Source organism: Phoenix dactylifera, chromosome 1 (assembly GCF_051530095.1).
Source record: "Phoenix dactylifera cultivar Ajwa chromosome 1, Ajwa_hap1_PhDact_Kaust_v1.1, whole genome shotgun sequence".
NCBI lineage: Eukaryota > Viridiplantae > Streptophyta > Magnoliopsida > Arecales > Arecaceae > Phoenix > Phoenix dactylifera.
The window spans coordinates 52,637,076-52,780,445 of NC_143190.1; the positions used below are offsets into that span (position 1 = coordinate 52,637,076).

Sequence of the window (143,370 nt, forward strand, 5' to 3'; positions counted from 1 at the left end):
CATCCTCAGGATTCTTGATACGGCTTCATTCAGAAAACCATTATTGATTTGGAGCACTTCACCATATGATGGAATTTATAGCAATTAGAGGATCCTGGTCTTTGGAAATTAGCTAGTATTTTATGCTGCAAATCGCCCACAAAGGTTACATCGGTTGCTGGACACAACCACCCTTAGCAATCTGAAGTGTAATATATTTTTAACTTCTTGTTGGACGCCCAAGGGTAGCGTAGAGGTGGGAATAGAGGGTCTGAATTTAGTCTCACATCGATTAGATAGCGGAGAGGTTTGTTTCTTAAATAGAGGGAGGCTACTCCTTTCTCTTCAGAGGCGTCTTTTGTGGGGCAAAACCATAAGGGTAGCACATGACGCGCCCAAGGGGTTAGTACCTACGCGAACCCCCAAGGGTAGCATACGACGCGCCCAAAGTGGACAATATCTCTGAGAAGAAGCAGTCGCCTCCGTTGTCTGAGACTGATGGAGACGAGGTCGGAGGGCAGCAAATCCCCCCTTAGCGCTGGACGCGCGGGCCGGGCGGGCCGGAAGCCGACCTCTCTTGACCTCATCAATGGTGAGGTCCGAGGGAGGAAAATCCCCTCTAGCGCTGGACGTGCGGGCCGGGCGGGCCGGAAGCCGACCTCTCTTGACCTCATCAATGGTGAGGTCCGAGGGAGGAAATTCCCCCCTAGCGCTGGATGTGCGGGCCAAAGCCAAAGTACCATATTGTTAGGGCTGGACAATTCTTTTCAAACAATAAGCACTATTAGCTACCATATAGGCAAGGTAGCTAACTTACTAACAGACTTTCTAATTATTATTGTTTTTTTCTAAGTAAAATGATATTGAACTTTTTTCACTAAATGAATTGATCAACAATTATCCAATCATTTATGATTTATATACAGATTTTATGACTTATGTTCAATTTGTTTATAACAATGCTGTACAATCTTTTGAATGGTCTTTGTTTTTGATGTTTATTGTTGTTACCTCTTCCATACTTCTTTTCACTGGGCTAGATATGTATGTTTTTGAACAATTTGCCATCCTTATATTTAAATTTTTCCCCATATTCTTAGATATCCGAATTCTTTCGGAACTTTTTTGTAATTTATTTGCATTTCTTTGTCCAAATTCTAAATGTTTAGCTTTAGCTAAGTTGTTCAACTCTAGCCAATTCAATGCCAATGCTGTACAAATTAGCAAGTCTTCTGCGTTTTAGGTGATTAGAGAGAGAGAGAGAGAGGTTCATTAATTTTCTCACAAAGAACCTGTTGCAGCTGTATTAAACAGTCAAAGGGCATATTCTGCATGCTTGTTGCTGACAAAAATCAAGGCATCGCAGCAAACCAAATTCAACGAATGACCGGTTCACCTGTATTTGCTACAGTCGGAAGTTTTTAAGGGCGTCCCTACCAATTAAATCATCTCAATTACAGCGTGGCTACGTACGTCCAGGGCAGGGCATCTCTACCGATTAAATCGTCTCAATTACAGCGTGGCCTCCGGTTTAACCCAGCCGTCAGCTAAGTTTCAACCCTTCGGACTTGCATGCCCCTTTTTTGGGCACGAATAACTTGGGCGTCTTTAGTTGAAATTTCCTTGTATCTCTTTAGACGAATTGATCAATCACCTCATACATGTGACATCAATCTACGTGGAATGATTCATGCCTATAAATATCATAAGCTTCTATTCAATCACATGCCCGTACATATCATAAGCTATGTTGAATAATTAACTGAACGTTTAGCGCACAATGTTGATTCAAGTTACGAAAGAACAGCACCAAGTGTACTTGGTAGTGGGTCAGGAACAACAGCAGGCCAAGCTGGGCATAACTAGAAGGTACCATGCGGAGTTTCATCTCTTGAATGGCTTAATACTGTCGCAACCGGCCCTGAAAGCCGCACTAACATACCATCATACCAGAGACAAACAGCAAATTCAATATAAAAAACAAGCATGCCCAACAAAAGTCATCCCAAATAACTGATGATCCACAAGTTTAAGAAAGACGATTAATAAAAGTATTTGCTCTCAACATCACACCCAAAATACAATGAGAGCGAACAAAACATATAGATATATCTACCAACTGATCAAGGGAACCCTTTCAACGGGTCGGCTGTTTTCCCAGATCTTGCATCAGACCAAGCTTTGGCAATCGTTCGTTTCATTTCATCATCACCTTCCTCGTACATGTTCTGCAACGCATTGACGTTCTAACTCACCTCAGGCAACTGAATAGAATGAAACAAAGGAAAAGAAATTTTTGACACTGTCCAGAAAAAAAAAATCACCTTCATCAAATCCATAATTCCTGCCATTGGGTCTTTATCTTTGTCCACACCTGGCTTTAGCTGCAAATCATAAAACAATGTATCAACTATCAAATTGTATCCAAGCCTCCATGCGCTCTAGAAGTGTAGCGAATGGTGTTGAAAAAATTCTAATCTACCAAAGAAAAAAAATCAGAAAAAGGTAAAGGACATGACAGCAAAACACTTATTTAGCAAAATTCAGGCTAAAAGAATCCATGGTAGGCATTAAAACCACTAAATCTCTGGAGAGAGGTTGAATACCAAGAATCCTATAGTATCGACTATTCTACCATCCGAAACTCCACTGCTTGATTTGTGAAGTTCTGCAATGTACCATTGCCACTCCCATTCTTAATAAATATATCTTAGAAACAATGGAACTGCACATCCCAGAATTTGAGTGCATTACAGAATCACATAAACGATAAGAATTTAAATTGAACTGGAAGGCCATGGCCATCCATAATAGCTCTCTCAGAGTAGCTCTCACATGTCACATGCATCCTAATAAAAAGGCATCGCAGTGCACGGGGCTCCCGTCCTGCAGGGTCTGGGAAGGTGTTAGATATAGACAGCCTTATCCAGAAATTGTTTTCGTATTTCGAACTCATGACATCCAAGTCATACAACCTTACCATTGCGCTAACCCACCCTCATATGCATCCCAATAGATTCTTATGTTTCTTAAATAAAAGAAAAGATAAAAGAAAGATCAACCAAATTACGTCCAACACCTCGTGGATGATAGAGAAAGAGTGTAGTAAGTGATGGATGATCCATGGTTGGACATTTCATCTGGGTTAATAACTGTAAACCAGTAACCCCTTCATGCTAAAGCTTATTTGTCAACAAAACGTGGCCCAATTTATTAAAAATAGATGAGAGGAAAAACGAAAAGCTGTTGATTACCTTGTCGTCTTTGAAGTGCAGGTCTAACCAGTTTCCTTTTGAAGCTTTGGACAGTGTAACAACAACCTTTGTCGGCTTGACCACCACTTTACATTTCTCGGGAACTATTTCTTTGTTTAATTTTGGTATAGAGAATCGGTAATTTTTCCCTTGGACGTCATGAAACTTGATGTCCACCAACATACGCTTAAAAACAGTCTCCATCCTCTCTTCTTGTACACCTTCAAGAAATACATAGAGCTGAAGCACAGAAGACAAGTTTGCAGGATTGAATTAGTTTCAGCAAGACAAAAAAATATCCAAAACAAAACAGGCAGTGATCAAGCATCCGAGAGTTCAAAAGGGAAAAGAGGAGGAAAAAAAAGGACTAAGCATCAAATTTGCCAGTCGGGTTTGCACAGTTAAAAAAGGGTAATTCTACATATTTCTTAATTAAAAATCATGTTCAATCTCATCTATTGGAAGGAAAAGATGGGAAAAACCTGATAATAAATAATAAAAAGTGCTTGCTTGGGTGCACATATCATGCATGCATCCATAGAAGGACATTTATATGTCATGCATAAACTGCACCTTTACCGGTAATACTACCATGACTACAGCAGCCACATGACTACAGACAAGATGCAACAGCTTCTTTCAAGTAATTATGTCACAACACCAAATAACCTCCATATATCAGTAGTTCTACATAGAATGCCTTTAAAAAATGTAACATTAACCAGAAAACCTCATGGGTTATTAAGAAAATGGAAGATAACATGTCAAATCCCCTTCAAAATTTATTTCAAAAAAGCCATAATGACAATCAAAACCAATCTAACCTAGATTATATTCAGCTTTCTGGATCCTACATTTACTTCTTATCAAGGATGGCATTTCTGGTCATTGCATTTCTATTTTCAGATTCTTCATCGCAAATGCAAGCCATGTAATTTAAGTTTTCTCCATTAAGTAGGCCCCCATCTTCTTAATCAAGCAATCTTTGAGTGTTTTACCACACAAACCCGTACCTGTCTAGATTTCAAACACAGTCAACTTATCTATCCAACACTCGCTTATGTTCTTGGAGCATTTGCCAACAGTTTGATGAACAAAACATTGCTTTCTTTTTTTTATTTAGAAATAAATTGATTGTGACAGAAACAAGAATGTTAAAATGGATATCTGTTAAAGCTATAAAGGATGGATTAAAGAATGAATATATTAGAGATGTGGGAATTGCATAAATTAAATAAAGTGATGAAATTGATTAAGATAGTATAGATATGTGCAACGAAGTTCTAAGACTTTTTTAAGGAAAGGTACTTTAGTTTGTGTTCAAGATTGTAAGAAAAGAAGAGGAAGACCTGTATAAACATGGATGGAGATTGTGAGGAAGTATATGGAGAAACTTGAAATAACATTAGAGATGGCCCCTGACAAAAATACTTGATGAATGAGGATAAAGGCTAGATGATTGTGGCTGTGATTGTTATTTAGAAATTTCAATGAATCATATGGCATTTGCCACGCCAAACATACCTCCTACTTAATCCACCTTTCTCTAAATCTATGTGAATTCTTTATTTATACCTCCTACTTAATCGAGCTTTCTCTAAATCTATGTGAATTCTTTATTTATATTTGTTAATAATATGAAGATCCAAAATCATGAAAGATTACAAGTAGATATTCTTGGAGACAAAACTCTAGGGACTCATTGGATCCACTAAAATTGCAAGTTGATTATTTTAGACCTTTAAAATCTAATCTTTTTTTATCCAAGATGTTAATTTACCTCCAGCCATTCAATTGTCATCAATAAATGTTACATCATGCACATAGACCATTTCCATAAACAATTATGTATTATCTCAGAAATCAGTTAGACGTTTATAATATTTATCTTTTACCCATGATTCTAACTTGATTTTTGACCCTTCCGATTTATCAACAAAAAACTATATCATCCTCAAATAACATGGAAATGAATAATTATACATTACGTATCATTCACTATATGATCTATATGGTAACAAATCCCTAGTACAGAAGACAATCAAACCCTTCTGAATACTTCCATGTCATAAATTTTCATGAAATCTTGTTCTTTCCTCGTGCTTTATCAATACGTCTTCTTGTTAGTGTCCACACAAATCCCCTCCACCCCTCCAAAAAAAAAAAAAAAAACAAACACAAAAAAAGGTGTTGCAGATGATCAAACATTGTGAAAACTGAAAACAGCTTTTAACCTTTTACTAATGAATCATAATTAGTTGTACCCTGCGAGCTTTCCCTGATGTACTTGTACCTAGCTTTATCCTCTATGAAGTTTCAATTCAGCAATTCATATAATGAATTAAAACAACAGAATACATTGATAACATGCCATCTTTATAAACAAACACAAACTAAGTTCCATGAGAAATTTAGGTTACAAGAGTCGATTAATGTTCTAATATTTCCTTTGATCAAAGGATAATGCTGTCCCAGAAAAAAAAAAAAAACCGAACCATTTTCCCACGCATAAAATTGGGCTCAATAAGTTTTTTACCTGACCCATTGACATATGCAACCATTAATGACTAACCTGCAAGTATTTTCTTGATATTTTGTGTTTTTCTGACATTTTGTTTGAGTTCATCTCCATTGTTAATGATATAACAAATTACAATTGCCATTCACAAAAATCTTCGGTTTTCTGTTCTTCCTATGCTTTGACACATAATGAAGCACCTATGCTTATCTACACATCCTCACATTTTTCTTAACATACCTCAACTTTCATCTTTATATCTCTGTGTATTTTTTTAAGAAAAACTTTTATGGCCCGCCTCCTAAATTTTACTTTTTACAGTATGCCATCATACGTAACTGAGAGCAGATTTAGTATATAAACCATCCCAGAGGAAACCAGAGGATACTCTAGATTTCCTCTCAAACTTCATATCCAGTTAAATAGACAACTCCCTGTTGGGAAACGGAAGAATAAGAATCCAATGGGCCCTTTTTATTTTAAAAAAAAGAATCTGGTATGAATCTGGTATCACATTCTTTTGTTGCTATACAGTATGTCTCCTGTCCACATGAGTTATGGAAACTTAATCATGTTGTATTAACTTTTGCATGCATCACACATGCCAAAAAGTTATTTACTGCAACTCCTAAATTTATCTAAGAACTCATTCCCATCTATTTCCTATGTCTATCCACACTCATCTTAACCTTCTCATATCTGTATGTTCATATGATGTTCCTGAAGCCCCCATTTAGTTCAGTATTACAGTCCACATAACATAGCTAAATTTACTTTTGCTGGTAATAATTTCAGTTAAGTGTCCCAAGCATAAAAAGACTATTTAAAAAAAAAAATCATAAGCATCCCGTAACTCTGTCTCATCTCACTTTAATTCTAGTGGAAATGCTATAAAAAAAACTCTACATCTTACTATTTCACATTAGAAGCAAGCATGTGGCGATTATGATCAAACTCAAATCTCAACCTAAATGCATGATTACTTAAAAATGTACTATCCAAATAGTGATTTTAAATCATTTCTTACTCTTTTTCCTTTTTTTTAAGTAAAAAAAGGATGCACCTTGATCTTGTCATTGTCTTGATCCCAGCTAAACGATCCGAGCGTAACATAATTCAACGCGCTCGCTGCAGCGGGAGCCTTTTCGGCAGATACCGCAGGCTGTGCTGCTGCTGCTGCAGCAGCAACTGCTGCAGTAACCTTCGACAACTGCGAATACAACAAACAATAAATAGATAATAATTCATAGCAAGGAACACTGAGCCCCACGATTCAATACAGCATGAATCAATCAATCCAGACAACTTCAGGAACATCGATCCAACAACTGTCAATGAACCGACCTAACTTGTCCAAGAAAAATAAAATTCAAATCGGTAGCGTTCAAAGAAGTGGATTCTTGCGTTGAAAACCCGCTAAAACTCGGATAGAAAGCGAGCAAGGAGAGAGCGGTTCGAAGAGGGATGAACTAGTATCAAACCCTAGGCAACCGAGAGAAACAGAAGGTGCGGAGGAATACCTTGGTGTCGAGGTTACGGATCTCGGAGGAGAGGATGGAGAGGACGCGGGGCCTCTTGGCGATGGACTCGAGATGGCGAAGCTCCTCCAGGTCCAGCCTCAACTGCTGCTCTTCCGCCATCGCTCTCCTTCTTCTTCTTCTTCTTCTTCTCCTCCTCCTCACGACGTTACCCCTCTCGGTGGAAGTATGGAAGGCTACTAGGAGGATTTATTTAGGGTTTCGTTTGTTTGGAGAAAGAGAGGGAAGGTTCCAGACCAGAGGACGAGAGAGAGAGAGAGAGAGAGAGAGCCGTCCCAAAGTGATAGGAATGTTCCAGAAGCAGCACCGTTTAGTAGGGCCGAATCTAATCTTGGTTTATTTGATCATTGATGATGATCAGATGCCGCGCCGGTTCTTGCTTATACATTGTGACTCCCAAATAAATTGGCTTTCATGGTTCTTGTAGATCAAGTTTTAATGCAACAACCAGTATGGATCGGTCTATCCGCATTCCTATCTATGCGGACAGCTGGATAAAAAAAAAGATAATTAAATTTTATAACAATTAAAATAAAAAACTTATATCAACTTAATATGATTAGTTTTTTATTTTCAAATATTTTAAATATTGTATATGATTAAATAGAATTACAAGCAAAACTATATATTTTTATATGGATTGAATAATTATATGTTCTTTTTTTTTATGGATATAAATATGGATGTAGATACGAGGCAGACGCTTAAATTTCTATCCATATGTGAATGAATCTGGATGCAAAAATGAATCTAGAAGTATATTATTCAATTAACTTCTATCCCTAGCAACCATATTTTTTTTTATCAAAAATGAGAGAATGAGAAGAGGAAGAGGACCCATCCGTATCATAATTATTCAGGCTCAGATATTTGAAATGTGATTCTATATTCGAATCCAGAATGTCTAGTTGCTAGAACAAAAAGCATGATCATTGGAATAAAACCTAACTTACTCGGTCTAAATTTGTCCTAATTAATTGTACAATCAATTCAAATTTTGATTTACCAACACATGCTATTTGCGTGTGTGGAGACTCAAAGTCCTCCATGCCGAAGCCCTGGGAATGTAGTTGAAAGAATAATTTCTTTTTGATACTAGAAGAGGCGATCTAATTAGAAGGATTATAGCCTGGGATGATCTAAGCATTTTGCTGAAAAGCCATCTTGTTTGAGGGAGGTACAATATACGAACAAAAAATGCTTCGGTAACTCAAAAAATCTTTTACTAATGGTCAGCATCCACTCCAATCTAGATTTGAGTACAACTTGATGCAAACCCCCGTTATTTGGAATTCATGTAACCTCTGTTTCACAGAATAGTCTACCAGCCAGGAACTATACGAGTCTAAACCATTTTCTTATTTAGCCAAGGTGGAAAGCTTTACGAAATAACAAATTCTTCAAATAGTGCAAAAAGTCAGAACTTATCAATAAGCTTGCTCAAACTTCATGTACCTAATTAAGAAATATCATACTATTTGATCTCATGGACATTTGCAAATATAACTTTGGGTGCAATTTTATGAGAGGCAACAACAATGATTCTAAAAAAGAAATTGTGTGTGAGAGAGAGATTTGAACAAGCTTTGAGTCTACTATTTGGACCCAAATCCAACTCATCATTTAGTGGTTCCTTGTTAAGCCAAGTTAGTCTTTGTGTTAATTCCTGTTCCGTGCAAGATATCCTACTTGAATCTATTCATTCATAATTAGGTTGGCTCCTATATGGCAACATCGATACCTATCTTGTTTGGACCCATGCCCGCTCATGGTCTTAGTACGAGCCGGGCTAAAGTAAAGTGGATTAAGGTGTCAAATCTGGGCTTACTCACTCCACTTATACACCAATTGGGTGGACCGAGCTCCAGGTTTAGGCCCGAACTTAACTGCCTATGGCCCGGCCCCGGATATAATCTGTTTCCATGGCCCGGCCCTAGACTTCCATATGGAAGCTGACAAGTGGCCACAAACCCAGGGGCCGCCGTCCCCGCACATTGTCTCGCAGCCTCCTGTTTCCACCCCCTGGTCTAAAGCCCATATCCTCTGCTGGCTTCCAAGCCTCAAAACCTTTAACTCTCTACTCCTCTCGACTCCTCTCTACTTACCACCCCTTGGCTGTAGACCGTAGACTTTAGACAACCCCTCTATCGGGACTCCACGCACGATAGATGTCATCAAATTTGGGCCCGTTCACTTGGGGATGGTGCACTTATCCTCACCAAGGGTGCCCTGAGCTTCGAATCTATGGGCTATTTAAGACCACCCACTTATAGCGACGTCTACAGAGGTGATAAAAAGCAGAAAGAATAGAATAAAAAAACCGAGGAAACGGAGAGTTGGACGATGGAGTTGAGGGCGGGAGGGATGGATGGATGGCTGGGGAAGTTGGGGAGGCACGTTTATGCGTTTCTTTGCTTAGGGGTCGTGCTCGTCGCTGCTACCTTCGTCCATTACGCTTTTCCTGGTATTAGTAATAGACAAGAATAGTTGGTTCGATTAATAATGATGGCTTTGCCTTTTCTTTTCCTCTTCTTTCTTCCTTCCATATCCACTAAAACTTTTTCCTTGTGAATATGGTTGAAGGGAAGAGGAGGATACTGAACTCTTTTTTTTTTTTTGCGTGTGTGGATGATGCAGAGCAGCCGACGGGTGACGCGAGGGAGAGGTCCAGGAGAAGGGTGGCAGCCGTGCAGGCCGCTGATTTCTGATCCTTTTCTTTCTTTCCATTTTGCCGAGTGTTGTAACAATCTTCTATCTATAAGCAAATACTGGTAGAGAGAGAGAATTGCTAGATCCCAATCTCCATATTTTTTTTACTTCTATTGAGCAGTAACGATATCCAATTTAACGTATCTATTACCTTTAAGAACATGCAATTAATAGGTTCGGCTCGAAGTATTTGTTATAAGACGTGTGCTTCCGTAGTTTTACTCATGCGGATATGTGAGCAGTGAGCTGAGCCTCTGCAACCCCTGATAACTTCTTCCGGCTAAAGCTCACTCGCGAAAGCACCCGTTGAGGTGCCAGAATTGCTTTGTACCAAGCTTCACACGCTAATTTAGACTTCAACGGGAGGTCGCACCACCATCTCTTTATCTTATTATATGGCATTTGCTGGGAGTAACAAACCAAGCCTAGACTATAATGAGTTCTGGATTGTTTTCTATTTCTCTAAGCCTAACCCTAAGCGCTTGGTGCTCAAAACTTCTTGTCTTCTATTTCTGGGTAGTAGAACTAAGCTAATCAAACAGGTATTACTATATCATCTCATGGGGAATTTTATCTCTATCTCATATTTCCTCAATGCGCTACAATCATTTTTATGCATATGCTCGACCGAGTCAAGAGTGGACTATTGGTTACCAACTTCTGGCCAACTTGGGCCCCATTCTCTTAGCCCATTCAATCCAAGGCAATGATGAATGGGCTTAGCTCGTCTGAAGTTTGGAATGGACGCAGAAGGCTTTTGTCTCGTCGGCCCAGTGGGCAGAACTATAGACTATAATAGAACCAGAAACTAGAAAGTAGGAGAGACCAAGTTCCTTCTATAAAATTCATTCAAGAATCAACTCTACTTCCTGATGTTAGAGTAACGGCTTTTGTAACATGATAAAAATCATTAACCGTTTCCCCTATTACATGGCTATTGTACTGTTTGTTGCTAAGGTCAGTCACCGCTCGAGATGCACTGAGGTCAGCCGAAATTGAGGAGAAAGGCATAGTAGTCACGCCATTAGCTCGACACCACTATGATGAAATCAATCCGCAAAAGACTTTTGTCTCGTCGGCCCAGTGGGCAGAACTATAGACTATGGTAGAACCAGAAACTAGAAAGTAGGAGAGACCAAGTTCCTTCTGTAAAATTCATTCAAGAATCAACTCTACTCCCTAATGTTAGAGTAACGGCTTTTGTAACATGATAAAAATCATTACCCGTTTCCCCTATTACATGGCTATTATACTGTTTGTTGCTAAGGTCAGTCACCGCTCGAGATGCACTGAGGTCAGCCGAAATTGAGGAGAAAGGTAGAGTAGTCACACCATTAGCTCGACACCACTATGATGAAATCAATCCGCAAAAAAGTCCACTTGCCAAACGATTTCCGACGAAGGATCTTCCGATGCTTAAGTTAGTGGAGATCTAGAGCAATAGCAGAAAAGAGAGATAATGAGAATGGAAGAGTGCTGGTGAGAGAGTGTGTGCTTACTTGAGGGTCTTCCGGTTATACGGACGAACTAGGTCGACCATTGTCATGACCCTAGGTGCAGCTTCTCTATGGCCAATCCAACCATAATAAGACATCGATCAGTACCGAAGTCATCTATCTTGGCCAAATCCTCCGGTCTAGCCTTTCTAGATTAGCCCACGGCCCATAGGCTGCTATTTGACTTGCACGACAAGGAAGCTTTTGAACCAGATATTCTAAATTATGTAGCAATTCCATTAGCTAAACTAGTTTAGATCGGCAACACATCCAAGCTAACTCCATCTCCCAAAGCCCTCAAAGCCAACTCCAGATACCAAAACAACTTGGCTGGTTGGTTGCGCCCTTACCAACAGTAACAGAAGCAGTACAACATAAGAAGCAGTTTACCAAAACAAAATAATAATAAGCAAAGGAGAAAAAGAAGAAGATTGTTCCAAAGGGTTGATGGACACCTCCACAATTCTTCTTCTACTGCCCCTCTACTTCTGCTGCCCCTTCTTCTTCCAGAGATCTCCGAACATTCGAATTCCGGTCCCCCTCCTCTTCCCTCCCCCAATACCCTCATCATCCATCTCCCCGCCCATCAGCGGCGATCCCCACCCTGCGAATCCCCCGCTGCCGGTACCAAGGTGTTTGTTCATGGAACCGCACCGTTCCGCCACCCTTCTTTCCCCCATCATCTCCACTCCCGGCCCCTCCCCGGCCGCCAGCACCGCAGCTGCCGCCTCGGCTGCCTTGCGCCACTGCTCCGTCTGAACCCTCAGCCGCTTCATCTCCGCCTCCAGCGTCGTCCTCGCCCCCTCCGCCGCCTCCAGCTTCTCCTGCAGCCTCTCCGCCTTTGCCCGGCTCTCCCTCAGCTCCTCCTCCGCTGAGCCCAGCTTCACACCCAGCTCCTCTTCTTTAGCTCTCGCGGCGGCCATGACACTCTCCGACACCTCCGCTGCTTTCTTCTTCAGGCTCTCATTCTCTGCAGACAAATTTTCCAGTTCCTTCTCCTTCTCCAATAGCTTGGCTTTGAGTTCCACTACCTCTAAGCTCTCGGCGATCTCGATAGGCGGCCTGCTGTCCTCTTCCGCTTCCTTTTTCTCTGTTGCAGGCATCTCGATCTCGCCATCTTTCTCCATCATTGCCTTCGTCTCTTCCTCTTCCTTCTCCTCCACTGCTTCCCCGTCATCATTCCCAACCTCGTTTTCTTTGCGGATCGGCTCAGTTGGGACCGGAGCTGGCGAGACTGCCACTTCAAACACATCAGTAGCAGGGGAGTTGACGCTCTCCTCCTCAGATCTGGAATCCGGCAATTCCTTCTCCACCGTCTGCTCGCTCTTCTCCTGCGAATCCAGGCCTCGAGTACCAGTCTCGGTCTCTTCTTTTAAGGACAGAGGCGGCGGCTTCTCTTCTTCTGAGCTTTGGGGGGAGGTGGCGGCGGCGGCTGGGACTCGCTTCTTCGCTTCCTCGAGTGCTACCTGGGCTTCCTTCTTGGCGACCTCGGTGGAGGCCAGCTGCTCCCTTAACTTCTTAAGCTCCTCTTGGGCTCGGGTGAGCTTCGTCTCCAAGTCCGCCACCCTGGTGCCCCTCTTCTTCTGCATATTACGAGCAAGCTAAGCTCAGACAAGTTACGGAGAGCAGAGAGCAAGCAGTGATGGAAGGGTAGGGAGGCCATACCTCGTGGAGGGGGCTGCGAGGCGAGCGCCGGTCCTCCAGCTTCGGACTTCGGTCCACCATGTGGCGGTGAATGCCATTGGCCTCAGAGCAGGCAGTGGTCTTCAGATGAAGCGGCGCCCGTGGCGACTGCCGCTGCGGCATCTCCGACCCTCTGCTCCAAACAAATCATAATCCAAACCCATTACATCATTCTAAGATTATTCTCTTATGTTCTACAACAATGAATCCAATCTTTACCTCGACCTCGGCATTGCTTGACCTAGAGCTTCAACAAGCTTGGAAGAACTCTCCTCCCTTCACAGCTGATGAAAGGAAAGGGAGGAGGAACAAAAAGGTGAAGTATTAGACACCACGCGAGTCACAGACACGCATTTCAAAGAAGAATTCAAAATTCAAACCCAAGGGCAGAGCTCAATATATGGCAAGTCGCAAAGAAAGATGAATAGCTTTTAGTCCCTGGCGATCAATGATAATTATAATGACCACACCGACCGGAGGGTCCAGTGAACGTTGGGGGAGGAAATATTTAACTCCTGGGTTGGGGTTGGAAGGCCACCACCCACATGGCTCCTTCTTTGTATTAAAAGCTGGATACTTGGTTCAGTACTTCTGGCCATATGTGGACCAGACAATCGATATTTCTACTTGTTTACTCGCACGGGTAACGTTTCAAAACCCAAAAAAACAAAAATGTTTTGAGAAATTGGAACGGCAACTACAAACAAGCAAAAAACTCTCAGGTATAGTTCCAAGTATCAAACGCAGAGAAGGAAATCAGGGTCTCGTCATTATTATCTGGCCTGAACTCACAAGGTGGAGACAACTTTGAATTCGATTACCTTACCCCTCCATTATTTTGTTTCTATTTCTAGTTCAAGTTAACCAAGAGATGGAAATCAGGGTCTAGTCATTAGTATATGGCCTGAACTCACAAGGTGGAGATCACAACTTTGAATTTGATTACTCCTCCATTATTTTGTTTCTATTTCTAATCAAAGTTAAGTGTGGAATAATTATCAGGGTCTAGGGGTGAAACTGGATCTGATAATATCCATCCGGATCAATTTTTGTATCCGAATTTATCTGAATATAGATATTCATATTCATATTCATCAAAGAAAAATGGATATGAATGAATAGACAACTATCCGATTTATATCGGAATATCCAATTCTATTTATAATCTTATTTAATTTTATGTGACACTCACGAACTTTAAAAAAAAATAAATAATCACATCAACATTCTATTAACTTAATTTATTATCTACTTAGTAATATTTTGATTCTATGGTCATATAGTTTAATTATCCAATTTATATCTATATTTTCAGCATTTGATTTGTATCTGTATTTATTTAAAACAAATATGTATATAAATTTTTGCATACGACTAAGATTTATGTTTGTCAAATAAAATAAATATAGATATGGATATGCTAACATCCCATCCATATCCTATGTGATATCAGCTATAATAGCCTGAGGTATTTAATATTAGAAGGGGTTTTTAGTCAATTAGCGAAAGGGAATTTCCACCGCAATTACCAAGCGGAACATGCGCTGCTACCGCATTCTAAAAAGCCGCATTCTCAAAAGCCTAGCAAGGCACAGTGATTAGCAAAGGGACCTATAAAAATATTCATCCCTTGTGCATCTAATTCTAGGCAATGGGAGCAAAGTGACAAAGACTAGATCTGTGGATTTCACTAATATTACAGGCTTTATTTCTGCCTTTTGCTCTGTTTACACCGAGCACAGACAATACCGAAGGCTTTAGGGATGGCTACAATAATTCCCAAGGCTAAAGGACACATTAAATATTCCTAACCATGTCACCTTATAAGTGTTAAGTCACTGTCGCCTGGTGGACAGGACATTGTAATGGATGGAAAGAAACAAAATTAGTGGGTGGAAACATGCCCCCTAACGGATATTTTGTGTCCCATTTTCACATTTGTAGAATACTGCTCCTGTCAGCATGTTACCAAAAAAAAAAAACAAACTCCATCGGTAATGACAAAGTTTATAAAAAATTTATGCAAATATGAATCTAACTTGGAAAACAAATTGGAGATGACAAAAGAAAAAAAAAATCTCTCATAAAAGATTAAAAAAAGGGACATAGGAACTAGAAATCTAACCTCAAGATAGATTTAACAAACCATGAACCTCAAGTTCTTGAGCCTCTTCTGTCCACCAGGAGATCTTCAACCTAAATGTGGTATTGGGGTGGGTGTGGGGGTGTGGGAAGAGACAGAGGGGGGGAGGGTTGGGACAAGAAAAAGGGGAGAGGAAAAGCTTAGGGAGAAGATAAAGGATAGGTATTTATATGAGTGGAGAGGACCGGGGATTTAAAACGTAAAAAATTCCAGAGGTAACGCGGTCTGCTGTTCTGAACACAGAAGCCAATGTCATGATAATCATAGCCGTTAAAAAATTCAGATCAAATTGATTGATGGCTATGATTATGGAGAGTAGTGAATCATGGCTCGTGTTTTCTCGCATGCAGTTTATTATTTTTTTTGAATGAAAGTGGGTTAGAACGTGACTTTGAATCCGAGCAAAGAGGACAAATTGAATGGATCCATGGGGGTCGCTCCTTTTCAATATTTCTTCTTTGTTTTCATGGAAAGGCCAACCAGTTTTATTCGCACCTCCACCAGCTTCCTCTCTGCCCTTTCTCGTAGCCTTTCTGGAAAGCGAGAATACGGAGTAAAAAAAAAGTGGCCGTATCTTGCTCGACCACGCGCTCTGCGAAAGTGGTCGTAAAAGCCAAGATGGGATGGCCCCGATGGGCTGCGCCCTGCCGAAGATTAGAGGGAGAAAACCGTCGTTTTCTTTGCCTTTCCGTGACTTCTATTTTGTTAGCATCGCGCGAGGACGGTAGGAGGATCGCGATTCAATTGACGATGGACTGCCGACTGATCCTTCTTTAGCTCACTCCGAAGATTTTGTTAGAAAAAAAAAAATAAAAACTGATGATTTATACTTACGTTTAATAATTTAAAAAATCTAAAAGAATTATTTTTATATAATATTTTGATTCATTACTTAATAAAATGTATCATTAACCATAAATAGGCTTCAAATGCCATATCAGATATATTTTAAAAATATAAAAAAATAAGTATAATTTTTTTTCTACTCAAAAGTAATTTCAACTTTTTACATAAGATAAATGATTGCATTTATATCGTTAATTTAATTGGATGTAATTGCAATAAATAAAAACCTCAAAAAAATTATATTTTAATAAAAAAATACAAGTCCAGACCCTCTTCTTAATAAATGCAAGGGCCCTCGCTAGTTGACGGATGCGTTGGAGATATGCCGAATCATTGGCCATTATGGAACAACTCATAAATGAATTGTATATGTCTATTCTGACATATAGGAATGGTATATAGAAGGTCCATGATTTAAGGGCTCGTTTGGTTTGCAGGAAAAGAAGAAAAAATGTAGTCAATGAAAAAATAATGAGATGCCTCTTATTTGGTTGGAGTTTTCAAAGAAGAGAGATGTAAAAAATTGTATTCTCATAGGAATATGATTTTCACATTTCATGAAAAAGTCATTTCCATGAGAAGAAACATGAAATAGTTACTTTCCCATGAGGTGGAAATCACTCTTTTTTTATTTTTTTCCAAAAAGATCCTTCAGTATTAAAGAAGCATTAAAGACCTAATTTTTATTAAGGGCATAATAGAAATTATACATAACTTTTCCAGAAAAATGGATGGTCAACCAAACATAAGCACTTTAGAAATTTGTCACTTTCCTATGGTCAACCAAATATGCCAAAAGTACTTTCCTAGGTATCATCTTCCTAGGAGGGAATCATATTCCTAGGAGGAAAAATACTTTCCGCGAACCAAATGAGCCCTAAAGCCAGTACTATTCAGCTTTCACCTCTATTCCGTGGGCTTGCTCTTGTAACAGGTTGCAAGATCAAATTCTAAATATTAGTTTAGAAGAAAATATGTGATTTGTATGAACATCTTCAATTCAACCCCAAACTAGAGAGGACTGTGATGTCTTAATACATGCATGTATTAGGAAGAGATTCTCAATTCAGACAAAAAGGCAACATAGTATTATGTTTTCCTTTAACTAAAAAATATGTTCTAACTATGGAACTACTTTTATCAACATCTAAGACAGTGTACAAGGCTATTAGATAAAATTAAGCAGCAATTGCTAGCAATAAAATTATATCATAGTTTTCTAATGATACAGATTTTTGATTATTGGATTGGGAAAATGCTTCCCTCCCTTGTAGTTTTGTGTTGTTAACCTCATCCTAGGTAAGAAGAAGATAGAAATTAGAGATATTCACTTATAACTCTAAGGATATGATTTTTTTCCCCTAAAAAATCTTGTGTAGATCTTTCTTTCAGACTAGAAGGGGCTAATGGCCATCTTTTATTCTCATTTCCACCCCACCCCATGAAGATGACTCCAACTGGAATGGAATGCTCAACATCCTGCTCGAGTAGAAGAGGTGGTACGATCCGAACGAAAAATTGGTAGCTTTCATATATCTTTAATAATATAAAAAATCATATTACATTTCATTAGTTTCACATTCGCATGCATGTACACATCTCTCTCTCTCTCTCTCTCTCTCTCTCTCTCTCTCTCTCTCTCTCTCTGAGTGTAAAGGAGGCATAGATAGCCACCTGGCTTTTATTGAAGATTAGAAATGCACATACTCAAACTTACCAAATTAAAGAAACTAGTGTGTTTGTTGCCACCAACTTTTGCCGTGGCCATTGTACTTGTTTATTTCCAAGAGAGAATCATCAACAGCTGTATGTGAATACCCATTACCAATAATTGTTTGATGCATGGTATCAAGCACATTAAAGCGAGCAAGTCTCACAGAAAATAAACCATGCCATTTTTAACTTTGGAACTAGTTCTAGATAGTTATTGAAGAAGAATATCTGTTGAGTATTTCATTTTCCATCAAAATTTTCTAGAGAGAGAGAGAGAGAGAGAGAGACCCACTCATACTCTATTAGCTATCCGGATTTTTAATGATGCACTGCGTCAAAATTGAACTCATAATATTTGGTTGCTAAGAAGAGGGGCATGACTAGTAGGGCGAGCCCTGGTTTATAATTTTTTATTAAAATTTGGCATGCAAGTGGCTATGTCACAAAATATGAAGGTGTTTTTATTGTTGCAAGAAACTATGGAATATATTTGCTGATTATATAAAATTTGTGTAGAAATAAATTTTGGACATAAAACTATCTTGACTTCTGTTGCTGTAGTGATCTAATTTTTTTAATTTATTTTCTTATAAAGTGATGATACCACCATTAGAGTTCAGATTCTGAACTTTTAAATGGAGCGAAATGCCGCCCAACTAAACTAATAAAAAAAATTACAGTAACACTCCCTCAACTTTGACTCAACTTTGGACGTGCCATATAGACATCTCCACAATTTTAGAAGTTTCAAACTGCCTCTTAAAATTTCGAAATTGTTCCAAAGTGCCTTTTCCGTTCATCTCCATTAACGAAGTGAGGGCACGTGACCATTACGTGATAGCATAAAGTGGTTGTAGGGAAAAAATAACTTTGAGAGAATGTTTGGAAAATCCAATGAGATTGGACTAGATTTTTCATTGGATCATGAATGATACATTCTATTTAAGCAACATCTATATCAACCCAATATCTCTCCAATCCAAATTCTGTGGGACAAAAACAAAAAAAAATCTCCTAAGTCCTTTTTTCATCCTGTAGTCCAGCAAATTGATAGATGGGATTTAGGCCTAGACTAGGATGGGCCTTTTGAAGAAAAAAAACGGACAGATTAATATGTCCATTTCTATAAAAAATCCAGCTCAATTCTACTGAATTTTTCAAACAAATCCTGCAATGTATTGAATGGGATGGAGTCTCAAGAGATCTTTCATGCGAAACAGATCTCAAAATATCCTTAGTAGATGGCTCATAGTTAAGGATTGCTCACCATGCGGATCCCAAACCTCATCATTTATATGCTGCACTGATATCAAAACACTCTTAGTATATAATACATAATTAAGAATTACCCGCCTGTAGATCTACTCCTGACCCCTTCATTCATCTGCATTTATAAAATTATAGATCTCAAAGCATCTATAGTTAAGGATTGCCCACTACATATATCTCAAAGCACTCCAAACCCCTTAATGCACCCACCTGCACATACATCAAATCACTTTTAGCATATGGCTATAGTTAAGGATCACTGCAAATATCAAAATATTGCAAATTCTCTATCTAGCTACCTGCACAGATCTCAAAGTATCCATGGTATGTCGCCTATTTTTAAGGATCATCTACTGCATGGATCTCAAAGCACTCTGAATCTTTCATTCATTCATTTGCATAGCTCTCTAAAATATTAAATAGTATATGGCCTATAGTTAAGGATTACCCATGGCATAAATCTCAAATCACTCCGAACACCACTCATCTAATTGCATAGATCTAAAAGTATTCTTAGTATGTGGCTCACGGTTAAAATCATCCATCGCACAAATCTTAAAGTATCATGGAACTCTTTCGTTCATCAATTGGCTAGAGAGTCGGAAGACCACATCGGAACTGTTTGAAAACTCGAAAGATAGGTTTGAAATTTTTTGAGGTTGAGGTGGTATCTCTAAGACACGCCGTAGGGTATCATTATAATTTTTCTCTAAAGAAGATTACCATAAGATCTGGCAGTTTAGCGGGAGAAGCGAGACCCTGATAGGGAAAAAGCTCTTTCACGAGTAATCGGACATCCTTCTCTTTGGATCTTTTGATTTTTGAGTGCTCTACCGCGCCGTGAGTTGCATTTTGAGACGGTGCTCTAGGGTCCGTTTTCTTCTCTCCTGAAGTTAAATTTTATGGCGAGATTCTGCCAAACCGGACATTAATCGATTGACAATTTTGAAACTAGTGAGAGAAGGGCACATAACTTATTTATTTATTTATTTATTTTTGTTATTTCTGGATATCCCATCATTGTTTGATGGCCTACTGCTCGCTATCCCTTTATTGTTGGATGTCCTGCTGGGGCCAACTGCCGTGTGCCGGAGGCCAGAGGAAAAGGCCAGTTCCAGCACGTCTTACATCATTCAACGCATGCCCCCTGAAGGTCTCATCAATTTGATCAGTCATATGTGACTGATGCAAAACTCTTCTTAAAAATAATTTAAAAAAAATCAAAAGATATTATCTAAATATTTTGATTTTGTATAAATATTGAAGATCAACTTACCGTCTATACAGATCTAAATACATGTCTGCTCGGATCTTCATAACTAACACCGCATTAGATGAAGGAATCACAGTAAGTCCTGGACAACTATGTCTTAGATAACAATATCTAGCATCATATTCTAAAGATCTGATATGGCTGCAGTTGGAGATAAAACAAAATGGAAACCTTATAATGGATCGTATGTATGTATGTATGTTAGATATCTTGATTTCCTAGTAACTAATGGACTATTATTTTGCCGAAAGATATTGCACTGATGGAAAATTGAGAAAGAGCAACTTGTATTGAAATTGGTTTTGCAATTGCCTTACCTATGTGATACCTTGTATCTAGGCCTGGCCCATTTGACTAGCCCAAAGTATTTGGCCCAGCCATTTCTGGCCCTGAGCTTCACATGTGACACACAGGAGGGAGGATCGAGAGGAAGACTTCTGTTGGGAGTCTTCTTCCTTCTCGATAGCTATGGGGATCAGAATCTATCGCCATCCAAACATCGGCTAGATAAGGTCGAGATTGCCTATCTAAAGACCTCTTCCTTTCTTTCGAGTCCACCCGAGATCAAGTCACCGATTCCAAGAATTTCTTCTTCCGGTTTCCACTGGACCACCTTGTCAGATCGAGATAGGTGTTTTTCTTTTTCTTCTTCTCTCTCTTGCTATTTTAGCTGATATTTGGATCGACGAATTGTCAGAAAACCATTCAAAATAGGGTACCCTATTTCGGCTCTTTTTTTCTAGGTTTCACCGTCGCCCACCATCGTTGCCAGCAATGACTACGGCTGAGAGCTGTTGTGGCCACATCGCTCGAGGTTGAGCCACCATAGGCTGCCACCCCTCTGACTGAAGAGGAAAGGAAGAGATGGACTTTCCCCTATTTGGGAGAAGAAAAAGAGAGTCTCTCTCTTCTTTCTCTCTCCTCCCTCTCTCTTTCTCTTTTCTCTCTCTTTCTTTGTTTTTATTTTCTCTTTCTTGATTCTCTCTTCTGAACTTTCTCTCTCTAATCTCTCTACAGATGATAGATCCAGTAAGACACTTCTCTTTATGATTATGGATCAACTTTGGTGAAGGGCCCTGATCCATGTTCGACAGGCTGCACACCAACCCTCATCTTAGCCCTTTCCAAACACTATTAGATTTGGTCAGCTCCGATCACCATTAAATCATCTGTAGCCTAATTCAAATATGTTCATTTGAGTTTTGCCTTGATTAGACCGCTCTAGGTATCAGGCATTTTCGTTAGGTCAGCCCTATGAAAGTATTGAAATTAGAGTTTCTATTCTTGAAATAATCATGATAAATTCTAATAAAATATAATTTTAAAAAAATCTAAACTTAGAAATTTTTTTGAAATTGATTACACTGATACTTTGAATTTGCTCACAAGGTAAGTAATGCAACTTTTTTTATAGATTTATCGGCAAATTATAAATATTTTCTGAATTGAATTATTCTTGGTATATGAATTTGATACATGGTGTTTTATTATTATTGTTGCTGGTGGTCCAAACCGTGAACGATTGGCACTGCGGTGTGAACGGGGTTCCGTCTGAGTTGTCTTGGTTGGTGTTGGCTGCGCTCCACCTTCCGCCAAGAAACCTGCAAACAAGCCTTGCACCACCACCAGGGTGGTGATGGCCCTCCGACGGTCAAGTCAGAGGAGATTGGAGGAGGAGGAGAGGTGATAATCGCAAGTAAGAGAGTGCTCTGGGAGATATTGCTCACCTCCCCCCTTTCTCCCCCCAGCCGCATATATACCTGGCTGGGGGGTCTCTCAGGGAGGTTCGTTATCGTGGGGCACGATGGTGTGGCCACTGACATGGCCGTTACAGGGCGTCGTGGAGCAGCACCGGGTACGGCCACGTCAGGGCATAGTGGGGCTCCGCTTTGTACGGCTGATGCAGGAGATCGTGGAGCAGCATCAGATACAGCCGTTGCAGGGAGTAGTGGAGCAGGAGGCCGCGGCGTGCCTCTGGGGAATAGCCTGTCGTTATCAAGAGATCTCCGACTCGGGGTCGGATTGCTGGATCAAAGGGCAGCCGACTCGGGGTCGGGCTGCGGAGCCGAGGATATCCGACTCGGGGTCGGATTGCTGGATCAAAGGGCAGCCGACTCGGGGTCGGGCTGCGGAGCCGAGGATATCCGACTCGGGGTCGGATTGCTGGATCAAAGGGCAGCCGACTCGGGGTCGGGCTGCGGAGCCGAGGATATCCGACTCGGGGTCGGATTGCTGGATCAAAGGGCAGCCGTAGTCTTCCTGGGCGCGCGTGCCGGTCACGTGGGGCATGGCGGCTTATTTCCCCCGTAACAGTAGCCCCCCACTTCCGAGCCTGGAACCAGAAGGGGAACAGGTGAAGGGAGTGATGTTTCGGGATTGCCGCCGTTCCTCGGAGAGGCGCGCGCGCTTCGAGCTCCCCGCCCTTTTTATGGCGTATGGCGGTTATTGCTGACCCGGCAGTCTGAGGATTTCGGCGGACATCCTTCCTTAATGGTGTCGATTCGCCTTTGGGGCGCGAGCGACCCTTCGGCAGCCAGGCGTCCTCTGGCGTCATTGAGGCGTCACTTGCCTTTCCGCCTATTTAATCGGGGGCCTTTCCCCGTCCGTCTTCTTCTTTACAGATATTTTCAAGTTTCCCCTTTGCGCCGCTGTTGCTGCCGTCGGACTGTTCGCTCGTTTCTCCTTTGGCGCTCTCGGAGCCGCTCTTGCCTCTTTTCCGGTGAGTTTTCCCCATTCTTCAGCTTAGGGCTCTCCATACTTTCCCCTCTTATACTAGTGTACTCCAGTCGCTCCGGTCTTTCCCCCCTTCCTGTCCCCGTCCTGACCGTAGGTTTATTGGCCATTAGGAATGGGCGAAGTGAGGGCAGACCAAATTAAGTCGGAGCTGGTCGCCACAGACTTAGACAGACTCGTGGCTCGGTACCACCTTCCCGAGGCCTGCAACGCCACGCTCCCGGGGCCTGAGGAGAGGATGTCCCATCCTCCTCCAGGGAAGATCGCCATCAATGAGGGCATTCTCCAGGCCGGGTTCCGCTTTCCCCCTTCGGACTTGGTCATGCAGGTGCTACGGGGTTTAAGAGTGGCACCGACGCAACTGGTGCCGAACTCGTGGCGGGCCCTGACGGTCTTCCAGGTTCTCTGCCGTATGCACGAGATCCCCGCCACCCTGAATGTTTTTTGGGAGTTCTACAGCCTGAGCGGCCACCCCCAGGACAAAGGGTGGTGGTGCTTCGCAGCGCGGCGAGGATGCGGCCTTGTCAAGGAGGCTCCTACCTCCATTCACAAATGGAAGGAGCGCTTCTTTTTTGTTGATGCAGATCCCTCTTGGGAAATCAGGGCGACCTGGGAGACCCCGATGAAGTCTCCGATCGGCCTATCGAGACTGTCAAGGGAGGAGTCCGATGGCTTGGCCGCCTTGAAGGGGTTGGTTGCCGAGGGCCAGCTCCCCCCGGTGGCCCGCCTTATTTCCGAGGATACTTTGGTGAATGTCGGTCTGAGCTCGGTCCCCACCGACCGTGAGTCCGCCACCGATTCTTTCTTGACTTTTTCCCTTCTTTCGTCCCGTTCTTTCCTTTGGTTTCTCCGTCTCCGACTATCCCGTCCTTTTTGCAGAGATCGACGACGTCATGCGGTCGGTGAAGACAAAGGCTGTTGGTAGGGCGTCCCTGCTGGAAGCAGCCCAGAGGAGGAAACGAGCTCTTCCGAGCGGGGCCCCACCGGCGAAGAAGTCCCGTAAGGAGGTGCCTCCGACGCCGACCGACGAGTCCGGGCCCACCGATCAGGGAGACGTCGTGGGCACGGACCGGCAGCTGACGCTGTATCAGCCCTCCGGTGGTAAGATTGCCGCTACTCCGGAGGTATCATCCGAGCCTGCCCGAGACGGACGGGTCGGACGTGATCGGTCCCCGACCCGGCCTTCGACTCGGTCGGCTCCTGATGACTCGAGGAGGGACGCGCCGAGGCCCCGACCGAGCGGGACCCTATCAATTCCTGGGGTGACCCCCGCCCCGAGCGCGATCGGCCGGACTCTTCCCCAGGCGATGGATAGGGGTAAGGCTGCAGAACCACCGTCCGGCTCTGGGGAGAAATCGGGGTCTGCCTTCACTACCGATGGCGCCCGAAATCTCATCGAAACAGTGCTGCTGGAGAAGGACCGTCGGCGGGTCCGGGAGTTGGAGGTCTCTGACGTTGGGGCTGCCAGCTGTGTCTGTCTTATGTCGGTGAGTGTTCTTCTGGCCGCTTTTCACCATTTATTGGCTCTGTTGTTCTCCGCCTGACTCCCTTATTTTTCCTATTTCTTAGCTCGCCCAGTACATGATCCGTCTGGAGGAGTGCTACAAGGAACAGGCGGGGCTTCTGGCGAAGGCCGAGGACCGGCTGAAAGCAGTGGAAAAGGGAGGCCAGGCTGTGGCAGGCAGGACAACCGGGGACTTCGAGGCGAGGCTCCGGGAGGCCGAAGAGCGGGCACTCGGCTTTGCTGCCCTCGAGAGGCAGCTGTTGGAGGCTCAGGAGCTTGCCTCGGGTCTCGAGGGCGAGGTCAAGAAGGCGGATGAGCGGGCCGAGAAGCAGTCCCGGAAGGCTGCCGACTACCGGGAGAGGTGGGAGAAGGCCCAGCGGTCAGCCGACAACGCCCGCAACCAAATTCGGTCTCTTGAAGCTAAGCTGGGCGAATTGGAGTCGGCCTTGGAGAAGTCCCGTGCGAGCGATCAGGAGCTTCATTCGCGCCTGACGGAGGCTGAGGCTGCTCGCATTGCTGCCGAAGCGAAGCACAAGGAGGCTCGGGCTGAGCTGCTGAGGGTCTCCACCGAGGCGGAAGGCCGGATTGTGGCGAAGGTCTTGGAGGCGAAAGCCCAGATTATGGAGCGGGCAGAGGCGGCACTGGCCGAGAGGAGTGCGGAAATCGGGCGTCAGGCGGTAGAGGCTTATCGCCAGTCCGCCGAGTTCGCTCATGATATGTCGGAGGCAGTACAGACCTATCGTCAGTCCGACGAGTTTGTCCGTGACGCGTCGGACGCGGGGGCCGAAGCCTTTATCTTAGGCTTCGAGGAGGGCCTGGCAAGGATGTCGGCTAAGTACCCCGAAGTTGACCTGAGCGAGATTTTCCTTCTCGACTCCTCTCCGGCGCCATTGCCTGCTGGTTCTCCTGCTGCTTCCCTACCTCCTGCGGACGAGCCCGACGTTCCCGACCCGGGAGTTCCTCCAAGCTGACCTCTTGTACCTTTCGTTGTCTTCTCTTTTTTTTGTATACCGGGGTTTTGCCAAATTGTATGGGCCTCGGCCTTGAAACAATGAAAATTAATGCAAGTTGAATGTTTCTTCATCTCGCCTTCGTCCTTCTTTTTCTTTTAACTCTCGGTAGCGTCTTGCTGACTCCTGGCTCCCGAAATTCTTCCGGCGCTAGGCCAGGCATCCGAGGGTTAGGCCTCAGGAAACTCTTCCGGCGCTAAGCCAGGCATCCGAGGGTTGGGCCTCGGGAAATTCTTCCGGCGCTAAGCCAGGCATCCGAGGGTTAGGCCTCGGGAAATTCTTCCGGCGCTAAGCCAGGCATCCGAGGGTTAGGCCTCAGGAAACTCTTCCGGCGCTAAGCCAGGCATCCGAGGGTTAGGCCTCGGGAAATTCTTCCGGCGCTAAGCCAGGCATCCGAGGGTTAGGCCTCGGGAAATTCTTCCGGCGCTAAGCCAGGCATCCGAGGGTTAGGCCTCAGGAAACTCTTCCGGCGCTAAGCCAGGCATCCGAGGGTTAGGCCTCAGGAAATTCTTCCGGCGCTAAGCCAGGCATCCGAGGGTTAGGCCTCAGGAAATTCTTCCGGCGCTAAGCCAGGCATCCGAGGGTTAGGCCTCAGGAAACTCTTCCGGCGCTAAGCCAGGCATCCGAGGGTTAGGCCTCAGGAAATTCTTCCGGCGCTAAGCCAGGCATCCGAGGGTTAGGCCTCAGGAAATCCTTCCGGCGCCAAGCCAGGCATCCGAGGGTTAGGCCTCAGGAAATTCCACTCGTTGGTCGACCAAGGCTGGCGCATGCCGAGGCAACTGGTCGGGGCTTCAGGCTAGTCTGCTCCCGGGATGGTCATCGGGTTAGCCTGGCATCCGAGGGCCGAGCCTCGGGACCTTCCACTCGTTGGTCGGCCAAGGCTGGCGCAAGCCGAGGCGACCGGTCGGGGCTTCCGGCTAGTCTGCTCCCGGGATGATCATCGGGCTAGCCAGGCATCCGAGGGCCGTCAAGCCTCAGGAAATTCCGCTCGTTGGTCGGCCAAGGCTGGCGCAAGCCGAGGCGACCGGTCGGGGCTTCAGGCTAGTCTGCTCCCGGGATGATCGTCGGGTTAGCCTGGCATCCGAGGGTTGTCAAGCCTCAGGAAATTCCGCTCGTTGGTCGGCCAAGGCTGGCGCAAGCCGAGGCGACCGGTCGGGGCTTCAGGCTAGTCTGCTCCCGGGATGATCGTCGGGTTAGCCTGGCATCCGAGGGTTGTCAATCCTCAGAAAATTCCGCTCGTTGGTCGGCCAAGGCTGGCGCAAGCCGAGGCGACCGGTCGGGGCTTCAGGCTAGTCTGATCCCGGGATGATCGTCGGGTTAGCCTGGCATCCGAGGGTTGTCAATCCTCAGGAAATTCCGCTCGTTGGTCGGCCAAGGCTGGCGCAAGCCGAGGCGACCGGTCGGGGCTTCAGGCTAGTCTGCTCCCGGGATGATCATCGGGTTAGCCTGGCATCCGAGGGCCGAGCCTCGGGGCATTCCGCTCGTTGGTCGGCCAAGGCTGGCGCAAGCCGAGGCGACCGGTCGGGGCTTCAGGCTAGTCTGCTCCCGGGATGATCATCGGGTTAGCCTGGCATCCGAGGGCCGAGCCTCGGGGCATTCCACTCGTTGGTCGGCCAAGGCTGGCGCAAGCCGAGGCGACCGGTCGGGGCTTCCGGCTAGTCTGCTCTCGGGATGATCATCGGGCTAGCCAGGCATCCGAGGGCCGAGCCTCGGGGCATTCCACTCGTTGGTCGGCCAAGGCTGGCGCAAGCCGAGGCGACCGGTCGGGGCTTCCGGCTAGTCTGCTCCCGGGATGATCATCGGGCTAGCCAGGCATCCGAGGGCCGTGCCTCGGGAAATTCCGCTCGCTGGTCGTGCGCTTGTCGCTCGCTGCCCGACGGGGTTTCTCCGTGGCCAGCCGCGATCATGTTTCTCCTTTTCTCTAAGCGTTGCCTGGGGGAACACGAGAAGGGCATTAAACGCTAATTAATGCGTTACCTGGGAAATCGGATCACCAGCTGCTGCTTGCGAGGAGTGTTAGTTGAGCGGCCGCGATACGCGGGTTCTTCGAGGAGGATACGGCCTGGGCGCGAGCGGAGATATGTGGACCTAGGGGTACATGACACCCGGATTGTCCTGCACAAAGAATACGATTTAAGGAGAATGACGCTTAGGAAATCGCGGGGAGATACGCCTCGGGAGTCGGAACGGCTCCGGTTTCAATGCGCCTGCATTTATTGGAGCCACCCGCATCGGAACGACCAGGGGGCCGCAGTTTCGGCTATAAATACAGGTGCAGGTACGATGGAGTTTGCCAAGCCGGAGCTGTTCAGGTTGCCATGGATCGCGGACCTCCTCCTTGGCATATGACTGAGAGACTCCTGTTGAAGGAAAGGGGAGACGCTCCCCTTGCGACTTCAGCCAACTAGCCGTTTCATCTGGGATCAACAAGGAGGGTCTTCCCGGCGGAGCTCCGCTCTAGGCGTTTCATCCGGGATCAGATCTCCCCTCCTTGAAGTTCAGCCTCCCGATTGAGCTCTGCACCAGACGCTCAGTCCGGGACCGCGCCTCCATATGCTCTTCCCCCTCGTATTCCTTCTCTTTCCTACCACTGGGGAGGATGGGAATATCCTTTGGAGGCGGCGTTCCCCTGGGGGCAGCGGGAGCTTCTTCTGCGGCGGCTCCTCGTCTTTTTGGTGAGGTGCTGGATGGCGCCTCCGGTTAGAAGCACCCACTTCCGGTGGGATTGCAGCTGCTTTGGGTTGAGGGTTTGGGATCCTCGGTCCTCAGCTCCACAGATTCTCCACCTCTTCTTTGCTTTCTTTACTCCCTAATTCTCCTCTGGGAATTCCTTGTAATCACACGAGCACGCCATTGTAACCAGAAATTATTGAAATGAAAAGTGTTGCACCTTTTCAAATTGTCTTTCTGGCCTTGTTGTTCTATTGGTAATTCATCCGCAGGTTAGCGAAATTCCAGCCCCTTGGAATTTCTCGGCCGTCTAGGGCTTCCAACTGGTAGGAGCCAGGTCGGTTTACCCAACGAACTTTATACGGGCCTTCCCAATTCGGCGCTAGCTTCCCACCTTCCGTAGGTTGAGATGCCTTAGCTCGCCTCAGCACCAGATCTCCAATTCTGAAAAGCTTCGGTCGGACTTTGGAGTTGTAATATCGGGCCACCCTCCGCTGATACATTGCCATCCGAACCTGCGCCATTTCCCTTGCTTCTTCCAAGAGATCCAGGTTCCCTCGGAGTTGCTCCGAGTTGGCCTCGGGTCGGTGTGCGGCTACCCGAGGTGAGGGAAGTCCGAGCTCTACGGGGACAACGGCTTCCGTGCCATAGGTTAGGCTGAAAGGCGTCTCCCCGGTAGGAGTCCGATGCGTGGTCCGATACGCCCAAAGGACATTCTCGAGTTCCTCGACCCAAGCTTGCCCCGTCCGTCCGATCCGCGCTTTGATACCTTGGAGGATTGTCCGATTTGTGACCTCGGCCTCGCCGTTGGTTTGGGGATGCGACACGGACGTGAACCGATGTTCGATCCCGAACTCCTCGCAGAAGTCTCGGAAATGCTTGTTATCAAACTGTCGACCGTTATCCGAGATGAGGACCCGAGGTACCCCAAATCGGACGATGATGTTCTTCTTTACGAACTTCCGGACTTGCGCCTCCGTGATGGTGGCCAGTGGCTCTGCCTCCACCCACTTGGTGAAGTAGTCGATGGCGACAATCAAAAATTTCCGCTGGGCCGAAGCGATGGGGAATGGTCCGAGGATATCCATTCCCCACTGTGCAAAGAGCCAGGGGGCGGTGATTGGCGCCAAGGGAACAGAGGGGACTCTCTGGATGTTGGCGTGGCGCTGGCAGGCGTCGCATTTCCGTACGTGATCCTTTGAGTCTTCCAATAAGGTCGGCCAATAGTAGCCTTGCCTCATGATCTTATGTGCCAGGGACCTAGCCCCCAGGTGCGATCCGCAGATGCCTTCGTGGACTTCGCTGAGGGCGTAAGCCGCTTCCGAAGGGCGGAGGCACCTTAAGAGGGGGGCGGTGAACGAGGTCCGATACAGCCTCCCTTCGTAGAGTACGTAGTGGGCGGACTTCATAACAAGTCGCCGAGCTTGATCTTCATCTTCGGGGAGGATCCCTTCGGCGAGGTAAGCTACAAGCGGGTCCATCCAAGATGGTTCCGGATCAATTGCCATTACCGCTTCAGCCTCGCCGATGCTCGGGGCATCTAGGGTCTTCAGGTATATCGCCCTTGACAAGTTGTGTGCCTCAGCGCCCACCAAGCGGGACAACCTGTCGGCCCTAGCATTTTCGCTCCTTGGGACCTGCTGAATGTCAATACTGCCGAGGTCGGGAATGAGTGCTTGCACCTTCCGGACGTAGCTCTGCATGGTCGGGCTCCGTGCCTCGAACTCCCCTCGAACCTGCCCGACCACCAGCTGGGAGTCGGTGAAGACCTTCAGACGCCGGATGCCGAGCTCCTTGGCGAGTTTGAGTCCCGTGACTAGGGCCTCGTACTCCGCCTCATTGTTGGTCACTGGAAATCCGAACCTCAAGGCATACTCGGCTATCACTCCATCGGGATTGGTAAGGACCAGCCCAGCCCCTCCACCTTCAGGGTTCGACGACCCGTCAATGTGGAGCGTCCAGATCGGGAGATCGAGGCTGGGTGTTTCCGGCGGCCTAGGTTCCGTCTCCTGCACAGTGCACTCAGCGAGAAAGTCCGCGAGCACCTGGGCCTTGATGGCGGGCCGGGGCTGGTAGCGGATGTCGAACTCACCAAGTTCTACTGCCCACTTCACCAGCCGTCCCGCATTCTCAGGATTGCTGAGGATCTGCCGCAGTGGTTGATCGGTCAAAAGGGTGACAGAATGAGCCTGGAAATAGGGGCGAAGCCTCCTGGTCGCAGTCAGCAGCACGAAGGCGATCTTTTCAGCCTTCGTGTACCGCGTCTCGGCATCCCGGAGGACTCGGCTGGTGTAGTACACGGGCTTCTGAAGTTTTGCCTCTTCCCGAACCAGTACTGCGCTGACTGCGGTTGGTGAGACCGCCAGGTAAAGGTAGAGCATCTCCCCCTCTTGCGGCTTGGACAGCAGGGGAGGAGACGCCATGTACTCCTTGAGCTGGTCGAACGCCACTTGACATTCAGCCGTCCAGAGGAAGTCTTTCGGGCGCTTCAACACCTTGAAGAACGGTTGGCAGCGTTCGGCCGATTTTGCCACAAATCGTCCGAGCGCGGCGACCCTCCCAGCGAGCTCCTGAACCTCCTTCACTTTGGTCGGAGGGGACATATCTTGGATGGCCTTGATTTTGTCCGGGTTGGCCTCGATCCCCCGCTGGTTGACAATGAAGCCGAGGAACCTCCCGGCCGAAGCACCAAAGGCGCACTTCGCTGGGTTTAGCTTCATACGAAACTTCCGCAAGGTGGCGAAGGTCTCCTCCAGATCCGCAATGTGCTGATCCGCATGGCGGCTCTTTACCAGCATATCGTCCACGTACACCTCCATGTTCCGGCCGATCTGCTCCTTGAAGATTTTATTGACGAGGCGCTGGTAAGTAGCGCCAGCGTTCTTCAGACCGAAGGGCATTACCTTGTAACAGTACAGCCCCCTGTCTGTTATGAAGGCCGTTTTCTCCTCGTCCTGTGGAGCCATCATTATTTGGTTGTAGCCGGAGAAGGCGTCCATGAAAGACAGCAGCTGATATCCGGAAGTCGCGTCGACCAGTTGGTCTATTCGCGGGAGCGGAAAGCTATCCTTGGGGCACGCTTTGTTCAGGTCGGTGTAGTCGACGCACATCCTCCACTTCCCGCTCGCCTTCCGGACAAGTACGACGTTTGCCAGCCACTCGGGGTAGCTCACTTCCCTTATGAAACCTGCCTCCAAGAGTTTGTCTACCTCCTGGTCGACCACCCGGATCTGATCCGGGGCACAGTGTCTCTTCTTTTGCTTTACTGGTCGGTGGGTCGGGTCGACGTTGAGGGCGTGAGAAATGACCTCCGGGTCGATTCCAGGTACATCGGCCGCCGACCAGGCAAACACATCAGCATTGGCTCGGAGGAATTCCACTAACCGGAGCCGAGCTTCCAAGTCGAGGTTGGCACCGACCCGGACCGTGCGGTCCGGGCGGCCTTCTTCGAGGGGAACTTCGATTACGCCCTCGGCCGGCTCCCCGTGCCGCAAGGCCACTTCGTCTCTGGCGTCAAGGGACTCGACGCTTAGGGCCTCCATGGGCTTCTTCCCTTTGAGAGTTGCTAGGAAACACTGCCGTGCGGTTGGTTGGTCACCTCGGACCTCTCCAATCCCGGCCGCCGTGGGGAACCGCATGAGCAAATGGTAGGTAGAAACCACCGCGCGAAGGGCGTTCAGTCCGGGTCGTCCGAGGATAGCGTTGTAGGCCGAGGGGACACGGACGACCAAGAACCCGAGTCGCACCGTGGCTTCTGCGGGTGCAACGCCCGCAGTCACAGGCAGCTCAATGACACCTTCGGCCGAGATAGCGTCTCCAGTGAATCCTATGAGGGGGGTGGATGTTTTGTGCAACAATTGTCGGGACAAGCTCATCTTTTGGAAGGCCTCGTAATACAAAATATCAGCTGAGCTTCCACTATCCACAAGAACACGCCTTACATCATAGTTCGCCATAGTGAGAGAGATCACCATGGCGTCATCGTGGGGAGTCTGAACCCCCTTTACATCTTCATCGCAAAAAGTGATTACATTTCCGACCCGCTGCCTCTTCGCGACGGCCACTCCTGATGCTTCCGCAGAGCCCCCTGCGTTCCTCACGGGCCGAGAGCAGCCCCCAGTGATGGTGTGGATCACTCCCGCAACGGGTCGATTCTGCTCCCGAGGCTCCTGAGGGGCCGGGTCGACCGGACGCGGGCCTGCCGGGGGACGTCGGTCGTTTACATATCGACCGAGACGCCCTCGGCGAATGAGAGCCTCGATCTCGTCCCGAAGCTGGAAGCAGTCTTCGGTATCGTGGCCGTGGTCTCGGTGGTACTCACAGTACGCCCGAGAAGGCCTCCTCCCAGGGATCTTCTTCATCTGCCTCGGGACCGGGAGGTCCTCCCGCCCCTTGACCTCCATGAGGATCTGGGCCCGGGGGGCCAGGAGTGGGGTGTACCGGTTGAAGCGTCGGTGCGGAGAACGAGGGCGTGTGGCGCCGTGGTTCCTTGCTGGTGACGGGCTTCTGCGCCGGCGTTGAGGCGTCGGGCTCCTCCTCTGGGGTGCCTCTTTTCGCCTTTTCTTCCCGGGCTTTAGAGGGGCCTCGGCGGCCTCCTTGTTCCGGTGGGATGCTGCCTCCTCGGCGTCTGCATACTGGTTTGCCCGAGATAACAGCTCCGGGAAGCTCCGCGGCAGGCGTTTGTCCAGGGAGAAGGTGAGTCTGCCCTTCCGGAAGCCACGCTTCAGGGCTGAGAGAGCCACTTCCTGGCTCAGGTTCCGGACCTCCAGTGTAGCCTTGTTGAAGCGGGTGAGATAATCCCGCAGGCTTTCTCCCTCGTTTTGCCGGACATCAAAGAGGGAGTCGGAGACCAGTCGCCGCCTGCTACTAACGGCGAAATGGCTGATGAAGAAGCGGGTGAACTGGTCGAAGGACTGGATGGAGTTAGCCTCCAGGCCGGCGAACCATGCCCTTGCCGGGCCACGGAGGGTCGCCGGGAAGGCCTTGCAGAGGAGCGGATCCGATGCTCCATGGAGGAGCATAAGAGTCCTGAAACTCTCCATGTGGTCCCGCGGGTCCGCCGCCCCGTCGTAGGGTTCGATCGCCGGCATTTTGAACCCCGGCGGGTTCGGGGTCCGCAGGATCCTCGAGGCAAGCGCCGGCTGGGAGGAGATCTCCAAGTCAGCGAAGGGATCTTTGGAGTGGCCCTTCAGGACCTGGAGTTGTCTGTGGAGATCGTCCACCCGCCGGTCCAGAGAGCGCGACCGGTGGGTGGGGGACAAGGAGCGGCGCGAGGGGGACCGACTGGAGTGCGGGCCCCTCGAGGACTGGGGTGTCTGAGAACGCGCCCGGGTCCGCCTCTCGTACCCCGCACAGCTCCGATGAGGAGGTCCTGGCAGAATGGACCGTACTCGAGAATCCTCCTCGCGCCGGCGCTCCTCTCCATGGGAGAGGAAGGAGCGCGGGTTGTGAGGAAGAGGCGAGTGCTCGGGGGGCAGCGGCTCCTGAGCCCGTTGCGGCACCCGAGAGATCACACCCTGCAGATTCTGCACTGCCTCCGCGAGGGTGCGAACCTGCTGGGCTAGCTGGTCGAACTGAGCAGCTTCGACCGTCTGAATGGGAGAAGGGGCGGTGGAGTGCTGCTGAGAGTGCGTTGGGGACGCAGCAGCCTCTCGGCCGGAGGCGCGAGAGGCTCCGCGACCGGAAGCATTGGAAGCTCCACGACCACCTCGCCGTGCCATTACGATCGTTCTAAGATTCGGGCCCTCCTTCTAGCGCCAACTGTTGCTGGTGGTCCAAACCGTGAACGATTGGCACTGCGGTGTGAACGGGGTTCCGTCTGAGTTGTCTTGGTTGGTGTTGGCTGCGCTCCACCTTCCGCCAAGAAACCTGCAAACAAGCCTTGCACCACCACCAGGGTGGTGATGGCCCTCCGACGATCAAGTCAGAGGAGATTGGAGGAGGAGGAGAGGTGATAATCGCAAGTAAGAGAGTGCTCTGGGAGATATTGCTCACCTCCCCCCTTTCTCCCCCCAGCCGCATATATACCTGGCTGGGGGGTCTCTCAGGGGGGTTCGTTATCGTGGGGCACGATGGTGTGGCCACTGACATGGCCGTTACAGGGCGTCGTGGAGCAGCACCGGGTACGGCCACGTCAGGGCATAGTGGGGCTCCGCTTTGTACGGCTGATGCAGGAGATCGTGGAGCAGCATCAGATACAGCCGTTGCAGGGAGTAGTGGAGCAGGAGGCCGCGGCGTGCCTCTGGGGAATAGCCTGTCGTTATCAAGAGATCTCCGACTCGGGGTCGGATTGCTGGATCAAAGGGCAGCCGACTCGGGGTCGGGCTGCGGAGCCGAGGATATCCGACTCGGGCTCGGATTGCTGGATCAAAGGGCAGCCGACTCGGGGTCGGGCTGCGGAGCCGAGGATATCCGACTCGAGGTCGGATTGCTGGATCAAAGGGCAGCCGACTCGGGGTCGGGCTACGGAGCCGAGGATATCCGACTCGGGGTCGGATTGCTGGATCAAAGGGCAGCCGTAGTCTTCCTGGGCGCGCGTGCCGGTCACGTGGGGCATGGCGGCTTATTTCCCCCGTAACAATTATATATGCCTTTTTTAGAATATTGTATGATTCTCGGTCGAATGTATTGGTTTTAATATGGTTTGATTGATTTCGATATCACATCTTACGATTTAGAACACCGAACATATTTTGAGGAAAAGAGTTTGTTTCGATTTGAACTTGCAGTCAGACTATATTTTGATACCCTGCTACTGGGGTTGTTTGATACCCTACCAGTGGGGGTTATACATTAACACTGCGATACCCCCAGTGGGGTTGTAGTTTAGCACTTCGATATCCTGCCAGTGGGGACTGTACGTTGGCATTTCGATGCTCTACTAATGAGGATTGTACGTTGGCATTTTCGATACCCTACTAGTGGAGGTAGCATGTTGGCATTTCGATACCTTGCCAGTGGAAGTTGTACGTTGGCATTTTGATATTCTATTAGTGGGAGTTATACGTTGTTACTTTGATACACTGCTATTGGATGTTATGTGGTGGCATTTTGATGTGGTAATAGTTTTTCGTTGTCAGGTTAAATTTGATGGTTTGAAAAAAAATTAATTTATAAACGATATTTAAATTTTAAAAAAATTGAATTTAATCTGCATAATATTTTGATAATATTACATATTTAAATTTAATTTAAATTAATAAATTTTATATACTTATTTTTTATAAATAATTATTTAATTTATTATATAATTTATCAAGCTAAAAGCCCGCTACCGAGGCATTTCTTCCCGCCGAGGAAAGAAAGAGGGCTAAGAAATGGAAAAATCTTTACCCATAGGCGAGTAGGTTAAGCAAGCATTGCCATGTCAATGCATAGCCCATGCATCCAGGCAAGTGTTGGCAGCGACATTGCAAAGAAAAAATCACCGACAAGAGGCTTAGGGCCTTGCTGGACCAATTAAACCCATGGTGTCCTCCTTCGGAAGGACCATGTGCCTTGAAGTGCTCCTTAAAGGCAAGGACACCGACACTGTTGTGGTCAATCAGTACCCATCCATTTGAATGGGAAAAGAAAAGAAAGAAGAAAGAGCATGGGGCCACATAAGGCATGCGAAGCTGTAGACTTCCGTCCATTCCGGACGAACAGTTTGCATGTGACCCCTCACCGGTTCTGGACCTACCAAACTCTCTCCCTCCGGCCAAAACAACCTACCCCCTGAAACTATTAATAACTATGGCTAGCTCCGCAGCTCGCCAACTAATTGACAAGCGACCGCCATCAGCATCATGGGGTCGATAGAACAGCCGAAAGATCTTCCCATTGAAGTTGTTGGGTGGAGTCCAAAAACAACAAAAAAAAAAAAAAAGAAAAAAAAAAGGAGCAGCATCCAACTGGGTATTAGTGTCATCTATTTGACTTACTATATTTAGTTAGATAGAAATGATACAGTCTTCGATAACATGAGGATACTCTTGAGGACAGTTATGGTAAGAGCTCTTCATCAGGCAGTGAAAGTCACTGAGCTAGCCGAGGCTTATTCATCTAAGATGGCTAGAGACATCTGGAACCCCCTCTCTGCTAGTGTTGTGCCATGCATGTTCTTGTGTCTTGGAAGTCCCCACCTTCTGGCCATCTCAAGATGAATTTCGATGGTAGTCTGTCTGCTGACGGTGATAGTGCTGGAGTTGCGTTCGTGATCAAGGACTAGGCCTCCAAGTTGGTTACTGCGGGGAGCGTCGTACTTTTGAGGCTTCTGCTTTTGGGACGAAACTCAGGGATGCGTGGGAGGGACTCTTCTATGCGAGACGTGTGCTAGAGGCTGGGTGTATTATCTTTGAGGGAGACTCGGCCGCGGTGATTGAATGCATACTGGAAGGAGGCGGGAGGAGGCGGAGTACTTGCTTCTAGGCGACATCTGACTGATACTGAGGAAGTGTTGTATTTTTCAGGCCGTGCATATATTTCGGGAGACAAACAAAACTGCTGATTGCATTGTCTTATTTGCTGCCTAACACTTTGGAGGAAGCTTTTGGACTCGGAATGTTTCTGTTCCTCCGCCACTGTGTAGTCTTTTTTTCTATGGATTCAGCTAGTTGTGTTCACGCGAGATTAGTTTGAGCAACCGATGTACCAAAAAAAAAGCGCCAAGATCTTTGCTTTTCTTATTGGGCCGTTTTTTGGTGTAAAAATATCACAGATAATTTGATCAAATAAAAAAGTTAACCAACATTTTAAAGTTGGCTAATAAAAAAGTTAACCAACTTTCTATAATTGGTTAATAAAAAAAGTTAACTAACTTTTCTATATTCCCATATTTCTCTGACTAGATAAATTATTTTTTTATATATAGCATTTATGTATGAAATTTAAAGAAAAAAAAAATTAACCACATAGAAGATGAATAAGTTATTTTCTCATCATCTAAAAAAATAATTTTTTAATCCTAAAATACCCTCTAACTCTACAATACAATATAATATTTAATCATATAATAATATATTAGTATAATATAATATAATATAATATAATATAATATTTATATAATAAAGAGTATTATGAGAAATATGGATAGATCTTAGAGGCTTATTAAAAAAAACTCATGATGCAAAAAATAGACAACAGATTTTAGAATTATTTTTTAATGCATAGAAAAATAAATAAATTATTTTTTATTTAAATATTGCTGAAAAATATTTGAAAAATATAAATTTTTGGATAAACTTTTTACCATCCAAACAAGGTATCGATAGACAAAACGGTCCGGCTGCAAGTTGCTAGCCTATCAGAGTTTCCGAGGCAGCTACCAGAAAGCTGTTTCCGGCTGACTCTGTTGCAATCTTTTATTCTCTTTTCTTGAATAAACTAAAAACAATCAGTATATGACTTTTCCTATTGAAATATTGGGTTTTGTCGTTATCGTCTCAGTCAAAGGTAGATGAATGTTTCAGATACAAAGTATTCAATCAAACAAGAAAGGTTACAATGCCGCTGATATCCCAGACACTGGACGCCCTGCCGAGCAGCTATTTGTTATTTTAACTGAAGTGATCAACCAATATCGCCTTTTGCCCTTCTAAAGTAATATTTGCTTCTTCAACTTTGAATTTGATATCTTTCGTTGGTTTTAATGATCTATCATAAGAAAAAATAATAGATTATTACAGCTCACCGTGTTTAAATATTTTTTTGATGCAGAAATTTGAATCAATAAAAATATGCTTTATTAAATAAGTCAAAGAACTCATAAATCCCTAGGCTGTAATAGATTGCATGAAGAAATCTATGTTTTGTAGCCCAACCAATCACATCAACCCGGCTCAAAAAAAAAAAAAAAACCTTTCAACATAAAAGGGAGGGAAAAAAATCTAAAGTGGGTTTCAAGAGTGTCCTTTGAATACAAAGTTATTTAGGACTTGTTTGGATATTCCTACGAGATTAAACAGAAAAAGTTTGTAGAAATTGGACCTTTTAGCTCGTCTAGCTTGCATTTTCTAAGAGCATGTCTAAACTCAGCTCTGATGCTAGCCTTTGGGTTACCAAAAGAAAAAAAATATAAAAATTATTTTTTTCTTCCTACAGTATTTGAGTTGGGTGGGGTTTAGTTGATATAGGATCATGTGAGGATGATAGTGTTATTTTGATGATTAACAAGCAATTAACAAGAGTATGTTATAAGTTAAATTGATACTTCATTTATAAGTTCATTACTCTCAGTATATTTGTTTAATTGAAAATGGATAAATGGCCTTGTTCATTTGGATGAATCTAACCTTGAGAATGCAGCAAAGTGTGGTTTGAGTCGACCCACAGGTTGATTGGGTCGACCCCGGTACATCAAGAAGTCATCTGGCACACTCCTGCAAAAATGGCACAAATGAACAGTGAGTTGGGTCGACCCAAGGTAAGCATGAGTCGACCCAACCTCCAAAGAACCTCAAAACACAACAGAAGAATGCTCTCTGGATTTACTGAGAGGGTCGACCCACACAGTGGTTGAGTCGACCCAAGCTTGAGTCGACCCAAACCCTGAGAGGGTCGACCCAAAGGCAAGACAGAAAGACAGATAGAAAATGGTTCTCTGGAATTACTGAGAGGGTCGACCCAAGAAGAAGTTGAGTCGACCCAAGTGAACTTTGAGTCGACCCAAAGAATGGTTGGGTCGACCCATGGGAAGGAAGGCTGAAATTGAGGTTTCTGTGGTTTCTGAGAGGGTCGACCCAAGGAATGTTTGAGTCGACCCAAGGCAAAGTTGGGTCGACCCAAGGACAGGTTGAGCCGACCCAAACACGGGCTGAACAGTAACGGCTAGTTCTGCAGATGTACTTTTTGTCCTTTCCAAGGTGAGTAACGGCTAGTTTTTCAAATCTGACCATTGGGGCTTGTCCAAGGAAGGTTGGAAACTATTTAAAGGGGCACTATTCATCAGATAGAACTACTTTTGAAAGGAATATCAAGGAATACACAAGAAAACAAAAGTGCCCTAATCTCCTTCATCAAGAGCTTCATTCAACAATCAAAGAAAGGGATTGAGCAGTTTCAAAGAGGCATCAAGAGCTCCATCCTCCCTTGAAGAGTGAAGCATCCTTGACAAAGAAGAGCAAAGCCACTTCAAAGCGATAAATACTTTCTAACTCTTCTTTGTAGTTTATATTGTTTTATATGCTCATTTAGGAGTTTGAATCTTTTCTTTTTATTTGTTAAACACTTTGTAAAGGTTCGTTGGTGAGCCCGCAAAACCAACAAAGGTTTTTGGTGAACTCGGAAAACCAAGTGTATAGGTTCGTTGGTGAGCCCGCAAAACCAACAAAGGTTTTTGGTGAACCCGGAAAACCAAGTGTATAGGTTCGTTGGTGAGCCCGCAAAACCAACAAAGGTTTTTGGATTGTGAGCCCGGAAAACAATCCAACTGTAATCCGCGGGATTATAGTGAATTCCCAAGGGGACGCTTGGGGAGTGGACGTAGGTGCTAAGGAGAGCACCGAACCACTATATATTGTTGTGTTTGTGTTGTGCTTGTGCTTACGTTTATTCTTGCATCATCTTCTATCTTTGCACTAGTTTAAATCATTCAAATAGTTTAAGGAAGCATCCACTGCACTTAATTAAGAAAGTCCTTTTTAAACACCAAAAATTTAGAAGAAAACAATTCACCCCCCCTCTTGGCTTGTCACCTTGGGCAACAAGTGGTATCAGAGCAAGGTGCTCTAATAGTACTCATTGATCTCACAATCAAGAGTTAAAGATCATGACAACCCAAGTGGGATGTTCTATGAGTGAGGGGCAATCCACAAATAGACCACCTCTATTTAATGGCACAAACTACACATACTGGAAAGCTAGGATGAGGATATTCATTCAAGCTTTAGACTATGAATTATGGTACATTGTTACTAGAGGCCCTCACTCACTCTCTCACACTATTAATGAAAAAGACTTAGCACAATTGAATGCTAATGCTATGAACATACTATATTGTGCTATCCATGAAACTGAATTTAATAAAATCTCTGCATGCTTATCTGCTAAGGAAATCTGGGATACTTTAGAAAATATTTATGACAAAATTCAGATTAGCTCACATGTGCTTCAATTACACACTAACAGTGAGCCTGCAGAAAAAGATGTTGAATCTCCCAATCCGGAAGAAAGAACAACAAATGAAGAATTCGGTGATGAAAACAAGGACCCATACCCAAACACCGAAAAATTCAAAAGCTTCCTAAAGACAAAGAAGAAGAGGAAGCAAGAAGAAAGGAAGAAAGAGATAAAAAGCAAGAAAGCCTTGACCAAGGAAGAGTCAAGCAAGAAAATGAAAGTGAGGAGCAACAATAATGATACTAGCTCCAAAGAACTACAAGAGGTAACTAACTTTTGCCTTATGGCACAAGAAAATAAGGTAAAATCTGAATCTGATTTCACACCTAATGAATTTCAGGAAGAATTCTCTTATGATGAACTATTAAATGCTTTTCATGATTTGTATTGTGAATGTAGAAAATTAGCTACAAAAAATAAAAATCTTAAAAAGCTAAATCTGAAAATGTCAAAAGAAAGAAATTTTTCCGCTGAAATGAAAGATAAATTAAATTCTGAGAATGAACACTTAAGATTAAATTCGGAAGAATTGATTCAGAAAAATCAGAATTTAATTACAGAAAATCAAAACTTAAGTGAAGAAGTTAACCAATTGAAATCTTTTATTAACAAATTCACTGTAAGTTCAGAAAGATTAAAAACGATGTTTGAAAGCCAACATACTGTTTTTGATAAATCAAGACTTGGCTGGATTCCTTTGCTCAATAATAAACTCCTAAAGAAAAAGGTTATCAATTCGCCAAGCAAACCATCAAATAAGATAACTTATTTCAAACATAAAAAGATTGGGCATAAAAACTTTACCTATGGTTCTAATACGAATAAATCAAATGGTAAAGTTATTACGATTAAACAGATTTGGATTCCAAAAGGAACCATATGCACTAACCCTCAAGGACCCAAGCAAGCTTGGGTACCCAAAATGAAAATATGAGGGTGTAGATGTAGGTGTGCCAAGCTACCCATGGAATAAATGAAATTTTCATACAAATGGGTGCGTTGACACATAATTAAAGATAAGTCTCAATTTATTCATTAAATCTAGTATAAGGTTTAACATTCTACTTCATGTATTGAAATTATCTTTTTATAAAATTACGATACTCTCTGCATCAAAGTTTTTAATGCCTCATATATTAAATCTTATCTCAACGATTTTAGCATGAAACTTTCTAGTGCTTGCATCATGATAAGAAAACAATGAATGGATATATATATATAACCTTCTTCTTCAAGTTTACAAAATCTAAATTCCCTCTCTAGTATAAACACTTGATGCTGATTTCATACCTTCATGTTAAAACTTTATTGAGCATAATACTTATGAAATCTTATTTCATTATTTGTGAAGTATGAGTATAATTTATCATTATATCACTCATTCCTTATGTGATTATTTGAAATATATTATGATTTACTCTATAAGTCGCATGTATGCATCATATGTTTCAATCATAAATGATTAATGTGTCGTGATCATAATGGAAATTCTACTAAAAAGTTTTATAACAATGGATTGTTTTTTTCTTTATAAGTAATTCTCAAGACTATTCTAAAAATCTAAGATTAATAAATCTGATCTTTAAAGTGTTTCATTTAGTATAATCATTGTATCCTTGATTGAATGATTAATATCCTTACATAAAATTATCTCAAATTCTACTGATTAATTGTAACATGTCATGCTTAACTTGATCATAAAAATCTTTTAAAGCATGAATATTAATTCTTTTAAACTATCACTCATAAGTCAAAATAAAATCCTAATTGCTCTAAAAGAAGATTGCTCAACTCCCTGAAACATGATTATTAGTGTTGAAAACTAAATCATAATCAAAATTTTTGATAGAAACAACTGTTTAAGATAATTTGATTAAAACTCAACTTGTATATCTTATTGATAATTATCTTAAGCAAATAGAATCTAAGCTAAATTAATTCTGAAAATAAAAAAAAAAATTTTTTGACCTTGATGAATCCTTCTATTGCCTCACATGCTTGTCCTTGAACCATTTTACTTAATGAAGTTATCTCTTTAGTTCAAGTGACTTGTGCTTGCTTATATTTAGGCAATCTCTTGAGTAAAGTGACTCAAATTCAATTATTATCATGTCTCATGTTGAGTCATCTAGTTAAGAGATATGTTGTATGAATGTTTTTGTATCCTAGAGAACCTAATGAATTGCCTTCAAGAAAAGAAAAAGATTTTGCTAATGATATAGGATTTGTGAGCAAGAAATTTCAACTTGAAGGACACCTCGATGAAAGATACAATAAACATTCCCTTGGAAACAAAAAAAGAGGAAGATTTTCTTCAGCCAAGGGTGTAAAGAATCTAAAAGGTATTTGGCTTGAAGAATGCTAAATGTACTGGTAATCTAAACTCTTCTCTTGTGAGTTAGTTGAGCAAAATCAATAGTCTGAAATTATATGGTAGCATGATTAAACCTTTAATTGCTAATCATCTTGATATCATGCTTCATTCTAATGCTAGTGATAATTGTTTAATGGTGTGATTAAATTGAAGTTTACTTTTTCCTATATAATGCATAACCATGAAATACACAAGTTTATGCCTCAAATCTCTAATTCAAAATAACTTGTGATAAGCTATGAATCATTGGGCATAATGAAAATGCTGTTTGCATGATATACATTTATATGCAGCATATTAGATTAATTCTTTATTCTGCTCTTTCATGTAAATTACTTGAGAATAACAAAAAGAGGGAGAGATAAAGAAAAAAAAATGAACAATTATTCAAGGAAAGTAAAATCTAAGTAAAGGCAAATGCTCCAATCTTTAGGAAAAGCAAAACAAGCATAATATATTTGGCACATTTGTAAGACTAATATGAACATTCCTTTGGAAGAGATAAAATCCGTAATTAATTACAAGAAAAGTTTGAAGTGAACATTTTAACCCTTCTATATTGCTCATCATAGGGATGGTGTCAATGGGGAGGCTAGTGGTAGTACCCGACACTATTTGACCCAACTATTCGGTGTAGGGCATATTAGGGACGGCACAAGAGGAAGGCTAGTGGTAGTACCTCGTGCCCCTTCCAACTCCACCGGATAGGGAGCAAATAGAGTATAGAGCATAGAAAAGTAAAACCAAAAGAAATAAAGATTAGAATGTTCACTAAGTGGTTAAAGGAAGAAATTCAAAAATGAGGAAATGAATGACAAGATAAATGAAAGTATATAAAAAGCTTGTGAAAAGCCAAATGAAGTTTCGATCACTTGAAAACACACCTTTAGGATAAAATCAGTATAGAATTATATATAAATAGGGAGAGTTTATTTAAAAAGAATAAATTTTGATCCTTGACATGCTTGCTCTTAATGTTTTAATACATGATGTTATGACTTAATGCATATTATGTTTTGCATGTAACATGATGTTATGAATTATGTGTTTTCAATATTCAAATAACAAAGATCTTTCCTAAATATAACTTGTAATGGTTCATGCCTATAAAATTTGATTGAAACATGTTATTACCAACAACAACATCATTTTGTTTTAATGAATATATTTTGAAAAATAAAAGAAAAGAATAATTTGAATTTGCAAATTAGGCAAAATGAATTGATTCTGATTTATCTTTTATCTTGTCTAACATTAGTACATAATGTCCTCCAATTTGTACCAAAATTCAATATGAATTACAAAGATTCTGGATGTGCTCTAATGTTCTTGAAATATGTGTTTTCAATCTTAATAGTTTAAGATGAGCTACAATGTAGAAGATGCATATCTCAAATTATAATCCTGAAAGCCTCCTTGAAAATTTTTATGAAATTCAGAATCTGATTTTGTATAAAAGCTTAAACTTAATTTAAAAAAATGCTTCTATCATTGCATTTTTGTAACTTTCATTATATGCTTCAATGATTGCATCATTTTGAGGAATAACTCAATATGATTCCTAGATGAAAACTACGGTCTAAGAAAAATAGAATTAATTTTGATGCCTTGATTGTTTGCTCCGATACGCATCTGAAACATATCATTTTCTATCTTATAAGTTTATTAAAATTAGTCTAAATGATGCGTTTTTCAATGATCTTGATTGCAAATAAATGGTTCTAAACATATGATATTATTTTGATATTAAAAAGATTTATGGTGCTTCATATATACATTGCTGAAAAACTATGACTAAGAAATTAATATTTTGAATATACACTCCTACATAATTAAATGCTTCTATCATTAAAAAGAAAAGCTATTTTTAAGAAGAGAGTTAATGATCCTAAAGCTTAGAATATTTCAACTCACTTCAATAATTCTTATAGGAAAGAAAATGTAATTACTTTTGAAAGAAATTTGAGCTTCAAAAGAATTATTTTCTGATTAATATTTCCATACATATTAAAAAAAAAAAATAAGAGAAAATATAATTTATTCTTGAAAGATTAAAAAGAGTGATTGCTATAAATTTTGAAAAATTCTAGATCACTCTACATTCTTGATATTATAGAAGAACAAAAAAAAAAGGTTTGAAAGAAAATGCATCTTTTGAGGGGGAGCTTTAGATACTCAATCTCTTTATTGAAAATTATCTTCAAACTCTAAACTCTCAAATGGAATGATTAATTAAGGGGGAGAAAGAAAATTTCAGAGTGAGAGATCATATAGAACTTAATCGTATAAATTCGCATCTAAAGATGAGACAAAGAATACTAAATGTAAAGTGGTATTAAACTTTGTGCTTCATTGAATATCTTTTGAAAGTTGGATTTTCATCTGTATTCATCGGTAAATCATTTATTTCTAAAAAATTTAATTGAAAAAGATTCCATCTATACTTGATTTGAAAAATATCTTTGGAATCTACATTTAGAGATCACTTCTGGCTTACATCCTTAATATCTCATTCCTAAAGCCAAACACATAGAAATAAGATATCATTTTATTAGGGATCGTGTGCAAAATGGAAACATATGTATTGAGCATATATGTACTGAAAAACAATTAGCTGACATATTCACAAAACCCTTGAGTGAAGATAGATTCTGTACGCTAAGGAGGGAATTAGGCATATATGATCCTTTTTTATTGAAGAGATATAAAAGGGAGCAAGCAGTCTCATGATACATTCCTCCCATTTCTAAAAATCTATGAAACATGAGTCAAACTTGTAATCTATAGATTCCTTACTCATGTATCATTGTCCCAGAAAGAATTTGTAAGGATTGGAAGCAAGGAAAATTTTTAGAAGCGAAAAGGAAGAGAAAGGAAAAATTTCTGAACTTGGGTCGACCCAACCCAGAATAGGGTCGACCCAACGTTGAGTCGACCCAAGAAAATTCTTGAGTCGACCCAACGTCGGGACCCCACTGTTAAAAGGGGGACCCGTAAGCTATCTAGGGCACTATTTACCCTTTGTCCTCTTCCGAAAACCCTATTTCCCACTCTCAAATCTTCTCCAATCATCTCCAAACAGTAGATTACTTCAATATCTTGGAGAAATGGGACCCAAGAGAGCCGTAGCCAAGCGATCCGGAAGAGTCTCACGATCTTGTTTAGAGCCTAGGATATGTATCTAGTTCTCATATGTATTTGGTGGTTATCATGCATCTTTAAACTTTGATTGAGGAATATTGTATTTGCTTTTGCTTTTGATATACTAAAATGTTTCTATTTTGATCAATGAAGTTTGAAGTTTGGTATTTATTGCATCTTTTCCCATGTACCTATTTGATGATAACAAAAAGGGGGAGAAGTAAAGAAAGAGTAATAGGGGAGAAGTAAAGATATCTTTAGAGTAAATAGAGTAACAAAAATGGGGAGAAGTAAAGAAAGAGTAATAAGAGGAGAAGTAAAGAAAGAAAGAGAAATAATTTGTAAAACAAATAGAAAATCATATAGGAAAGCATATACATCCAAGGGGGAGCAATTTGCAACAATGAAAATGATCAACTCAAAAATTTATATCAAATTTCAGAATTTGGCACACATAATTTCAGAATTTGGCACGCACCTTTCACACCTCGATACATAATCTGAAACTCACATTTTATCTCAAATTTTTGAAGTTTCATAGCTAATGAATCATAAATGAAAGGGGGAGCAATTCAAAGAGTCAAATTGGCAACATTTGAATGATATAGGGGGAGATTTCACTCTTATATATGAAAAGCTGAAATTCAGCAATTTAAAACCCTCTTATAAACTGATTTTAAAGACAAGTATCAATAGGCTTATACTCTTTATTTTGTAATCATCAAAAAGGGAGAGATTGAGGATGATAGTGTTATTTTGATGATTAACAAGCAATTAACAAGAGTATGTTATAAGTTAAATTGATACTTCATTTATAAGTTCATTACTCTCAGTATATTTGTTTAATTGAAAATGGATAAATGGCCTTGTTCATTTGGATGAATCTAACCTTGAGAATGCAGCAAAGTGTGGTTTGAGTCGACCCACAGGTTGATTGGGTCGACCCCGGTACATCAAGAAGTCATCTGGCACACTCCTGCAAAAATGGCACAAATGAACAGTGAGTTGGGTCGACCCAAGGTAAGCATGAGTCGACCCAACCTCCAAAAAACCTCAAAACACAACAGAAGAATGCTCTCTGGATTTACTGAGAGGGTCGACCCACACAGTGGTTGAGTCGACCCAAGCTTGAGTCGACCCAAACCCTGAGAGGGTCGACCCAAAGGCAAGACAGAAAGACAGACAGAAAATGGTTCTCTGGAATTACTGAGAGGGTCGACCCAAGAAGAAGTTGAGTCGACCCAAGTGAACTTTGAGTCGACCCAAAGAATAGTTGGGTCGACCCATGGGAAGGAATGCTGAAATTGAGGTTTCTGTGGTTTCTGAGAGGGTCGACCCAAGGAATGTTTGAGTCGACCCAAGGCAAAGTTGGGTCGACCCAAGGACAGGTTGAGCCGACCCAAACACGGGCTGAACAGTAACGGCTAGTTCTGCATATGTACTTTTTGTCCTTCCCAAGGTGAGTAACGGCTAGTTTTTCAAATCTGACCATTGGGGCTTGTCCAAGGAAGGTTGGAAACTATTTAAAGGGGCACTATTCATCAGATAGAACTACTTTTGAAAGGAATATCAAGGAATACACAAGAAAACAAAAGTGCCCTAATCTCCTTCATCAAGAGCTTCATTCAACAATCAAAGAAAGGGATTGAGCAGTTTCAAAGAGGCATCAAGAGCTCCATCCTCCCTTGAAGAGTGAAGCATCCTTGACAAAGAAGAGCAAAGCCACTTCAAAGCGATAAATACTTTCTAACTCTTCTTTGTAGTTTATATTGTTTTATATGCTCATTTAGGAGTTTGAATCTTTTCTTTTTATTTGTTAAACACTTTGTAAAGGTTCGTTGGTGAGCCCGCAAAACCAACAAAGGTTTTTGGTGAACCCGGAAAACCAAGTGTATAGGTTCGTTGGTGAGCCCGCAAAACCAACAAAGGTTTTTGGTGAACCCGGAAAACCAAGTGTATAGGTTCGTTGGTGAGCCCGCAAAACCAACAAAGGTTTTTGGATTGTGAGCCCGGAAAACAATCCAACTGTAATCCGCGGGATTATAGTGAATTCCCAAGGGGACGCTTGGGGAGTGGACGTAGGTGCTAAGGAGAGCACCGAACCACTATATATTGTTGTGTTTGTGTTGTGCTTGTGCTTACGTTTATTCTTGCATCATCTTCTATCTTTGCACTAGTTTAAATCATTCAAATAGTTTAAGGAAGTATCCACTGCACTTAATTAAGAAAGTCCTTTTTAAACACCAAAAATTTAGAAGAAACCAATTCACCCCCCCCCCCCTCTTGGCTTGTCACCTTGGGCAACATCATGCTCAAATGGATGGTCCAATCTAAGGATTCTACATGATTTCCAACATAATTTGGTAGGAATAGCCAAATTTTATTTAACTAAGTCTCCTCTAAGCTAGTTTTTCCATCTTTAAAATGGACCTTGTTTAGGTCTAACCCTTTGTTTGGTATGAAGGATAGATTAGAGGAAGGATGGGTAAGAAAGAAAAGATGGATGAGGAAAATAATGGATGGGTCTTCAATCCATCCTTCACTATGTTCGGTGAAATATAAAAGAATAGATGAGAATGATTCCATTCTTTATTCGTTATAGAAGGAATAAAAGGCTGATGAATGATATTTGTATAACATTTTTACTAAACTACCTTTTAATAAAAAATAATAATATTATTATCAATTTATAACATTTATTTATCCTAAAAAAGTAGAGCATTATATAAACTTATAATTTTTATAATTCATTATTACATAAAAATATATAAATATTTAATTTTAATTTAATTTAATAAATGATTTTATAAATTAATTATATGTGAATTAATTTATTTGCATATTAATGATATAAATAACTAATTATTTATAATTTTATTTAAAAAGTTAACTAATTTTATATAAATAGTTAACTAAAAGGTAGTGAATATATGTAGAAAAATAAAAATAGTGTTAAAATTTTGTCAAAAAACTTAACGAAGCGTAATTTTGTCAATGTAGAATTCTACCCTTCATATGCTTTATCCATCCATCTCTGAATCCTCCCAATTTAGGAAAATGCAAATTGGTAGGCTAGGATAAATAACCAATCCCTTCTCTCATCTATTCTTTCTAAAATTTTTTAAATCCATCCACCCTTCCAACCCAGTCATGACAGTCCATGTGGTGGATATCAACTGCCAAGGTGTTGCAAATGAATTATTTGTATGAACCAAACCAGTATTCAACATGGCGTCTCTCTTCATACCCTTCCCCCTTTTTTATTTCTTTATCTTTTTAAAAAAGGAATAGACTATTCCTCATCCTTTATTCCTACTTGATTCTCCCAGGCAAACTGAACAACTGCCCATAAAATCGAGAATTTATGAGTGCAAAGATCAATGCAACGACGAATATTCCTCGGAATGACCTCTAGCCCCTTGCCGCATTGGGCGAAGGCTGTGCATCCAAACCGACGTTTGATGTTGCCTTGGTCCCAAGTTGCACGAACTATTGCTAGGCACGGAGGCCATCCGCCAAAAATTTGTACAGAATTTGGACGTGACAATAATAAATTTTAGAAAAATCAAAGTGGGACTTTAATAATGTGCACAGATACTGAAGTGAACGAAGCAAAAACTATAAAATTGCAGCTACAATACCGCCACTAACTGGTAAATTGAAAAAAAAAAAACCATAAATCAAAAGATTAAATGGTTTTCAATTGCTTGCTCACCTGAGAATAGTCTGGAGGACAGTTCAGCAAAAGTAAAAATAGGTATTGATAGAGGAAAAAATGGATCGTCCAGCCCATAACCAAAAGGCCACTCAGTTTTGGCCTAGTAAACGTCAATGACGGTCGGTTGAATCTTCACTTCGGCCCAGGGCCAGCTCGTCTTCGGAATTCCGCCGAAAGCTTCACCAATTCCAGACATTTGCCGACTCCCCCGACTAAGCTCGGAGTATCTCCAGACAATCGCCGACCCGCCTCGACCAAGCTCGTGGCGCTAACCCCAGCGATACGTTTCAACCCTTCAGCCCCGGGCGCTCTACCGAGCACATCTCGGAATTCGGAAAGCCGAGCTACTCCCAGCACCCGCCAAGCCGACCTCGTCAAACGTATGACGCGACTACTTAACAAGCTCGGCCTCGCCAACGACCATACCTATGTGCGGGCCTACGCCCACCTACGTGGCCGTACTTCACCACACTACTGTATCATGTCTCCATAATCGGCCAACAGCAATCAGACGACACCTTGACTACTCCGGCCATACCCTGCTGTAACTGTCAACACCCTACCGTTCTCAAGAACGGACTGTACCGCACGTCACCAGCCAGCCTGAGCTGCGAGCCATCCGGCTCAGAGCCACGCTCGCTCATGATGAGGGCTGACAGTACCTCCACCACCGAGGCTATAAATAGCTCGGTCAAGTAATTTCTAAGGAACCTTTGGCTGGACTAAATTTACCCCACTCTAGCTTGATTGTCAAAGGGCTCTCACTGGGAACACCAGTGAGGTTTTGTGCAGGTCCGTGGCCGTCACGCAGAAGGTGGCTCCCGTCTTCCCTTTTCAACCACCGGTAGCTCCCTCGACTCCACCGGCGTGGTCACCCTCGAGCCAAATTTAAACCACAATATTTTTGGCGCTAGAAAGAGGGGCCTGAGTCATGATCACAAGGATAATGAGCCAAGAGGCCCCAAACGCGTTGAGCAGTCGGGAATCAGCGCCCGACTGCTCTCTCCAAGGTCCACCTCCTGCATCACACGTCCCTGCAGACCAAACCTCTCAAATCCAACCAGAGTAGTTTTACCTGCTCGCCCAGCAAGTCTAAACCCTGGCCGTGGTTATCCAAACCCTTCATTCGGCTGGAGTTTCGTCAACCACCGAACTCGACAAGAAGGTCAATGAAGCGGGGCGACAAATCCAAATGCTTTGGGATCAGATCGCGGAACTCCACGAGGAGTGTTACCGACCGAGGAGCAGGTCCCCTCGGAAATCTAGGAGACATCTCTCCCATCGAAGTTTTGATGAGTATACTCCTCTTACGTCCTCCCGGGCCGAAATCCTCACGGAAATTGAGGGTTGCGGCTACCTTCAATCTCCTCCGAAGATGCGATCATCCAAGTCACGGAAGCGCTTAGGCAAGTACCGCCGCTTCCATAGAGATCACGGCCACGACATAACGGACGGCTATCAACTCTGTGATAAGATCGAAGTGATTGTCCACCAAGGCCATCTGGGTCGACTCGTTGGCGGGTCAACCAACAGAGCGGAGCTTGATGGGCAGACTTGGGACCATCTGACAGACACCTCAGTGCGGGCACTACTAATACCCCGCCTATGAGTCTTACGTTGATGCCGCTATAGCCCCAAGGGGCCGAGAAGAGGCCGCGCTCACTGGCCCGAGGCTGGTGACCCCAGATATAAATTACTCCCCCAAGGAAGGACATTAGTCTCCTTCAGGTCAGGGTTTTCTCCCTTAGACCGTAATCTAATGAAGTTATCTTCCGAAATTCTCCCAAGGTGTCTCTGAAGTATCCTAGGAAGCTTGACGCACGTTTAATATCCCGGCAACACGAGTCGTATGCCGACGATTTTATAAAATCCCCCTAAAGGCTTGCCTCGGGGTGCCCTGCAAGACTTAGCAAGGGCCCAAGGGTCTCGCAACTGCAGGTTCCATCTACAAAGTTACCCTTTGAGCTCGGCTCAGGATGCCCTGCGGTGTCAACGGAAAGTCGAGGAAGAGCACCCCGTCCGTAGGATTCTACAAGTCTGCCCCTGATCTGAGTGGGGGACATCTACAAAGTCACCCTTTGAGCTAGGCTCGGGGTGCCCTGCGGCATCAACGGGGCCCGTCTTAGGACTCTACAAGTCCGCCCCTGATCTGAGTGGGGAGCATCTACAAAGTCACCCTTTGAGCTCGGCTCGGGGTGCCCTGCGGCGTCAACGGGGAGCCGAGGAAGAGCACCACTGTCCGTAGGATTCTACAAGTCCGCTCCTGATTTGAGTGGGGGGCATCTACAAAGTCATCCTTTGAGTTCGGCTCGGGGTGCCCTGCAGCGTCAACGGGGAGCCGAGGAAGAGCACCCCCATCCGCAGGATTCTACAAGTCTGCCCCTGATCTGAGTGAGGGGCATCTACAAAGTTACCCTTCGAGCTCGGCTCAGGCTGCCATACGGCGTCAATGGGGAGCCAAGGAAGAGTACCCCCATCCGCAAGACACTCGGGTGGATTTCTAAGTTTCGAGTTGGCCTCGATCCTCGAGCGGATTCCTGCTCATGCGAGGATGCTTGTCCCTGAACTCGCCTATGCTCCTGAGTTAACAAGAGCTCCCGGACGGGCTTCTATCCTTAAGATAATTTACGATTGTTTGTCTTTTGCTCTCCTAGGCAAGGTTTAAAGCAGCCCGCACTATTAAATGAAGAGCTACGAGCTCGCCTTACATGAGGTTTATTTTTAGATTGGGGGTGTACCGAACCCGGAGATCCCTACAAGTACTAAATGCAACTCCTGTTGTGCGAGATGGGCCCGGGTCTGGGTTACATAATTCGGATCTTAATATCCGAGCATGAAGCAGAACAAACTCAAAACACTTGTTGAGAGAAAATGAATTTTATTGATAGAAAAGGCGAAGGCTAGATATAAGAGTATCCGACCTCATGGTCGGAAGAATTACAAAGGGCCTAAACGGCCAGCCTTACAAGAATAAGGATAAAAATTAATCGACGTGGACGACCTCCGCATTAGTGTCGGCTACGGCCTCCGACTCGGTTGCGGCCTCGGGAGCACCGTCCCCGCCTGCTTCAGTGGCTTCAGCTCCAGCCCCGGCGTTAGGAACGATTGATGATTCCACCCTGTCGGCAGCTTCGGGGGCAATCTCCGGCCCGACCTCAGTAGTGGCGTCCACGGCACCCTCACCTGCCTCATCAGCTTTGTCTAGGTCTGGTTCAAGGCCATTGAGGTCGACTCCGGGGTAGAACTACTGAACTTGGAGATGATAATTGTCAAAACCTTGGATTGTAGCAGCAGCAGCCCTCTCCGCCAGCTCAGCGAGGTACTCCTCTGACCGACGGAACCTCTCAAGGCCTCATGGACGGACTATTCCACCAGACCCTCGAGCCACCCGACCTTTAGCTTTCGCTCCTCCGCCTCGCCCTGAAGGCGAACTAGAGCGGCTTCAAGCTCGGAGATGCGGCTTGCAGAGGAGGAGTGAGCCCGAGAATGCTCGGCCTCCATGGCTTGGATCTGAGCCACCTTATCCTTTATTACAACCTCGGAAGCACGCACCTTCTTCTTAATCTTCCGAAGCCACTGTGCAATGGCAGCAACTCTCTCTTTGGCTTCACGCCGCTGCTGCTCAATGGCTGCCGCCGGATCCTCGGCCTCCTGCTGATGCTGCGCAGTAGACGCCGCTCGGCCTTCAGCCTCTTATCCTTGGAGCTCGGCATGCTCCGTTCTCAACCAGAGTGCCTTCAGCTTCTCCCGGTTGGTGAATATGTTGGACATCAACACGTCGACCACGTGAAGAGATTGGCACAGAAAGAGAAGTGTCAGCAAAAGTTAAACATCCACAAAAGAAACAAACAAGGGACAAAAGGATGACATCACTTACTCGTATACTCGCCGAGTAGACACGATGGACGAGGTCGCCAAAGTCGTCCTCCATTAATGCGCAGTCGCGCGGAAGCATGATGCTGCCCGCGAGCAACCTCTTCGGATCTGAGGGCCGAATCATCCTCAGGTACGCGCCGTGATGGTTCCCCGTCGGACTCGAAAAATATTGGCTCAATCCTCGCCAAAGTTAGAGCTTTGGAGAAGGTCGCAGTCTCGGCGCATAACGAGACCGTGGGGGGGGACTATAGTCCCGGGCCCATGCCTCGGCTTGGAATCCGGCCCGGATGGCTGGATTATCACGGCGATCTCCGGGACTTGGTCGGTAGGTGCAATTGCCGCCCAGATGGGAGGATCTCCCCCAGTCGTCGACTGGGGCACCTCGGCTTCTTCTGTGGGCCCCCGGCTAGGTCCGGCCAGAGAAGGGGCAGCAACCTCGGGCTCTCCCTGCCCGACCTCGAGGCCGGAAGCGACCCTTGCCTTCTTTTGCCTTCCCTCAAGACGGACCCCTTCGGGGGCGGCCCTCTTTTTCTTGGTCGGTAGGTGCGACCGCCGCTCGGATGGGAGGATCTCCCCCAGTCGTCGACTGGGGCACGGGGGCCCTCTTTTGCGGGCCCCCGGCTAGGTCCGACCAAAGAAGGGACAACAACCTCAGGCTCTTCCTATCCGACCTCGAGGCCGGAAGCGACTCTTGCCTTCTTTGGCCTCCCCTCAAGACGAACCCCTTCAGGGGCGGCCCTCTTCTTCTTAAATATGGCCATCAGCATCTTGGTGTTGATGATCATCCCTGCAATATCTGTAGACAAAATGTATTATCAACATCCCCGACATAAAAGGGAAAGAAGGAAAAGTCAAACTATTCTTACCCTTGGGACGAGCCGGGCTTAGGCCAAGATTTACCAGGGCCTCCTCACTAAGCAAGTCGGAGAGCCGAGGAGTCTTTCAGCCCGAGCAAACTATCCAAGGTCTTCTGCTCGGACTGCGACAATTGCGGGAGCCTATTGTTTACTGAGGGCAGCGGAAAGCTGCAGATCAGATTAAATCCCCACAACCGCTCGGAGGAGATATATAAGAAATTATCCTTCCACCCGTGGATAGAAGTAGGCAAGCCCCCAAATAGCTTACAGCCTCCTCGAGGGGAGAAGTACCACCACCCTTTATTGACAGGGTTGCCTTTTAATATAAAGCAACTCCTGAAGACATTCACCAAGGGGGGAAGCTGTGTGCCAGGCAGAGGGTGAGGAAGCCGATGATTAGCCTCTATGAATTCGGGGCAAGCTGCGCAGGCACCAGGCCGTGCGCCGTCAAAAGCTCACCCACAAACTCATGCAGAGGAAATCTCAGCCCTGCTTGGAGCGTATCTACGTACACCCCGACCCAACCACTGGGTGAGTTGGTGACTCAGCCTCAGAGGTCCGGAAGTTCAAGTACGAACTCCGGAGGAATGAAGAATCGGGCTCGAACCGAGCCCAGATCCTTGTCAGTCATGAGCGAGCCCATTCCATACGAGCTCGGGCCCACCTCAAGTTCAACCTCTTCCACCTCGGAAGAAGCCGGAGCTCGTGATGGACCTACATCGAACATCGATGCCCTTGTCGGCGAGTCAATTACCCTGGTCTTAAGATTAAAGGAAAAAGGGGGAAGAAGACGAAGACTCTTTGAGCGACCGAAAGAAGGGATAAAATGCCTACTTGAAAGCTCGCCGGAAAGGGACGGATGGGCGGAGAAAGAGAATGACTCCCGGAAGAGGAAATCAACAGGTGGCGCAAAAGCTAGCAGAGGGCTCCCAAGAACGCCCGGAAGAAAGCTCCAACACCCCGGCAAAGGCGGCTGAGGAAAGAAGATCAAGAGCAGGGGGAGGGTCAAGCAACGACCCTACAACCCCTTCTTCAGGCCTTATATAGGCCACTGCAGCGGCTCCGATCGGGCAACCTAAATGATCATACGGCCCGGGATTCGCTATGTGGCGAGCCCTAAGATGGCCTCAACAAATCTCTCCGAATCGCCTCACCAAATGCTGACCATTATGGAGGGCGCTCTGGAGCTCAAAATATTGATGATTGACCTCCCTCCTTCCGCTGAATGAGACGCTTCGGGGAATGGAGCATTAATGGCCAACTCCTCATGTTCCGTCAGACGAAACGCTTCGAGGGACGGGAAATTAATGGTCGAAACCCTTCTCATCCCGATCCAACAACTCTTCAGGAACGCCCACATGGAACCCTGGAAAATTTCTGTAGCAAATTCCATCCCAGAAAATTTGGTAGCTTAGACGTCCCAAGTCCGACGTCAAGCTCTCAGCCAAGAAGTGCGCCAAAGCATATCCAGTTCGATACGCACTTCTTTTTGCTTATGTAACTGAAGCGCTGGACGATCGGGAGTCTGACTACTTCCATTGTCCGAGCCACAAGGCAGCTCGACCTCGGAAGTGGGGGGCAAATGATAGAGGGAAAAATGGATCGTCCAACCCACAACCAAAAGGCCGCCCAGTTTCGGCCCAGTAAACATCAACGACGGCCAACTGAATCTTCACTTCGGCCCAGGGCCAGCTCGTCCTTGGGACTCCGCCGAAAGCTTCACCAACTCCAGACATTCGCCGACTCCCCCGACCAAGCTTGGGGTACCTCTAGACAATCGTCGACACGCCCCGACCATGCTCAGGGCGCCAACCTCAGCGATACGTTCCGACCCTTAAGCTCGGAGCGCTCCATCGAGCACATCTCGGAATCCGGAAAGCCGAGCTACTTCCAGCACCCGCTAAGCCGACCTCATCAAACACATGACACGACTACTTAACGAGCTCGGCCTCGCCAACGACCACACCCATGTGCGGGCCTACGCCCACCTACATGACCGTACTTCACCACACTACTGTGTCATGTCTCCATAACCGGCCAACAGCAGTCAGACGACACCTTGACTACTCCTGCCATACCCTGTCGTGACTATCAACACCCTACCGTTCTCAAGAACGGATTGTACCGCACGTCACCAGCCAACCTGAGCTGCTCGCCATCCGGCTCAAAGCCACGCCCCCTCATGATAAGGGCTGACAATACCTCTACCACCTGGGCCACTCCACCGAAACTATAAATAGCTCGGTCAGTTAATTTCTAAGGGACCTTTGGCTGGACCAAATTTACCCTACTTTAACTTGATCGTCGGAGGGCCATCACCGGAAACACCGGTGAGGCTTTGTGCAAATTCGCGGCCGTCGCGTAGGAGGTGGCTCCCGTCTTTCCTTTTCAACCACCGGCGGCTTCCTCGACTCCACCGGCATGGTCACCCTCGAGCCAAATTTGAACCACAACAGGTATTGTTCTAGGATTTTTTTCAATAATTTGGATTCAATTTTTACCACCCCCAATACCATTTAGCTCCATACATCAATACTAGCAATGTTACAATTTTAAATTTTTGTTGGACTATTCCTGGCATTTGCTGCTCTATATTACTTTTATATCCTCCATATCGCAACTGCGAATCATTTCCTAATGCGACCTGAAACCATCATGAGTTGTTGAGGCGGGAAAAAACATATATCATGAGTTCAAACTTCAAACATCATCAAGCATAAGAGCAGTGCACCCAACCATTTCGCCAAATTATATTAACCTACTTTCAAACACAGAAAACTCACAATGAAGAAAACAAATACAACCTTAACAAGAAGAAAAAGATTACAAATACAAACCTAACCATGCAGATTTACAAATCACATAACAATGCCCTCGGCTGATATTAGACTAGCTTGTTTGATTGAAAATTAAAAAGGAAAAAAAAAAAAAGATCAAACTACCCTATATTTGAACTTAACAAACAGACCTTTTAGAGAAATCAAAATTAAAGGATGCAACGAACTATTCCGCATTGCATTAGCTGGTAAACTCAAATTTTCCTGTCTATCCAACAGCAGTCCAATTTCTACCTCCACATTTATCCCCTCCCTACCTGAACCTTTTTTACATACATATGTGAAAGCCACGTATAATGAAAATCAACAGTACCTGGATTAAGAAAATGACAACTATCTAGAAGGGAAAAAGAAAGAAAGCGGAAGAAGAAAAAAAACAATGACCTTACTCAAGGAATAGTGTGAAGAGAAGGCAAATTCCTACTGCCAACGCAACCCTACATCCAGGTCAGTCCTTGTGGGTGTGTCCTTGCTCGAGCCTCTGCTAGTGAAACAGCCATAGCCAGCATCATTTGCTCCTCGAAACTCTCAGGAGGAAGGTGGCCTGCAGCCATAGTAGCACCTCCGGAAAGCGCAGCTCCTGCATCTACTGCAACGGCAGAGCTAGCATAGCTGGTCCCTACCTCAGCGAAATCTGACCTGTGGTCCATTGCCCAATCACCATCCTCCCTTCCTATCATTTTCCCACAGTTCGATGACACATCAGGCCACTTCTCAGACTGATAGTTCTCCACAATCCTGTTGTCTCCCACAGGTAAGCTGCTCAGCTGCCTTGATGTGCTGAAAACTGGGGCATTGCTTCCGGCCAGAAAAGTAGAATCCCTGTTCATGTGCTGATGCTCGGCCAGTGCAGCAACTGCACATGCAAGGCCACCAGAAGGCGAAGCTTCTGTTCGAACTATTGGATGGGAATCACGACAATCACCTGATAATCTGTGGCCACATGCCAGATTCCTTTGGCCTCCTCTCTCCTGTTTGAGCAGAAGCATTCTGTTAGATAAAGAATCCTTGGGAAGTAATAGAGAGAAATTTTTCTCCTCAAAAGTGTTGGTTATATCAAATTCAGTTTCTGTTAAAGAACACTAGGGGTGGTCCCATTTTTACTAGTCAAGATGCAACAAGTTGCTTTCCCCACAGCTTTGTACTGGACTAAGCTACACGATCAACACTCAATAACAAGTTCAACAATCAACACCTGCTGCATATTATTGGAAAATACAAAAAAAAAAAAAGAAACAGCTGCAATAGAAAGAAAATAAAATTGCTATTTTAAGACATTAGGTAGTGAGTCTTGGGATGTTTTGCAATCTGTCGAAGAGAGCAAAGGCAATTCAGCGATGCTTCACAGTAAGAGAGAATTGCTGAAGGTGTCGGCATGTCAGTAGTGGATTATTTAGTTTATCTTCAGCTACAGTAGTTAATTGGAACTCGACAGCTGCTATTTTTCCCATATTGATTTTTCCTGACAAGTAGCAAGTAGAAACAAGATCTGGCCAACAGAAAGATTAAAGCTCTTGATCAAATAAAGACCTAGTCATCTAGACTCCAATATTGACTCGAAACTCCCATTGCTGTCATATCAATTGCTTAGAGCTGGTCATATCCATGCTCAATTATTTATAAATAGAACTGATGGCATATTGCCATTTTATGAAACTAAGATACAGCATAATTCTGAGTGAAACTATAATGAAAAGGATAGTAAACTTCTATCCTAGCAATCATTACAAATAGGTCACTGCAGGAACAAGCATATCATCTAAAATTATTACACTGGCATTCCAAATATGCGTAATCTTGTAGGTTTCTAAAACTAATGACCAACATGAGGCACATAAGGCATGCTTCTATGTAACTTAAAGCTAGCTTTTTGAATCTTGATCACAGAATAATGAAAGAAGCAAATCTATCAACGAGGAAGGTCCTGAAAGAAAAATTAACCTTTTATATACTTAAACATCATTTGAGAATCAAAGAATATTAAACCTCATGAGAAATGGTTATGATTGTAGTGGCGATTCAACAACTTAACACCTGCTTCTGTTTCCTTAAAAGAAATGCTCTCTTTTATAAGAGCAACAAGCAAGAAAACATCTCACCAACTGAAAGTGAAAGCATCAAAACATATGCCATAGTGATGGGAAAATGCCAAGTCTTAATAGCTCATTACCATTGATGCTGATGCCCCACTGAATTGTGATAGCAGTACTACTTACCTAGCCAATAATCCATTCTCTTGTGCACAAGAACCACATTGAGATCAACTTCATTTAACTTGTTATATACAATTTCTATACTCACTTCTATATACATGGTATGCTGAGCAAATTGCTAACTGCTGTACTGAGTACAAGAGCATTATTTGGTTAGCCAGTAACCCATTTTCTCTTGATCATAAGCACGTCAGAGTCAGCATACTTGGTTTGGCCATTTACAATTTTCAAAATCTCACTTCAGTAAACTACTATAGTCTGAAGATTGAGAATTTTCATGCCACAGAACAAAAATTTTAGAATCCATCATCAGCTAGGACATATGGGTTGTATATAGTTGTATATCTTGTACTAATCAGATTCTATGTATAATCTGTGAATATGGAGATATTGCAGAACCCTGTGTTATATGAGTATTATGTCAGACGGGCAATCACATATTGCAAAACTTGCAATCAAATTACACATGCAATAGTAATTATGTAATTGTGATAATGCATATAGCATCAACTCAACCAGCTCCATCCAGCAAAAAGAAAAGTCGCCTACTTTAAGATCCCACTGTCACATGCTCTAGGTGTTAAAGTTGACTTAAAAGAATTGTTTATAGAAGTTCTAGCAAAATACCAGCCTAATTATCAAGAGATCGTATACCATGAGCTTTTTCGAAAATGATATTTAAGTTAAATCTGAGATGGTATGTTAGCTGTGTTGGTTAAAACAAACCAACTAGGTCTCAAAGGAGTATGACAAATAATTCTTGGAAGAGATGTCCATGGCTTCTGAAAAATATTGCAGAAGAACAACATCACTCAAGAAGAGATTTCGTACAGGGATCTTAAGATAGGCCAACAAATATGCAGACAGACATGCCAGAAAAAGTGCTCCCAAGGTATCCTTACAAAGATAAATTAAAAAATAATTCTGTACGAGCTGAAGAACTAGCAGCTTACCACAGATTTTCCTGATACAAAGCACTATAGATTTATGTCACCAACTGACAATTGCAGTGGTATACAAGAGTGGTCAGTGACATATTTAGTTTGTACTTCACTATCAGTACTTGTTGAAACTTTAGGATTAAAAAATCATAGACGAGAGATGAAAACCAAAAGTGGAAAACTAGATGTTTTTATAGGTGAATCATGAAAAAGAAAAGACCCGGGCAAAATACAGTAGAAACTAGAAGCAAAAAAGCAAGAAAGAAACTATGCAAATTGTGAGATAATGCTACTTCAACAGCCAACAAAAGAAAGACCAAGTAAGAAACTAAATCGAGTACCCCTTTTCTTTAACATGCAAAATGCCCTAAAGTATACATCATGCCACTTTTTGTTTGCTTTTAAGAATACAAAAACACCATGTCAATAGAAAAAATATAATTGAAATACATAAACAATTATTCTACTTATATGTTGCTCCCATAACATGTATTTGATTCAGCAATATGTCTTTTAAAAACATGCTCATCAACATCTGGAGCATTCTAGAATCGATGAGCTTCTTCCAGAAATAGATAATACAATAAGTGGTCTCCTATAAATTCTGAAAAAGTAAAATTAAACATTACCTGAATAGAAAGCCATATGGCTTCCATGACCATTATGTCTTCAAGATCCATGTCAAAGTTATCTTCCCTGCAATTCACAGGCAGCAGTTCTATTAACATCATAAATAAATACCTGATCGAATTATACTACCCATAGATGTCATGTCTAATAATTAAGGTGTATGGTTATAGTTGTCTGGGATAATAATAAAACAGGAAAATAATGAATTGCTACCTTAAGTGATAAGTGGAGTAGGAATACAAATTGACTAAGGTACCTAGCACGTTGAGACAGCAAAACACAGCTAACCAACCAAAAATTACATATACAGCAAAGACAAGCACCAATAGCTATTTCCATGAAAGCAGCGGACACAGAAACAAGCCTAAAATACAATATCAGATACCCAAAAGAGGCAAAATGATGCAAAAATGACAAAGACAACACTCTAAAGATTCTAAACAGCCATTAACTATGAGAGATATGCCCTTCTATCCTTGAAATAAGTAGCTCTTTCATTCAAGATTGTTGGAGCAGAAGCCAAATTCTCTCTAAATTTATTATGGTGACAGAGCAATAAAGCTTTAAGGGCAATGAGATGAGGAGAAGAAGAAAGGAGGAAAAAGAGAAAATAATTTAGAGATGGCAAGATCATGGACAAATATGGCAAGCTAAGAGCTCCTTTTGGTGCTCTTAGTCAGTAGGAAAGGTCAAACTGATTACTCTCATATATACACAAGCTATGACCTCAAAGTAATATAATGACCAATAAACCAAGTTTGATCTCAAGCTAAAGCCATATTCCAAAGCAGCCAACTTAAGTTGGTCTTTTCTCCAACATAAGGTGACCTTGTAGTCATAGGATTATGTCCGCAAGACTCTTATTCTTAACCTCCTCATGGAAGTTGTTTCTATGCAACTTGTTCTCTCAAGATAAGCACGGCCTCTCACCACAAATGACATATCAGAAAACAACACCATAAGGGTGGTGGCGGACAGAGCTATCAGGCACGTGGCGGAGGTCATCAGCATCACTTAGTCATCGTCTGTTGGGTCGGCTAGGAAAATCTGGGACTCCTACTCTGCTCTTGTAGCGTCCAGTATAGTGTTTGTCTTTTAGGAGCCCCCACCCCCTGGTTTTCTCGAGGCGAACTTTGACGGTAGTGTTGGTTAGGAAGGCGGCTGTGGCGGAGTGGGATTTGTCATCAGAACCATGGGGTCAGGCTGGTGGCGACAGGGGGTCAGAGGATTTTTGACACATCCGTCATCGGCGCTGAGCTCAAAGCTGCATGGGAAGGCATCACTTATGCGAGACTTGTCCTGGGTGCTGACTACCTATTCCTTGATAGAAATTCGGCTATGCGATGATCGACTGGATCCGGGGTTAGGGGGGCGCGGATGGTGAGAGTCCCCTACTCCGCGACATTCGCAGACTGTTGGGAGAGTGTGGCTCCTATCAAGCCACGCATGTTTATAGGGAAGCCAACGACGCCGTGGACTGGGTTGCCTCCTTCGCGGCTCATCACTATGGTGATTTTGTCTGGACCAACCATAGGTCCACGAAGCCACTATCTGATTTTCTTTTTTTGATTTTGTTGGCCGCGCTCACGCTTGTTATGTGTGATATGTGTGAGCCGCCGTGGTACCCAAAAAAGAAAAGAAAAGAGCACCATAAAGCATCTCATGACAGATTCATCTTAATAGAAGGTGACTCCAACTCATATAATCAATGCATGCCGGGACTCAAAATTCTACTTTTATGATTAACCTTGCAACAACATTTAACTCTTGCTCACAAGCTACTTTAATTTCAGCATGTGTACAATACTAATAGTTGAACATTAATCAAAAAATAGCTACAAACTACATCTAAAGAACTTTCAAATATGAAATGTCTACTCTGTTTGTATACAATCCCTTAGCCTTGAGCATATATATTATGGTACAGAAATGAGGATTTCAAAGTAAAAATGTTCTAGGTTGATTGAATATACAAAATTGTAGGATCTAAAATTTATTTCGGATAAGCAAAAATTCTGGGAATAAATTCAGATTGCTGGAAAAAAAAGAGAGAAAACAAATATGTTCTTGGGGTGGCCTTATTATCTGGGGCCAATCCTCAAGGCAAAAGATGAGAAGAAGAGGATAAGAAAATATGGAAAGTCTTTAATTTTTGTTCTATTAATCATCAAAACTACTGTTGCACCATCAATCTCCTCCTTTTATAGCTAAAGACACAATCAAACTAACTAAATATTTTCCCCAAATTACTAGGATACCTCTAGAAATTTTACTTAGAAAGAAAGAAGAGAACCAAAAAAAAAGTAATAATCTCAAGGTTTGCCGTCTTGGTACCGAACTCGTACCAGTGCCACACCAGCACATGCTAATACAGCATAGTACAGAATTTTTTCGGCTTACCAAGTATCGGTATGCCACCCGTACCGGTACCGATATGGTATACCATGTATTGCCTAATTCGGGCCCGTACAACAAACCTTGATCTCAAACCTTCTAAAATTAGAAAAATGTCATGTCTATGAAACTTAACAAAGACGGACATCAACATCACCAAAAAGCAAAATCCCAGTAAAAAACACTTTCCTAACTCAATTTGACCAGAAGCTAAACTTGTAGATAACATTTCTACTCAAAATATGACACAAAACCTACTACAAAATACAGCCCTGATATCACGAGAAAATAGAAGACACATAATCTTCTTCTGATATTACAGGAAACATCTCCTTTAGACTCAATAAAACAGCAAAAAACTTAAACTCAAAAAATTATCAGTATCAAATCTGAACCTTGTCCACACCTAAACTACATCAGTTTTCTTGGTGTATTTTTAACTAGCTGAGGTCATGAATGGTAGAAGAATGCCAAAGACTCTCATCAATTTATAACTTATTTGTTGGTCTTTCAATGCTTCCCAAGTCATCTCCAACATTAAAGTCTACAGGGGTGTAAACAGGCTTGCTTTATGTAATCCAATCTCTATAGGAGACCAGTTTAAAACTTTTTTCCATAAGTTGACTCCGAGAATATGTCTAGCTACCTCCACTCTATCAACATCAGTCTACAAAAATCTACAATGTGAAAATGATAGCGGGAAACATCTTCAACTTTTCAACACCTTCGACTTACTTCAGTACAGATTCATAGGTACCAGAGGACAATGTTCTTGGTTGAGTTGTAAAAAGATAGCTAGCAATTAATTTGATTTTTAAGTCCATCGCATTTTGCTGTCTTTGAAATTTATGAAACCAGGCTGTTAAGATATCTAGCTTATATGTATTATTCTAGTTATGAACTTATTATATACCAATTCTTTACGTATATATTATTGATGTCTTCTCATCATAGGTGACTATAATCCTATTGCATCTATGCTTGGGCTATGCCCTAATAGAGGGCAATCGCTTATAGAGTCAGTAGTTCGACGGTTTAATGCTTGCCAGAGATAGTTCTATAGCCCTTAGGATAAAGACATGACCATATTCTGTCCAAGCCCAGCACTTCTTGTTACATCATATCAGAGCCATGGTAAGATCCATCAATGCCATGGACATCGATTGAGTCATTTATGCTTGGTCCAGCCACCTCCTTGAGCTCTTGTGCTCCACTAATGTTGGACAAGTCCCAACCATCTGTAGCAAACATCACCAAACAGGTCATGGACCCCATTAGTGACAAACATTAGTGGACTCTTCTCGACCTCGGCAAGCTCACATCTATCAATTCTGGATCAAACCAGCAACCAACCATTATTGAGCTCACAGCTCCTCCCTTCAACTAAACACCCTCAGTTCCACACCTTCATTTTCTAAGGCTAAGCTTTCAACTTTAAATCTGTGCTTAGCTTTGCAATCTAAGATCAGTTTGACTTCATTCAAGGCATTCCTTTATTTGTGTGTTGCCAGATCCCTCAAGCTTCTTCGTCTCAATAGCAAGGTTACCTGCCCATGACACCCACCAAGTGTCTAACAAATTGTCACAAAAATCAAACTTCAGTATCTGGGTGCCAAGTTTGCAGCTTGATTGCTGCCTCGCCATACAAGTCGCCATCAAAGCTCCACGTAAGTGCAAGGGCTCCATGATCAAACGCTATGCATGAGCTTGGCCATATGTGACACTGCATCCCACCAATAGTTTACGTGTTTGGATGCACGGCAAGTATTTGGTGACTTGTTGCATAGGCTCTGGTTGTACTCGTTTGCATAAACTTGCTTTGTGGTGCCCAGTTTAGCTACTCAACAACTGCATGTTGCATCCTATGTGAGAATTGTGTTTGCATAAATTTGCTTTGTGTGACCACTTTAGCCACTCAACAATCACTTGTTGCATCCTATATGAATTCCCTATAGGATGCTTCTAGATTATCCTGGGTATATTGGCCTCATTGCATTATAAAAATCTCATGGAATCATCACCTTGCTATAGATGTTCAACTTACTATCCGAATGCCATAGTGTTTTTCCCATGGAATGCCGTACCGGCCGGTACGGGCCGGTACGTATCGGTCCGGTCCTAGACCGGTACCGGAACCACTAAAAAATCGGTATTTTCCGGTTTTTTAGCCGAACCGGCCGGTACGGATGCGTACTGGCCGGTTCGGAGCCCGTACCGGCCGGTACGGGTGCGTACCGGCTGGTTCGGAGCCCGTACCGGCCGGTACCAGCCTCGTACCAGTGCGAACCCGGTTCGCACCGATACGATTTTTTTTTTAGAACCACAGCGCCTTGCGTTATGGTTTTTGAAACCACCGCGTACCGGCGGGAAACATCTTCAACTTTTCAACACCTTCGACTTACTTCAGTACAGATTCATAGGTACCAGAGGACAATGTTCTTGGTTGAGTTGTAAAAAGATAGCTAGCAATTAATTTGATTTTTAAGTCCATCGCATTTTGCTGTCTTTGAAATTTATGAAACCAGGCTGTTAAGATATCTAGCTTATATGTATTATTCTAGTTATGAACTTATTATATACCAATTCTTTACGTATATATTATTGATGTCTTCTCATCATAGGTGACTATAATCCTATTGCATCTATGCTTGGGCTATGCCCTAATAGAGGGCAATCGCTTATAGAGTCAGTAGTTCGACGGTTTAATGCTTGCCAGAGATAGTTCTATAGCCCTTAGGATAAAGACATGACCATATTCTGTCCAAGCCCAGCACTTCTTGTTACATCATATCAGAGCCATGGTAAGATCCATCAATGCCATGGACATCGATTGAGTCATTTATGCTTGGTCCAGCCACCTCCTTGAGCTCTTGTGCTCCACTAATGTTGGACAAGTCCCAACCATCTGTAGCAAACATCACCAAACAGGTCATGGACCCCATTAGTGACAAACATTAGTGGACTCTTCTCGACCTCGGCAAGCTCACATCTATCAATTCTGGATCAAACCAGCAACCAACCATTATTGAGCTCACAGCTCCTCCCTTCAACTAAACACCCTCAGTTCCACACCTTCATTTTCTAAGGCTAAGCTTTCAACTTTAAATCTGTGCTTAGCTTTGCAATCTAAGATCAGTTTGACTTCATTCAAGGCATTCCTTTATTTGTGTGTTGCCAGATCCCTCAAGCTTCTTCGTCTCAATAGCAAGGTTACCTGCCCATGACACCCACCAAGTGTCTAACAAATTGTCACAAAAATCAAACTTCAGTATCTGGGTGCCAAGTTTGCAGCTTGATTGCTGCCTCGCCATACAAGTCGCCATCAAAGCTCCACGTAAGTGCAAGGGCTCCATGATCAAACGCTATGCATGAGCTTGGCCATATGTGACACTGCATCCCACCAATAGTTTACGTGTTTGGATGCACGGCAAGTATTTGGTGACTTGTTGCATAGGCTCTGGTTGTACTCGTTTGCATAAACTTGCTTTGTGGTGCCCAGTTTAGCTACTCAACAACTGCATGTTGCATCCTATGTGAGAATTGTGTTTGCATAAATTTGCTTTGTGTGACCACTTTAGCCACTCAACAATCACTTGTTGCATCCTATATGAATTCCCTATAGGATGCTTCTAGATTATCCTGGGTATATTGGCCTCATTGCATTATAAAAATCTCATGGAATCATCACCTTGCTATAGATGTTCAACTTACTATCCGAATGCCATAGTGTTTTTCCCATGGAATGCCGTACCGGCCGGTACGGGCCGGTACGTATCGGTCCGGTCCTAGACCGGTACCGGAACCACTAAAAAATCGGTATTTTCCGGTTTTTTAGCCGAACCGGCCGGTACGGATGCGTACTGGCCGGTTCGGAGCCCGTACCGGCCGGTACGGGTGCGTACCGGCTGGTTCGGAGCCCGTACCGGCCGGTACCAGCCTCGTACCAGTGCGAACCCGGTTCGCACCGATACGATTTTTTTTTTAGAACCACAGCGCCTTGCGTTATGGTTTTTGAAACCACCGCGTACCGGCCGGTACCGGTACCGGTACCGGCCGGTACGTACCGGACCGGACCGGTACCGTATCGGTCCGGCCGGCCACCGGTACGCCGACTGGTACCAGTACGGCGGACCTTGGTTTTTCCATTGAAATGGTATGGTATTGGTATGATGGTATGTACAAAAGTGACAAAAAAGAATGGAAAACATTACAGACTGGTTGGACCAGTCAACCTATATGTACCAGCATGGATGGTTTCAGCATCCCAACACCCGCATCAACACCAGTTTTGGGTCCAAACAGTATGGTATCAATGGTACCATATCACCCTGCTGGTTTTCTCCTTGATTACTAGTGATGCCTCTTTGACTATCCTGCATTTGACGCAGCATCTTCAAAGAAATTTTGAGATATAGGACCTCGGCCCTATTCATTACTTCATGTGTCCTGACATTGCTTACCATCCTAAGGGGTACCTATTATAACCACAAAAGCACACCTCTAACTTGATCAGTTCTGCTTATATGGTCAACCCGCCCATAATTGACACACTGATGGAGCTTCATCGGAAGTTTTATCGTACAGAAAATGACCCACTTCATAATCTCGCTCAGTATTGTTGGCTCGTTGGACTTGACTATACCTCTACTCAACATTGCATATGTTGCCCGTGTCATCAATCAATTTGATAATGCTCCTGGTTCTATTCTATGCTACTATCCTACTCATTCTTTGCTACCTCCATGGGGCCCTTTCTTCTCCTCCACTTTGGCTCCACTTACATCTTTAGGCTAGCAGTGCACATGCCATATCATGCCACTGATAAAAAATATATAAAATAAAGATATGTAAAAAAATAAAAATCTTTTTCAATTGAAAGGATTTAGTAAGTGTCACGATGACTCAATGCCAGTACTAGCCCACCAAGGTACGTGCTAGCAGACATAGGCACATATATAAAAACCTTGTACTAAATCAGATTAAATTAAGCAATTCATAATGGTGCACTCCTTATTTCCTCTACCTTTAGCACATCCTGTTGCAATGACACAACCACTTCATCCCTGTGGTCAACTCTATTTTGAAAGTTATCACAATTCACAAGCATAAGGTGTCAAGATTTTCCCTAAATTTGGGTGTCAACTTGTAAAATCACATAATTGTTGTTGTTGCATTAAGAGATATGTTACACAAAACGACGACACCAAACTGCTTGTGAGACAAGGGACCTGCACCCCTACTTAGCAAATCATAGTTAGCAAAAAACCTGGCAATCTTTAATTTCTTAGTTCTTCTTTCCATAGCAATGGTCAGAGGGTGCTAATGAATCAACAATATTGACAAGTAACATAACTAAGGCAGGTCCATACTGTTCCACATCCAAGTCAAAAATCTGGCATCCTTGCAAACCAACTTTTCCACCCTTAATTGTCTCTAATAGAGAGTATTTGTAATGAACCCTTGTAGCAAATTTGTGCAAAACTTGGATGAGACTTAATATTCGTTTCCTTGGACTCAAAAGTTGAAACTCTTAGAAGCTCATTAATGTTTATTCAGTCGTTAAGAAAGTGAGGTTTGACAAGACTCTTTTCTACTCTATTTTTATTTTTTAAAATTTCAAAAGAGAAACATATTATTAGTCAAGGAAATGGAAAACTTCAACTCCCTTTATTAATTTCCCCTATAATCTGTTCATAACTTCACATATCCTCTCTCATATCTACAAGTCTGAGGATGCGACCTACTCTTTCATTCACAAAGCAACAAGCTTACTTCTTATGCAGCATGTCTTTAAGATATATCTTCTCTGCTTGCATCAATACCTTTCCACCCCAAACAAGTGTTATCATACTCTGGACAATGGCGATCTTTTTTTCTTTGCTTTGCAATCATGATCAGCCACACCATGATGACAACCATAGCTTTCTACACTCCTTGTCCTTACCTTCCAATTGATTGCTTTCTTTTTATTTTTGCCTTTTCTCGCTCTTCTACTTTTAAGGGGTATTGACAGTGGGGTGTTGACAGTGGAAAATGGTTATTTACTTGACTCTTACTTTCTATAATATCATGAATAAATATTTTCCTTATAGAAAAGGACTTTGTATCAAAATCAGAATTAAAAAGTAGCATGACGACCTAAAGGTTGAGAAAATCAGCTGTTGCTTAGCTGGTTGGGAACTATCATTTTGAGATGTGTAATTAATAAGACAAGTCAATATTAGTCAATGTACCAATTTACTAGCTCTCATGTCAAAACTTTCCCTTAACAAAATGGGTGGGTAAAGAGGGTATCAATTGAGTTCTACCATTCAACATCTCAAAACTGCTATCAACTGTAATTCTACTTCACAATGGACAAAGAGTTGGTTAGCAATTTTCTTGTGGGCCTTTTTTTGCCCACGTCAGTTATTATAGGGGTCAAAACAATTTATGACTTAACCTGTCAACCCAACCCAAAAACAACCTGCTTTAAGCAGATTCGGATTTGACATAAATGAGTTTGGGTCATAAACTGGTTAACCCGTCTAGAGCCGTTTATTAAATGGGTTAGGTTCAAATGTAGACTTTTGATCGGTTTAACCTATGAGGACCCGTGCGGGCGTGTGTTTAGTCCCACATCGGTTATTCGCTGGGTAGACCTTGGGTACTTATATAAAATCAAGAAACCCAAATAATATCTTCCGACTAGCTTTTTTGAGTGAGGTCCTGGGTTGTGACAAAATAGTATCAGAGCGGACCCGGTCCATAACCTATGTGGACTAGGGGACACTGCAATACGGATCTATTAGGATTGACTATGGACTGATCGTGGTGCTTGTGATTAGATTTATATGGATTTGAACCTTTAGCCTGGCGAGAATGTCAGGCTTAAATAGAGAGAGTATGTGAGGATCCGTGCGGGCGTGTGTTTAGTCCCACATCGGGATTCGCTGGATAGATCTTTGGTACTTATATAGGATTAAAAAATTCAAATAATACTTTTCGACCAGCCTTTTTGGGTGAGGTCCTAGGTTGTGACATAACCCATTTTAACCTATTTAATAATTGGGTCAAATCATGACCGGATCCATTTAACCCGTTTAAGACATGTTTAACCTATTTAAAACCTTCTTAACATGTTTCTATCCTATTTAACCCAACCTGCTTAACCTGTTTAACCTATTTAAATCTATTTAATCTGTTAAAAATCTTCGTAGCATGTTTAACACATTTAACCTGACTTGACCTATTTAGTAAATAGGTTATGCGGATCGAGTTGAGTTACCAATTTAATAAATAGGCTGGGTTCATATCTGAATTTTTGATATGTTTAATAAATAGGTCAGGTTCGGGTTAGCAAATTTTTGATGTGATTTGAATTTTTGACATATTTAACAAACAGGTTGAGTTTAAGTTGGCAAATTTTTGATGCGACCAGCATCCAACCCCACCCATACCTGACCCAACCCAATCTAATGGCCACACTCAGTCATCGAGTGGACATTAAACTTTATTCAGGGAATTAATTGTGATAGAAAATATCAAAGGTGGAACTAACATGAGATGTATATATGTAGTGAATTCAATTTTTTTATAAAAAGGGGAACATATGGTCATTAAAATTCATAAATCAACGATTCCCAATAATTTCCATAAGCATTAATGTAGACAAACAACTCAAATAATTACGTTATGAATTACAAAGGCCTGGGGCCCTTTTGAGCATTTGACCTACTGAGTGGACAAATCAGTTGTCTGCTCACTTATTCATTAAATTTCACATAGGTTCTTTGATGTTATAAGTTAGGCCTTGAATTATTAGGCCTCTATTAAGCTGATGAGACATAAAAAGGCTGAGGTATATCAAAACAGAAGTTGGCAAAAATTGAACAAATGGCTAGAAAGAGATGAACCAATTGAAATAATTAATTGACTTACTTTTGTCCTTGTCCTAGCACCAACTGTGAGTAATGTTGAACTCTCTAGTTGAGATGCAAAGATCTATGGATCCTTTTGGTGAATCTGAGTCACCTGAATCATCACTTATATGAACTTGCATGTACTTACTAACATCAGGTGGCCATATGCCACTCATAATCTCATAATGGAAATGCTTTATAACTGACTATATCTTGTAACCTTTGTAGTTTCTCCACAGTTGCACCAACAAATTCCTTTACCAATGTGAGAGATCACCTAGATTTCCCCAGCAAAACACCCATGACATGATTTGATTCAATCGACAAACAAAATCTATTCACTTGGGTTACCTTATGTACTCAGGATTCATATGAGGCACAGCTTTGTTTTTTGTGCAAGTCTTCTAGCATTTCATATTTATTTTTAGGATAATGTTGATAGGGTTAGGAGAGTCCAGAAATGGTTTATATGAGCCATTATTGGCCATAGTTATCCTATGTTAAGTTGCTTATTAACCATGCTTTGGGCATTTTTATGGGGTTTGAGATATTTGATGAAAGAAGAAGGGGTTAAGTGCATTTTAATCAGTTTCCTGAATAAAAGCGTTTGACCACACTTATTCAGGTCTCGGATTAAATTGCTTCACTTTATATTATGAAACACAGCAATGATCTTCAACGAACTAAGAAATGGTCATAGATACCTAAATGAAGAAATGAAAGATTAGCTCTGTTATTTGGGAATATATGAACAAGAATATGTTGTGTTCAATCACATTGTCATCAATAGCAAGGTGAAGAACCAGATCATAGTAGACTCAATGATTTGAAGAACCAGTCAATGAAGATCAGATCGATGAAGACTTCCATGCTAAATATTGAAATTTCTGATAAAGATTACATAGAGCAAGATCTTTTGGATTAATATACAAGACTTGACGACGTATCAGATGAGAATCTAACTTTCATGATTCTAAAGGACAAATGCTTTGAAGCCAACGATCCAATGGATAGCAAAGCTGCTTGCTGAAAATCCAGCCATTCACCCACTACAGAACCAAGCTTAGTTTGCAAGAGGAGCACACAGTAGAAGATATGGTTGTTAAAATAAACATTCATAATTTCTATTAATCTTAATTGCACCTTAATTATCTAGTGAACCATACCATCTTGCGTTGAAGGATCCATCAATATACACCTTCTGGCACTTGATCAAGAATCAAGACCAAGGATGTGAACAACTGTCGTTATGATTTAGTGGTTTTATCACAAAGCATCATGGAAAATCAGCCTTCACCATCAAATCATGGCAATTGAATGGTGGAACTATGACTTGGAGTGCAATCAAGCAAATCTGAGGACAAGATCTGAATAATAGTAAATGACAATGTAATTGAGGGTTAGATGGGGCATAGCTCAGACTTCATGAATCTTCCGGTACTCTTCATCTATTTGGGGTGTTTTTAGAAGGCGTTCAGAAGGTTCTATAATGGAGTTATTTGAGCCGACATTGCTTAAATTATGATATGCACAAATTGCTCACAGGTTAAGTTATTATGATTAGGGATGTTTAGGGGTTTAACTATGATTTTGGCTCATACTATTATGAAATTTAGTGACATAGACATTCTAAAAACAAAAAAACTCCCCCCAACCCTCTTTCTTCTCCTGCTTTATTCTTCCTTCATAATTCCCTATCTATTGTTTCACTCAAATCTACAAATGGATGCACACTTTTCCATCTCCTTTGCTTCTTTCTTCATTTCCTATTCTTCTTTTTCTTTTCTTTCCAGAAAGATAAACATTCTCATTTTAATCTGAAATAAGCATTAAACAAAAGATAGCTGAATGAATCCTTTAGTATTTTTTTCCTGACAAATCAGGCATGGTTTGCCCTTACTTTGATCCCACAGCCTCTACTTGAAAAAAATACTATCCAGGTCATGCTTGTACTGATATATGAGAATCATATAAAAGAACAACCTAACTCAGACCAAACTTTTGTTTCCATTAGCTTTATCTTTGCATAATATTGTTGAGAGAAGAAGATGAGTTTGAATACAATCTAGAATACAAAATTCAAAATTCTTTGGCAATCAAAGTATGCAATATTAAAGAATCAAAGTTAAAATAAATATATAATGTTCATCACAAACTCATAAAGATGGCATTTAAAAGATGCAGTAATGCTCAGACATAAATTGAATAAAAAATATTGTTGTTATGTGAAGAGTAAGTAAGTGCCTAGACAAGATAATTGGAAAAGAAGTGGATAATCATGTAGTTGCTTCACTATAAACCTGCTTTGCCTCATGTGTGATGGCTGTCTGCTTGCTGGCACAGTTAATGAGCCTTGGGAAGGAATGCATGCATCACTTTGGGCTGGGTATCTCAAAGATGGCACTGCAAGTGAAAAATGCTAAGTCACCATGTATAAAGATAATATATGAAAGAAAACAAAACAAAAAAAGATTACACAAAAATCTATAATAGCGAGCCCTAATTGAACCTGAAAGCAAGCTATTTGATGTATCATGATATTCTACTTCTGCAGCCATTATCCTGCTTGATGAACTTGCATCTTTTCTCTTTTGAATTCTTTCCTCTTCATCCTGAAGTTCTTGCTGTCGCATCCTTATTTGTGCTTCTATAACCCTCTGTTCTTCCTGTAATTCCCAAAAACCCACATGAATGAAAGTCTCATCCCTTACCAGCAAAAACAACTGTAAACCATTTCTTTTTCCGATTAATAAATAGACTCATTGATGAACACGACATGCGCTAGAGTAGATCTTGCACTCATAAGCAAAAATAGGAATCAATTTATCTACGAAACAACTCCTCCAACTCATAGAAAAACAAAATGACAACAACCACCAAACTTACTACTTGTTCCAAGCCCTTTTCCTCCTTTGACCTAGCACCTCGATATTCCACAGCATAGTTCGACGTTTTGCAAAAGGGACACCTAATAGTGTTAAGAAATTAATTTTCCTTTCTTTTTAACAAAAGAGCAAGTCCAAATCTAATAGAGCAAAAGAAAAAAAAAATAAAAGAAAAGAAAAAGAAAAGGATACTGTGTTGGGCGAGTGGAATGAGGTGGCTTCATCTGGAGAAAACACTCTGCAACGAGAACAACAATTTGACATTGTTAAAAAACGATTTAAAAAAAAACACATATAAAAGAAATAATCCACAAAATAATTTGCTAATTGAAAGCCAAGTGGCAGTACCTGTACATATGCCTTTCATACAACATCTTGAGCGATTTAGACTCGGATAATGCTAGAAAAGAAATTCAAATATAAGATCAGAATGATGTAATGAATTCAATCATGCAGCTATCACAGCGAGACAAATCAAAACTCCGTTAAACATATACATATATGTCTATATAATTTTATCAAGTGTCGATTAATGATAAGAATAAAAGAGCGATGATTGGACATCAGCAACGGACGAAGAGAGATCTGACCAGAAAGCAGATGGGACACTCCTCAAGATCGAGACTGCTCTCCTCGTCCCCAGGGTAGCAAGGCGCCAGCTTGGACTCGAGAATGAGCTTCCTGAGTTTCTTGTGATCGACGTCTCGATGCTGGTAAAGACCCTGCGGCCTCGTGTACTTCTCATCCACCACCGGCCTCCTCCTCCCAATCTTATTACCCATCACAAAAGAGAACAAGAACCCTCTTCCCACCCTCCGTCACTCCTCCAACTCCCAAACCAACATCTCCATCCCCCAACCCTAATCCATACCTCGGATCAAACCAAAATGCTCTGCTGAGATCTGAAACCAGATAGGAAAAAGAATCGCGAGATAAAAAAGAGAGGAAGGAGAAGGACAAGAACAAGAAGCCCCAAATCTTGAACGGATCGAGCTCCGCGGCGAAGAAAGCGAGAGAAGAGGAGAGATCTCAAGATCTTTTGTTCCGATGGGATCGAGAGAGGGATTGGGGTACCTCGTCGTTGCCGGATATGGAGGGGAGAGGCCGGAGGGATCGGAGGGCCATCGAAGGCGATCGGGGATCCTCGTACTCGGTTCTTGGAGGCACGGGAAGGATCAGGAATGAGAGGGATCGAGACAGATATACGGAACGTTCTTTGGTATCAGAGGATTCAGAGGCTCGCTCGCTCTGCTTCTCACTGGCCTATCTATTCCGTTTTGTCTTTTTTTCTTTGGAGAAGAGATTTCTTCGTTTTTAGTTTTTATCTTGGTTTCATACGTGGACTTGTGCGTGGCTGTGTGATGAATTGTTTATTTTATTTTTAATCATGCTGTCGACTGCTGCGGTTCGTCTCGGGTTTTGTTTCTCACACTTTCTATCTTGAATCCTTGATTGGTACGGCCTCGGATTAGAAAGGGATTTCGGCCGGTGCGGACCGGACCGGTCAGGCCTGGTCCGAGCAGTCAATCACTTGAATATTTATTTTTTCAGAAAATTTTGCATGTAATATATCAAAAAGAAAAGTACTGCATGTAAACTTTTTTTTTTCTGGCATTTGAAGAAATATATCTATGGAAATTCTTTCTCCCGGTTTAGCAAGCCCCAATTTCAGTACTTCGTCTGGCCAAAGATCTAGGCTTCGACCTCAACAAATGATTTAGCAAGTATTCCTCCTACAAGCTTGACTAACAAGAAAAATGCTGTAAATAAATTTTTAGCAATACTTTTGAAAGTTATTTTTTAAAGTAAAAAGTGAAGATTGTAACTATCAGAGCTCTAGGTTTAACAAGACTATAACCGTAAAAATTTGGGATAATGGGTAGTTAGGAGTATCATAATATGTTAAGATTGTCATAATACCTTAGTCGAAGAAAGCAATTTATTTCAGTTTCATCCTAAACTCTTGACTGCTAGGTAGCTATAAGAAATAAGGAATACTCAGACATTTACCCTGATGAATTATCAGGAATTACCCCTGGTTGAGAAATCGAATTCACCATCGATCTTAGGAAAGGGACCCATCTTCAGGGCCCCCTACCGGGCGATTCTTATTAAGCTATGAGAACTGAAATTTTTGGATGGAAACTTTGTCTACCTAAAAATGTCCTTTTCGAGGAGTGTTGTCCGATTCGGGCAATACGGCAAAATGAGTCCTCGCTACATCGGTCCACCTGAGGTATGTTTAATTTCGAGGACGAAATTTATTTTAAGGGGGGTAGGATGTAATACCTGGGCCCAAAATTCAACTGGGCCCAATTACTTCTTTTTGGGCCCGTATTTGAACATTGGGCCATGACATCTAATAGGCTAACTGGGCCCAATACCTTTTTGGGCCCGTACTCGAGCATTGGGCCAGGATACCTAATGGACCTAACTGGGGCCCATTGTTGATGGCTGCCACCCCATGCTTTATGCATGGATGTGACTAGGGACAGGTGGGGGATCAGAGGAGGACCCAGCTGTTCAAGCTCCTCACCAAGAAGAAGCTGGGCGTGACACTCGCTCCCCCCCCCCCTTCTTCTTAAGAGTATCTATTAAACCCTACTGGCTCTCTCTCCAAAAATCTGAGGAACCCCTAAATCGGCAAAGGCGATGGAGTGGAGGCACTGGAGCACGGGGCACTGCAATCCCCTTCGGAAGCCAGGTAAGCCCCCTGCCTTCTCTCCCCCTGTTTTGTGCAAGACAACAAAGAAACAAAGAAAGAAGGGAGGAAGGGGATTGTTGGCAGGCCGAGAGCCACCGGCGACGGCCATCGGCTTCAGCCGTGATCCCGTCGGCGCGGGCGTCGGCTGCTGGCAGACCAAGGGAGCGGCCGCGGACATCCCGCAGTGCCGCCGGCTTCTCCCGGCATCTCTTCCCCGTGGGAGAAGAGAAGGCCGCCGCAGGCGCGGCTGTGGACGTCGCGAGCCCGGCCGTGACACCGCCGACTGTGGCTCGGCCCTCCCAAACCCCCCTTCTTCCTTCACAGGGGAAGAATGGAGAGAGGAAGAGAGAGGGTTTGGGAGTGAGAGAGAGAGAATATGGGGTTGGTGAAGGGAGGTTGAAGAAAAGAAGAAGAATGAAAGAAAGAAAGGAAGAGGGAAAAGAAGAGAGGAAGAGGAGACTCATCCTCCTCGTCGTGTGCGGCGGCCGCCGGCTTCGGCCGCGAGCACCGTCGTCCCAGGCTCGGCCGAGGACGCCGCCGGTTGTGGCCCGGCCTTCTTCCGCTCGCCGTCCTCCCTTTCCGCTCGTCGTGCTCCCATCGTCGGAGAAGAGAGGAAGGGGGAGATCGGGATGAAAGAGAAGGGAGGAGAGGAAGCTTCGGGAAGGAGAAGAAAAGAAGAAGGAGAAGAGAAGAAAAAGGGAAGAAAAAGGGAAAGAAAAAGAAAAAGAAAGAAAAAAAATAATATAAAAAGAGGGGGTTTAGCCAAATTTGACTAACCTAAGCTCAATTAGACTGGGCAAGTCTAAATCCGAGCTCAATTAGATTGGGCTAAGTCTGGACGAGCCCAAACTGCAAATTGGGTCAAATCTGAACCGAATTAAGCCCAAATTAAATTGGGTCCGAATCCAATTAATCTGAGTTGGTCTCAGCAGACCTAATTGATTGTAAATCAGGCCCAATTCAAGCCCAATTCAACTGACAGAAGGTCGAATTGACCTTGGGCTAATCCTGACTCAGGCCCAAATGGGCCACATTGACCAAATCAGAGGATCCAATTGGCTAGAAAAGGTTGGACCCAATTATAAACGAGGCCCAATCCTTTAATTAAAAACCCAATCAACCCATGTGGACCCAATTTGGTTTTAAATCGAACCCCAAAGGCTTCAAATTGGACTTGGGCTAAATCCTTGGATAGGACCCAAGCAAGTAAGTTCATAGTATGATGAACTAAGAGATTTTATAATAAATAAATGGGGAATAATGTAAACCCTATGATGTTGTTTTAGGTGATTAAGGATTTGTCACCTGGACTTGAGCAATTTGGAAAGCGAATTGATGTAAGTAATCTGTCTTAATCTTATCGTAGATCTTGTATTACGTTTTATAAGATGAACCAGTGTTTTTCATACAATTTGAATTGTATACATGATTTGTGAAGAGAGTAAGTAACCTGTTCTAATCCTGTTATGGATCATGTCATGTTATTAATGTTTCCTCAGCATTTTTTTTAAGTATATATGTTTCATGCATGATATGTTACAATGCATAAGTAACTTGCATGATCCCAAAAGTTATGGCTATGTATGCAACATGATGATGCTGATATTTTAATCATGTATGTAAGTTTATAAAGTCTTAGCTAGCCCAGAGGCACTATAATGGGCTCAAAGATGCTACTGAGAATGACTGAGCCTGCCCCGCCAGTGGCTGAATAGTAACTGGGCCTGCCCCGCCAGTGGCTGAATAGTAACTGGGCCTGCCCTGCCAGTGGCTGAATAGTAACTGGGCCTGCCCCGCCAGTGGCTGAATAGTAACTGGGCCTGCCCCGCCGAGACTGACTTCGCAGTAGCATCCGAGAGAATGGACCACGGCATGCCGGGGGCACGGTTTCATATGCATATTTTATGAAAATTTTTGTGATTTGCACTACTGCTTGTTTAAATTGCATACATATTATGCCATGACGATTATTAGATAATACGCATGTCAACTTCTCAAATCCTGCATAAACATGATTACCATTATGTTCGATCCAGTAAGATTATGTATGATTACTTACTGAGCTATGTAGCTCATACCGTTATTTACATTTTTTTTCAGATCCTCACCACTGAAAGCTGCCAAAGACACTTTAATTTTCTATTAGGGCTTCTTTCTTTTGGGGTAAAGCAAGTATATTTTTGTATACATAAACTACATAGAAGCTCTGTATTTAGGTACTGATCAGCATGTTGTACTAAGAATGCTTTCTTATATAAAGGTTTGGTTGGTTTGACTACCCTGTTACCCATGTATGAGGCTGCGTGCTATTGTGGGCGGTAGTCGGCAATAGCACGGCCGTGTCACGGATCCGGGTCCGGGGCGTGACAGTAACAGCCATTTAACATTGCTCATTCTAATTGCTCGAAATGAGTTAAAACAGATAGAGTGGGAGTTTGCTATTAATTGATGTCAAACTTCTATTTTCCGCGAGTTAATTGGGTGAAGCTCATTATCATTCATGCATTTACAGTCATCCTCAAATAACGATCACCGATGCATGTACGCAAACACTTGGAATACCAATAACTATTCTATTTAAACAATTTGCAAAAGAGGAGAAAGTCAAGATTAAATACACAAATAATATATAAAAAAAATTATATAATTTCTATATTCTTGTTGAATAATTGATGATAAAGATTTTTGCAAATATCAAATTTTTATAGATATATGTGTAAACTTTAATTGATAATTATCCCTTAAGGTGGCCCCCACACTACATTCCTTTTTGATAAACACATCATTATGAGGTAGTTGTGGTGTTAACCAAAATCAACGTATCTGTACTGTGTCTGTTAGTATTATGTGATAGATCGAATGCTAATATTTATTACAATAAAAAATCAAGGATCCTTGGTCTTGCCTATAAAAGGGCATGTGTATATCTACTAGTACATCCCATAAGATTAGAAAAAGACTCGAAGTCCTTTTTCTCACTAAAGTGTTCTTACTAAGTTATCTTGATCGAGACTTTAATGCTAAAGCTTAAAAGATAAAAGACATTCACCATGGCAGGAAGTATACATTCCTATTTCCGCTGCTTTATATATATATATGATATTCGGATTATTCATATATGTTTAAAGTTTTCAATATGCACATGAATATTAGAAGGTAAGGACTTTTTTCCAGAATATCAAAATTTGACAAAGATTACTCTAAAATGTTCCAAGGTATATGCAACTTCCTTTTTATTCTTTTTATGGGAATACCTTCCATATACCTTCCATATACTTCCTAAAATTAAAGTATGTAATAGTTTAAAACTAATTAAATTCTTATATCACACACTGATGCAACCCTTTTCTATGGCACCCAAGTTCCACCATATTCATCCAATGGCCAAGGGTGGCAACGAAACATTATTCACTTAGCAACCTCCATGTTGCCAACATTGCAGAAGGCTATGGAGGATTGTGATTACTCATTACATAAGTTGCTTCAAATCAATGGATTTTCTTATCAGCACTATGAGCAGTCGATAAAGATGTCCCTAACTCAAATGGAGCATCCCGAGAACTAGAGTTATTCAAGTATCTGCTGCCAAAAAAAAAAGTTTTCATGTATGGTTCATAATTCCATCTGTAGGATATTATGTTATTCGACCAACGGATGGTTGGTGATGCAATTCATTAACTTGTGCTTTTACTCTCATTTTAAATCATTGATGCAGTTTTGTTTTATCACAACAACTTCCCATGAAATCTATGCCCATCATCTTTAGATTTAAAAAATGCACCAACCTTTCTAATTCTAATGGTTCTGCCTCCCAACCTCCCAACAAAATGAAGAATGGAAATAAAAATGAACACTATTTGCAACAATTTAATTTAGACAATAAGATAATTGTTGCTGGAAATTGGACCTAGGGGTGACCACTGGTCGAGGAGGAGGAGCTCCGGTGCGGACGGTACATCGGCAGGCTGTATTCTCCGGGGGACCTGCAAAAAACCAGTGGCCGGAGTTTCCGGCGTCGGCCCTCCGATGCTTAAGTCAGAGGGGGCTCTATTTGGAGAAGGAGATGGACTGTGTATAGGAGCTTAAGAGTCAGGATCAGAATCCTCCTTCAGAGGGAGAGATTCCTCTTTTATAGGAGGAATATATGGTTACCTGTGATGTGACTGAAAGAATTAGGTGAGTTACCGTCATGATTGGGCGTGACCGTGTGAATTAACGAAGTGCCGTGGGTGACTGGACGGAGTTGAGTGAGTCAACCGGTTGCCGTGGATAGCCTGAGATTTTGAGTAAGCCGGAGATCCGTGGAAAGCATGCGCATTTATTGTTGAGTAAGCCAGAGATCCGTGGAGACCATGTGCATTGATTGCTGACAGTCGTTCAGGTGGAGATCGCGGGACGGGGCCCGGAAGGCTTGGTTCCCGACAGAGTGGAGGAGTTTGCCTCGTTCTCTGACTGGGTCTCCTTCAAGGTCGAAGTTGATCGGGGTCGGCTTGGCCGAGACCAGGGCTGCAGGGCGACAGGGCTCTGAGGTCGGGGATGCCGAGGTCGGGTGTCTTGAGGTCGGGCGCGCCGTGAGGTGGGCGCGTTGAGGTTGGGCGCGCCGTGAGGTCGAGCGCCTTGAGGTCGGACGCGCCGTGAGGTCGGGCGCCTTGAGGTTGGGCGCCTGGTGTCACATGCCAGCGGTGTGCCCATGTGCTTCGGGGCAATCCATTTTTTTCCCCAACACTACCTCCCGACTTCCGAGTTCGAGCCGCTTGCAAGCTCGGGCGAAGGAAGTAGTTGCCTTTATTATGTTGGTGGGGCCAGGCAGCTTTAAATCGCTCCACCGTTCCGCACGCTTCGGGGCTTCTTTAATGGAGGTCCGAGGGGATGAGGCGACGCCCTTCTGCTTCTCGAGGTTGCTCCGGGCCGTGGGCTCATGATGAGGCTCTAGGATCCGACAATACGGCGCCTCGATTCTGTTTTTAAAGCGTCGATCCAGGTTGATACGCCGCTTCGATTCTTGGAGCTGACACGTGGTGCGATCTGGACATAAGGTGGGATCTGGTCTTGTCGATCTGGACCGTCAGGAGGGTTTATGAAAACCCCAGACTTGACCCTAAAAGCCCTTATTTGGCCGCCACTGCTGTTGCCTTCTCTTTCCTTCATTTCCCTTCTCTTCCTTCTTCCAGTCGTTGCCCAGTTCTTCCCGGCAGTGCCTCAAGGCGATTTCCGGCGGTTGTTTTGGTCTCCCATTTCTGGTCGGTGGCATTTCCGGTGGAACCCATAGTAGGTCTTCTACCCACGTTTGCTCGGGGGGTTTTTGCCTTTCTTTCTTTTTTGTCTTCCTCCTTCTCTGTTTTCCTTTTGGGGATGGGTCGCAGTCCGGACGAAGTCGGATCCGATTTGATCGAGGAGGAGTTGGAGTTGATCCGCGGCTGGTTTTTTCCCCCAAGCGAGTTTCGCCTTGAGCCTGCGGGGTTGGGGGACCAAGTGACGAGTCCTCCTCCGAGCCGAATTGGGGTATACGTAGAGACACTTTAGGCCGGTCTACGATTCCCCCTGCATGGGTTTGTGAATGAGCTCCTGATGGCGTATCAGCTCGTCCCAACGTAGCTCGCTCCGATCTTATGGAGGACCATTGTCGGCTTCTTATCCCTCTGTCTCGCGCATGGGTTGCCGACCTCGGTAAATGTTTTTCGTCGGTGTTTTATGTTGAAGTCCAACCCGGCGGACGGAGAATGGCTCTACCTCACCCTTCGCGGCGGTAGGCCACTCTTCCGAGGTGCTCCTTCTTCCATTTGTGGGTAGAAGGAGAGATTTTTCTTCCTCTCCTCCTAACGCACGTGGGGGTTCGACCCGAGGTGGGGGCATCCCCGGCTCAAGGACGCCAACAAGCTCCCCAGACTTTCAGAAGACGAGCAGAAGATCTTCGACGCTCTTCATGGCCTCGAGGAGAATATTCTTATGAACGACCTCCTGAGCAAGGAGGCTTTGGTGAACGTTGGCCTGAGCTCGGCGCGCCCCTAAGGTAAGAGCAGTTGCATTGCTCCTCTTTTGTTTTGTTGTCTTTTGTCTTACTTGCTTTATTTCTTCTTTACCATCATTTTTTAGTGACGACCTGACACTTGGGCCTTTCTTCTTCAGATATTTCAGGGATGGTGACCAGCGACTCAGTTCTTTATGCCCGGTACAAGAAGAGGACAGTCGAGGCTGGGGGGGCTCCACCCGAGCCCAGGAAGAAGGCGAGGTCAGCTCCAATCGCTGCTCCCGTCGAGGCGAGGGGCTCTGAGGCCAAGACTTCCGACCCTATTCGGAAGGAGGTTCCCCCTACCGAGCGCGCGGGCTCGAGCTCTGCAGGGAATACTATAGCCCTTGCCTGCCCAGCACCCGTTCCCCAGCGATCGAGCCGCCAGGTCATCCATTTGTGGTGCTCGGGCCCCAAACCGGGCAGCGGTCTCGGGGTTCTGAGCTCATCATTGCCGACCTCGGCGAGACCCAGCCTTCCGAGCTCTTCAAGGGCCGAAGCTCGTCCGGAGAGAAGGCCCTTCTGCCCGGAATGGGTAGTCTATGAGGATGACTCGGCCCTCCACGACGCCCAAATTCGCGCCAGGTGTTCCGCTGTGCACTACTTTCGGTCGACTGAGTGGAGTTTGAGGCTGCCGACCTTGGCGGTCTTGTAGATCAAACCTACTGCTCCGCCATCCGGATAAGTTGACTTCTTGCCTTAACTTTTGTAATCTTTCGAACTCTTGGCCTTTGCTTATCTCTTTCTTCGCTTTTTTACAGCATCTCCACGAAGTCGATCTGTTGATCTTTGTGGCGGTTGACTATCATGATAAGGCCCGGAGGAGCCAAAGACTGCTGGAGGAGGCAGAGAGGAGGCTTGGCAAGGCCAAGGCCTCGCGAAGGGAGGCCATCGTGAGGATGGAGGCTGCTGAGGCCGAGCGGCGATTGGCGGTCGAGCAGTTCGAAGAGGAGAAGGCCTCGCATGCTTTGGCGAGGTCGGAGCTGCGCGCCTCCGAGGCGCGTCTGGTCGAAGCCCGCTCCACAATCGCCGGTCATGAGTACGAGGCGGGGGTCGCCCGGCTGAAAATCGAGCAGCTCGAGGCTCGAGAACAAAGGGCACTGGAGTAGGCCCGAGATGCGGTGCAACTCTTTCAGGAGTCAGAAGAGTTCCGTGATTTAATGGAGGAAGAGGCCGTGGATGGATTCATCCGCGGTTTCGAGAACTTCCGAAGGCAGATGCAGCGGTACTGCCCCCAGCTCGACCTTAAAGGTATCCATCCCAGAGTGGAGCTTGCTGCGGACGAGGATGAAGGCGAGGGCGAGGGTGAGCATGCGGGCTCCGATGACAGGATCGACAGTGTGCCCGCAAGCCCTGGGGCCGGGGCTGAAGCCGAGGCAGCCGAGGAGACAGCCTAGGGCGTTCCTCCTAGAGAGGTTGCCGCGGGCGCTGCCGAGGAGGTGCCCGAAGGTGCTCTCGAGGCCGTCAACGGGGCCCCTACTGAGGTCGTTGCAGATGATCTGGGGACAGCTCTTGCTGAAGCTTTCGAGGTGATCGTTGTGGACGACCCCGAAGCCGATGATGCTCCCTCCGCTGCCTTTTAGGACTTAGTTTCTTCTTCTTTTTTGTAAATGAGGTTGGCCTTCACAGTTATTGTACGGCCGAACCCAAATTTTGTACTTAGCCTTCGGGCCTTTATCAATGAAAAACTTTCTTTTTCATTTTCTATCGTGTGCTTCCACTTGTGCAATCAATAAGCTATTATCTTTGATTGCCTGAGTTGAGTTCTTGTTTGGCGAACTTCTCCAAGTCTTTAAGCTCGGTTAAGTCTTTAGACCTAGGTTCCGGTAGAATTCGCTAAGTCGTTAGGCTCAGCTCTAAAGAGGTCCCGCTAAGCCCTTAGGCTCATCTTCCGAGGAAATTTCGCCAAGTCGTTGAGCTCGGCTTTGAAGAGGTCCCGGTAAGCCCTTTAGTCTTGACTTCCGGAGAAATTTCGCCAAGTCGTTGAGCTCGGCTTTGAAGAGGTCCCGGTAAGCCCTTTAGTCTCGACTTCCGGAAAAATTTCACCAAGTCCTTGGGCTCGGTCTCCGGAAGAACCTCTTAAGTTCTTGAGCTCGGACTCAATAGTGTAGGCCGAGGTCGAGTCGCCGTCGGAGCTTGCATGCTCCTTGATCTTGAACTGGGTCGAGGCGTCATCAGGCATAACTTGAGTTCACGGCCAGTGATTTAGCATTCCCGAGCCCGGTCGGGACATCATCGGGCAGAGCTCGAGGTCGTCGTTGCAGGCCATCTCGGCCTAGGTCGGCATTCGAACTTGGCCAGGCCTTTGTTTGGAGAAGTCTGAGGTAGGTGAAGATCGAGCTGGAGATTGGCAGTATGGAGCATTCCAAGCTTGGTCGGAAGATCGCGCGCGAGGTCGAGGGAGGCTTAGCCCGCTATCGACTCGGCGACGCTTCCTGAGGTCGAGGGAGCTTGGGCTCGCTGTCGACTCTGCGACGCTTTCCGAGGTCGAGGGAGCTTGGGCTCACTGTCGACTCAGCGAGGCGTCCCGACCTTAGTCGGGGGACCGTGCACGAGGTCGAGGAAGCTCGGGCTCGTTGTTGACCCCGCGATGCTTTCCGAGGTCGAGGAAGCTTGGGCTCGCTGTCGACTCAGCGGGGCGTCCCGACCTTAGTCGGGGGACCGTGCACGAGGTCGAGGGAGCTCAGGCTCGCTGTCGACCCCGCGACGCTTCCCGAGGTCGATGGAGCTTGGGCTCGCTGTCGACTCAGCGGGGCATCCCGACCTTGGTCGAGGTCTTTGATGGAGATCAAGACCAGACTCGATGTCAACGTGGCGAGGCATCCCAAACTTGGCTGGGGCATCTGAGCTCGGTCGGGCATCCTGTGGAGGCGGCGTAGGGAGAGCCTCCACACGCTGCAGGCCTTGGACTACTGTGGCCAAAGCTTGAACTTCCTGTACCAGAATGTTGAATTGTTTCGACTGGACTTGGGGGACTGGGTCCGCTGGAGGTCTTGGCGGCGAGTTCTGGACTAGTGTCCAGGACTTAGCGCGGGACGCCGGGAGGCGTCAGAGGCTCCTTTGCTCCTTAGCTTCATGGATGCAGCCCGGGCCCTTCCTCTAGCGCCAACTGGTGCTGGAAATTGGACCTGGGGGTGACCACTGGCCGAGGAGGAGGAGCTCCGGTGTGGACGGTAGCCCGTCTTTCGGGGAACCTGCAAAAAGCCGGTGGCCGGGGTTTCCGGCGCCAGCCCTCCGATGCTTAAGTCAGAGGGGGCTCTATTTGGAGAAGGAGATGGACTATGTATAGGAGCTTAAGAGTTAGGATCAGAATCCCCCCTCCAGAGGGAGAGGTTCCTTTTTTATAGGAGGGGTACAGGGTTACCTATGATGTGACTGGGCGAATTAGGTGAGTTACTGTTATGATTGGGCGTGACCGTATGAATTAACGAAGTGCCGTGGGTGACTTGACAGAGTTGAGTGAGTCAACCGGTTGCCGTGGATGGCTTGAGATTTTGAGTAAGCCGGAGATCCGTGGAGAGCATGCGCATTTATTGTTGAGTAAGCCGAAGATCCGTGCAGACCATGTGCATTGATTGTTGACAGTCGTTCAGGCGGGGATTGCGGGACGGGGCCCTGGAGTTTGCCTCGTTCTCTGACTGGGTCTCCTTCAGGGTCGAAGTCGATCGGGATCGGCTTGGCTGAGACTAGGGCTGCAGGGCCACAGGGCTTTAAGGTCGGGGATGCCGAGGTCGGGTGTCTTGAGGTCGGGCGCACCGTGAGGTGGGCACCTTGAAGTCGGGCGCGCCGTGAGGTGGGCGCCTTGAGGTCGGGCGCGTCGTGAGGTGGGCGCCTTGGTTAGGCGCCTTGGGGTCGGGCGCCTAGTGTCATGTGCCGGTGGTGTGCCCATGTGCTTCGGGGCAATCCATTTTTTTCCCCAACAATAACAATTCTAGATGATTAGTTATTCTACGAAAACTCAACAATTAGACAATTAATTGTTGTATGACTAGACAATTAGATAGTAAATTCAATCAATTATTTATTCTTTTTGGTAAGGGACAATAATCACTATGTGATGCGTATATTTCTTGCATTGGAAACCTATAAGTTAACTTGGTATCGGCATATAGATGACAAAATATATCTAGCAATGTAGTTCGATCTCGATTCATTACAACACTAGCTGCTATAGAATGGGTGCCAATTCATTAATACCTTTCCTGTATTTTATTATTTATATTATCTCATTGATTAATTAATTTTTATGAATTAGAATTGTAAATCACTTTTTGCATGATTTTTTGAGTTCGATTTTATGGTTAGACCTAGATTTGTCTCCCACAAACACCTTCGTGCCTACCGCATCATCCCTTATGCCAAACCTAGCTTCTATCACTTTCTATCTACATATTTTATATTAAGAATAATGTGTCATGCAGAAAACAGAGATCTTGCTATCATTAACAAACTTATTTGGTTGAAGCATATTTGATGTAAATTATTTGAGATAGAAAATTCTATAAGTCTATAATAAGAATAAAGCAAATCAGTCGAAAGAATATGTGTTGGAGAGTGAATATATGTAATTATTTTAGTCTTGTCACAATGCAACCAGTGCTATAGTAAATTTTCTTCTTCTTTATTTGGATAAATCTGGCGAAATCCAGTTAAATATTTTTGGGCTAAATTTTTAAATTTGCTAGGCTGTTTTATGGATGTGCATAATATTTTGCCAAATGTTATATAAAGGAGTTTGTGGAGTGGGTTGTTGATGAGTGATGGAGCAAGTATTGGAGTTAATTGACTAGGTTTGTACCATGGTCAACTTATCAAACTAACATCACTTGCATATACTTTTTATACTCATATATTTGATACAAAATTATCTCAATGCGTTCTTCTATATGCAAAAAAATGTCATTTGAATATCATTGGAAAAACCAGTTCATGGCTACAAGTTATGACGATGAGGACTAAATCAAATTGGCAAGATCCATTTTATATGAACTAAGTCGGTACTCGGACTCAAATCGGAGTTATGTTGGAGGAAATCAAAGCATCCATGTTGATATAATGATGACTATATTATTAATTATGCATCCTATTTTCTTTTTGTTCTTCTATGTTGCACATAATGTGAGAGGCCAGGATAAAATTTTTAACAAAATTGTGCCTACATGAACATCCACCGAGTGTAATAGAATCATATAACAACAGACCAAGAGAAGCCTCTTCATTGCTGGCATACCACATAACAAAAGGGGTCATATGGGAGTTTTATGGTGTATATATAGCACCAATCTTCTTTCGACACATATGTATAGAACCTTTTTGGTTTCAGATTTGAGCTCCAAAACATTTTATACAAAATCAAATACAGTGTAACCACCAGTGAAACCAGCATTAGAGAGTAATTATTACTGAAAAAATAACTATTCTAATGAATTGTTGCTAGAAACAACCTGTCTTACTTTAAATGCTTAAGGAGACCATATTATGAGAAATCCCTACACAAACAACATCAATTACAAGAATGTTATAGCTTTTTGTATCACATTGTGCTTTACATCTCTTCATGATTTATTTTTCAAGTTCCTTTAGTTAGTTATAGGTTGTTGCCTTTGATATTTTGTATTCCAGTAGTTGTACTTTAGAGCTTTCAAATCTTTGACATTGTAAATTTTTAATCCTTTAACAGATAACTCATGTCATGATTTTTTACACCTAGCGTCCACCAAAAGACATAAATCTACGCATCAAATGGACTCCCATATATCTAAATCATTTCCTTTTTATATTTAATTTGTCACTTGTACGTTGGAATCTCTTAAACATTGTATTTTTAGTTTTTCTGAGTTTCTACTTGTGATATTTCAAATTTTTAACGGATAATGATCATTTAGAATCATGCATAAATTATAGTGATGACTGTATGGAACAAAGAAAATCAAATCATCAAAAAAATTAAGAATTAAATCATGGTTCACTCGTTTATTACATGATGAATTTTTTGATTTTTTTTTTGCTGAAAGCATATCAAAGAACCTATCAATTTTCCAATTGATCATTAATTGCCGATTGCTTGGTCATTGATCATAAAGAGCTGACTGCCGGCAAAAAGAAATTTAGACATGCAAATATAATTGTAACATAAAATAAAAATTCTTTTAGTTCAAGAAATCAGATAAGTCGATAACTATTGAGATTGCAATATAATTTCTAACCTTCTTTGCTCCTGCTTTTTTTTTTTTTTCAAATCACAAATGTTTTCGGCTACTGATAGAAATCCAAGCAACGAAATTATTTCTTACACCGTATACATTATATGACTATGTACATCATCAATCATAACCTTTCCATCAATAGGAACGGGCGCAACAAACTCCCTGACGCGTGGTCGCGTGTGCGTGCAGGGAATAATTTATCCTGGTTAACACATCCCAACGGCAACAACGTAACCACTTCCCCGACGCCAGCTTACTTTTCCATTTATACTCCCACCTTTTTGACAAGCGCGCACCTCCCCTCGGACCCCTCCCTTTTCCTCTATTAACCCTCTCTCTCTCTCTCTCTCTCTCCCAAACAAAAAGAACTCAAGAGCGCCAAAAATGCTTCTATACCGGCTTTACCACTTTCTCTCTGTCTCCACAAATTAAATCAAAGTCTTCTAAAATTGCTTTCCATTTGTAGCTAGCACATTGATAGTGATTTCCCTTTCTTTGTCTATTCGTTCATTTCTCTCTCTTCAACTGTCTTCTCTTCTTTTATTTTTTCCATTTCAAGCTAGTGCCAGTCATCTCCATACAAGAGAGTGAACAAAGAGAGAGAGAATTCGTTTTCTTCAGTCTTCGGGCCTTCCGGTCTTTAAAATAGCCGGATTGGTCGGAGGCGGAGATGGCCGCGGTTGCGGAGAACGCGATCGGCGCCGGCGACCAGTTCGTCCGCAGCCCCCCGCCGCCGCAACAGCAGCAGCGCGCGAGGTCGTCGGAGGCGGAGTACCAGCGCGACGTGCGCGAGCTCGTCGATCTGCTCTCCAAACTGAACCCCTCCGCCAAGGAGTTCATCCCCTCCTCCTCCGCCTATGCCGCCGCCCCGCCGCCGGCCGCCGGCCAGACCGCCTCCAGCGCCTCTGCGGGGCCCGCCGCCGGTGGGAGAAGGCCGAATGGGTGGCTGTCGGCCGAGGCGCCGGTGTTCGTGGCCTACTCGGATTACTACGGCGGAGCGATCGTTGCGGGGAATCGGGATGTGGGCAGCGGCGGTGGGCCGTACAACGACCAGCAACCCCGCAGAGTATAGACTTCGCTTCTTTCTGTCGTTCTTGCTTTGATTTCTTTGTTAGAAATGACGTGATCGTGGGCTCGCGCATGGGGGCGATCTGGGGTTTCTAGGGTTTTGGTTTAATTTTAATTTCTTTTATTCAGTTGACTGGATAGATGGATTCATTGAAGACTGAAGTAGATGGAGGAAAATTGCTTTTTGGATGGAATGGGTCATCTTCTGTTGCATTTTCTTCCTCCTGTTATTCTCGGCCAATAACTCCACCTGTTTCCTTTGTTTTGCTGAAGTTTTGGGGTTTTGTGTAGAGGAAAAAGAACATCTTTATACACGATTTTGATTGATCTATTGAGATTTTTTTTTTGGCCAGAGAAAGAACAATTACAGCCAGGGGCGCCGAAGGTTTAATGATAGAGTTCAAAGAGCGCAGAAGGAGGACTGCATCAGGCGCACTGTATATGTTGCTGATATTGATCTGCATGTAAACCATCTAAATTAGGGTCTTTCTTATACTCATTTCCATTCATCCTACTGCTCTGTTAACATTGTCTTATAGTCCCATGTAATGTTTCAGACATTGATCAGCATGCAAACCATCTAAAATTAGGGTCTTTCTTACACTGATCATCCTACGGGTCTGTATTTTACGGATACTTTAAATAATGATACATGTAACTTTGCAATATCGGCTTGCTTTTGTAGTTTAACATTGTCATATAATTCCATGAATGTTTCTGATAATGATCATCATGTAAGCCATCTAACTTTAGGGTCTTTCCTACTGTTCTGTATTTTTACTGATTATTTATAACGATACATTTAACATTCTCACATATATTTTACTAATCCAGACTATTTGATTGGCATATATTAGGTAACAGAGGAGCAGCTTGCAGCATTATTTGGTAGCTGTGGGAAAGTAAGTCTCTCAAAATGTATCCTAAAATATTAGTAATCCGTGTTATCAGGATGTGAATATTGTGACCACGCAATTCCTGGGAACAGGGTGAATAAATGTTGTGGGCTCAATTTTTAGGGTGTTACTAGCTGTTGGCTCTGTCATGGTATCATCTTTCTCTTTTGTTTTCTAGTGCCTTTTGAACAATGGTGCTGCTCTTTCTAGTGTTACTATTTCATATGCTGACATTAGCTGCTCAAAAGATGATATCCTTTTGAAAGAGTTGCTTTATCTATCTTTTTTTTTTTGGTTTCGGGGGTGGGGGTGGGGGGTGGTGGTGGATTTTTCATATTTGACTGTTTTATTGGGTTGTTGAGATGATAACCAGGGTCGATGGAGTTTGAGCTAATGAAAAATATGAAATGCTTCCAAGTCTTCCCTATTTTCCTTTGCCATTTTTTGGCAGGTTAACGAGCATAAAATCCAAAACTTCTTGTTGAAATGGCGTCTTGTATTTGGTCATCTGTTGTCTCTTTTATGTATCGGGTGTTGGGCCTCTCAGGAGATGGATGCTTGTTGAGGGGCAAAGTCTCCAAGGTTGAGGAGGATGAGTGAGAGGCCCCATTTACACCCCTAAAAGGCCCATTAGGGTTTAGGGAGCATTTTTTTGCAAATAATCCTTTTATATTGCTTTTTTGGACCTTGGTGTATGAAACATGAAGGCCCTGTTTGGGGGAGCTTTTGGAGGGCCAAAAAGCACTTTCTGGCCCTCCAAAAGCACTTTTAGATAAAATAGGAGTGTTTGGTAAAATTTTCGGAAAGCTGTTTTAGCTTTCCTAAAAAGTTAAAACAGCTTGTCGGGAGAAGCCTATATTGGAGCTTCTCCAAAAAAACACTTTTAGGAATTATCGGAAAGCTGTTTTGAGTTATAATATTTTTCTTTTTGGACCAAAATACCGATAATAAAATAAAAATAATTACACATTGATATGTATTATTCACTTTTAGGAATTGTCAGAAAGCTGTTTTATACCTTTATTATTGTATTATACTATAAATATAATATAATATAATATTATATCATAATACATTGATATGTTATGTTAAATAATTTAATATAATATTAAATTATTATTCTATAGTATACAATATTATATTACTATATTATAATAATATTATATTACATTACATTAATATTATACTATATCATATATTTATGTATTAATACATATTATATTTTATTATGCTCTGTTGTATAATACTATGTAATGTCCTTTATGGTCATTTTGTTATATCCAAAGTATTTTCTCAGTTTGTTTACTAAATACATGTTAAAGTTCCACAGCACTTTGGAAATGTAGTTACCAAACAACAAGCAGCTTTTTATAAAAGCTCTACTTCCAAAAGCTCTACTGCCAACAGCTCCCTCAAACAAGGCCTAAGGCTTTTGGGCTTTGTGCCTACTTGAGGGTGTGTCGAGAAGCAGCGAGCTGGGGCTTGAGACTACCTTTTGGGGCATTTATTTTTATTCTCTTTATCTTTGGTGGAGCTTCCTTGATTTTTTTTCCGAACATTTAGCGTAGGTTATAAGACGAACCATGTAAATCTCTTCTGTGCTTTGTGTTTTGTTTGAATTTGTAGTTATGCCTTTGATTTCTCCTCTCTATGAGAACCCTAGGTCTGCGTATTAGCTGCAACATGAATCATGTGTAAGAATGTCACCAAGGGAATTTTGGATCATCTGGGATTGTGAACATGGGACCATAGGTTTTATTTGGAGGTTGCATTGATTGGTTGTAACTGTATGTAATTGTTTAATTTTACATGTATTAGGTTAGGTTGATTCTCTTCTAGTAGAGGCATATTAAACAACCATAGTTTAACTCTTTTAGCTCTCTTATTTTGAGATATACACTCTTTATGGTGGGTCTTTTGATAGGTAGTTATGCGTGAGAACACAAGATAAGGAGTAGTGCTGAAAAAATAAGTGTTGTTGATAATTTTCACAGTTTTAGAGAAAGGACCTTTCTCTTTGGGCGAACTTTTAAAATGGAAGAAAGGAGAGGTACAACTCCTTGGTGATTGTGGTGTTGGGGATTTATGCATGAATTTTTAGTTGATATACATAAGGTTCTGAATCAAATATGCCTCATGGTTCTAAAATTTTGGTTTCGGGCATGCAATACTCTGCAGTAGTTGAAATTCTGAACACAACATAATAATATAATTCAAAATGTAAAATCATTTTAAATGTGAAAGTTACACGAGTTTATAGATACTATAAAATATAAAGCATAAACCATTTTAATTATCAAGATACCATTTTTGCAACGTACAATATGAAATAGGGATTTATCATGCTCATAGAGTAACAAAACGAGAACACAAAATTGATAGATGATTTATCACATAAATTATGAAATTTAGGTTCTAAAGTTGTTTAAAAGGGACAATACCTAGCTATGATCGTGGCAATCCGGGATCCTAGGAGGGGCGAGAGATTACGGACAGACCTAAACTTTAGCATTTTTTGCACAAGCGGCTGCTTTAGACTCGAACCCATGCCATTGTGCTTGTTAGGCCAAGCCTTTTACCGTGGACCATGGTTGTCTAAATTATGAAATTATGGGATATGAATATGTAAATCAGTCAAGTCATAATCAATGCAGTGCATAACATTTATTTTTGCATATTTTCTGGATGAAATCCAAGTGGTTCCATTGTAAATCAGTGCATAGTTTTAAATTTTTGATCAAGTAATGAAATATAATGAAACTTAATTATTGCTATCATGTGGGAAACAGACTGCCAGAAATAACTAAGCATATGTATCTGTGCTTAGTTAATGCAATGAATATCTTCCATTTATATTTGTGTATTGGTCTGATAGTCAAGTTGTTTGATCTGAAACACATTAGAAGGCTGTTTGGATGTCGGAAGATCTTATTGATGAGATCTCATGCTTAAAGAATATGTAGAGAACTGTTTTCCTAAGAGAGATTACAACAACTGAAATAGTTGATCCTTATTTTCTAGAATAGATAATCCCTTTCCAAGGCGATTGAGCTTATTTGTTGCTTGGCTTCCCGTTGCTTTAAACCATCTCCCTACCTATTTATTTTTAGAGCATAAGCTCCCATTGGAAGACTTTGGGGTTAATTGTTGCTTGGCTTCCTATCTTTTGGCATCCAAATAGGCCCTTGCAACAATATGTATACACTCAACTAAATTGGTTTTGTTCAAAATAAGGGCCTAAACTAGGATGTACTCATTAAAGTTCTACTTAAGTTGCTAGGATGGGCTAGTATTTCATTTGGATCATGGTTTTATTTCTACCTTGGAGATGAACACAGCTTGCTATAGGAAAAATTGTAATCTTCCCCCTTTGTATAAACTCTTTTCTAGGCTCGGTGATTTTTAGAGGTTTTGCTCCTTGGTTTCATGAACTTAAATCATGACCAATAAGATCCTTTTTCTCATTAATGACTTATTGGTTTGATCACAGGCCCCTCTTGCCAAAGTCTAACTTAGCCATAAATTCAACACCAATATTTAGAGGGTTGATTGTAGGTTGGTACTCATAGTAAAAAATTTAAGTCCTTCCATGGAGCCTCAACTTGGAGCTTTGCACAAATTGATGAACCTGCCCATATTCAATAAGAAAAAGGCTTGGATGATGATGATGATGTAAGGTTGTTATGACAAAAACTGGAAAAAAAATTGTTTTGACCGATAATCAAACCATGCATTTTTTTGTGTTTCTTTAAACTAGAATTTATTCATTTAAGGAACCTCATTCATGTTCTTCCTAGAAGTTGGAGGTCAAAATAATTGAATGAAAATTACTGTATGCTCAAGTAAGATATTGTTGCTAACTGTCTCTAGGTTTGAAGTGCATGCTAATGCCATTTGTTGCTTATGTATAGTTGGCAACAAAAATGTATCTCAATTTATAAAAGAAGTTTTATCAAATGATGTGTTACATAATTAGGAATCTTGGTGATGCTCCTATTCATTTTTAAAGGGGCTAACAACTAGTGAAGGATCTAAGCATGGTCTGCTATGCCGGTACCGGGCACCAGACAGGTTGCTCGGCGGCACGAGTCAGTACGGGCCTGTGTCGTGCCATGCCAGGTCTGTATTGACACAGTAGAGGAGGCAGGGGAGAAGGCAAATAGGAGAGGGAAAGAGAGAGAGAGAGAAGCGGTAAGAGGGAGGGAGAGAGGAGGGTGGCGGAGGCCGGCGGAGGGCCGTTGGAGGCTGGCACCCGAGCAGGAGGTGGAGGCCACGGCTGGGTTTCCTGTTTCGTTCGAAACAGGGGTCTAGGCTCCTTTTTAATTTCGCAATATTTAAGTAAAGTCGGCAATAAATGAAGTCGGCATGCGATTTACCAACTTCACTAAAAAATCGCAAAATTAAAAAGCGGCCGGACCTCTATTTTGAACGAAACAGGAGACTCGACCAATTTAGGGGTGGCAAAATATGACCCGACCCGCCAACCCGACCTGTGTTCGACCCGCCATAAACAGGTTTGGGTTTAGCCTAAACAGGTTCGGGTCGTAAACAGGTCGACCCGTTTAACCTGTTTATTAATTGGGTCGGATACGGGTTTTAGATGTCTAACCCGTTTAAACCGTTTAACCCGTTTAACTGTTGGGCAGGTTAAACAGGTCTAAACAGGTTAAACGGGTTAAACGGGTTAAACAGGTTAAACGGGTCTAAACAGGTCGGGTGGAGCAGGTTAAACAGGTTGGGTTGGACAGATTAAACAGGTCTAAACAGGTCAGGTTGGGCAAACAGGTTAAACAGGTCGGGTCGGGTTGGGTAAACAGGTTACCTGTTTATTAAACAGGTTAAACGGGTCGGGTCGGGTTACCTGTTTAATAAACAGGTCAGGTTCAGGTTTGCAATTCCTGACCCGTTTAATAAACAGGTCGGGTTCAGATTTATAGTTTTCTGACCCGACCTGTATTTGACCCGACCTGTTTATGCCTGATCCGACCCGATTGCCACCCCTACCGACCATGGCTTCCGCCTCCTGCCCGGGCGCCGGCCTTCGACGACCTTCTTCTCTCCCTCCCTCCCCCACCCCCCCCCCGCCCGCCCGCCTGCTTGCTCTCTCTTTTTTTCTCTTTCCTTCTCCTCCTTGGGCAACGGTTTTCGTTTCTGTTGTCGGAACCATCCTGGTCCGCCGCCAGGACATCTTGGTACGACTGGAACTGTTCGGTTTGGGATAGTTCTACTGACCCTGGATCTAAGTGTTCAAGACCATTTACATGATACCACATTAAATGTTCTTAAAAATGTTGAAAAGCATTCAATATCATTCACATGATACCACATTAACTAGTTCATAAATTGAACTTAGATAATTATCTGCCTTTTTAAAAGCTTTCACTTGAATTAATGAGTATCCTGGAGTGCTGCAATCTCTTTTGGGAAAGTAGTTGAATGAAAGCACTCACGAGTTTCAAGATATGTAAAGTGTGATGTAGGAACTCTAAGACGAATGTTTATGTCGAGGGAATTTGAGTTAGTTGAAGCAATATATGTTGAGATTTATTTAAGGATGCTTTTTTTGTTTTGTTTTGGCATGTTAGTTATATTTCTCCTTTAGTTATAATGTCATTATTGAATAGCGCCGTAAACGAGTCAAACACGAGCTAGCTAGGCTCTGTTTGAGCTCAGCTTGAAACTATAAAGGATGAGCTCGGGCTTTGCCCGAGCTCAATCCAAGTTGAGTAAGCCCCACTGGAGCTTGGCTCAGATATAGTCAAGCTAACTCAAGCTCTGCTCGCTTAACCTTGGAAACTAAATCAAGTCGAGCTGCAACTTGCTCAACTGATTCAAGCTGATGCTAGTGCTTCTCCTTGAGAACACCAAGGAGTACTGTTGCTCAAACCCATCCTTGATGAGATTTCTTGATGATTGATGATATGATAGGTCTCTAGGTCCATGGCATTAAGGGAGGGCAGAAGCCCTGATCTGTCAAGGGAGGAGATCTGGGAGATCCCTGAAGGACCCTAGCTTGCAGAACTGATGCACCTTTGGATCTCCGACCAAAATCTCTTTAAGGTTAGAGACTTGATAGAAGACAAGTAGTTTATGTTGTCAGATGCCATAGAATCTCCGAGCAGGATGTTAACCAAGCTAGAGGTCTAATCAGGGAGGGAAGAGGGGGAGGAATGGGTTGGAGGATGTAGAGGCGGTGGATAGTGGAAGAAGAGAGGGATGGGGCAAGTGCGGCTAGGGAGTAAGAGGGCTTTAGAGCTTCTTGGTTATTTTGAATATTAAACTCACTCTAAAGATCAAACATTGGATCTTGATCCAATGATTGGATGATAAATAAGTGATTCAACCATTTGATTAAGTTCTGTAGCTAATAAACTTTTCATCATAATAAATTTATAATTATTTCATTTCTTCAAGTCATACTATGTTATATAATTTTATTATATAAAAAAAGAAACTTCGAACTACAAGTTGGACCTAGCTTGATCTCACCTTGTTTATATTTCAAGCTCAAAAATCTGGCTTGAGCTTGCTTGTTTGCTAGTTGAGCAATCTAATTTCGAGCTAACTTTTGAGCCAAACATGAGCTAGCTTGCGAACAACTCATTTGTTTGAGTTCCTACTTTTTACTCCAGAAGGTATTTAGTGGTAGAGTAATTACGTGGCTATTTATTTGAGTTCCACTTGTGGGCCCATGTTGACAAACTACCTTATTTACTTTTTTGCTAATCTTAAAATAGGGCTACAACATACCAGAATTTTAGGAAGAATGAAAAGATCAATTCGAAAACTATAAATTTAGATGAATCACCTATGACTAATATGGAAAAACTATATTTATGTAAACATACAATTAGGCCTGTTAACAAGCCGAGCCGCTCGGGCTTGGCTCGATAAAAGCTCGGATCGAGCTCGGCTCGTTAGTCAAACAAGCCTGAGCCCGAGCAACTCACGAGCCCAAATGGAGCTTGGCTTCGGGATTCGAGTATTTCCTTGCAAGAAATTTAATCAACAAATGTTTCATCCATGTCTCCCCTAAAACAGAAATTGGTGCCACAGTCCTTGCGCTGCGCGCACTATAGCATTAAATGCCATACAACGCGCCGCGGCATTAATGCCACAATGCGTCTGATAGAGAGAGAGGAAGTGATAGCTCGACCTGGTAGTCCAGGAATGATGACATGGTGCCCTCTATAAGTAGTCCATTTTCCCATGACAACTCACCTACTCAGTGTATCAAACTCTTACTTAGGACATAGTACTGAGCAGAGATTGGAGTGGCCATTGTATCTCATGCTTACCGACTTCGACCTCTCCCTCAAGTGCGACGGCCCCACCTCAAGTGCATTAATGGGACAGTGACGAGCAGCGTATCTTGCGACGGCGGCTGCAGCTGCCTCAAAAATATCTTTCATAGTGGCAAAAAAAATAATAATTTAAAGGGTTTTTTGCATGAATACCCTCCAAAATATCGGATTTTGCATGAATACCTTTTCAAAATTGATATTTGCATATATACCCTCATAAAACACTTATTTTGCTATTCTACCCTTTTGTTATTCTTGTTTTTGCATATGTACCCATACCATCTAACGTCGTTAAAAAATTAACGGTTTCAAATTAAAATGACTAAAATATCCTTAATGGGTAGACGTGCAAATAGAAATGTTTAGAAGGGTATGCAAGCAAATGACAACTTTATAAGGATATTCATGCAATTTTGCATATTTAGAAGGGTATATATGCAAAAAAAATCCTAGTAGATGAAAAGAATTTAGATAATTAATTAATGTGATAGTCTTTATAATTCTGTATTTATTAGTTAATATCATAGTTTTTAAAATTTTGTATTTATTAATTATTGTTATAGCCGTTAGGAAAATGAACACCACGGGAGAGCCTTGATATGTGAAAACGTGAACTCGATGTAATTTGGATTTATGAGAGGGTGACATGTGTCTTATTAACTGGGTCATTATTGTCTTAACGTTCTATTCCACTTCACATGAATCCATGGAATCTCTCCCGCTTTGCATTTAGTCCTTGGTCTGAATGTGACAAAGACTATTTGCCATTCTCTTGGCTTCCAGATAAAAGACAACGCTTCCCAACTATGGACTTGTGTTGAAGAACAGGGCATGGGTTATAATAAAATAGCTAAGAACATATTTTCCATGCATACACTAGGTATCTAGCATCACAAAAAGTAGAACTAGAAGGCAGTAATATGGAAAGTATCGACAATCGTAGTTAGTGATTGACAATCAGTAGATGACAAACACACTCTAAATCACAAGATTTAACATAACAAGGTGAAAGAGATGCTCTCTTACTATAATGAAGCCGCTGCTTCAGCTCCCATCCTTGAGCCTGTTTATCAAGGCATCCAGTGATTTCTTCTTTGGGTTCTGTTTCGAACCCCTTGTACCAAATGTTGAGAACAGCCTATCTGACGAATCTCTGAACTTCTCAGATATTGTGGCTACCTTCTTGTAGTCCAGCTTATTGTAACTCTTCTCCCGGATCACTGGTTCAGGGAATTCTCTGGGTGATTGCTCATGAGCAAATTAATCAGTTGCCTTGCTTCCAATAAAGGCATTTTCAGTTCGCTTGCACCCGAGTCCTCAGTATCTCCAAACAAATGGGATTGGTTATCAGCAAATGATTCAAAAAGCCTCAAGTCAGCATCTATTCCTGTCACAGCATTTGCATTAAACCTCTTGACTGAATCACTAAGGAAAAGCCCCACGATCTTTTCAGATACCTGGGCGAGGACCCCATAAAGCATCCGCCGGAGGACTGGGATGGGCAGTATCTGCTGTGCAGTGGAGACCAAGGTCTCAAGGTATATAATTACCTCATTCGCATACTCATTCCCATTTGGAGGCGGGTCTTCAGCCATCCAGCTCACAGTGCCGGTCAAGATCATAAAATCATCAAGCTTGGCCTCAAGCAAGCGCAGCAAAAGCTCCTCGGCCGCATCCCGAGACTTCTTCAATGGGAACTCCCTCCTGCCCCTCTCGGCAATGCGGAGGGGGATGCCAGAGAGCTGTGCAGATGGCGGAAGAAGAAGTCACAGGCCCGCTCCATCACATGCATGTTGGCAGCTACTTGCATGGCCTGGGACACACCGAGGCCTCCAGCCTCAACAAGGCGCAGGATGGCACCATCGACGACCTCCCCAAGGAGGCGGTCGAGATACTTCTTGGCAATGGGGTAGAAATCAAGCTGGCCACCGTGTGACATGAAGCTGACCGAGTCCTCAATGAACGACCGGACGATTTGACAGAGGACAGGGACAGTGGATCGCCCACAGGATTGCCCGATCGCGAATGCCCGCGGGATCGCCCGCAGGACCGCGATCGCGATCCCGAAGCATGACTGCATGAGAAGAGAAGAAGGACAATTACGTAATTTCAAAAATTTATTTTATTTTTAATTAATATAAATATGATTTTTTTTAACGGTGTTAGAACAACCGTTATATTAGGGCATTTATATAATAACAGTGTTTTATGAGGGTATAGATACAAATATAAATTGTAAGAGGGTATTTACGTAAATTTGAATATTTAGAAGGGTATCCATGAAAAAAAAACCTAATTTAAATACCCCCTTATGGCATTAAATGCTGAGCCACGCGCACTGTGGTTTGCTACGGCGATGCATTTAATGCCAAAAATTCTTTTTGTAGCGGGAAAAAAAATTAAATACCCCTTAAAGCATTAAATGTTGCTGCGCGCCGCGGGTGCTGTGGTTTGCTACATCATCGCATTGAAAACCTGGGGCTCGAAGGCCTATTCATAATAGGCTTGTTAACGAGCCGAGCTCGAGCCCGAGCCCGAGCCTGAGCCTGAAATTCTGTGAATGAGAGGCTTGAGCTCGGCTCGGCTCTTTAACAGGCCTACATACAATATCATTGGGACAAATCACAGGCTGCCTTTTGTTCCATATTGCCATGTCATGATATTTATTATGGAATTATAGATATTAAACATACAAATGAATTTGTTTGGTATGCATAGTTCTGTGGAACTATGGGTAATTTTGTAGGATACTAGATTTATCATAAATAATATGACACGTATGGTCCATTTTCATATGTTTCTGAGGAAATCCACGTGGTTTATTTGCAAAAGGGGGCCAAAAAAAGAAATACTCATTTATTCCTTTTATCTGTTTGATAGGCCACTAAATAGAAATACTCATTTTAGCCTTCATTTGGGCGACATATTATATGCTTCTTTTATCGTAAAGCTTGGAGCAAGTCAAATCAAATAATTCTTAATGATTTTCTTTTTAATGTAAAACTAGCTTGTTGCTTTTCTTCTTCTTTTTTTTTCTTCTGGAGATATTTGAATGTTTATATGATAAGGTGATATTTGTGGTCAGGCATTCATATTGTCAATTGTTTAGGGTTTGTCCATTTGATTTAAGATATGTATCCAGTTTAGTATGTTTTGGAGGAAATTCAAGTGGTTCATTCAAAACACGGCCAAACAAGGCTATAATCATTCAGCCTATTTAACGGGTTTATAAGCCCCAAAATGGACCTTTTGTGAAGTTTTTCATTCTTCTTTTATTGGCTAGATTGGAGCTAGTCAGATGATGTTAGTGCATAATTTGTGTGATATTGAGTAATATGCTATTGATAAAGTAGTTTTAGAGAAGTTAGACCGTGGTTTGCTGAACCGGCCCGTACCGGCCGGTTCAGCACGTACCGTACCAGTATCGACCCCCATCGGTACGGTACAACCACATAAAACGGTCCAGGGCCGGAACTGAGCGGGGAAGAAGAGAGAAGAGGAAGAAAGAGGAAGAAAGAAGAGGAAGGAAGAAGAAGAGAAAGAGGAGGAGAAGAAGAGAAAAAGAAGACGGTTCGACGTACCTCGGGCCGACCCCCTTCCGAGCACCCCGACGTGCGCGAGGTCCTCCCAACAGTTCCTTCCTTGCTCGTGGGAGAAGGGTGGAAAGAGAGGAGAAGAGAGGAGGAGAGAGGGGAAGAAAAAAGAGGGGAAGAAAAAAGAAGGGAAGGAAAAAAAAAGAGAAGAATCTTTCTGTGCACGGGTAGTGCGCCCACGAGCGGGGAATCGCTCGTCCCGCACGCGATTTCACGTGCAGGAATCTCGATCCCACGTGGTTCCCCGCGCTCGCACGGTTTCCCCGCGCGCGGGGACTCACGTGGGGTAGCGAGCCCATGTGGCACCGCGCGCGAGCGCGAGCCCATGTGGGGCATTTAATGCCACTTTGTGGCTAAAACGCGAACACGTGCACGTGTCGCCCTTTTTTTTTTGGTTCCGGTTCAGCGCCGGTTCCAACCGGTCCCGAACTGGTATCGGAGCCCACCGGTACACCGGTTCGGTCGGCTCGGCGGACATTGAGTTAGACCCTTGTTCTTGTTGTTTGTTTGTACTACTTCATGCTTGTCATTCTAGAGGATGATGTTAATCATTGAACACCAATATAGATGTTCAAGATTTCCTTGGGTGTTTGAGGCACATTACTATGTTCTAAGGATGGTGGAACCATCCTGAATCATCCGGTTCGGGGTGTGCCGAGCCGTACTGGCAGTGGACTGGGATGGTTCCAGCAAGCAAACCGAGAAACCGATGATAGAAGAGGAGAGGGAGAAGGAAAGAGAGAAAAAGAGAGAAAGAGGGAGAGGGAGGAGGAGAGATAGATGCCGAGAGAGGGAGAGAGAGGGGGCTTGGAAGCCCTTCTCTCCTCTGGTCGTCTGCCGATACTGGTACTGCAGACCTTGCTATATTCAATCTATTGTAGCAAGTGTCGGATGATAGCGACCTTTCCATATCTAGGTAAGAATTGACCTTTGAGGCAATATTCAGGCATTGATGAGATTATATGTTCATAAGCTTTGTTTCCAAATGAAGATAATATTTGTTTTAAGTCAGTAGATTGTGGAATATGCGTGGCTCATGAATGAATTTAATACTGCTGAAAATGGTTTCTCATGATCTATTTTGTGTTAGTGAACTAAATTTCTTTCTCATTTAAAGAATCTCATTTTTGGTATCCCTGTGCAATCTGGCTGTGGATGATAAAAATGGAGTTCTATAATTTTTAGGTGTGCAAACGAGCCGAGCCAAGCTGAGTAGGAGGCTGCTCAGGTTGAGATTGCTGTATGATGGGCGTACACAAGCTTGAGTGGAACTTGAGTGGACTTTAAGCTTTGTTTGTATGAGATCTGAGCTGAGCTTGAACGAGCTTCTTATGGACTCGAGCCAAGCTCCTATTTACTTTTGCAAGCCTTTAGTGTTCAGGCCTGGTTCATTATGAGTTGATCTTTGAAATCTTTCTGAGCTTGGCTTTGTTTCCTAGCTGATCCAAGCCTGAACGAACCAACCAAGCTGATCCCAGGCAACTGGAACTTATCAGATTGTTTGCAGTATAATACTTTTCATTAGGTTCTCATCAGGTTTGCTAGTTATGTTATTTTGTTTGACCTAGGGTTCAATTATTTTGGAAATGTGGAATTCCTATACTATTCACTGAGTAAAAAATTGTGGGTGGTTGGGTGCAATTGCGTGGCCACTAGGTTTGTTGGATTCTGTTTCTTTGACCACAAAATTGCGTCTTTTCAGATCACATCCAATTGCAATAAAGTATGATTTCAGGAAATGTTTCAAAATTGATGGGGTCATACTCCTTTTGAAACTATAACTTGATTGGATATTTAGATTTCATTTGGAACCCTCATGTTCAAGATTTTTTTTTTTTGAAAAAATCTTCAAGACTTCATAAGTATTTCATCCAGCAGTGTGTCAATCTTCTAGAGTGATTCTTTCTCTCATATATACCCTGAAGGAATGCCAAGTATGACTGACGTAAACACCCTTTGCATGTAGTCGTGGGAAGGTACTTGAAAAGAGTTACATAGGAGCTTTCACAAAGGTGCAGCTTGGTGGTTGATTTTAAAGTTCTATTTTAGGGTCAGTTGGTTATATAACTCAAAATTTAAAGTTTATTATATCTTTCATGACTGGTGTCCACCAGCGTATTTTAGGGTCCACCATATCTGTTGAACTTGGATCTGGTATGTTTTTTGCCTAGAAAAATTTTAGAAAGAAAGGGTAATATTGTGATCATTTATTTGAATTTATATTTGAACGGGGCCGAAACAGATATCCTGTATTATTTATTTTATGCTTAAGTTACCTGTCAACCTTATGTTTCATGAATTCATACAAGAACTGAAGGAAGGAGTTGTATATGGCTGCCCCTTATTGTGATCTCATTTTCTCGTGCTGAAAGGTGTTTTTTTATTTTCTGTTTTTGGGGGTAAGTTTCTTATGCTGAAAGTTGATAAAATTTGGGCCTTGGAAGGTTTACGTTTAGAGAAAGTGGGGGTTCTTTTATGGCCCTCCTACTCCTTTTATGTAATTGTTGTTCATAGGATAAAACAGGGCAATACGAAATTTATGTTTGGTTGCAAAGATTTTATACTATATAATGATTACACCACAAAGCTGGTAACTTCTTCATTACATCACTTGGATACCACAGCTAATGATTATGCCAAAAAGCTGGTAATCTTTTCTCTGGAAAGACAGATATGCCTTTGCAGAATAAAAGGGTACATGGGGGGAAGAGCGTACAATACCACTCAGATATCTCAGTTCTGCCCATCCAGTAGAACTATTATCTGCAGGATCTCTACCTGATGAGGATAGGTATTTTACTGCTATGGTTGCAAAATTTGGCTGTCTGGCAATGACCAATCATATCTGACCCTTATCCAGTGCTTATTTGCAAACCAGGCTAGGCCTTAAAGAATATCTGTGCTCTGTTTGGTATGATGCAAATGCCTAAGGTGATAATCCCATCAAAGATCTAGGTGATGACACATAGTTTGTAATGGTTGTGAAGGCTTTGCTGATTATGTTGTTTTGAAGCCTTTTGCATCTTATTAGTAGACGGCAGTATAATGACCGTTGTCTATCTGAAGAATTGCAAGTGCCATCCATAGCAGCTATAGGCCTTGCTAAATATTCTGAGAAGCACTTGGCACAGACAGGAAGGAGAGGCTCTATTAATAAATTACAATTAAGAATTTTTCAGTCTGTAGGACATATCCCTTCCACTTTCTCCGAACTTGTGGTGGAAATTTAGGCTTGTAAGACAGCTCTGGATTTTTATTGTTCTAATCATGCTTTTCTTTATATTTCCCATATGAATTTTCATATATTTTTATTTAGTTTATATATATTACATTTCCTCTGTTAATTTTGATAAGCTAGTCTGTAGGCGAATGTTTGACATCTTTGAATGTGCATTTTGAAGGTACTTGATTGTCGTATTTGTGGTGACCCCCATTCATTTCTTCGATTTGCATTTATAGAGTTTGCTAATGAGCGTAAGTTAACTTGTGCCATCTAAAGCTTAGCACCTATATAGCAGCTTTATGATTTTTACAAATGGAAGCGTAACTGTGGACTATTTCAAACAGATGGTGCAAGAGCAGCACTAAATCTTACCGGGACCATGCTAGGTTACTATCCTGTAAGAGTACTACCTTCAAAGACTGCCATTTTGCCTGTGAATCCTACATTTCTTCCGCGGGTAAGCTAAGTGATTCTAACGCTGCATTTCTAAAATTAACATGGTATATTGTTTTCTTATAAAATAGCATTCTCTGTTAAAAAAACTTTTTTCGAGACTGAATACAGTCTGAAGATGAAAGGGAGATGTGTACAAGGACAGTCTACTGCACAAATATTGATAAAAAGGTAGAGTAGCTTCTTTCGACTCTTCCATACTGCTTTGCACATTTTAAGAAAATACAAGTAGAAGTTACATCTGTCTTCAAAATTGTGCAGCTTGATTGTTTTATTTCTAGTTAAATGTATTCCTTTCTTTATCGATTGATAGTTTTGGCTTTTCTTCTTTTGCAGGTTACTCAGTCAGATCTAAAAGAATTCTTTGAGCTCCTTTGTGGTGAGGTTAGCACACTGCCCTCACTCAATCTGGTATTTTTCTCATCAGTCGGTTAAGACAATTATGTTTTCAAAGATCTTTTAATTGTTAGCATGATTTTTCTTATACAGGTTTCTCGCTCGAGGCTTCTTGGGGATAACACGCATTCAACTCGCATAGCATTTGTTGAGTTTGTTCAGGTAATTTGCATTTCTCAACTGCATGTATCTTATTTTATTTTTCTCTGATTCAGAATTTGCCAGCCTCGTTGGTGATGTTTAAATATGATCGTGCTCTTACCTTTCTGGGGCTTGTATGTTCATGTATTCTATTGCTTGTATGCATAATATGCCTGCTGTATTGTTCTAATATTCACATTTTGCTTTGTGATAACATCAAAATAATTTCTCGGCTAGCCTTGCCTTGGGGAATCAAGCAGAAGTTGGTGAATCCACTCAGATTTAGTCAATGCTATATAACAGCAATGAACACAATGTGCTGTCCTGAGGTTCATACATTCCACTTACCTGTTTACTTATCCGATTGCTTGGTTCAGTGTTCTTGAACTTGCTGTTCCATTCCAGCATTTTATAATGCTGCTTGCAGAATATTAATAATGCTCGCATACATTTCTTAAAAGTCGGTGACTAGCTGTTTAGTGGTCATATTTGTCATCATGATATGTCATACAACTAAATCCCCAAATAACTCGTGTTTCAGTTGAACATATACAGAAAGATAATTCAATAAATTTTTGTAAATATAAGTCTATTAGTCAATATTACAAGCAAGTTTTTGTGACAGCCTGAATGAATCTCAACTATATTTGGCCAGAATCTTTCTCCGAAAAAAAAAGACCAGAATCATAACCACTTTTCATTCCATTAGTGGAAGTTAGCTTCATCCGTCAGTCTTTATCAAGAACTATGAGCTATAAATACAAGCTTGTTAAAGTTCATCAATTACACATTCTATTCGGGTTTTCTTAGGTCCTCTTTTTCTGATAGTTTGAGCTAAACTTTACAGTCTTCCCTTACCAAGGGCACATTTAATCTTTCGTATATTGTGCCTAATTCATCTCAATTTGTTCTTTACTACTTCAGCCTCTCTTGCCCCAGCTGCTAAACTTACCTAGATCATGAAGTAAATATGCAAGTTCAAATTCATAAAAGCTTATCATGAGTTGGAAGCATCTTGCTTATGTTTCTCTTGCATCTTGATTTGTAATTCGTTTGTTTCTTTCTCAATTCTGATTTACTTCAGAAAAGGCTTCTTCTATAGCAATAAGGAGTTGACACTATGCAATCCTTTTTCTCCTTTACCACTTCATTTTAAATTGTTTAGCCAGATGTTGGTTTGAAATATATGGCATGATTCATGGTTGAGCAGGCCTTGGATCCTGAGATGGGTCCAAGATGGGGTGCAGCACTAACTGTACACTGGGAAAGGGGTGACATGTGGCCTTTTAAAAGGTCCTCACTGCATCAATTACTTGACCTTTTGGTGCATTCTTTTGACTTATTGGAAAAAATGTGAATGTAATTTTGTGACATTAGTGCCTATGGATGAAGTGATTCCCATATATGTAGTACAGTTACCTTGATTTCAATATGATCCATTTTGGAGGAGCCTGTACGCAGCTCTTACTGTTAGGCATGAGGCATGAGCTAGTGTTTCTTTTCTTCTTTGTACAATGTGCAATGAATGCAAAGTTTCGCTCTAGTGATTGTTGGATGGAAGATCGGTTGGCTGGATGAGAAAACTGTTGTCATTCATGGAAGATATGGAAATAATCCACTACAAGAAGGTCCTCAAATAATTTAATAAGATGTCGAGATAATCATGCTTGTGCATGTTTATTCTTTAGTATTTGTAATAAATCCGAAGAATGATTCTACAACTGAGATTTTCTGGGAGATGGATTAGCATGTTTTTATTTGGAAAGCATCAAGTGGTGCAGAAGGGGAGATTAGGGGGATATTACTATAACAAGCTAAAGACTTGGAAAAAGAAAACCTGGATAGAGGCCTTAGGTTCAGATGATATTCCAATCATGGTTTCAAGTGCTGCTTCATGTCGGGCCAACACAAACACAGAACCTAGGGCGGCAGAGCACCTAAGTCCTTTTTTTAAAAAAGATAAAGGACTATCAAGTGCCTCTTTTTCCTAGATTTTGGCAGAGAATGTGTCATGATGGCTATTAGCCACCACTCCCCATGTCAATGAGTGTAAATCCTTGATTCTAATATTGATGGAAGACTATTATAGATCTTTTAATGATATTTTGAAATCTAGCATGATAACTCATGATTGAGGAAGCACAGTGATCTCATCTTACGAATAACATATCCGAAATTTCACTAGATATCATTGTGTTGTAAATTTGAGTGATAATATGGAGCGATAAGGCTAATTGGCAAAACAATATTTTCTTGCATAGCAATGAAAGAAGAGATTCTTATATGGGATTTATTAATCTAAAGGAAGTATATGGTACAAAGTACTTTAAAAATGCATATTGTCTCAGTTCTTCGACTATTACATAGGTTGTGTATTAAGGTTGTAAACAAGTGCATGAGTGACGTGGTGTCAATGAGTAGTTTCATTTTAGTAGGATTGGACAAGAATGGACCTTAAGTTTGCGCCTACTTTATGCTAGTAATGGACATGTTGACTCCAGATTTCAAAGAGAGACTACTTGATGTTTGTAATTTGCAAATGATGGTGTTATTTGTAGGGTTTAATGCATGATTGTAGATATGGAGGAAACTTTGGATGACAGAGTGAAAACTAGTTGTGCAAAAATACAGATTGCTTTGATTTCTTTTTTAGTATTTTATTTGTTTATGCGTTCAAGGGGCCTGAAAGCAGTTTCATTCACCACTAAATTATAGAATCTGTAGATCCTCCTAAGGTGTAATTTTAAATCTCGTGATTTTTTTCTTTTAGTTTACAGCATCCTCCTTATAATGTTGATTGTAGATGTCCATATTGGCAAATCTTATAAATAATGGTCTATATGCTTATCTAACTATTTGTTGAATCAAATGTTTCAAATTGTTGTATAAGACCAAATTATTCTCCATTATTATGTTAATTACCCGTGAGATACGTGTTATCCTTTTCATCCAGTTTTCCACTTTTATGTGTCTCCACCTGAACTTGCAATCCTGTAATATAAAAAACATGGCTTTCCAGAAGCCCAGCTTCCAAACAGAATTCTATCTGGCAAAACCAGTATACTTAGACAAAAAAGGTTCCTTTAGGGGCCTTTTGTTATGCAGTTGGTCCACCTATACTCCCTACTAACAACCAGTCTCCTAGGTTTGGTGGTAGACCCTTGTCCTGCTCCAATTTGCCTTGAGCTGATTCAGAACAAGAGCTGGAAATACATTTAGAATACCATTTTCCTATTGAAGTAAACAAGGTATAGGGATATTTATATTCATGAAGTAAATAGATTTTTTTTTATTATGCTCTCCAAGAAACTCCCAGCTACTTGGGTCTTGAAAGTTGTGTACTTGTGGATATCAACCACCATCTATAAAGCATGGACACGGATATAGGATGTGGATATGACAATACAGATAGGTTGATCCAATGTATCTTGGAAAAGTACATACACTATGGCTAGAATACGATAGCGAACAAATCTATATTTTTTACATATATGTAAAAATAGCATCAAAAGTATAATTAATTATCACAATAATGTAGTTCATAATGTAAATAATAATAATAATAACGTCTACAAACTCCATTTGAGTCTGTTACAATCAATGCTTTATGTAATAGGATCAACATCACAAAGTCCAAAATTAACCATTCATCACACAAAAGGTCAGCATGTGTGTGTGAGAGAGAGACCATCTGTTGAGTCATTGGGGAAGTATATTGGATGTAACTGAGAAGTATCCAGTGTATTTATTTAGATTTTAATAGTAGAAAAATTGAAATTCTACATGTATCCTAGAAGTACCCAACAAGTATTGGTATTTGATGGGGGGATAATGTGGAATTTGATGTATCTGTTTATCATGGGCCATTAGTTATGTGAAGATGATAATAGAACTTTTATATTGTGTGATGAAGTGATGTTCTCATCTTTCGAAGCATCTTTTCGGGGCCTTAATGAATCACTGATTGTGTCAAGATATCTGTGGCAGGCGGAAAGTGCCCTTAAAGCTCTGAGTTGCAGTGGAAGGATCCTTGGAGCTTTTCCTATTAGGTACGATTTTCAACTCTGCCACTCAATTAGGAATAGTTTCATTGTGATTTCCATTGCCATGACTTTTTGTCTGTATTGGCCTTCTTAGGGTAAGTCCTTCGAAGACTCCTGTCAGGCCTCGTGTTGCTCACACAACGCATTAGTTCCAGTTTACTTTGTATTCAGTCTTGTGGGCCTATTTTCACTGGAGCAAAATTTGTGGTCTGGAAAGGGCTGATGATCATTTGACTCTGGTTATTGGTTGAAAACATTTTTCTGGATCTAAATAGGACCCACCTTCCAGCCGGCTTCGATATTTAAACTTTAAATAAGACATGTCTTATGGCTTTACAACTGTTGTTATCTGTTTTATTTGTTATTTATTTCCATAGTTAGAAGTGTCGTGTCAACATCAGCTGTTGGTGATCCCAACCAGCGTAGTATTCTGCAGAAACCTGGAAACTGTGCTGTTTTTCTTTAATTAAGGACAAAGTTTTCTGAGTATTCTACTGCTTTTTTTAGTTGTGAATTTCAGTTTCCTATTTGCAATTGCTCCTTTACTATTAGTATATAATATATGCGACATATAAGATAATGCAGGATTGTTCCCTTTGTTTGGCATTATTTCTTAACTTGGTGCTTTCCATGCATAGCTATTAGTATGGTTTAGTTGGTTTTTTCATTAGTATGTTGTAAAAGTATTTGAGCAATCGCTGATCCATGAAATATATGTATCAACTACACACTGATATGATATCAATACATTTGGTTGAGATTTTTATGATCTGCCTTTTACCATTGTATTACAGGTTTCTGTTTATGAAAATCAAAATCAATGCATAAAGGATATGACAAACTGAATCGGTTCTTCTCATGGTATCAGTCACCCAGATGGCCGAGATGTGAGCCTTAACCTTGATAACCTTAGCATTTGTATCGCTCTTATTCTTTGATGAATGATAGAGGGAGGCATCAAGATGGGCAAAGAAGCGACTCCCCGCTTGTCATCCGGTGCATTAAGAGCGTGCCTCTCAGCCTATGTGCCTTCAAACCCTCTTCTCATTGGAGGGCAAAAAGTAAATGGACAGTATTCAAATTGATACAAGGCCCTTCTCTTTAGTTAGAATCTGGAATTAAGGAATATAAATATCCCTCCATTTTACCTTCGGTAGACTGCCTTCCAACACCCTCTCCTCTGAAGCAGAGGAAAAGAAGTATATCCAAGAGAAGCTCCTAATCTCTTAGAGACGGTTTCTTTCTCCTTAGACAATAGAAGGAATAGCCTCTTCCTCCATCCGTATTTCTGTTTCAAAGACCAGCCCTTTTAAAACTACCAGACCTGATCTCTCTGCAATCACAACGACGACATCCACCAAACGCCTTTCCTCCGCAAAATCCATCATCACCAAATCCAGCAGACTCAGTCTGTTCCAGCTCTCCTCCCGTGCGATGCGCTCGCAGATTACGTAATTTTGCATCTGGATAATTATACGGCGTTAAGAGTAGTTTTTTTAATACTTCAGCATATACATGCATGTGCATGTATAGAAAGTACGTGTTGCATATATCCATATATGCATATAATGTATATTGAAGTCCATCTGTTGATATGTGCATGCAATGTGAGGGTACCAATTGGTAAGTGGTTGGGGATTAACAACAACAAACTGAGCTTGAGTCACGCTCTCATGGCTAGGATTATTGATGTGTGTGTGTATATATAAGAGTAGTTTAAGATGTGGTATAATGGGTCGTCTGATATTGTGTGTGCACGTTGAGAACTTTGATAGAGAATGTGAGACTCTGCAGCAGAAGCGCTTTGGAAAGCTCCATGACGTACTGAGGAAACAAATTGTGGAATGGATACCAATGCCATGGACATCGACAAGGGTGCAGCTCCCCGCTCCCTAATGCCTAAGCGATGCGAGCAAAGATGAAAGGCCCGTCCTCCTTTATCGTGCCCCCGCGCTCCACCCAGGTGAAGCAAGTTGAAGAGAGAACTCGCAGCTACCCTTGTCCTGTATTTGGTTGGGCTCATGAGAGGGAGGACAAATCGAGTTGGAAGGATGGAAAGCCTCCATCTACCATTTGGTCCGAAAAATTTTAAAAATGATGGATGAAAAGAAGGAACTGTCATTCATCCTAGCCCACTAATTTGCATCATTTTAATTCGGAAGGATGCCACAAAGGATGGATGGAACATATGATGAATGGATTTTTACATTGACAAAATTACTTCTTATTAATTTTTTTTGACTAACACTTATTTAATTTTTTTATTTATATTCACTATTTTTAATTTATTACTTATATATAAAATTAATTAACTATTTAGCCTAAATTATAAATTAATAGTTATTTTTAATAATTATTATATGCAAATAAATTAATTCACATATAATTAATTTATAAAATATTTATTTGATTAAGTTTTAAAATAGATATTTATATAATTTTTAATATCTTTATAAATTAAAAAGATTATAAGTTTATATATTGTCCTACTTCTTGTGTTATAAATAGGTAATAATAATATTTTTTTATCAAAGGATAGTTTAGTAAAAATATCATACAAATATCATCACCTTTTCTTCGTTCCTCCTATACCAAACAAAGGAGAGAATCACTCCCATTCATTCTTCCATACTTCAGCCAATATATGAGACGATGGATGAAAAACTCATCCATTCTCTCTTTCATTTATTCTTCCTTTCTTATCCATCCTTCATAACAAATAGAGGGCTAAGATCCTCTCCAACTCTCTGGGAGATAGAGAACAAAACAAACACAACAAGAGATGGAGAAATAAGAGAGAGAAAAAGAGAATGCTTAAAATATATCATAAACATGTCAAATTCTATATTCTTTTTTATTTGTGCCATGCCAAAATGTAGTAATTTTTGGTCCAATGTTCAGTTGCCTATTTGAGTTAAATACTTCTTGATTATATAGGATTTCTTTTTGCCAAAGAGAAAAATTATTTATATAGAAAGATACAATTGAAGGTGTCAACTTATGCCAATTCTCGCAATCAATCTGTTAAGTTATTATACCAATACATGGATGCAGATTTTTTTGGAACTTTTTTTTTTTGCTAAAGCGGATGTATCATATATGGTGGGTACGAATACACCCAAAAAAAATTAAAAGATAACAATTTTTGGAGCACTCCGGATAAGTCCTCCTACCCCATCCAAAGAGTCTCCTCAGAACGGTTAGCCACATTAGAGGCTACCCAATCTGCTGCCCCGTTGGCCTCACAATAAACATGCTTTGCTTTAACGACCATCCCCCCACATATCATAGCTCGAATATCCCTGAGCAGCAGGTGGCTATCGTCCACACCACCCGCACCCTGATGGATCCAATCGATGACTGTCGTCGAGTCACCCTCCAGCACTATAGCGCATGCAGGCAAAAAGTGTTGGGCATAACTCAATCCGAACCAGGCTGCCTTCAGCTCTGCCCCTGGGACCGAAGTGTCAAAAATCTGGCAGCCACCAGCCGCAATCACCCTGAAGTTCGGACCTCTGATGATAAAGCCTGCCCCTCCTCCATTTCTGCCATATAGAACACATCCATCGAAATTCACCTTGAGAAAACTCAGGGGTAGGGGCTCCTAGGTGAAGAACACCGTGCGAAGCGCTTCATGAGCAAATGAGAAGCCCCAGGTGTCCCGAGTTATCAAGGGTCCATCTAACAGATGCGACTGAATAACCTCAGCTGCCTGGCTCCAAGCCCACTCAATCACGAGCTGCGAAAGGAAACATCTCTTGCCAAACGTTCAGGCATTCCTGGACGGCCAGATCTAATACGCCATATAGGTCACCACTGTAGCCGCATGTCTAGAGTGTGGTGAAGCCGCCTACCATCTGGTCATTTGCAGAAAAGACGTCGAGTCACGCCAGCCTCCGGAAGGAACCTTGGCAAGCTCCCAAATCCTCCTCGTACGGTGACACTAGAATAGTGCATGGTCCACTAACTTTGCCACTTGGCAGAAGGGGCATTGGGGATGGATCTACAGGCCCCTACTACTCAGGACGAGCCTCGTCGGTAACTTTCCCCAAGCAACCTTCTAGATAAACAAAGCTACCCTCGGATGCAGACTGAACTGCCAGACCCAGGAGCAGTCGACCCCTTTGTACTGCACACTCCGAACAAGGCCGAAAACATTGCCAACCCTGACTCCAAATCTGCATGTCGAGCTCCATACCCGCACATCGGGTCGGGGTAAACTGGCACTGGTACTGACCGGATTCTCTCAGCAAGCTGGTCACCCAATAGCTGGGCTAAGCACGTAATGTCCCAGTCTACCCCACCAGGCCGCAGGAGGTCACTAACTCGCAGCCCTCTTGGGGTGTCGATGTTAACCATGGTCGGCCATCGCCCTACTGAAAGCGAGTCCACCCAGGAGTCTGCCATCGCGTCCATGCTCTGTCCGTCACCTATCAGCCACCTACAATGAGACAAAATCAAAGGTACATACATGTCGATCTCCCGCCACAAGGGAGAGCACCGCCGACTCCTAGCTTGAGGCTCACCAGCCCGAGCCAGACCATATCACGACGCCATCATTTGACTCCAAAAGCATTGGGGCTCCAATATGAATCTGGCCGTGTGCCGAGCGATCAAAGCCTCTCTCTCCTCGTCAGTAAAGACTGCACCCTAGCCCACCTTCTCAGATCAGAAGACAGATTGACTCTCAAGCTACAAGGTGCACCCCATGGCCCTCGCCGAGAGACCCCCAAATGAATTTCGGGAGAAGCCGTTCAATCCTTGCTAGCACCATTTTAGGGACAATGGTGCAGGACATGAGATAGATCGGCATGGAATACAGGACCGATCTGACCAGTGTCACTCTGCCCATCATGGAGAATGATGCCGCTCCAACCCTCTAGTCACTCCTGGACATGCTGCACCACCTCAAGGCACTCAAACCCGCGTAGTCTCCTCCCGGAGATAGGGACACCTAAATAGCACCAAGGCCCCTCCTGCTCTCTAATCGCAAAAAGTGCGTGGATCTCCTATCGAACCCGCAACTCTGTACTCGGGCTGAAGCAGATGGCGGACTTGTGGAAGTTCACCTGCTGACCAGACGCCTCGCAATAATCCTTCAAAACTTGCTTCAATGCTGGCGCATCTTGCATCCTTGCCCTGGACAAAAGAAGACAATCATCAGCAAATAAAAGATGGGATATCGGGCGAGCCCCAGGGGCTGGGACATAAGCCTCCAGCTCTCGCGCCCGACATGCGGCCCACAAGGAGTGGGAGTGAACATCAACACATATAATTAATAAATACGGAGATAAAGGAATCCTTGGCGTAGCTCGACGGTCGAGCGAAAGAAAGACGATGGTGTGCTGTTAATCAGGATAGAAAAGGATGGCCCCAAAACACAGCCAAGTACCCAGTCGATCCTCGTCCTATAGAATCTGAAGCTCTCCATAGCCTACCGGAGGAAAGGCCACCAGATTCTATCATAGGCTCGCTCCATGCCAAGCTTGACAGCCATAGTGCACCAATGTCTCGGAGCTCGATGCAAATCCCACATCATCTCTTGGGCGATCATAGTATTATCTGTGATGCTCCTCCCTTCCATAAAGGCCCCTTGTTTCTGACAGATGAGGTCAGGAAGTAATAGCTTCATCCTACCTACCAGGATCTTCGCAACCACCTTGTGAAGGGTAGTGCAGAAGCTAATAGGCCTATAGTGGCTTGGTTCAGCTGCATCACGCCACTTCGGAATCAAAGTGACCAAAGTAGCCTTCCAGTCTTCCGCCATGACTGTCGAACTAACAAATAACTAGACAACCTCCACCACTGCCTGCCCAACAATACCCTAGTACCTCTACAAGAAGAATGGAGGAAAACCATTGGAACCTGGGGCTTTATCCTCCCCAAGAGCCCAGACCGCCTTTCTTATTTTCTCCTCAAAGACTGCCCTAATCAGGGCAGCGTTCTCTGTCACCCCCACCGTGGTCTCTGGTCACGGGAGTGGGGTGTCGCCTTGGGATCCGCCATCCTCCATCCACCTAGCTTTGAAAAGGTCCACCAGGGTACTGCGGATCGCGCTCTCCTCCTCCACTCGCTACCCAGTTCCATCTCTCACGGAGCAAATCATGCTCCTTTGCCTCTTGACAATGGTCGACTGGCGGAAAAAGTGTGTGTTTCTGTCACCCTCCATCCACTGGACCTGAGACTTCTGTTTCCAGAACACTTCCTGCTGCCGTAGTAGTGAATGGTGAGTGGCAAGGTGCTGCCGGAGAGAGCTCAGATTAGCTTCCGGCAGCCCACCCAACCTCTCCTCCCTCCCTTGGAGCTCGCCTATAGATTCTTCCACCTCCTCCAGCCTCCTGAAGATATTTCCTACTACCTCTCGGTTTCATCTTCGGAGTCTGCACCTAATCAGCTCTAGCCTTCTCAAAACTCTTTGCATGGCATCACCCTGCACCGGCAGTGCCCAAGCCTCCCGGACGATGTCCTAGGACTGGGGGTATTCCAGCCATATCTTCTCGAACCTAAATGGGGGTCGATGGTCGATGTTATTAGTGGTCGAGATCAGGAGAGGACAATGGTCAGAGGCAATCCGGGCTAGATAACATACTTGAAATGCTGGGAAACGTTGAATCCAGCATGCAGACGCAACCGCCCTATCAATCCACTCCCAAACTTTGGCCTGACCTTCGCGGTTATTACACCAGGTGAAGTTCGGACCGGAGAAACCAAGATCCACCAATCCATTCCTAGCTAGGAACTCACGAAACTCCCTCCGTTCCACCTTGTCGGTGTAGGCACAACCCCCTATTTCTCGTATGGGCCCATAATACAATTAAAATCCCCAGCTACTAGGGTCGGGACCTCTTGCGAGACTAGGGACGAGATCTCCCCCCGCAGCAATCTCCTCGTTTTGTATTCAGTGCTAGCATAAACACCACATAAAATCCAAGAAGGTTCATAAGGTTTGGAGATACCATAGCAACTTGTTGGGGGCAGCTCCGGAACACATCCACCATCGCCACCCCCCGCTTCCAAAGAAGCAGGATGCCTCCCGATAGCCCCTGAGACTCTACCTCAAAGGACTCCCAATCAGTCCCACAAGCGGTGCTGGATTCGACTGAGACTGCATCCAGACAGCCTAGTTTCACACAAGAAACAGATATTTGGGTCATGCACCTGTACCAGACGTCTAAAGGATGAATTGAAAGAGGGCTTTGCTGCTCCCCTGCAATTTCATCCCAAGATCTTCATAAGACACTACTCTGCCATGAGGGCCCCCGCATCTCCGCACTGCGGGCCCCAATGGTATCCTCCTCCATCTCGATCAACCATCTATCGAAGGCGGCACCTTCCACATGGGCCAGACCATCTCCTGTTGCCCCGATCTCGGCATCAAACCAGAAGTCTGGCCCATGCTCGGAAGCCCGAGGGGAGTCCAACCCCAACTCCCCAAGCTCCTTTGGTGGGCCGCCCCATCAGGACCCACCCGCAACACCCCCCCTCCCCCCCAACACACACACACACACGCACCACCCCCGACTCACTCCCTATCACCGCGACCATCACCCTCCTAACCGTCGAGTCGTGGACGGTCCGATCGACGCCACCGAGGGGGGCTGGCCCGCACCCCGTCGACACTGCTCCTCCGACCGCCGCACCGTCCACCGGCACTAGCGAGGGGGCCGTGGCCGCGACGCCAAGGGCATCGACGGAGGCCCCCACTGCAGCAGGAGCGGTCGCCGAGGAGTCGTCGACCGCAACGGAATCGCCGGGGGGAGCCGGAGCCGCCGCCACCGCAGTGGCTGGCCTAGCTCCCGACGGGGGTCGGCCTCCCTCAACGGCAAGTGGGCCCTCCGAAGCCGCGGATCCCCCTGAGCCGTGGAAGAAGAACACCACACCCCCCCTCCCCACCACCGTCGTGGATAGTGGCCGGAGCCCCCTCTCCGCCTCGGGCGTCCCCCGGGAAAGCCGAATGCCTCACCGGGTTGGCCGTCCCAGCCCCTGGCGGGTTCATGCCTCCCGCCGCGGTGGGGAAACCCTCCCAAGCCGGAAGGCCAGGAGAAGGGCCCGACCCTGCAACCGGTCCAACCCGAGTCTCGCCCCCCTTTGGGCCTTGACCCGAGCCGAGCCGGATGACCCGGTCTGCGCTCCTAGGCCGGCCCATCAAGAAGGATGTCGGGCGAGCATCAAATGGGATGTCCGACAACCTGGGCCGCTTGTTCTGTTGGGCCGGGTATGTCGTCCAGATTCCTGGGTTGGCCCGCACCGTCCCCAACCCGTCACCACCACTCGCCGAGTTGACCCACTCCGAAAGTGGGTCGAGCGCAGAGTCGGCTCGGTCGCCGGCAGCTGATCCTGACCCGGCCACATCGACCGGCCGAGCCATAGGCGGGGATTGGCGCCGCGCTTTCGGAGCCAGGGTAGCTGGGTGGGATGGGCGTTGGCTGCGGCCTTAGAGCCAACGACTTGGGCTTCGACCCGGTCGTCTTCTTCGGCATTGGCTAGTCCTTGGCCGCCCGGGGCAGCCGAATCTAGCTAGCAGTGGGCCAGGGCCCGAATGCCAGCTGCCTCGAGGCAGCTCCGGGGCTCGTACCAAGGTCACCACGGAGGGCTACCTTCTCCGGTTGCAGAAAGGTGCAGCTCTCCCCTGCATGCCCGATCCGCCAGCACCGGAAGCAAACTCCGGGCAGGCCCCCATACACGAAGGGTTGCCATAAGGGTCTTCTCGTCCCATGGAGCTGGACATCGGGTAGAAGAGGGGCGATGACATCGATGGCCACCCGGACCCTCGCAAACCCCATTACCTTCCTCTGCTCTGTGAGGCTGTCGATGGCGATTGGCCGGCCTGCCTCTGCCTCGATTTCGAGTATCGTTGCGCTGTTCCAGTACTCGACTGGGAGCCTAGGCAGGCAGAGCCATACCACTGCCGTCTTGACGGCGTCATGCCCTGTGACAAGGTCCGGCGACCAGGGTTCCATAGCGAGTAGTTGTCCTGCCACCACCCACGGCCCGTTGGACATTGCACGGTCCCTGTCTGTCGTCGTTTTGAACCGAAGCACGAGGTGGTCATTGGCAAGAGGCACCGCGACCACCTCAGCATCCATTTTGGCACAGGCGGCCGCATCCTTCGCCACTCATTCCGCGAGCACACGATGATCGCCCGGTCCATCCATTCTCGATGCTCGGCTTCAATCGGCTCTGTCGGCAGGTCAAGGAACTTCGGGAAGAGATGCCGCAACTCCTTGATATTCGCCTCCGAAGCCAACTGAGTAACCCAACCGCCGAATCTCGGCCGACCTTTCACCGCCTCGCTCCCCCCCATCGGCGGAGCACGTCTTCCCCCCCACTGGGTCACCACCATCGCCTTCTCGGAGCTCTCTGCCATAGGATGGCGAGAGTCGGGAGGGCCAGAACTCTCGGACTAGGGCGATGAATCTCTCGCCGGAGCGGAGCTCACCCGGAAACCAGCAGTGTCCATACAGAACACCAGTAGCAACAGCCCCTCTCGCCGGAGCGGAACCCCCCGCCAGAGCTACGGGCCGGTACCCTCTCGCTGGAGCGGCGCTTCTCGGCCAAACTAGCTGTTACCCTCTTGCCAGAGCGGAAGTCTCAAAAACTAGCCGTTAGCAGCAACAAGTTTATGCTTTTTTGAAGCTTCACAATATATGTAACAGACTTTGATAGAGATCCAAAGTAGTCCGTCAATGTCAGAAAGGCAAGGATGGTTGAACTCCTTTTTGATCCATATTTATATTGTGCAACCATATAATGGCTCAGTTTGGAAGAGCTTGTGGTGGGACAAAAAGTACTTTCTGACCCTCCAAAATTATTTTTAGATGAAATAAGGATGTTTGATAAAAATTTCGAGAAGATTTCTCAGAAAGCTAATAACAACTTTTTGGAAGAAGTTTCATTTTGGAGCTTTCCGAAAAATTACTTCTACGCCTAGTCGGAAAGCTATTTTTTTGCTAGGATGAAAGCTATTTTTTTGCCAAAATACAAATATAACAATTACATAAAATGTGTCTTTAATAATTGTTTAACCAATGTTATCACATAACTAGAAAATTTGTTATATTATAAAAAATTAATTTATGCTAATAATTATAATATTTTATATCTTTATTATTATATTATACTATAAATATAATATTATATTACATTATATTATAATACATTGATATGTTATGTTAAATAATTTAATATTATATTAAATTATTATGCGATAGTATACAATATTATATTATAATAATATTATATTATATTAATATTATACTATATTATATATTTATATATTATTATATATTATATTTTATTATGCTCTATTGTATAATACCATGCAATGTTCTTTATGGTTATTTTGTCATACCAAATGTACTTTTTTTGTTTGTTTACTAAATACATTTTAAAGTAGCACAGTACTTTAAAAACGTAGTTAGCGAACAGCAAACAACATTTTATAAAAGTCCTATTTCTCAAAGTTCTACGGCCAAGAGCTTTCTCAAACGGGAGCAATATAATACATGAATCACCTTGGTTGTCAAATAGAAAAGAGATTCCTTGCAAAACCCTTTCCAGGCACCTTAAAGCTTAGCAAGAGACATAGGGAAGGGGAAAAATCCATCAAAATTCAAGTTATTGCACCGATCCATGGCCAAAAGCAAAAGATGATATTGATAGATGGGGTACTGCTAACCACATCATTGACTTCCCACTAAATACCATTTCATTAGAGCATGCCAGAAAGTTCATAGTCTAAAATACTTCGGAAGTACATTTTGGCATAATTCTGGTAGCTCAAAAATCCTCGGTTTTGGAGGCTGAAATCTTCATTTTTAAACTTCCCCTCAAAATTCGGGAAGAAAAAGAAGAACCTTCCTTTACCTCCTCTTAGCAAGTCGAATCCATGTTAGAACGCACCTGCTTCAAAAATCGTGCACCCTACCCAGCCCTTACCCACCCAGGCTGTGTTTGAACGCGGAATAGCTAACCAGGAGTAGATGGATTTAGGCCCTGTTTGGGGTACTTTCTAGCCCTCCAAAAGTACTTTCAGATAAAAAATGGTGTTTAGTAAAATTTTCGGAAAGCTGTTTCAGCTTTTGCGGGAAGCTGAAAACAGCTTTTGGAGAAAAGCTCTAATTTGGAGCTTACCCTTTGTCGGAAAGCTGTTTTTTGGACCAAAATACCCCATTTAAATCTCACTTTTTTCCCCCAAAATCCTCATTCCGCCTCTTCCTCTCTCACCCATCCCCTTCCTCTTCCTCTCTTTCTTCTTCTTCCTCTCAACGCCGCCGTCACTGTTCCTTCTTCCTCTTCTTTTTGTTTTGGGAGCTTGTGGTTGCCCATGGTGGCAGCCACCATGCCGGCCACCACCCATGGCCGGCGACCCTTCTATATTTTAATGAAATAAAATAATAAATAAATAAATAAATAAATAAATAAAATAAAAAGAAAAATAATGGATGAGTGGCAAATAATCTGATTTAAATAAATAAATAAATAATAATATTAGTAATTATTTAACCAATTTTATCGCGTAGCTAGAAATTTATTAGAGAGATAAATGGTTATTAGAGAGATAAATGGTTATATTTTATTATGCTCTATTGTATAATACTGGTAATGTTCTTTATAGTCATTTTGTCACACAAAAGTACTTTCTCAATTTGTTTACCAAACACATGTTAAAGTGCCACAACACTTTAGAAATGTAGTTACCAAACAGCAAATAACTTTTTATAAACCCTCTGCTTCAAACAGCACTGCTCCAACAACTCTACTTCCAAAAGCTCTACTACAAACAGCTCCCCCAAACAGGATCTTAACCATTTCTAACCACTCCCTAACCAGCTAACTAACAGTTTAAATTATCCATTACTTGGCTGGTCAACTTTGTTTCACCCTTTCCAAACAAAGTTATCCGACGGTAACCACCTTCTGGGACGTCCGACCGAATAATATCATCCATTATTTTTGGATGACGTTTGAATACAGCAACCAAACAAACCATAGGTTTTAGGAGTACAGAATTTCAGCGTATTACAACTTATATCCTACAGCACGCAGTCTTACAAATGTTTGCACCAGCTTCCCGGAGCATTTAGCTGCAGGCTTCCATCATGTACCTGTCACTTTGGACAAAGTCCAGGCGCCAGTATCAATCAGATGAGCGTCAACAAATCCAATAAAATTAAACGTGGAAAGCTAGTAAGCCACAGCCAGATTACAGGAAATTCCAACATATCAGGCACAAATAAGTGGTTTCGCACGATCATTTCAAAGCAACGCTATCTTTGATATGAACAAGAGTGACATACTGGGAATTTCGAAACATCACTCCTTGACACCCAAGCAGAGAATCGAGAGAAAAACTTGCACACAAAGGAGATTCCGGGAAAAAAAGAAATACTGCCTGCCTCGAGTTCCAATATCTGCTATTTTATATGAAAATAGTAAAATGTACCTATATTATTATGAAACTGAATATTCCTTGCTAGCAAAAGGGGGACTTAAAACAGGAAATTTTGACTACCGATGCATATATGAAAACGCACCTTCAACCCAACAAAGTGACTTACATCATATAGTATATAACAGCAGCTTGAAGGATTAACATCTGACAGCCAGCAAATCCAACACTTCCATTTCATTGTTACAAGCAAGCAATTGCTGAATTGACTTCCAAAGTAGACACGTTATAACAAGCAAAGTGCAGCTGCAATGTTGTCATTCATGCCCCGCTGGCATACAGACGGGTCCATTCCTTGGCTGCACAATTCCAAATAAGTTGGTAAAAACAATATGAGAAAACCCCAGTAATATCAAGAAAGATGAACCACCAACATGTAAAATTGCTATTGCCTAATACAATGATCTCGTGGCCACGTTGTTTATCATGAACCGGCAAGCATAGAATAATGATCTAACCTGTTTCTACAGCTTCAGCTTCATTTGTCTTCCAATGCTTGGCAATGTTGTCAGAAAGTGGGTCATCCGGATTTGGAGCACTCAGAAGTGCTTGAATACTGATGAAAAATAAAAGTGATAACGAACAGCATTATCAATTAATCAGCATATAAAATTGATAAATCTCTATAAATCAACAAGCAACAGCAAATGAAAACCGAAAATACTGTAACTTGATTAGAATAGTCTAATCAAGGACAGCTATTATCATTTTCTGAGACTTATTTCTTAATAGCCACAGGTACTTGCACATAGCCCTCGAGTCCCAAATGGATAAGAACTCAATAATAACATCACCTATTAATATGTTGAAGGATTCAAAAAAAAAACAAATGAAAACAGGACAACAAATTTCTCCTAGAGGAAACAAATTTCTTATAACAAGCAATAAAGAATCGTACCAACAGCATTAGTGCAATGCAAATAATCATATGTTACCTCAGCAGCACAGTTCGAATCTGGAGAGCTGGACTCCATTTGTCCTTAAGAATATCAAGGCATATTCTTCCAAGCTGCATGCATCAAAATATTGAAGTCAAAAAACATTCCCACCAGGAAGATAACAGAGAAAAGAAGGTGATCTACTGGCCTTGTCAATGTTAGGATGGTAAATCTTGGTAAGAAAGCGAACCTGTTTCAACAACAATTAAACCAAATATCAATAGATGGTTCACTATACCATTCATGATGAAGATGAAAATAACTAAGGCTCAAAGCTATCAAGAGACTCAAATGTTAGAAACCAGCTAGTTTATGGATCATAAATGCTTACTGGTACAATAAAAATATTTAAGTACCAATACAATAGAATGGACAGTCCAAACAAATTTAAATAAAGATTGTAACTAAAATTATTTGCTAACAAAAAATAACAAATAAGGTACTTGAACAGTGCATATAACAATGCCCGAATGTTCGATGTCATTAGATAAGAAATTGACCTCATAGGGAAGATGGTAAAGATATACCTTCATAATATGTAGTTCTTATATATAAATTACAGAAAAAAGAAAACGTATTAAAAGGCAACATGCCTTAATTTTACATCTATCTATAAGAGTGGTTGTAAATCAACAGATTAAGTAGATGCCCAATGCGACAGATAGTTTATATCTATTCATAATGTACGGGCTAGCATCCCAAGGAATTGCAAGAATCATCAGCTATAGAAAGCTGCATGAAGTAAATAATATATATAGAGATCCGATCATTGAGACTGTAATCTGTAAACATCACAAGCATGTCCTAGAATTTTAACATTGTGAGTATGCCAAGAATATAAATTGGAATCAGACTTTAGTTATTTAATGTTGGAAGACCAAATAATGGAGATAATAATATAAATCACAAGAAGCGAACTAAGAGATAAATTGTGGGATAATAGTAGCAGAAAGGGAGGGCTATTAGGGAGAGGTCGCCCTTCTCGAGCCTTAGAGACAAAATTTGAATATTGGCCATCATAATACCATTAACAATCATCCATCACAATACAAAAACATATAATGACTATTATATAAGCATTATGTAATTACTACAACAATACTAGTATTTAGATGATTTTTTAGCTTCATACAGGCATCATATGATTTATCAGAATTCAAAATGGCCATTATAACTATCTATTTTAAAAAATTAAACTTTGAAATTTATATTATTAGGAAATCTTGCTTACTATTGACGATTAAAAACCACTGACCAGAAAAAATGTGAGTCAGAAACAAAAGAGAAATCGGAAAAGAGAGGAAGCTATAATCCACTATCCAGTTAGCTCCAATATATCTGTAGTATGAACACATACTAGAAAGTATGTAAAGCTCATGTTTATGCCACATTTTAAGAGGACACTATCTTAATCATACCTGCCTTCCTGCCACACCATTTTCCTGTGCCATAAAATATTTTAAAACATAAATCTTTGTAATGATTGTATGTGACAATTAATGTTTCAATTAGGAGTGGCAAAATATGACCCGACCCGCCAACCCGATATGTGTTCGACCCGCCATAAACAGGTTTGGGTTTGGCCTAAAAAGGTTCAGGTCGTAAACAGGTTGACCCGTTTAATCTGTTTATTAATTGGGTCGGATACAAGTTTTAGATGTCTAACCCGTTTAACCCATTTAATATATGGTAATATAGCCCATAGAGAAGTAAGGCCAAAGGCCCAAAATGTTATAGAATATATATATATATAGTCGGACCCCTCTATTTTGTTGAATATTATATGGGTCGGGACCGTCGGGTAGGGCACAATTGGCTGCCCGCAGCGCTCCCATTAGCGGCGCTCGGTTCATCAACCCAACTTCTCCGTCTCCATTAGCAGCGAAAATGAAACCCTTAAAAAGAGAGCGAGAAGCTAGATTGGTTGTTAATGGCGGGAGGCTCGGTGGCGTCGTCGGGGGGAGTGAGCCCTGGCTTGGTGAGGGCCATCCTCTTGTTGATGGGGCTGAGACTCGCCGGATACATAGTCAGACCCCCTCAATATTGGCACCTCGCCGAAGCCCTCGGCTCCTCCTTCGCTTGCTCCCCTTGCATCTGCTCTTCCCAACCCCTCCTCTCCATCCCTAAAGGTATTCTTCTTCTTATTCTTCTCCGATCCGCTGCTCTCCTTCCTGTTCTTACTCGGATCTGAGAATTGATCTCCTCCTGTCGCGGATCTCGAGCATGCCCGTGAATAAAGATCGCATCTCGAGCTGTCGCCGAGGACGAGGCCACCTCCTTCGCGGGCTCCTCCCTCGGCCCCTACAAGGACCGCAACAAGGCCGCGCTTCATGGCTCGGCTCCTTCGTCGGCTCATGCCCAATTCCACCACCACCGACTCTTCTGCAGCCGCCATCCCAGAAATCCGCCACCGTAGAGATCCTTGCGCCGTCGATCTCGCTTCCTCCAACTCCCCCAGCCCTCCGATCTGAGTGAGACCTCTTTGCTTTATTAACCTTTATTTTTTTAATTAAATAAGTTAAACGGGTCGAGTCGGGTCGGTTACCTGTTTAATAAACAAGTCGGGTTCATGTTGTAATTTCCGACCTATTTAATAAACAAGTCGGATTCAGGTTTATGATTTTCTGACTCGACCTACATCTGACCCGACCCGTTTATGTCCGACCCGACCCGACCCGATTGCCACCCCTGGTTTCAATGCTTCTACTGGTGCACATTCATGCCAGAATTTTTTCATGGAATAAAAATTATTTAAAACAAGCGTAAAATTACAATAATTATTTGGTATAACTAACCTCAGTTGTATTTTATGTGTCAATTTTTTTTAACAGGATAATTACATTAAAATAACCCCTCCACCATTTATTAAAGTTGCGACAAGCAACTAGTAGACTCATAAGATAATGCATGTGAGGCAGTATTATTAAGAACTTTGACAAATGAAAACTACGATTAGATGGCTTAATAATTCAGATTGTTAAAGTTTTTCACAACCATCAGATAAAATAATAATTGATTGATAAGTCAATAACTCAACTAGATAATTTTATATAGGTTTGTATTGATATAAACTCATGGCAATCATGCTGCTATGATCTCTCTGAGTCATGTAATGAACACCATATTCTTATTGATGGCTTGATTTTAGTGCTTGAAGCCTGACAGATTCAAATGGGGAAGAAATACATGACATTGTGCACAATTTGCAAGCTTCCTTACTGAAAGAAAATCCATGTCTCAGTTTGTGGCTATCTGTAACAATGATAGACAATTTACTGTGCATGATATCTTCGCTAACATGCAGCCATCCTAGCTTTAGTAAGAACTGCAATAATTGAAGAGGTTGTGCCTACTCCGAACAATCCTCAGAGTTTTCAGCTACATCTGTCCATTAAAATTGCTTAACAGAAAACCATAAGCCAGAAGTCTTCATTAAATTTCTACAAATAATGACTACAATCAGGTTGCAATATGCATGATCATCATGATGCACATATGCCTGATGTGAACATCATAAAATGGACTAGAACTACTAATTTCGACATGCATGGACAACTAAGATTTTTTTTCCTTTTTTCAAAAGTTGAATCAGAAAATGATCATACTTTTTTTCAAAAAAAAATCTAGTCCACACCCAAGAATAATACATAAGGCTACCATTTTGTTATATGTATGGCGATAGTCAAGACATGTCTTTTGAAAAAGTGATAGTAAATTAATCTTTTGAATGAAAATTAGCCTTAAAAGATTATTCGGTACCAACTGCTGGAACAGTCTATCATTTACAATATGCAAATGACTTATGGAATCTCTACTGACAGCCATTTTACCTTTGGGGCAGCCATTGGATACTCTTCAGGCAAGAATAATTCAAGCTTGAAAACTCCTCCTATTCAGGCAAAAAATAAAGAAGATATTTCATATTAATGAATATCGAAAGACCAAGTTGATTAAAATTTAAAATTTTAAATTATATTCTCATATATACATTCCCCCAAAAAAGTCCATCTTTAATTACATTGAATTGTGTAAAGACTACATGTACAAATATCTGATGGCAAAAATCAACATGGTCAGTTAATTTCAATTCTGACATTAATTCAAGCGTGGAAATAGAGGAAAAAATCTAATTATAAGTCCAATATTTCAAGGACTCACTAGATGAATGCAGAAAAAGATGCAGATATAGCTCATCGTTGATCAAATTGGAACACAATAATACATGGAGCCACTCACAAATAATTAGAAAAAATATAATATGCAGGGAACAGCCAGTTAAAACCAGTGTCATAAGTAACAATGCATTTAGCGGCCATCACAGATGAAATAACCAAAAAAGATTGAGCCTCACCAAAGGGCAGGCCAGAACCAAGGGAAAGAGAAGCATATTGACCTTTTCTAAAAAAGATTGGTTTCTTCAAGCCATTTAAATGGTGCAGATGCAGATTATTTGTGTAGGCTTAATTGGCTGTATTTTCTACATTACAAAAAAAAAATGTATCAGACTCAATTTGCTCAGGAATTCTTTCAGAATATGGCCAGTCTATAGGATTTTACTTTAGATTCATTAAGAGTCCTAAGTAGGTGAAAATCTACTTCAAGGGAAAAACTCGACTATATAACCAAGTCTAGACAAAAGGGTCGAATATGGACAATTGGGTCTTTGGATGTGTTGGTTCTTAATCAGATGAAAGCAAGATCTAGACAAACTCTCCATTCATAGTTTCATAGTACAGTTTGAATCCCGTATGCCTTATCAACTTCAGATTTAGATTCTTGCAGGTTTCCCAGTGGAATTTACATTAGGAGATCGGATATCTACCTAAGGTGGTGCAAACACTTCTAATTCTTGATTCTCACTCCTACACCCACCATTTCAATTTTCAAATCTTTCCAACTCATTTTAATAAATTATGTATGTTACCAACATCATTTAAAAATTTAATCTCGTCCAATAACATATGTAATATTGATCATTTATCTCGTCTGTTAATCTCCATATGATGTATTTCCTTAAAAAGCTTGAAGGTTGCACTCATGTTGTTTTATACAATATAATAAGGCATAAGACTGGCGCCCCCAAATGCGCCGGGTGGCCGTTGGAGCGACCTGCACAACTTACCAAATCTGGTTGGCAAGAACGCTTGGACTTTTGGTGAGAGTCGTCCGTCCCTGAGGTTCGTCGTGGAGCGTGCTCGGGCACAAGCAACAAAGATCACTCATGCAGGCTTAGCACATGGGCCTTTGATAGCTCGGGACACCTGGAGCCCTCGTTCTGCTCAGGTAGTGTCTTGTACAGTGTTCTTCACCTAGGAGCCTCCACCCCCGAGCTTTCTCAAGGTCAACTTCCATGGATCCGTGCTGGACAGCAGCAGAAGAGAAGGTACTAGGTTTGTCATTAAGGGCCCGAACTCTAGAGTAGTAGCTACTGGTGGCTGCCAGATCTTCGATACTTCAATTTCTGGAGCAGAGCTGCGGGCGGCTTGGGCCGGCCTAAACCATGCTCGACGCATGCTACAAGTCAGCTCGGTTATATTGGAGGATGACTCGGCCACTGTGATCGGCTGGATCCAGGGTGGCCCAAGTGGCGGTGGAGGGGAACACCCCCTGCTTCGGGATATTTGGGCTATGGTGAGTGACGTTGTGGCTTTTAAGACTAAGCATATGTTCAGAGATGCTAATGGAGCCGCAAACTGGGTGGCTTCTTATATAACCTGTCACTCCGAAGGTACCATATGGGCCGGGGAGGGAAAGTTGCCTAAAGCACTCCGAGACTCGTTTTTTGAGTTTATTGGATGTATCCATACTCGAACTGTATGAAACACCCGCTTTAGAAAAAAAAGACATAAGACTCTTCCTACACACTTCTACTCCCCTTTTCTTTCCTTCTGAGGTGCCTTCCTTGCCCCTGAAGTCGCTAAGGCTTCAATTCAGGTTTATATTTGTCAGTACTCCTTACTAGATATTTTCATCTTAAGACACTTAGACACTTAGCATGTACTACTTTCCACCAATTAACAATGAATAACCAGAATAATTAGAATCATAAGTACAGCTACTAATGTACTTGGGCCATCTGCCATGTGTTTCACCTTGGCCTGGATTAAATGCAGGCCCAATTTGGCTTGGGCCTTAATTCATTTTCTCTCTCTTTTTTTTGGGTGGGATTAGGCTCAGGCATGGCCTGGACCAAAATGTCTAGGCCCAGGCTCAAGCCCAAGGCATGAATGCTACTTCACACAAAACCAATTTGTTTTTTATATGTTTATTTCCATTTCACTAGATTAAAAAAGAAACGAAAATCCTTCACTAGAACAACACAAGTCGAGTCTTCAAACCCTTACCATATCCTGAGAATATTGGCTTAAATCCTTAGGAACCCAACCTAAACACCACCACTACTCCTCTCCTTTGCAGCTTATCGCCTCTTGTATTGTTCCTTGCTGCCCACATGCCATTGCATCCTCTCCTTCATCACTTGTTGCCCACCATGTCCTCTCTTATGTCACTTTCCACTTACCACATCACCTTTCATTTCTTTGATGGTGAAGAAGAGATCTCACAATCTCACAAGTTCTCTTTGATAGTGGCGGACAATGTAGCATCCGCTATGTACATCGGTGATGGGTGGTGGCACCGTGCAACACCCTAGAGAGAAGAGAAAAAAGGGAAGAGGATGGGAAGGGTTAGGAGTTAAAAAGTATTAGACTCAAACTAAGGATATTAAGAAATGGGTTCATAGGACAAATGAGCTATGGTCCGAAACAAAGTAGACTTTGAGCCTGTCCAAATCAAGCCAAAGCAAATTCAAGCCTAAATTTTGAGGCTTCGGCTCAACCCCATTATTCATTTTCATAACCCCTGCCAAGCCCAGTCAGCACGTGCCCAGCTCTAGCCATTAGCAACCTTAATCATGAGTTGTTAATCCATGATAAACTATATTTCTGTTTTCTTAACATTTTTAACAAGATAATACTGCTAATAGCAAATTTAAGCCTACAATCTTGACAACCAGTCAACAAAAGCATGGAAAATTATCAAACACTACAGCATTCCAGTTTTAATAACATTAGAGGAAGTGCTAAATAGGAATGTTTGGCAAATAAAAATTCATAAAGCCAAATTTAAGCCTACAAGGTGGAGGTATGATGTTATCTCGACAACCAGTCATCAAAAGCATGGAAAATTATGAAACATTGAAGCATTCCAGTATTAATAACATTAAAAGAAGTGCTAAATCGGAATGCTTGGCAAATAAAAATTCATAAAGCAAACCACAAATAGTTAGGGCTAGGCTTAATGTTATTGTTACCTTCAACATTTAACTAGGTAATTACAAATAAAAGATCATACTCATTTGTAGAAATGCCACGTTTTAATTGATTTGAGTAGAATGGGTCTACAGGTTAGTTAAATTATATCTACTAAAACTGCTGTTAGTGCTCCAAAGAAACTTTTATTTAAAGCAAGTATTGGTGTGAATATTATAAATTTTAATGATTAGCTGCTTAACTACCTCTTTAATACCCCTTTGATCAGTCATATTTCTTCCTAAACTCTAACAAGCTGGACACCATCAAATTATTGATAAATCTCAAACCTATTTCTAATGTGTATTAGCATGTACTTGTATATTCATCTTTTATTAGTCAATGATGACCAAACCTATAAATGACATAACATTTATCAATCTAACATGCAATACAGTGATTTGCCATATAAGTTTTTTTCCTTGTGATTGCCGAATGTCCTGATACATGTTCTCACATTCTGACTTGCTTATATTCGAGCATGCAAAATAATGCTAATTCATACACTATAGATACAGGGAACAAGCAATAGATGATGATAGAATGAACAAACACACAAGCTAAACTATACATAAATAATACAACTGTTGTTAGGTATACAGTTCCAAATAATCAATCAAGATCAGGTTATAGGGGTCTGCATCAGATTTCTAAACTATCACAATTAAGCTATAATAATATAGTAAAAAATATCAAAAATTACCAATCTTTGCACCAATTATGGCTCGCATACATGCTAAAGAACACCACTGAAGTAAGATGCAATTAATGCCACCATGATTCTCAACTCTAAATAGAAACTAAGGAATGTATGTAATCCATTCTTGCAACAAGCATTCAAAACATTAAGGCACATCAAGATACATCAAAGTCATGAGCCAAAATCAGATGATGCGAATTAAAAATGATAAGCAAGATTGCATCCATCCTTTATAAAGACTTCTTTTGAAAGACAAGCTGCCTTGGTCCCATGAACTTTAAATTTTATCATCCTACTTGACCAACAAGCTTATGTGACTAAACCTATGCACGAAAAAATTAGAGATGAAAAGTAACTTAGCCAAATTATAATCCATTACACGATGCAATCTATTTTATGATGCAACAAGAAAATTTATCAAGTGCAGTTCAAAAAACATCCAATTTTGAAATATCCCTGATATAAGACGCATGCTGTTAAGCAAATTTGATCAACTGATTACAATAAGGAAAAACACATGAATATGAACACCTGCAAATTAAAGTAACCCCCCAAAATCTATCAAGCTAGACTAGAAGAAAGTCATGGCAATACGTTTCATATAAGTTCTTGCATGCCAGAGATAGAAGTACGAATCAATTGTAGTAAGCAGTTAGAACATCTACTAATAAGCAAAACGCCCAAGTCAGGAGTTGCGCGTCGTAAAACGTGCAACAGAAGAAATAATTCAAAGCAACTGCCACATCCTTACGGCAGGCAAGCGTACCAGATTGAAGGACAATAGATGCCGTCCATGGCATTCCGATCAAGATGTGAGAGATGATCAAATTATCCAATTTGTGATACTAATAGAAACGTAAGAACGAAATTTTGGCAAGCTAATCACCTTCGTATGGAGATTGCTCCGGTCCAAGAATCATTACATTAAAATAGCGCATATTGTCCTCTGATGGAGAGGCACTTATGCCAGGAGCTGCAACAGATCATCGCAAGAATTAACCAAAACCCTAGCTCAAAAGAAAACCCCAAGAATCCACTGCCCTAAATTTAGAAAAAAAAAAAACAAGAAAAGAATATTCCCATCTCCAAAACACCGCCATCTCAATTCACAAACAGATCTCCCAAAACGATCAGCACAAAATCAAATCAAAAACGGCACGAGATTCAAAAAAATAATTAAAAATACCTGGTTCGCTGAGGAGGCGCTGCGTTTCCTGCTCGATTCACGAAAGCAAGAAACCATCAGAAAAGAAAAAATCCAAACCACATATAGAATTCGAATTAAAAAATTGGGACTTGGGAGATCAAAATCCCAGAAACGGGCATCAAATCCATTCCTCCATCGAGATCGAATGAGAAAAAAAAGGGGGGGGGGGGCGGGGGGGGACGGACGGTGGGAAGAGAATCCGATCGGAGGCGGATCCATGGGGGAACTACCTTGATGATTCGTCGAGGTAGATTGCTGTTCGCCATTCGGCAGCCGGAGCTAGGGTTTCCGCTTCTCTCTTTTGAGGCGATGGAAGGACGAGAGAGAGAGGCGAACAGGAGAGCTAAGCGAAACAACCCGGAAGCGGGCGTCGTCGTCGGGTTTGGGTTTATAAAGCTTCTCGAAATTATTGATCTCCTTTAATCATTTCTAATTTAAAGACAATAATAATATATAATATATTTTTATTTTTTTTGTAATTCTTAAAATCGTCATTTTCCTCCGTCCTTTACGCGACGCGTATCACGATTCGGACGCCGGCTGCACCAACGGCAGCGAGCACAGGCGAACTTTAACCGGAAAGGATGATTTTTATACGAATATTCCCTGTTCCTCGGGTTTCTCTTTACGTATGAAAATTTGAGAGAGTGCCTCCTATGCGAGATAGGTAGTTTGATTCTCACTAGGCCCCATATATATATATATATATATATATATATATATATATATATATATATATATATATATATATATATATATATATATATATATATATATATATATATATATATATATATATATATATATATATATATATATATATATATATATATATATATATATATACAGGCGAATCATGGCTCATTATTTTGAAAGTTTATTCTGAACAGAACACGAAACTGTGTCAATGCTTTTGTGCAGTATTTTATTTTTTGATTTTGTTAGCTGTATTCACGTCCGTCAGATGCGAGTCGTCGATGTACCAAAAAAAAAAAAAGCTCGCTTCTTTCGGCACTTTCTTATTAGATGGTAATTGTTATTCTTGTTGCTGTATATACTTTAAATTTTGAAGTTTAACTCTTTTTTATCCTGATTTTTGTCATGTATTTTTATTTTTATCCACCATGGTGCCATCGTCACCAAGACTTCAAGAGGAAGACTATTATGGTAAGCTATTAGTAGTATAGAGCCATGTAAGTTAAAAAAGAGAAGTCCATCATAAAAAGCAATCAACAAGCATGTCGCACCGAATTTGTAATTGATCAATTGAAAACTTGCATGCCTAATGATATAATGCATGGCTCGTATTGAATGTTGCTCGCCACATAATAATATACCCAAGCTACAACGAGAAAGCATACGAGAAATACATGGATCGTGGGCTACATAACTCTTGTCATGTTTAGTTCCATCTAGTTTATGAATGGAGCTGACGTGCAATTGCCCTTTGATCCAGATACTGGTCAACAATTGTACACCATGTGGATACTAGACTTGCATATACTTTTAATTAGAAAAATAGATGTTCTTAAGAAATTTGAATTGATATACTAATGAATATTAGCAAGAAAGGGATTGGAAAAAAGTGGGTAGCTGTAGGGCGCCGGCTAGAGTTATTGTCAAAAGATAATTTGGCACGCTTTCGCTCTATAACTATAAATATTGCCATTTTTTATTGATTTAAACCATCAAGGTTTAAGATTATCTGAAATGAAAGATATAAGCTAATATGCCATAATGCATCCTGATGTTGCAAATTGGGACAGCCAAGGAATAACAACAGTGAAAACATATAGACATACAAAATCAAAATTTATAAATTCTTAAGCAAGTCATCATGTCCCAAAAGATTCATGAATTAACGGTTAACCAGTGAGTGCTATAATTATAGTTTGAAAGAATTTGGATAATTTGAGTTATTGTTGTCCAATAAATCAGATTCTTATAATTTGGATAACTTGGAATATTGCAAAGAAGTACCTGCGGTGGACAAGCCAGCCAAATAAGAAAGCATCCCATTGAGACTAACTTGGGACCTTTTTCACCTAAGAAAATAGTAAGGACTCATTTTAGTTCGCAGGAAGAGAAAAAAAAATACATTCAATAAAAAAATAGAAAAATATTTCATGGGAGAAGAAAGAAAAAAAGTAGTTTTTTCATTCGAATAAGATTTTGATATTGCATGAAAAAAAATCCATGTGAGATATGAGAAAGTCACCATTTAGAAATTAGCATATTTTTTTTTTGCAAAAATATTCTTAAGCTTTTAGATAAATTTAAATAAGTTATTTTTCTTTATTATAGGCATAATAAGTATTTTACACAATTTTTCTAAAAGAATGGATGTTCAATCAAGCATGAGCTATTCTAAAATATGCTATTTTTCTACGGTGAACCAAAAATATAAAAATCACTTTTTCAAATATTAAATATTCGGGCACCAACTTTCTAAAAAATAATATTTTAATAAAAAAGTTCCTAGCCCTAAGGTTAATTGGCATCTATTGTATCCAACTAATTGGATAGCACTGTCCTTGACCTAGCAACTTGCATGGCAAGAACAAAGAGAAAAAGGAGGTTGAGGGATGAGGCAAGCGTTAGCCCTACGCTAGCCCAAGCAAGTACAGACGAAGTTCTCTGTTCCCTTTTATTCCTTTGGCACGAGATGGGAGTTGTTCTGGAATAACCGGTTAAAGTTGCCTTATGCTTTTGTGCTCCCATTTTTAGACCAGAAACCAAGTCCAAGAGGACAGTTGCCGCACCTGCGTGTATTCCAATAATAACCCACCTCCCAATAAGAAAAACTTCTTATTTATCCATTCAGTGAGGCTTGATTAATGTGGGAAAGGAGCGTCCTTAAGAATCGGCATTAAGAAGGTTACTGAAATTTTTTAATCCCTATATGATTGGCTGAGCTCGCTTTACATGGTGATGGGGCCATTGAATTATTATAATGTCTGAAATGCTCTCTGTTGTTCTATTACTATACCGATATATTCGATACAAAAATTAGATTGGCATATTGAATATTGATAATTTTTTTATGCTGTATACTACTATCCAATTTGATATGATATGGTATAACTTGCTCTTGATAACATAATAAAATAATTTTTTTAAATTTCCAAGAATCTAAATTTGACACGATTTTAGCCTTCATAACTAAGGTCATGCATAAAGCCTTCACCTTCAGCGGCTTTTACGCTGGAGACTCCAAGGGCTCGTTTGGTTCGCAGGAAAAGAAGGGGGGAAAGTGTGGTCAACGGGAAAGTAATGAAATGCCTCTTGTTTGGTTGGAGTTTTCAAAGGAGAGAGATGGGAAAGTTGTATTCCCATGGGAATATGATTCCCACATTTCATGGGAAAGTCTTTCCCATGAGAAACATGGGAAAGTTACTTTCCCATGAGGTGGGAATCACTCCTTTTTTATTTTTTTCCAAAAAGACCCTTCAACATTAAAGAAGCATTAAAGAGGCATTAAAGAACTAATTTTTATTAAGGGCATAATAGGAATTATACATAACTTTCCTAGGAAAGTGGATGGTCAACCAAACATAAGTACTTTGGAAATTTGTCACTTTCCCATGGTTAACCAAACATGCCAAAAGTACTTTCCTAGATATTCTCTTCCTAGGAATCTGATTCCCAGGAATTATATTCCTATGAGGGAAAATACTTTCCGCGAACCAAACGAGCCCCAAAGGTGACATGCTCCTCCATTTCATGCATCATTTCACGTGCATGGCATATTTTTAGGAGTTTTTTTTTTATGGGCAAACGGATACTAACCATTGTTCGAGATTACTGGACTTGTGCATAGGGATGCCCAAATTAGTGCTGACTTGAAAGCCTACGATTTAAATAACTTTCACCAAAATATTACATTTACTCCTTCAGGTTGCATGAAATATACCCTTTTCGCCTTCCTTTTTTATAAGAAAAAGAGAAGCAATAGTTTCCACCAATCTTGTTTAAATGTAAGAAGAAGGAAATTGCTTCATCTCTTGGTAAGTTTTCAATACAAGAAGGGGAGAAGGAATTGCTTCACATGCACCATCAAGGTACAAGCGTATCTTATATTCCCATCAATTTGAAGGGTTAGTGCAATTTTCTAACCTAACCGGCATATTCGATACATTAAGAGAGGATTTGCTAATGATGCCATATGCTGGATTAAATTACAAACTGCAGGAAACATTAAAGAAGAAAAAGGAAAAGCATTGTGCTAAACCACACAATTTGATATATCATACCAATCATGACCAACATACATATACATAATATGCACCATATTTTTCCCCATAAAATCTAAACATAGATAAATAAGCCATTCAATAGATGTCACATATTGGATCTGCAGTCTAGCATCCTACTGAGAAATACTCATTGTCAGCAAATATGCCCATCATCTATACCTATTATAAAAGACATGATGCAGAACACTATCTCCTTGTATTTTGGTTCCATCACTTTGCTAGTTTTGAGCTTTTGCCTGAATGATAGCCTATTTCACTACCTGGAATCTAAATTCTATTTGGCCTTCACTATGCTGCCTCCTATGTTGCTGCATGGTGACTTGTCCACTTCTCAATGCCCAGATGGTCCAAAGATGGACAAAATATTCAGATCATGCCAATACTGACGAAATCTTAATATCTAATCCTCATTGCTTGGACCCATCATTTCATGGCCATGGGAAACGCCGTCAAGCTCATGAAGCAACAAAGGATTAAACTCCACCATGAGCTTGCGACTTTGTGAATCAATCGAGTTCTTTTTTCTGTGTCGAGTTTTGAGTGCTTCATATCAGGGATCATAGAGCAATAGCCCTCAAGGAAACAATTAGGAAATAGATACAGAGATTTTAATCCTTTGATCTTTATAAGCATATAATTTTCTTTTAAGCATCCATTTAAAGCAGTCCCACAAGGCTAGACGCCTAAAAAGTAAAGAGAGCAGTAAATTTTAGTTTTGTTTTCCACCGATCATAGACAGTGGAAGAACTACTTTCTATATTAAAACCTGAAAGAAAGTAAAGAGTTCACCTTTTCTTCCCTTGTTAGCTGTTGGGCTTAAAGAATACATATGGTAGGGTTAAAACCTTAGACAATTAGGTAACTTTGTGCATGTACTTATTGGGGGATTTATCTCACCTTCTATACATGAGAAAGTTAATGCCTTGATCTAAACTAAAGCTAGATGGCTTATAAATTGAGAGTTGATTCCAAACATATGCCATTGTTGAATCAGATTTTTGACTGTGGATTGGCTAAAGAATCAATGCATTTCAAAAAGATACTGTTATGGAAGCAAATTGATGACAGGCAGTCAAAATGGATAAGTTGATAGGCAGGAGAGTTCATATCAGAAAGCTGTGCGCCTCCTATCAGAAGACCTAACTCTTATTATTTTAGAAAAAGTTTCAAAACTATGTGATTGCTTAATAAGCTTATTTAGATTGAAATAAATTCATTGTTAAATCGAGTGATAAATACTTATATGAAAACTTACAAAATGGCGGTTTGATAATGGTTTGCCTTTGATGGGGCATGGTGAGTATGGTGTGCATCAACCTATTATCCTTCAACCTTTAGAAGGCATTTGGTGTGGGGTAATGATCCTATGATGAAGGGTGGTATAACTGTAAAATATTTAGCTTTCCAAGATATTCAATATGCATTGATGTTCACAATTTATATAATTGTTTCTCACATTTTACGTGCTGTATAGTTCCATAAATCTCGCTATTTCAGGTACAACAAAATTGGAACAAACTATGATATGGTAGAAACTGAATTGATTTTTTCATCTTGAGATTTTTGCTTGTGATCAGCTGAGATGTGGTCAGTACAACTAACACCCCTCCGCAAGCTTATGGGGGGCAAGAGCACCATGAGCTTGTCACGTAGAATAGCAAGGCGGTGAGAACCAAGGCCTTTGGTGAAGATGTCGGCAAGTTGATCATGAGTACTGATGAACTTGACACAAACATCTTTGTTCAGTACCTTCTCGCGAATAAAGTGATAGTCCACCTCTATGTGTTTTGTACGGGCATGGAAAATAGGGTTGGATGCTAATGCGATAGTGCTAATGTTGTCACACCATATCGTAGAAGAAGGAAGTGAAATCTGTAAGTCACGCAAAAGCATTTGCAACCAGTAAAGTTCGACCGTGGTGACAGAGAGGGACCTCTATTCAGCCTCAGTGCTGGACTTGGAGACAACTGATTGTTTCTTTGTTGACCATGAAATCAAATAATTGCCCCAAAAAATGCCATACCCCGATGTAGAACGATGGTCGTCTGGTGAACCTGCCCAGTCGGCATCACAAAATGCGTGTAATGACATAGATCCATGAGAATACCAGAGACTAAAATTAATCATTCCTTTAAGATAGCGGAGGACCCGCTTAGCAGCTGTTAGATGTGTAGCAGTGGGCTTGTGCATGAACTGACAAAGTTGGTTCACTGCAAAGGAGATATCAGGGCACGTAAGGGTGCAATATTGCAATGCACCAACAAGTTGGCGAAACTCGGTGACCTGATCACTTGGCAGAGGATCACCATTAAAAGTTGAAAGTTTGGAGCCACTAGAGCAAGGAGAGTTTACAGGTTTAACACCATCCATTTTTGACCGAATAAGAAGATCATAGATGTACTGTGTTTGGCGCAGATGTAAACTAGAGTGGTCATGGGAGGCTTGTACTCCCAGAAAATAATTCAGATCACCAAGTTCCTTCATTTTAAATTCACCCTTCAGCTTAGCAATGAGGAGAGCAATAATATGTGGATGACTTCCCGTAACGAGTATGTCATCCACGTAAACAAGCATGAAGATGTGAATTTTGTCCCTGCGAAACAAAAACAAGAAAATGTCGACAGATGAGGCAGTAAACTCGAGACCGAGCAGTGATTCCAAAAGTTTAGTGTACCAGGCACGAGGAGCCTGTTTTAATTCGTAGAGAGATTTTCGAAGTCTACAGACATAGTCAGGATAATCAAGATCAATAAAACTCTTGGGTTGTTCCATGTATACCTCATCGATGAGAAAACCATTCAAGAAGGCATTAGACACATCTAACTATTTAATGGGCCAATTGAATTGTACTGCTAAGGCCAAAACCACTCGAATAGTGCTCTATTTGATAACAGGACTGAACGTCTCTGTAAAATTAACTCCAACTTCCTGATCGAAACCATTGGCAACGAGCCGTGCTTTATAGCGATGAAGGAAGCCATCTTCCTTCTGCTTAATCCTGTACACCCATTTATTCCGTAAAATATTATGATCAGCAGGTCTAGGACAAAGCGTCCAGGTACCATTAGCAATAAGAGCGTCGAATTCCTCACCCATGGCAGCCCTCCACTTTGGCGATAACACTGCTTTTGAATAACAGTTAGGTTCGGATGGCAAAGTTGTTACTATTAAGGCACGAAGAGGATGTTTTGTGGTAAGAAAAAGTTTGTGATTAGGAAAGGTTTTAGATTTTAGAGTCCCAGTTTTAGAACAGGTCGTCATAGAGTGTCGGAAAGTATTTGGTACGAGATCAGCTGCAACAGGGTTGGGGGTGATATTGGGTTGAGCGAGATTAGAATGATGCGAAGGAATAGGACTATAGCCACTTAGTATGGGAGGAGTAGCATCTGGCATGAGACTATGGCTTGGTGAAGAAGGCTCAATATTCGTCGAAGTTGGCAAGGGCAGAGAGACTATAGGAGAAGGATCAGGCAAAGTGAAGTGTGTATGAGTTTGACTTTGTGATGATAACTAAATAGAAGGAATAGAGATCTCACCTGATGTTTCGCCAAGAGATGCAGTAGAACATGGCAACATCGAGTGTTGAGGTGAAGGAGTTATCGCAGGAAACCTACACTCATCAAACACAACATTCCTAGATATACAAACTCGACGAGAGACAGGGTCAAAGCAACAGTAGCCTTTCTATTGAAAACCATATCCTAGAAAAATGCACTACTTACTACGAAACATTAATTTGTGGTTATTATAGGGAGTTAGCAAAGGATAACAAGCACAACCAAATGTGCGTAACAATCTGTAATCTGGGGCAGTACCAAAGAGTTTTGTGTATGGTGAGACATGATCAAGAACTGGAGTTGGTAATCTGTTTATTAAGGAGGTTGAAGTTAAGAAAGCATCAGCCCAAAAAGTCATGGGTAGATGAGATTGTGCAAGAAGAGACAACCCCATTTCAACGACATGTCTATGTTTTCTTTCGGCGAGGCCATTCTGTTGAGCAGTATATGGGTAGCTTAATTGATGATAGATCTCAGCTGAGCTAAAAAAAATTGAAATGGAGTAGAGAGGTATTCACCGCCGTTGTTGGTCGAAATTGTTTAATTTTTGTGCTGAACAAATTTTCAACAAGTTTTTTAAATTTAACAAAGCAAGTGAAGACATTAGTTTTGCGTTGTAAAGGAAAGAGCCATGTGAAACGAGAAAATTGTCGATAAATAAAACATAGTACAAGCTACCGGTTAAAGATTTGGTAGCACAGGACCAAACATCAGAATAAACTAGCTCTAAAGGAGACATAGAAACTCTAGTAGACTCAGCAAAGGGAAGCTGCTTAGCCTTGCCAAGTTGGCAGGATTCACAGATGCTTTCTTTATTCAACAAACTAGAAACAGGAAGCTTATAACTCGACACAACACGACTTAAAATAGAATGAGATGGATGACCGAATCTCGAATGCCAAATTTCAAAGGGAACTCTTACGCCGAGAAAGACCGTTGGATTGTTGTGATTTTTGAGTGTGGTCCTCCCTAAGCGAATAGGATATAGACCTCCTTCACTTTTGCCCTCGAGCATTGTCATGCCTGTTCGCATGTCCTTTACAAGAAAATGAGAATCAGTGAGTACAAAATAGCAATGGTTATCCTAACAAAATTGATTAATGGACAAGAGATTGGCTAAGGCTTTACGACAGTGAAGGACATGTGGAAGTGTTATTTTTCTATTATGTAAGGGAAAGAAAATAGAGCCAGTATTTGCAACTGTTAAACCTATACCGTTACCAACAGCAATAGTATCACCACCAGTGTAAGGCTGATGTAAGGAAAGGTTTTCAATATTCACAGTTATGTGCTGGTTGGCACCAGAATCAGCATACCAAGTATCATCTTTTGGGGGAGAAGAGCGTCGAGCCACCATTGCAGCAAGTTAAGTAATAGGAATGCGCCCTTGGTAAGAGTGATCCAAACGTTTGAAACAATCAAGTGCACCATGACCATATTTACCACAAATTTGACATTTCTCACAATTATCCTGGAATATTTGAGCATTACCACCCTGCTTGTGAGAACCAGAGGAAGACCCTGAATTGGTTTTTAGGGTGTAGTTGCGCTGAGGAGCTCTGGTGTTGTTGCCTTGCTTCTTACTTGCGGAGTTGTTATTGTTGGATGGCTGAGAAAATTGTTGGTTGTTATACTTTGCCACCATCGCAAATATACCTTTCGGTTGTACAGTTTGCTGGTGTTGTTCCAAGAGATCCTCATGAGCAAGAAGCTCAGATTGGAAGTCCTCAAAGGAGAGAGCCTGTTGGCGAGTAGTAAAGTAGAATGATGAGATAAATGATGTGTACGATGAAATCAGACAACTTACAATATAGCCAATTATGTCATCATCTGCTACTGGCTTGTGTTGCCCAGATAGACAACCCAAGAGGGGGGGGGGGGGTGAATTGGGTTTTAAATTAATTTGGATAATTAAAACGTTATGGATGATTAATTAAAAACTATTGCAAGTTATTTAATTAATGCTAAGTGCTGTGAGTGATGTGAGAGGAAGAAGAGAAGAGACAATCCAATGCAAACACAGAGTTTTATAGTGGTTCGGAGCTACCCCTTGCTCCTACGTCCACTCCCCAAGTCTCTCTTGGGAATTTACTATAACCCCCTTGGATTACAGCCGGTTGTTTTGCAAGCTCACAACCAAACTTGTTGTTTTACGAGCTCACAACGAACTCGGTCGGTTTTCCCAGGCTCACCGACTAGAACCAACCCCGATTGTTTTCCCGGGCTCACAATCAAACCCTTACACACGTTGGTTTTTAACTTGGCTCACCAACCAACCTTAATCCCCTTGATTCAATCCCCCGATTGAACCAAGTAAATACAAGTTATAGAAAGAAAGGAAAATAAGCTTCTCAAAAGCAGATGTAAAACAATATAATCAAAAGAGGAGTTTAGAAGTCCTCAAACGCTTTTAAGCTGAAGTAGAGGAATGGCTTCTTGAACTCAGGTCTCCTCTCGAATGAGTAGTCGACTTGAATGCAGGAGGAGGAGGCTTTAATTGCTGGAAAGATGTAGTTGGTTGCAGTAAATGCTGATCTTCCCCTTTTTCGTTGAAGAGCACGTTGCAGAGCTTGAAAGCTTGAATGCTTGGAGTGGAATGGTTGTTCTCTGCCTTGCTACAGTCTTCTGTGGCTATTTAAGCCAACCCCCACGGAAACTAGCCGTTACACTGCTTTTTCTGTCCGTTCTGCACACTCTGCGCAGCCTGACAATATGA

At 42.5% G+C, this 143,370-nt stretch overlaps 7 protein-coding genes, 1 long non-coding RNA gene and 1 pseudogene across 18 annotated transcripts; 3 read left to right on the forward strand and 6 right to left on the reverse strand.

The window, feature by feature from the left end:
• Positions 1-1,926: 1,926 nt before the first annotated feature.
• Positions 1,927-7,585, reverse strand: LOC103722468 (uncharacterized). Of its 2 annotated transcripts, none has more exons than XM_089925454.1 (5): positions 7,272-7,585; positions 6,815-6,961; positions 3,234-3,473; positions 2,304-2,363; positions 1,927-2,225 (listed from the first exon to the last, which is right to left on the reverse strand). In XM_089925454.1, exons 1-5 carry the CDS (start codon positions 7,389-7,391, stop codon positions 2,103-2,105), a joined length of 690 nt encoding a protein of 229 aa, XP_089781580.1. In that variant the 5' UTR covers positions 7,392-7,585; the 3' UTR covers positions 1,927-2,102. The 2 variants fall into 2 exon arrangements, with proteins under 2 accessions (XP_089781580.1, XP_008811258.1); XM_008813036.6 differs by having other exon boundaries at positions 1,927-2,207; positions 7,272-7,582.
• Positions 7,586-9,166: 1,581 nt separating this feature from the next.
• LOC113463771 (uncharacterized) lies at positions 9,167-10,137 on the forward strand. The gene is made up of 2 exons (XR_003388605.4): positions 9,167-9,753; positions 9,927-10,137. It is a non-coding gene; the product is annotated as an uncharacterized LOC113463771 (long non-coding RNA).
• A 1,571-nt stretch (positions 10,138-11,708) lies between these two features.
• Positions 11,709-15,427, reverse strand: LOC103722471 (interactor of constitutive active ROPs 4). Of its 3 annotated transcripts, none has more exons than XM_008813038.6 (4): positions 15,303-15,427; positions 13,397-13,461; positions 13,160-13,310; positions 11,709-13,077 (listed from the first exon to the last, which is right to left on the reverse strand). In XM_008813038.6, exons 2-4 carry the CDS (start codon positions 13,408-13,410, stop codon positions 11,977-11,979), a joined length of 1,266 nt encoding a protein of 421 aa, XP_008811260.4. In that variant the 5' UTR covers positions 13,411-13,461; positions 15,303-15,427; the 3' UTR covers positions 11,709-11,976. The 3 variants fall into 3 exon arrangements, with proteins under 3 accessions (XP_008811260.4, XP_038981444.3, XP_038981443.3); XM_039125516.3 differs by lacking the exon at positions 15,303-15,427 and adding an exon at positions 13,558-14,227; XM_039125515.3 differs by lacking the exon at positions 15,303-15,427 and having other exon boundaries at positions 13,397-14,224.
• A 6,482-nt stretch (positions 15,428-21,909) lies between these two features.
• On the forward strand, positions 21,910-25,983 carry LOC149768745 (uncharacterized). The gene is made up of 2 exons (XM_089925464.1): positions 21,910-24,641; positions 24,724-25,983. The coding sequence occupies exons 1-2, from the start codon at positions 24,048-24,050 to the stop codon at positions 25,627-25,629; spliced, it is 1,500 nt and encodes a 499-aa protein (XP_089781590.1). The 5' UTR covers positions 21,910-24,047; the 3' UTR covers positions 25,630-25,983.
• Positions 25,984-57,250: 31,267 nt separating this feature from the next.
• On the reverse strand, positions 57,251-75,522 carry LOC103722466 (RING/U-box superfamily protein). Its single transcript, XM_008813034.5, has 9 exons — positions 75,276-75,522; positions 74,792-75,103; positions 74,550-74,601; positions 74,394-74,439; positions 74,203-74,284; positions 73,826-73,982; positions 73,617-73,719; positions 61,021-61,087; positions 57,251-58,208 (listed from the first exon to the last, which is right to left on the reverse strand). The coding sequence occupies exons 2-9, from the start codon at positions 74,981-74,983 to the stop codon at positions 57,675-57,677; spliced, it is 1,233 nt and encodes a 410-aa protein (XP_008811256.1). The 5' UTR covers positions 74,984-75,103; positions 75,276-75,522; the 3' UTR covers positions 57,251-57,674.
• Positions 75,523-89,381: 13,859 nt separating this feature from the next.
• LOC103722465 (polyadenylate-binding protein-interacting protein 9-like) lies at positions 89,382-111,887 on the forward strand. 8 transcript variants are annotated; one of them, XR_606471.6, is made up of 11 exons: positions 89,382-90,184; positions 90,540-90,650; positions 91,044-91,088; positions 105,381-105,453; positions 105,547-105,659; positions 105,767-105,826; positions 105,992-106,066; positions 106,145-106,213; positions 106,430-106,521; positions 110,180-110,241; positions 110,330-110,724. XR_606471.6 is itself a non-coding variant. In XM_008813032.6 (10 exons), the coding sequence occupies exons 1-10, from the start codon at positions 89,789-89,791 to the stop codon at positions 110,382-110,384; spliced, it is 1,059 nt and encodes a 352-aa protein (XP_008811254.3). In that variant the 5' UTR covers positions 89,383-89,788; the 3' UTR covers positions 110,385-110,724. The 8 variants fall into 8 exon arrangements, 5 of the variants coding, with proteins under 5 accessions (XP_038981441.2, XP_038981442.2, XP_088562293.1 ...); XR_606472.6 differs by having other exon boundaries at positions 89,383-90,184; positions 105,992-106,039; XR_015969560.2 differs by lacking the exons at positions 110,180-110,241; positions 110,330-110,724 and adding an exon at positions 111,030-111,887.
• On the reverse strand, positions 99,375-100,544 carry LOC120110465 (exocyst complex component SEC15B pseudogene; annotated as a pseudogene).
• A 6,861-nt stretch (positions 111,888-118,748) lies between the features above and the next one.
• Positions 118,749-119,321, reverse strand: LOC120110622 (uncharacterized). Its single transcript, XM_039126191.1, has one exon. The coding sequence runs from the start codon at positions 119,319-119,321 to the stop codon at positions 118,749-118,751; it is 573 nt and encodes a 190-aa protein (XP_038982119.1).
• Positions 119,322-122,654: 3,333 nt separating this feature from the next.
• LOC103722464 (ubiquitin-conjugating enzyme E2 36-like) lies at positions 122,655-133,243 on the reverse strand. The gene is made up of 8 exons (XM_008813030.6): positions 133,072-133,243; positions 132,821-132,848; positions 132,521-132,607; positions 127,455-127,513; positions 123,773-123,814; positions 123,622-123,695; positions 123,145-123,242; positions 122,655-122,985 (listed from the first exon to the last, which is right to left on the reverse strand). Exons 1-8 carry the CDS (start codon positions 133,105-133,107, stop codon positions 122,948-122,950), a joined length of 462 nt encoding a protein of 153 aa, XP_008811252.1. The 5' UTR covers positions 133,108-133,243; the 3' UTR covers positions 122,655-122,947.
• Positions 133,244-143,370: the final 10,127 nt, after the last annotated feature.

Excerpts from the sequence above, each read along its gene's own strand:
- LOC103722468 (XM_089925454.1), bottom strand. The coding sequence starts at position 7,391 with ATGGCGGAAGAGCAGCAGTTGAGGCTGGACCTGGAGGAGCTTCGCCAT. Across the intron at positions 3,474-6,814 it reads AAGACAATGACAAGATCAAG|CTCTATGTATTTCTTGAAGG; the intron begins GTGCATCCTTTT and ends TCTGTGCTTCAG. Across the intron at positions 2,364-3,233 it reads TGCACTTCAAAGACGACAAG|CTAAAGCCAGGTGTGGACAA; the intron begins GTAATCAACAGC and ends TATGATTTGCAG.
- LOC103722471 (XM_008813038.6), bottom strand. Across the intron at positions 13,078-13,159 it reads CTCGCAGCCCCCTCCACGAG|AAGAAGAGGGGCACCAGGGT; the intron begins GTATGGCCTCCC and ends CGTAATATGCAG.
- LOC149768745 (XM_089925464.1), top strand. The coding sequence starts at position 24,048 with ATGCGGTCGGTGAAGACAAAGGCTGTTGGTAGGGCGTCCCTGCTGGAA. Across the intron at positions 24,642-24,723 it reads GCTGTGTCTGTCTTATGTCG|CTCGCCCAGTACATGATCCG; the intron begins GTGAGTGTTCTT and ends CCTATTTCTTAG.
- LOC103722466 (XM_008813034.5), bottom strand. The coding sequence starts at position 74,983 with ATGGGTAATAAGATTGGGAGGAGGAGGCCGGTGGTGGATGAGAAGTAC. Across the intron at positions 74,440-74,549 it reads TATGAAAGGCATATGTACAG|AGTGTTTTCTCCAGATGAAG; the intron begins GTACTGCCACTT and ends TTCTCGTTGCAG. Across the intron at positions 73,983-74,202 it reads AAAAGGGCTTGGAACAAGTA|GAAGAACAGAGGGTTATAGA; the intron begins GTAAGTTTGGTG and ends TGGGAATTACAG.
- LOC103722465 (XM_008813032.6), top strand. The coding sequence starts at position 89,789 with ATGGCCGCGGTTGCGGAGAACGCGATCGGCGCCGGCGACCAGTTCGTC. Across the intron at positions 90,651-91,043 it reads TTGCTGATATTGATCTGCAT|GTAACAGAGGAGCAGCTTGC; the intron begins GTAAACCATCTA and ends GGCATATATTAG. Across the intron at positions 110,242-110,329 it reads CTTGGAGCTTTTCCTATTAG|GGTAAGTCCTTCGAAGACTC; the intron begins GTACGATTTTCA and ends TGGCCTTCTTAG.
- LOC120110622 (XM_039126191.1), bottom strand. The coding sequence starts at position 119,321 with ATGGATGCTGAGGTGGTCGCGGTGCCTCTTGCCAATGACCACCTCGTG.
- LOC103722464 (XM_008813030.6), bottom strand. The coding sequence starts at position 133,107 with ATGGCGAACAGCAATCTACCTCGACGAATCATCAAG. Across the intron at positions 123,815-127,454 it reads ATCCAATGGCTGCCCCAAAG|GTTCGCTTTCTTACCAAGAT; the intron begins GTAAAATGGCTG and ends TTGTTGAAACAG. Across the intron at positions 123,243-123,621 it reads ATTCGAACTGTGCTGCTGAG|TATTCAAGCACTTCTGAGTG; the intron begins GTAACATATGAT and ends ATTTTTCATCAG.